The sequence below is a fragment of the Manis javanica genome, chromosome 3 (genome assembly GCF_040802235.1).
Source record: "Manis javanica isolate MJ-LG chromosome 3, MJ_LKY, whole genome shotgun sequence".
Classification (NCBI taxonomy): domain Eukaryota; kingdom Metazoa; phylum Chordata; class Mammalia; order Pholidota; family Manidae; genus Manis; species Manis javanica.
This window is the reverse complement of record NC_133158.1, coordinates 143,525,207-143,631,637: the sequence shown is the minus strand read 5'-3', so window position 1 is coordinate 143,631,637 and position 106,431 is coordinate 143,525,207. Positions and strand designations below refer to the sequence as shown.

Below are 106,431 nucleotides of genomic sequence, written 5' to 3'. Positions count from 1 at the left end.
ATCAGTGCCATGCCTCTAAATTGTAACACATTGTGAGACTCAAATGATTATGCAGCATGGCTCAAAGCTTCTTTGGGAACTGCCTGCAACTTTAGTCTATGAATTAAACCAAAAAACAAAAACAAATAAAATAAAAATAGTCATATTATTTCATTGGTATATCTTATATTTGTTTTCTTCTTTTTTTTATTAAGGTATGATTGATATACACTCTTATGAAGATTTCACATGAAAAAATAATGTGGTTACTACATTCACCCATATCATCAAGTCCCCCCCATACTCCAATGCAGTCACTGTCTATCAGTGCAACAAGTTGCCAGAGATCCACTATGTCCCTTCTCTGTGATACACTGTTCTCCCCATGATCTCCCACACCATATGTACTAAACATAATACCCCTTAATCCCCTTCTCCCTCCCTCCCCGCCTGCCCTCCCACACCCCTCCCCTTTGGTAACCACCAGTCCCTTCTTGGAGTCTGTGAGTCTGCTGCTGTTTTGTTCCTTCCGTTTTGCTTTGTTGTTTTATTCCACAAATCAGGGATATCATTTGGTACTTGTCTTTCTCCACCTGGCTTATTTGACTGAGCATAATATCCTCCAGCTCCATTCATGTTGTTGCAAATGGTAGGATTTGTTTCTTCCTTATGGCTGAATAGTGTTCCATTGTGTATATGTACCACTTCTTCTTTATCCATTCATCTACTGATGGACACTTAGGTTGCTTCCATATCTTGGCTATTGTAAAAAGTGCTGCAATAAACATAGGGGTGCATATGTCTTTTTGAATCTGAGAAGTTGTATTCTTTGAGTAAATCCCAAGGAGTGGGATTCCAGGGTCAAACTGTATTTCTATTTTAGTTTTTTGAGGAAACTCCATATTGCTTTCCACAATGGTTGAACTAGTTTACATTCCTACCAGCAGTATAGGAGGGTGCCCCTTTCTCTGCATCCTCACCAGCATTTGTTGTTCTTAGTCTTTTCAATGCTGGCCATCCTTACTGGTGTGAGGTGATATCTCATTGTGGTTTTAATTGCATTTCTCTGATGACTGGTGATGTGGAGCATCCTTTCATGTGTCTGTTGCCCATCTGAATTTCTTCTTTGGAGAACTGTCTCTTCATATCCTCTGCCCATTTGTTAACTGGGCTATTTGCTTTTTGGGTGTTGAGGCATGTAAATTCTTTATATATTTTAGATGTTAACCCTTTGTCAGATATGTCATTTACAAATATATTCTCCAATACTGTAGGATGCCTTTTTGTTCTGTTGATGGTGTCCTTTGCCATACAGAAACTTTTTAGTTTGATATAGTCCTATGAGTTCATTTTTGCTTTTGTTTCTCTTGCTCGAGGAGACGTGTTCAGGAAGAAGTTGCTCATGCTTATATTCAGGAGATGTTTGCCTATGTTGTCTTCTAAGGGTTTTATGGTTTCATGACTTACATTCAAATTTTTAATCCATTTCAAGTTTATTTTTGTGTATGGGGTTAAACAATAATCCAGTTCCATTCTCTTACACGTAGCTGTCCAGTTTTGCCAACACCAGCTATTGAAGAGGCTGTCATTTCCCCACTGTATATCCATGGCTCCTTTATCGTATATTAATTGACCATATATAGTTGGGTTTATATCAGAGCTCTCTAGTCTGTTCCATTGGTCTATGGGTCTGTTCTTGTGCCAATACCAAATTGTCTTGATTACTAGGGCTTTGTAGTAGAGCGTGAAGTTAGGGAGCATAATGCCCCCAGCTTTATTCTTCCTTCTTAGGATTGCTTTGGCTATTCGAGGTCTTTTGTGGTTCCATATGAATTTTAGAATGATTTCTCTAGTTCCTTGAATAATGCTATTGGTATTTTGATAGGAATTGCATTGAGTCTATAGATTGCTTTAGGCAGGATGGCCATTTTGACAATATTAATTCTTCCTATCCATGAATATGGGATGAGTTTCCATTTATTGGTATGTTCTTTAATTTCTCTTAAGAGTGTCTTGTAGTTTTCAGGGTATAGGTCTTTCACTTCCTTGCTTAGGTTTATTCCTAGGTATTTTATTCTTTTTGATGAAACTGTGAATGGAATTGTTTTCCTGATTTCTCTCTCTGCTAGCTCATTGTTAGTGTATAGGAATGCCTTAGATTTCTGTGTATTAATTTTGTATCCTACAACTTTGCTTCATTCAGATATTATATCTAGTAGTTTTGGAGTGGATTCTTTAGGGTTTTCCATGTACAATATCATGTCATCTGCAAAACAGGGACAGTTTAACTTCTTCCTTGCCAATATGGATGCCTTTTATTTCTTTGTGTTGTCTGATTGCCATGGCTAGGACCTCCAGTACTATGTTGAATAGAAATGGGAAAAGTGGGCATCTTTGTCTTGTTCCTGGTCTTAAAGGAAAAGCTTTCAGCTTCTTGCTGTTAAGTATGATGTTGGCTGTGGGTTTATCATATATGGTCTTTATTATGTTGAGGTACTTGCCCTCTATTCCCATTTTGTTGAGAGTTTTTATCATGAATGGATGTTGAATTTTGTCAAATGCTTTTCCAGCATCTATGGAGATGACCATGTGGTTTTTGTCCTTCTTTTTGTTGATGTGGTGGATGATGTTGATGGTTTTTCAAATGTTGTACCATCATTGCATCCCTGAGATGAATCCCGCTTGATCATGATGGATGATCTTTTCTATATATTTTTGAATTCAGTTTGCTAATATTTTGTTGAGTATTTTTCATCTATCTTCATCAGGGATATTGGTCTGTAATTTTCTTTTTTTATGGTGCCTTTGCCTGGTTTTGGTATTAGAGTGATGCTGGCCTCATAGAATGAGTTCGGAAGTATTCCTTCTTCTACTCTTTGGAAAGCTTTAAGGAGGATGAGTATTGGGTCTTCACTAAATGTTTGATAAAATTCTGCAGTGAAGCCATCTGGTTCAGGGGTTTTGTTCTTAGGTAGTTTTTTTTTTACCAGTACAATTTTGTTACTGGTAATTGTCCAGTTTAGGTTTTCTATTTCTTCCTTGGTCAACCTTAGAAGGTTGTATTTTTCTAGAAAGTTGTCCAGTTCTTCTAGGTTATCCAGTTTGTTAGCATATAATTTCTCATAGTATTCTCTAATAATTCTTTGTATTTCTGTGGTGTCCATAGTGAGTTTTCCTTTATCATTTCTGATTCTGTTTATGTGTGGAGACATTTTTCTTGATAAGTCTGGCTAGGGGTTTATCTATTTTGTTTATTTTCTTAGAGAACCAGCTCTTGCTTTCATTGATTCTATCTATTGTTTTATTGTTCTTGATTTTATTTATTTCTGCTCTAATCTTTATTATGTCCCTCTTTCTACTGACTTTGGGCCTCATTTGTTCTTTTTTTTCTAGTTTCATTAAATATGAGTTTAGACTGCTTACATGGGATTGTTTTCTGTCTGGAGGTAGGCCTGTACTGCAATGTACTTCCCTCTTAGCACAGCCTTGGCTGGGTCCCACAGACTTTGCGGTGTTGAATTATTGTTGTCATTTGTCTCCATAAATTGCTTGTTTTCTGTTTTTATTTGGTCATTGATCCATTGGTTATTTAGGAGCAAACTGTTAAGCCTCCATGCATTTGTGGGATTTTTCATTGTCTTTGCATAATTTATTTCTAGTTTCATACCTTTGTGGTCTGAGAAACTGGTTGGTACAATTTCAGTCTTTTTGAATTTACTGAGGCACATTTTGTAGCCTAGTATATGATCTATCCTTGAAAATGTCCCATGTGCACTTGAGAAGAATGTGTATTCTGCTGCTTTTGGGTGTAGAGTTCTGTAGATGTCTGTTAGGTCCATCTGTTCTAATGTGTTTTCAGTGCCTCTGTGTCCTTACTTATCTTCTGTCTGGTTGATCTGTCCTTCAGAGTGAGTAGTGTGTTGAAGTCTCCTAGAATGAATACATTGCACTCTATTCCCCCTTTTAATTCATGTATGTAGGTGCTCCTGATTTGGGAGCATAGATATTTATAATGGTTATATCTTCTTGTTGGATTGACCCCTTTATCATTATGTAATTCCTTCTTTGTCTCTTGTGACTTTCTTTGTTTTGAAGTCTATTTTGTCTGATATAAGTAGTGCAACCTCTGCTTTTTTCCCTCTATTAGTTACTTGAAATATCTTTTTCCATCCCTTCACTGTCTGTTTATGTCTTTGGGTTTAAAGTGAGTCTCTTGTAGGCAGCATATAGATGGGTCTTGTTTTTTTATCCATTCAGTGACTCTATGTGTTTTGATTGGTGTATTCAGTCCATTTACATTTAGGGTGATTATCGATGGGTATGTACTTATTGCCATTGCAGACTTTAGATTTGTGGTTACCAAAGGTTCAAGATTAATGTCCTTACTATCTAAGAGTCTAACTTAACTCACTTAATATGCTATTACAAACACAATCTAAGGGTTCTTTTCTTTTTCTCCTCCTTTTTCTTCCTCCACCATTCTTTATATATTAGGTTTCATATTCTGTACTCCTTGTCTGTCCCTTGATTGACTTTGGGGATAGTTAATTTAATTTTGCATTTGCTTAGTAATTAGCTGTTCTACTTTCTTTACTGTGGTTTTATTTACTCTGGTGATAGCTATTAAACCTTAGGAAAACTTCCATCTAGAGCAGTCCCTTCAAAATACACTGTAGAGATGGTTTGTGGGAGGTAAATTCTCTCAGTTTTTGCTTATCTGGAAATTGTTTAATCCCTCCTTCAAATTTAAATGATAATCTTGCACGATAAAGTAATCTTGGTTCCAGGCCCTTCTGCTTCATTGCATTAAATACATCATGCCATTCCCTTCTGGCCTGTAAAGTTTCTGCTGAGAAGTCTGATGTTAGCCTGATTTGCTTTCCTTTGTATGTGATCTTGTTTCTCTCTCTGGCTGCTTTTAACAGTCTGTCCTTATCCTTGATATTTTCCATTTTAATTACTATATGTCTTGGTGTTGTCTTCCTTGGGTCCCTTGTGTTGGGAGATCTGTGGATCTCCATGGCCTGAGAGACTATCTCCTTCTCCAGACTGGGGAAGTTTTCAGCAATTACCTCCTCAAAGACACTTTCTATCCTTTTCTCTCTCTTCTTCTTCTTCTGGTACCCCTATAATGCAAATATTGTTCCGTTTGGATTGGTCACACAGTTCTCTCAATATTCTTTCATTCTTAGAGATCCTTTTTTCTCTCTGTGCCTCAGCTTCTTTGTATTCCTCTTCTCTAGTTTCTATTTCATTTATTGTCTCCTCCACTGTATCCAATCTGCTTTTAATACCCTCCATTGTGCTCTTCAATGATTGGATCTCCAACTGGAATTCATTCCTGAGTTCTTGAATATCTTTCTGTACCTCCATTAGCATGTTAATGATTTTATTTTGAACTCCCTTTCAGGAAGAGTCATGAGGTCCATGTCATCTTTCTTAGGGGTTTTATTAATTTTACTGTGTACCAGGTTCCTTTGGTGTTTCATATTTGTGTATTGCATCCTCTGCTGTCCAGAAGCTCTATCTACTCTCTGGAGTTGCTCAGCCCCTGAAGCAATGTCAGGGGTCAAAGGGAAGTGGGATTGGTGCCTGGAGAGAGGAAAGAGCTGTTCCCCACTTCCTGGCTGCTGTGCCTGTCTCCACTGCCTTAACCAGTGGGCCGAGCACACAGGTATAAGCTTTTGTCCCAGAACAGCTGGCTATGGATCCCTGCTTTCCACAAGTGTCTAGAATCTCTGTCTCTCCAAGAATTCTGCCTCTTAGCTTTTCCAACCCTGTAATCATGCGAGTATAATGAAAGCACCATGAAATGTAAGTTTGTGCTCCCAGAACAGACCTCTGGAGTTAGGTGTTCATCAGTCCCAGGCCTCCACTCTGTCCCTGCTCAGTTTCTCTTCCTCCCACCTGTGAGCTGGGGTGGGGGAAGGGCTTGGGTCCCTCCGGGTCACAGCTTTGGTATGTTACCCTGTTCCGTGAGGTCTGCTCTTTTCTCCAGGCGTATGCAGTCTGGCGCAGTCCTCTTCCCTGTTGCTCTCTCAGGGTTAGTTGTATTAATTATATTTTCATATTATATGCGGTTTTAGGAGGAAGCCTCTGTCTTACCTCTCACGCCACCATCTTTTTCCATATTTGTTTTTAAAAAGAACTGAACAGGAGGGAAACTAGCCCTTCCAGACATTAAAACATATTAAGAAGTCTGTATAATTAAGACACTGGGTTACTCATGCAAAAATAGACAAATAGACCAGTGGGATAAACCAGAGAAGGGGTCTGCAAACTATGGCTGTTTTCACATAGGCAATGTTATGGCACTGTCTAGGCTATTTTTACCCTGGAACAGCAGAGATTTCATGGCCTACAAGCCATAGTAAATATTTACTATATGGTACTTCAGCAAAATGTTTGCCAACTCCTGGACTAAGTAGTCCTAAAATAGATGCAAGTGCATGAAAAATTTAGTATGTGATGAAACTGGCATCTCAAATTATTGAGGTAAAGATAGGTGTTTTTTGATGCTAAGAGATTAATTAGTCACTTGGAAAACTTAAAGTTAGGTCCATATTTCTCACCATACCTAAGAATAAATTCCAAAATGATTGAGATTCTAAAATATGGGAGAATATTTCTTAATAATCCAAGAATGGGGAAGGCTTTCTAGTTATGACTAAAAATCTGGAAGAAATGAAAAAAATACTGATAAATTTCACTCCAAAAACATTAAAATTTTGGCAAAAACTTCATAAATAAAGACAAAACACAGCTGAAAAACAAAAAACACCTGCAACATGTGTCACAAAGGGCTAATATTCCTAATACATAAAGCAATTTTAAGATTTCAGGGACAAAATGATCATAAATCTGATAGGAAAATGGGACAAAGTCATGAACAGATAATTCATAAAAAAGATACAAAAATGACACTAAACATGTAAAAAAGGCATTCAAAGGCAATCATACTGACAGAAATGCAAATTCAAACATCACCCTGTGTAACATTTCTCACCTACATATTGGTAAAATATAACTGAAAACTTAAAATTATGACAACACATTCTGTGGTAAAACTCTGGATAGTCTCCTACATTGCTGAAGGGAAATGCAAATCCTTTTGATGCAAAATATGGTAATATCTAACAAAACTACATATGCATTTATCTTTTGATCCAGTAATTCTAAGAATTTACCCCAAGAGACACCTCCAACAATATAAACACACACACCCACAGGTCATTTGCTGCAGCGGTGTTTGCATTTGCAAAACACTAGAAACAACCCAGATGCTTATTCATGGAAGAGTAGTTGCATAAATCATATAGCCACAGCTACATGATGGAGTACTATTCAGCTGTAAAGAAAAAAATGTGAGGAAGATCTTTATGCTGATATGGAGTTATTCCCAGGATATAATGCTAAGTGCAAAACACAAAGTGCGAAAGAGTATCTCTAGTACACTGCTTTTCACATAAAAGAGAAGAGGGTCTAAGAATATACATGTATCTTCTCATTTGTGCAAAATGAAATACAGGAAGTATAATTGAGAAACTAATTCACTGGCATCTACAGGGCATGGGTGAGAAAGGGGTAAAAAGAATGGGATGGGAAATATTGGTAGAGCAACATGTCTCAGAGCACATCTTCTGAGTAGTTTTGACTTTGGAAGCTATGTTAGTATTTCTCAGACACCAAAGACAAACAAATAAATAAAACTGAGATGTGGGTAAAATCCCATATGAAATATAAAAGTAACACAGGGAAGGCAGTACAACACAGAGAAGACAAGTAGTGATTCTACAGCATCTTACTACGCTGATGAACAGTGACTGTAATGGGGTATGTGGGGGGGACTTGATAATAAGGGGGAGTCTAGTAACCATAATGTTGCTCATGTAATTGTACATTAATGATACCAAAATAAAAATAAAAAAAATATATATATATATATATATAAAAGTAACAAACTTAACCATATTACAAATAAGTAACAACCACACTAACAAAAATAAATAGCAACCACACTGAAGGGGATGGGGAAGAGAAGAACTAGCCTAATGCACTTTGGAAAACAGTATTTTGACTATATAGTATTAAGTCTAAAGACAAAAAGAACTATAAACAAATAATGTACAATAGTTATTAATTTTTTTAATCACAGGGATTTGGTTTAACAATTTTGAAACCATGAGGCTAAATGCTAGGATTGTGCAAATAAGTAAATATATTGGTGATAATAAGAGCCATGCTTTGGGCTATGTGAGAAAAAGTTATAGATAAGGAGAGGGGAGGCCCCTTGAAGTTATGGATTGGAATCAGAGGAACCAGTGTGAACTCACTGTTTTTACAGATAGATGCAGATGAGATGAAGGTGTAAGTGTATGTATATATGTGCACAGATTTCCTAATTCTGCCTGCTGAGAGGGCCTGAGAGCAATGATACCTCAGTAGCAATGAGCACACCCAGTGACTAGATCTTTGTTTCTAAGTACTTTTCTCCAGTAAAAGGAATCAGACCTCCTTGGAAAAATGAAATAATTAACTCCAGGACTGAGGCAGGGAGGGTAGATTCTTCTAGAACATCTTATGGTGCCAGAAAGGAAGGAAGTGCTTTAAAAATAATGGGAACATTTCAAAACTCAATTTGAAGGAGCCAAATCTGGGACAATTTGAGCAACTAAGTAAATAATAATAATGGATTATGGCCCATAGGGTAAAACTTAATATTCATGAGTCCATACTGATACAAACAAGTAATTGAATCATTAATAATAGGAGATAAGCAATAGTTCTTCAGTACTGTAGAATTTCAACTAATAAATGGAGTAAGAGGGATGGAAGTAGAAACTCACCATTTGGCAAACACCACAGGAATAATTGTTGCAGGCAAAATTCCCCAATGTATGCTAAAATTCATGTGGAAGTTTGATGAGAAACAGGATTTTGCATGGTCTTAAAGTTTCTCCCCACAAGTAAATTTACAGTAGAGGAACCTAGCAGACAGCATTAACCAAGTGATCAACGCTAACATCACCTCAGACTGGAGAAGCATCGTTCTGATCACCGCCTGCATCTTCACATGGTGTTCTCTGTGTGTGCGTGTCTGTGTCCATATTTTCTCTTTTTATAAGCACACTGGTCATAGTGAACTAGGGCCTACACTAATGACCTCATTTTAATTTGATTACCCTTTAAAGATTTTCTCCAAATAAGGTCACATTTTGAGGTACTAAGGGTTAGGACTTCAGCATATGAATTTTAGGGGACACAATTCAACTCATAACAGAGCCCTTTATAGTTTCTTAAACTGGGTGTTCATATATTTTCTCCATTTTTCCATTGAATCTTTAAAAATTGATTTGTAGGACATTTTCGTACATTAGGTAAATTGGCCCATGGTCTAGGATGATTAGAAATATTTCACTATTGTTTTTCTTTTGAAATTTTCTTTCTTATGAATACTTTCCTATAAAAATTAATTGATATGTAAGAAAATGTATCAATTTCTTATTTGTGGTGCTTCTGAGTTTTAAAGTTATATCCAGAAAGATCTTCCCTCCCTTCACAATTATAAAATAATTATCCTATGGCTTTCCATTAATACTTTTATAATATTAGTGGTTTGGGGGACTTTATTCATTAGGATTTTTTCCTGTTATGTGAAGTATGAAGTTCAATTTTCTTTCTTGATGGCTACTCAGTCTTCCATTACTATTTATTGAATAATTCATCTATAATTCATCTTTTTCCAGTTCTTTGAGATGTTGCTCTTATAATATACTATGTTCCTATATGTGTTTGGGTCTATTTCTGCATTTTCAAAAAATTGGGCTGAACAACTACTATTGAGCCAGTGCTACCCTGTTTAAATTATTAGAGTTTAAAATGTCAGAGCTGATTCCTTTTCAGAATTTTCGTGACACTGGCTCTTGAACGAGATACTGACTAATGAATGGAAAAATCAACCCCTACATCCTTTCAATCACCTGGAGTTGAAGTCATATTACAATCCTTCTGCAGGTCCTGGAGGACTTAGGGACAACTAGAACTCGGCACCTCACCCCAGTGTCAGGCCCAGGTCTGCGCTCCTTTTCTTACCCTGAGGCCCTGCCTTGATAACACGTGGTGCTCTAGTTCGGCAGAAAAGCATGTGTGTCCAGCTCTCCTGAGCCTCATCCTGTGGCCAACACCCTGCTGCTGGACCTCCTGGTACCAGCTCCTTCCTGCCCGGATCTCTATTTCCTGCCCTTTTCTCAGCTCACTTTTTGCCTGTCTGCCCTGATACCCACATGTAACTCTACACAAATTAAGAGTTATTTTGGTTGCAAGTAAAAGGAAACCAGCTCCCAAGTAAGGACTGACAAGAATGAGGCAAATAAGGACATAGTTTCCTCACGCAACAAGAACTGTGAGGTGAGCGGCGCCCGTGTAGGTTCAGCAGCACAGTGACCTCAGTACTTCACGTTTGGGGGGCCCTCAGCTTCTTCCTCGTGGTGGCAGGAAGGACACCCAGCTCCAGGCACCATGTCTGCCTGTTTAGAAAAGGAAGAAGGGAGGAAGGGATGGTGCCAGCCATGGCTGTCCCTTTAATCCGGCAAGAAAAGCATTCCCAGAAACTCCCCAGCCCTCTTCTGTGCATGTCTTCTTAGCCAGGATTATGTCCAGGGGGCTTGGATGGGCCCTAGTAGCCCTGCCAAAGGTGATTTTTAAAAACACGTGTACATAAAATCCATCTTACAAATGCAACGGAAATAACAGCGATTCTTGAAGAAGGCTATTGACTCTATGAATGAGACATTACCTGGACTTCTGATAAAGAAACTAAATAATGAACTACTTATAAGACAACTTTGAAAACTTCAGTTTGAAGGAGCTGGAAATGCCAGGAGCACATGCTGCATCCACCCCCGCCTGAACTGGGTCTGTGCACACTGCATAACTGTCTGAGGTTAGGAGTCTGTTAACAGTTTTGAGCGTTGCTAACATTTCCTCACCGTCGGTAGCAGTCAGCCCTGCCCTGTGCTCCAACGAGCTGAAGTCCATGTATGGGCTGTGAAGTGAAACCGCCACCAAGCAGAGCAGGCTGCAGACCCACATGGCCGCATTCATCACACATTTCTGCCAGAAACTTGTGCAAATAAACTCATTACAAGACAGGTTAGTTCAGTTCAGTTTCAAAGACACACTTGCCAGGTGATCATCTATATGTGTTGAGTATCAACACAGTAAAGTTAAACTTTATTTCAATTTCAGCTTTACAATAAAACTGTTCTATCCTTATTCCCTTTCAAGTCAGAAAATAACCTCTAGGTTCATGAAACAGTTGAGGACTAAATTGGAAATAAAATCTGCTTCCTAGAAATATTTTCTGATTGTAAAAATAATGAAATTCCCTATTTAAAAAATATCATCAGTATAGAAATGAAGGAAGTGGAAGAGGCAATCATTTTGCCCTTTAGAGTCACCAGTTAACACCGTGGTATGCGTGGGATCGCCTCACTTGTGAACTTCCATAAATATGGGAAAAAGAGTCAAAGGCCTCATTGTCTCTCTTAGTCACCACAGGATGAAGTTAGTGGGCACTTGTATAGTAATGTCACCTCAGGCTTAATAAACACATGGCCTTAAAATTCTGTTGAATTCTTTCCTGCTGACGAATTGAGCAGCTCCTATATTCTCCAAGTGTTCTGTGTACTTGCTAGCATCTGATGAATTGTGAACATTAGATTTTATCACACCTTTTTCGGGAATGTGTAATACTTAATGTTCTCCTCTCCCAGAATCTTCCATTCTTTACAGCAAGTACTTCTTCCTAGAAGACATACAGTGTAGAGGGCAGCTGGGGTACAAAAACCCACCCTACCCTATCCCTTGATATTTATGTATCTATCTATTTATTTACTTGTCTGTCTCTTGAGTTTTAAAGTGCAATTTCTCTAAATCATTTTCAATCCTCAATTTCCAACACCTGGGAAAATTCTCAAGGATTCCCTTAAGAATTCTGAAAACACCCATGGATTTAGTTTTAAGTCCCCCCCACTATTTCACCCCCACTCCATCCCAGAATGCACAGCTCATTTCCAGTTTGTACAAGAAATCCCTTCCCCACAAGCATGTTCTGTCTGAAGTCTTCCCTGGAGTTTGGAGGTCTGCATCACATGGCACTCAGCAGTGGACCATCTCCTTTGCCCCCTCTTCTCTCCTTTCCTCCTGGATCCTCCAGCCCCAAAATTCTTCCCCATCAGTTATTCAGGCAATGTCCCTTTTCTTGTAAGCCAATTGTTCCCAAAATTTGGTCTCCAAACCAGCTGTTTCAGCAGCCCCCAGTACTATCCAGAAGCATGTTAGAAATGCAGGCTCTCAGGCCCTGCCCAGATCTACCCAGTCACAAAGTCTGGGGGCAGGGGGTTGGCAATCTGTCAAAAGCCCTCCAGGGCTTTTGATGGATGCTAAAGTTTAAGAACTCCTGCATTCACATCCAGAGCTTGAATTCAACCCCACAGCTGCCTCTTGAGTTATTCTGTGTGCAAAGTAGCACCCCCACTACCACCAGAAGAGGAATCCTCACACCAGCTACTGAGAAAATAAATATATTTCTATCTGACATATGCCATATCCATTAAAATACATTTGCTTCTTGCTCTTTGCCTCTGATCACACACCTTCCCTTCCTTATCATGGAACACAGAATTGGAGCCAGGCTCCTGGCCATTCCTTTTTATCTTTTTCTTCTTTCAGACCAAAAAAATTGAACACCATCCATGCATATTGCGAATACAACTGGATATCAAGTGTTGGGGTTATTTACAGCTCCACACAATAAGCTTTCATGGTATTTTATGTCCTTCATTATCTCTATCTTTGGTCACAGCCTGATTCGCTGAGTTGCTAAGCCACTCGAGTAACCTGGGTGAGTCCAGCGTGTGGGTGTCTGACAGGCAGGGATCCACCAGAGGACCCTGAGGTCCACATGCATCAGAGCATGTGAGGATAAGGTATGCATGGAACTAACTAGTCTACACCAAACTGATGATGAGAGGTTGAAAAGTTAATATAAATTAGGGGCACTCCTATTAAACCAGCAGGCAGTTAACTTAAAGGCTCCGAGTTACACCGGAGGAGCAAAAAAGCCGTGGGCAGGGAAGGGGCACGGCAGCAACCCCAGTCCCCACCGTGCCTGTCTCAGCAGTTTACAGACCAGGTCATAATAAGTTCTCCCAACAAATGTGGGATACCCTGTTCCCCAGAGGCCGATGCTCTTGCCAAACATGACAAGAGGCCTGGGACTCCTCTGGGCTGAGGCCCTGTCAGAAGCACAGCTGTCCTTTCTGACATCTGTACTGGCTTCCCCACCCCCACTGCCCACTCTGTCTCTTTCATCCCTCAAACCCTGATTATCTTAGGCCACTACCATCTCTCAGCATCTCTCTTCTTAGGTTTCTTTCTCTGGTCTCTCCTTTCCTGACCTAATTTCCTACCATTCCACTCCCTCCTGAACTTTCCTTTCAACTGCGACCTCTAGAACTTCTGTATCCAGGGAAACACTCCCCTGCCCCCATGTACTCTACCTTCCCATTCAAAGTTCCCTCCACTTGTGAAAGCTGGATTTTCCCTGAGAAGCTATGTCCCCTGCAGCTTCCTGCAGGAACGCCATGCTTTCTTCCACACATGGGCATCTGAACAAGTCAGTGTCATTGGTTGTAGACACAGATGAGAACCCATTTGTGCTTGCTCCTTAATTCCCCCCCACCAGCAACCCCTCAGTCCCCAAAGATTCCCCAGGGATGTGCCTCCTGTGCACACTTGCTCTTCCCCCAGGTTCTTAAAGAGAGCTCACTGCCACTTCAGGCCACTGGAGGCTGGCCCTGATGCTGCCTCCCGCTGTCTGGGGGCCCAGACAGTGGTCCTCAGCACTGCACAGGACTGAGGCCCCCGTCTCCACCCCGTGTCCCTTAGGCCCCAAGGTCCTCAGGCCCCCCTCACCCAGCCCCTACAACTTCTATCTGAACTTCCTGGGGTCTCCATTTCCTTCATCTCTCACCATCTTTTCCACACATCCAGACAAGAATGTCTTTTTCCTCTTTCTTTCTCTCTTTTTTTTTTTTTTTACCAGTTTTGTTACATATAATTGCTAAGTAACACTGTGTAAATTTAAAGTGTACAACATGATGATATGATACATGTATATATTGTGCAAGGATTACCCCAATAAGGCTAGGTGTTTAGGTGTTGGTTTTTTTTTTTTTATCTTTTTCTTCTTTCAGACCAAAAAAATTGAACACCATCCATGCATATTGCGAATACAACTGGATATCAAGTGTTGGGGTTATTTACAGCTCCACACAATAAGCTTTCATGGTATTTTATGTCCTTCATTATCTCTATCTTCTGAAAAGGCTCTCATGTGTAGCTTTTGGGATACCACATCCTTTGACCACCCTCCTTTTCTCTGGCCAGGTATTCTCTTCTGGAAGCCCTTTTCCAGGCCCATGCCTGCATGTTGATGTTCATTCCATAGGCCCCATTTCCCTTTCATTCCACACATTTCTCTCTGCCACCCCTATTCACTGTCACAGCTTTCACTTACCATAGACAGGCTGAGGATACCCAAATCTACAGCTTTAGCCTAGACTTCCTTCCCTGCTTACTGGACACTTCTCTGTAGATGTCTTCCAGGGACCAGGGACCTTATCATTAACTGGACCCTGTCTCAGTGCACAGCACCATCACCCTTCGACTTGCCCAAGGTCCTTTCGACACAGTAAGTTACAAAGTCTAGGGTCAGGTCCTGACCTCTTGGTTCAGGTCAGTACAATTCCCTCTTGGATTTCCTGTCTAATGTGACTCTCCAATCTGTTTCCCATCATAGGACACAGAAAGTGGTAGCTTTTGTACAGCACCCTGGTATAACCATTTGAGGCTGGAGGAAACTACCACGTTCTGCCTTATTACCCCAAGAGCTAAAGGGCTCAAAAGTCTGCTTCAAAGTCATTCATGCCACAGTGGGAAACTCTAGACTAATTTCTTCATCCTCTGCAGCCACAGTGGGCTTCCTAAAGCACAGACCTTACCAGGTCCCTGTCCTGTTCAGAATCCCTCTGCGGCTTCCCACCAGCTTGCTTAGTTCTTCACTATCTGACACTTCTTTGGTCTCCTTCTCGCCTCCTCACTCCTTCTTGTCTTCTCCTCACACTCCCTTCATGTGCCAATCACACCAAAATGACTTCCCATTAGCACCTAGAGTGGCCCATGAGCTCCTGCCTGTAGGCTTCCTTGGCCCTCGCACAGCACCCTGTCTGTCCCCTAAGACTGGTGCTCACTACCATCTGACATGTGAATTCACAGAGGGCAGGGACTGTGCCCCGGACTGCGCCTGGCACATAGAACCCCAGTGTTTTCTGAAGAAGGCATGAATGAATGAGTCAGCTTTGCAACAGAGCACTAAACTAAGTGGGAGAAACTTGGGACCCTGCTGTGCACTGGCCTGCTGACCCACTCTAGGTACCCAATCTGGGTTTCAGTCCTGTCACCCACCAAGGTGAAGCAAGCAGATGGGTCTCTGAATTCCCTTGCAGCCCTGAAGGCCTGTGCTCCCCAGGCTGTTTGGATCCCAGCAGCTCTGCAAAGCTGTGCAGTTCTTCACTGCTGCAAATAATGAAGTTTTAAACTTGCAATAATCGCTACAAACTTCGGCACTAGCACAGATAGGAAAGTAACTAACTGTAAATAGTATCTTATTAACAATGCTTTTTAAAAGTTCCAACCTGGATTCCCATGCCGCATAGGCCCCCTCCCAGTGCTGGCTGTTTGGCTGGAGGAGGTAAAGCACGTGACCCAGGAGGAGAGAGGAGTCCAGAGTCCCTGTACTCCTCCCTTCCTGCCTCCACCTCCCTCTCCTCCCTCCTCCAGGAATTCATGTGGTTTCAGGAGAGAACAGATAACAGTTTCAGGACCAGTAGTAGGGTCCAAGTGAAGGAGGTGGAAAGGTTGAGAACACAACATCTGTGGCAGGCTTTTCAGGAAGCCCTTTCAAGATCATACTGATCTTTCAGGACCGTAGTCACCAAACAAAAAGCTTGAGTCGCCATTAGGAAGAGAGGATACTGATGCTATACTTTATGCTGGACAGTGACTTGAGTGAAGTTGACGCTAGTAAATGACCCAATTCATGAAGAAAGGAACATCTTCCAGTGGAAAAGAAACTAAGAACCTCAGCCATGTTGAGGACATTTCATCCTGAAATTCTCTTGGTGTGTTTAAGCCTGAAACTAAGTCTCAGACCAAAGTGATTGATCCCATTAGGGTTTCTTCCAGGTAGAAATTTTACAGTTGAAAGGCCTTGCTAAAAAACTGCTGCTCAAAATAATACTGGCCATCAAATGCTAAACCAGTGAGCTGTTGCATCTGTTGTGAGCAAAGTAAAGCCTGTGTCATAGTTTTCTTGTTTATATATTTGCTCTTTAGTTTGACAGAAATTATCACATAACCATGTAACAATGTACACACACATACATACACCTAACCAGCCTCTCTGATACAGAATCTAAATCCACATACTAACTTTTGCCAGCATACATTTCTTATTTCACTCTTACTCACATTTGCTTCTTTAAAAAATTTATACAATCCAATAGAATAATAGATAGGCATTGAGATTGATGGGCTGAGAAACTTAGAAAAATGACAATTACTGGGTGTGGGGCATGAGAATGAGGAGTGGTAAGGGAGAAAAGTAGATGAGGGAGAGGAATGAAGTTAAAACAGAGTCCCTGCTTCAGCAGAGTATCGCTTTGTAGGATGGGCCCCTTCAGATAAAATGACTTCTTCCAGCTTTAGAATGAGATGCCAGGGCTGTTTCCATAAGTCTGCCTCCTGAGGGTGGCTGCCTGCAGGAGCATCGGCCCAGAACTCTATTTCATAAGACATGGGGTCATCAGTCCCTTTGAGTTTCAAGGTTTGGAAAGGAGAAACTGATCAATGCAAGAGGGTACAGGCACAGTGGTTTTGGCGCACTGGGTTGAATGCCGGAACCAGCCACGCCCCAAAGCTTCGACAGTGGGGACCGCCCTGCAGGGGCTCACAGAGATGAGTGACCTGGGCCGGGAGCTTACCCCAAGCGAGGGCCTTCCTTTGCTAAGCCTGGCGTGTCCTACTTGAGGGGATCCCTTCGGTCTCGTGCCCACCATGTGCCTGTGGGGGCACAATCAGTACACAGCAGACTGCCTGTGATAGTGGAGGGCCAGCCTCTGAAAACGACGCCGAATACCAGTGAGACACCACGGCAGACGGCGGGCAAGGGCATTCCAGGCTTGCTGGCTGACCTCATCCTTTCAATCAGCACAGGCCTGAGTTTTTGGCCAACTGGGAGGGGAAGACTTACAGCCTTTAAAAATCTTTCCGTTTGTGTGAAAGCCTTTTAAGGTCTCAGGGTGTCACAGTACAAAAACCTATTTGAACTGTAAAACTCCGACAAACCTGGGCGTAGGGCTGGAGGTGAAGGTGACATTGGAAAGGAGGCAGCCTGGAGGTACTTTTTGCAGGTTATAACAGGTAAATACCAGTCTGTGTCTAAAAGAACTCTGGAGGGCATCCTCTGGGCACCGGAGCCCTGCTTTGGCTAGTGGGGGGTCACTTAGGGCCTCTATCACTCTTTTACTTTCTTTCCCTCTAGTGAAACCTCCCCGTTCCAGTGATTAAGTCCCCGGGAAACCTCTGAAAGCAGTAAAGCATTTCCCTGAATGCTTCTTCTCTCTTCCTCTAGGCCTTTTTTTTTTTTGAATGGAGTAATGGATCAATTATAATTTTGTCTGAGAGTGATTGTAATAATCATTTAAGACAGAAATCTTTAAAAATCTCAAATGGGCACTTGATACTGTGACTCTGAGGAGATTGTCCTCACGGAACTTACATCCCTGTGGCAGAATAAGAATAATATGTGCATTTCTAGGAAATGGATTAATTTTATTTATTTGTTCGTGTCCTGAATACCCACCCAGTGCAGATGTAAAAAGATGACTAAAGGCATTTTAAGATAAATAAGAATAAAGGAGAACAGTCTCATCTTCCAAATTGGCATATTTCAGATGTTTTGCTTTTAAATTGCTTGAAAGTCAAAATCTGGTTTCCCACAGATGAGGCAAGAACTAGAGAAACGAGAAGAACATCATCAGGAAAAGGGGGCTCTTTAGGTATTCAAACTGTTGGGATTAACAACTTCCTACCGTGCAATTTGAGTAAAGGAAAGGGAACGATGGGAGGATGGGAGCAGTTCTCAGAGCAGGTCACTAAGCACGGAACAGCGTGAAGATTTACAGAGTAGTGGTCCTGCATGCGGCTGCGCAGCCTCCTCCTCCATGAGCCAGTGCGTAGCCATCTGCTCGCATACAAAGGTCTTTTATGACTCAGACATGGGTCCCCTGGCCTTCACTGTGTGGGCAGTCCCAAGTGACCGTTCTACTCTCCAATGTGGGTACACTTGCTGCAGAAATCTCTCCTCCAGTCCCAAACATTGCCCAGAGCGTCTTTATCTATGAACAGTCCCCCTGACTTATCTTCGGCACAATCCATCCTTTTCCTTTAGGGTACAACAGAAGTCTCCCTTTTGTAGAAAGAAGCTTTATGACACAGGCTAGAGGAATATCTCTACCGCCATACTCTGAGTCAGTCCAGCATGAGGTCCTCTTTACTTTACACCGAGTTCAGGCATCCCTCGTGCAGCTTCTAATCTACATGGCCTCAGAGTGACCTTGGGAAGCTTTGTGGTCTATGGACCCTTAAATTGGCCAAGCTTTCAATGAAAACAAGGTTTTTTAAAAATTGAACCGTCTTTATTTTACATTTTTTTACATTAAATTCTTTTTCAAAAATTAACTTCATTTCACAGGCAAGTATTAAAAGTTGTTTAGTGTCTTATAAACTATCATTCATTTTTTTATGATTAAAACCTAACCTTCTAGGCCAAATACACAGTGGAAGGAGTATATAGATCCATCTACTTTAAATGGCCCTTAATTCTCTCTCACCATTCCAGGTCTGCAAGGAATGGAAAACGATTTCTGAAAATTATAAGAAAAGCATTTAGAAAAACTAAACAAACATGCTTGTCATCACTCTAGTTATACAATGACCATACAGAGGCTCATAGTCCATCACACAAATACATGCAGTGACCAGATTCGTCATGAAATTGAATCTAAGGTTAACTAGGGAGTCACTATATGTAGTTTTATTTTCAGAAAAAAATGAAATGAGTAATTCTGTCACTCCTGTCTATACAATATTTGGGAGTATTGGAGAAGTTGTGAACTAGATAAATGTTTACAAATGGATTTTAATGAATAGCTGCTGATTCAACTTTGGATAAACAAATTTAATTTTGGATAACCAACAAATCTTAGCTGGTGCTAAAAGACAAAGGCCAGGGACTTGGTACCTACCTGATTATACAGAGACTTGTTTTTTTTTGCCATGGTGCCTTTGAATTGTGGCCCCAGAAATATGTGCCTGTGATTAAGGGAAGCGAGCAGTAAAAAACACGATGACTGAGAAATAACCCCACTACACCTCTTGAATGAATGGTCTTAGGTGTCTCAGTACATGAAGAGTGAGTTATTTTCTTTTATATATATATCAAACTCACTTCACAAAGGGTTTAAAGCAAACCACCATTCTTAATCCACAGTTTAAAAGCTGATTTTTGAGGAATCTATAAGCAATGAAGGAAATTATTTCTGGCAACAATTTTCAAAGCTGGACTACCTAATGACCCTTAGGATCCCCGCCATCTGGTGTTCACCCTGTGTGTGGTCCCCTCCCCTGAGTGTAGGTGAGACCTGTGATTTCCTTCTAACCAAAGGCTATGGCAAAGGTGACTGGTTGTCACTCCTGTGTTAAGACTCCAGCTTGCCTGCAGCCTGGTTCCCACTCTCCTGAACCTTTGAAGCAACAGCACCACGGTGTGAGCTGCGGGTGAAGGGGCCCACACGGCTGGATCTGCAGGCGGCTTGTAGGGGGGCCTACAGCCTTGAGGAGCTGTAGTCTGCCGACAGCAAGCCTGCAAGTGGACCCTTCCCCAGTCACACTTCAAGTGCCAATACAGCCGGATGAACACCTTGGTTATAGCCTGGTGAGATTCTGAAGCAGAGAACCCAGCTAAAGCATGCCTGGACTCGACACACAGAAACTGGGATAATAAATAAATGCTGTTTTAAGATGCAAAATAAAAAAAAGTTGAACTAGTATTTTATTTTTCAGCAACTTTAAATGCAGAAGGATTTTTAAGCCAAATAACTCTCCCCTGCCCAATTTCTTAAGAAACTCAAGGCCTATACCATCCAAAGGAAGGTAGAAGGCTTTACAAAGGGAAATCAAAATGGCAAATATATAGGATGAGTTTAGCAGTAATATTTGAGACATGAAGGAGACCGAATTTGCCAAGAGGGATTTTGTGAGACGACTAACCCTGGTCGTCCTTGGTAGCCACCTTCTGCTATGCTTTTTTCTTTTTCTCTTCTCTCTCTCCTCTCTCTTTCCCCCTCCTTCTTCCTCTATGTTCCACAAAGGTTGTGTGTCATATTGCATGTAATTTATTTTATTTTACTACCTCATTTAATCCCACCAGAAGACAGAACATGTGGATTTTTCTCAGATAACAAAATGAAGCTTAGATTGATTAAGTAGCTGTTCTCGTCTAGTGAACAGGCAGAGGTAGGATTCAGGCCCAGTCCTGCTGTGCACGAGCTGCCCATACCCCTCCCCCGCTCTGACTCCCTAGGATCCAGGGCCCCAGCGCCCTCAGGTACCCGGGGCTTGATGGACAATCTCTACTTCATGAGAGGCTAGTTTGTCCTTTTTTCTTCCCTTTCTGTCTTTTTCCCCACCCTTCCTTCCATCCTCTTTCTCTTTCTTGCTTTCTAACACTGTAATAATTTTGCCTTCAGTAAATTGCTTCAAAAGAACTTTGTTCAAGTAAAAATACATTCATCCTTGAAACAATATTTTGACAGTTGCTAAGATGTATTATACCCTGTGTTTATGAATACATGCCCATTATAGTTGGCCCTGGATATCCCATCTGCCTGGAAGATAAATTAGGATTATTAGTAGTAGTATTAGCTTCTGACATTCAAAAACAAAATTCTGAAACAAGATAATAGCCTCCTAAGACTTGCTACACTATTGTCTTGAGAAAGAAGTATCTAAAAATCTTTTATTTCCTCATTAGCTTATCAAGCATCAGCCTTGGGCAGCTTCATGATTGGGAAGTCCAGAGAAGAGGGAGGGCCACAGAGTGGATCCTTCCCCATTCACAGTTTAAAACAATGCATCTGTGATACGTTAATTTGTGTTTCAACTTGACCAGGCCATGGGATGACCAGATGTCTGGTTAAACTTTATTTCTGAGGGTGTTTCCAAGAGAGATTAGCATTTGAATCGGTAAACTAAGTAAACCAGAGGGCCCTCCCCAGCGTAGGTGGACTTCATCCAATATATTGGGGACCTGAATGAACAATAGGGGGAAGGAAGGCAGAATTCACTCTGCCTGATTACTTCAGCTTGAACATCAGTCTTCTGTGCCCAGACTTGGATTTCCGCCGTTGGCTTCTGTAGTTCTCAGGTTTCAGGCTTGGATGGGAACTAGTGTGGGCTTTCCAAGGTCTCGGACTTCTCAGCCTCCATCATCAACTGCACCAACTCTTCATAATCAATCAATGTCTTTCTCCATATATATAATTTCTGAGGAAGTTACTTGAGGATGAATGTTAATAAAAAAGAAATAAAAGAAAGAGGAAGACATGGGCTCCACAATGGCAGTGATTAATGCTTGTAATGAGTCTATATTGGAGCAGAAAGTGGAAGGTCTGGGAGGGATGTTTCAGGGGGCAAAAGGAGATTGTGATATTAGTTTTGTAGAGAAATAAACATAATCCTGTAGTGAGGAACATGTACATAATAACATTACTTACTACTTTTCAAGTTTTAGAATCAAACTATAGTCAAGACAGACAATTATGGTTACAGAATAAAATGGGAAATAGATCTAACAGTTTATAGCAACATCCACAATAGCAAAAAATGTGGAAACAACCCAAATGTCTACTAACTGAGATGGACAAAATGTGGTACATCCATACAATGGGATATTATTGAGCAATAAAAAGGAATAAAATACTGATACATGCTACAACATGGATGCACCTCAAAAACATTTTACTAAGTGAAAGAAGCTAGTCATAAAAGACCACATATTGTATCATTCCATTTATATGAAGTGTCCAGAACAGATAAATCTTAAAGACTGAAAGCAGGTTAATGGATGTATAAGGCTGGAGGAGTTGCAGGGAAACGGAGAGTGACCACTAATAGGTGTGGGATTTCTTTGTAGAGTAATGAAATTGTTCTGAAATCAGATGATGATGATGTTGCACAGCTCTGTAAATATACTAAAATCCATTGAATTTTGCACTTCAGATGTGTGAACTTCATGGTCTATAAGTTATATCTCAATCAAACTTTTTTTTTTTTTTAAAGTAAAGCTAACAAAAGTTGGGAGGTGGAAGAGGAACAGAGGGATGAAGAGTTGGAATGGTAATTCCTTTATCTTACATATGAGAGGGTTAAGTGATAATATTGGAAATGGATAGAATAACAAATGGAGGTTTAAATGAACAATTTCAATTATAAGGTGACCATTACAGAATAATTCAAAAATAATTGATCAAAAATTGGGAAGGTAACATAAGATTGTAAATCAATGATACTTCAATAAAAAAAGAAATTGGAACAAGAAGAAGAATGAAAACGAAAGGTGAGCTAAATGTTTCTCTTTCATATTACAGGTAACATACACTATTTAAAGTTGGTAAAATGAAAACTAGAGATATATGTGTATATATTATTTAAAATTTTGGTAACCCCAGTAACAATAAAAGATAGTTGCCTCTGGAAAATGAAAGGGGATAGAGTGGAAGACTTTGATGTTTCATTAAAAGTTTTTTTGCACTATCTTTTTTTAAAACCAGACTTGTATTGCTTTGATTAAAGCTTATGATTATAAAACCAGGGAAATGAAGGAGCATTTATGTAGCTCCCAAAATATGATCCCTTGTATGAAAATACACTTTGTATCTGTTCACTCCCTAATTGGATCCTTGAAAATTAATAGGCCAAATGAAAAAATTTCTATCATGAGACCGATTTCAAAATGAGTACTTCGTTCTTCTATAAAGCCTTCAACACTGCCACCTTCTGGCAGCAGAAAGTAAAACTACGAAAAATTGCATTTTATTTTCAGGTAGCTCAAATTCAAAAAATATTATTGAAAACATCATGTGATAAAAAGCGTTGTCTCCAGCCCTGTCCTTCAGAAACCCAGTTATTCTCCAAAGAGGATCAAATGTTAATTGTGTATATTCTTCCAGAGATATTTTAAGCATATTCAAGCAAATATTATATGTATATATGCATATACTAACACAAATAATAGAATACTATACACAGTTACATATTTTGCATTTTCAGTCTTTTGATATTTTGGGTATTTTTCTATATCAATAAAAAGAGTCTTCATTTTTTTAAGTAGGTGTAAAATATTCCATTATATGTATGTATTGATTTATTTAACCAGTATTTTTATAGTAAACCCAATCTTGATTTTTCAAATGACGCTGCAATGAGTAAATTTGTATGTATGCCATTTCCCATATTTTGGGAAGGGTGCCTGAATTTATAATTTTGATTTTGTCAAATTTCCCTCCACTAAGTTTGTACTCGTTTGTACTCCAGCCGGCCAAGAGTATAGTCTTCCCGTTAATTTGACAACACATTTTGGTAGCCATACTTTTCAACAAGCAGATAGACCATAAATGGTTTCTTGCAGTTTTAATTTAAATGTAACTTCACTTATTATAGGTGGGCTGGGAGGCTGAGTATGTTTTCATACGTGCTGGCCCTTAGTTTGCTAGGGCTGCTGTAACAAAGTCACGGGATGGGGTGGCTTACACACCAGAAATGCGTTGCCTCGCAGGTGTGGAGGCGGAAAGGACCCAGCCTGCCAAGGGCTGGGAGGAGGGACGCTCCCTGCCTCTTCTCCAGCTCCTGGTGGGTCGCGACGGTCCGTGGCGTTCCTCAGCCTGGAGAAGCGTCATTCTGATCGCTGCCTTCATTTTCGCAGGGTGTTCTCTGCGCGTTTGTGTCCGTATTTTCTCTTTTAACAAGCAAACTTGGTCATATTGGACTAGGGCCTATCCTAATGACCTCATTTTGATTACCCTTTTAAAGACCTTTCTCCAAATAAGGTCATATTTTGAGGCATAAGGGTTAGGACTTCAACATACGCATTTTAGGGGGACACAATTCAACCCATAACAGCTATTTTATGTTCTTAAAGCATCTGTATACTTTCTCCATTATTCCATTAAAAAAGTTGAATCTTAGATTTTAGCAACTTCTCATGTTATAAAAATTCACCCTTGGTCTAGGATGGTAAGAAATATTTTTTCTTTTGGTTTTATGAAGATTATCCCACACAAATTGTTACATAAGCAAGTGAATCAGTTTCTTATGGTGCTTCCGAATTTTAAAAATGATGTCCAGAAAGGTCTTTCCTTCCTTCACAATTATAAAATAATTCTACCATGGCCTTCCACTAGGTATGTTTATAGTATTAGTGGTTTTTGGACTTTCATTCATTAGGATTTTTTCCTGGTATGTGAAGTATGAAGCCAATTTTCTTTCTCGATGGCTACTCAGTTTTCCATTTTTATTTATTGAACAATTTCTCTCTCCCCAGTTCTTTTGAGATGCTTTTAATATATAGTTTATATATGTGTTTGGGTCTATTTCTGCATTTTCAAAAAGTTTGGCTTAATTATTGGGACAGTGGTACTGTTTTATTAGAATTTACATTTTAAATGTCAGCTAATACTCCTTTTCAGAATTTTCATGAATATTTGTTTATAGTCTCCTTTTAAAAGGTCAGCTTGGGAGAATGGACATATTTATGATGTCTTTTTGAAAAAATGTATGACAATTCAGATCATGTGTTGAACAGTAGCATTAAAAGCAGGTATAATTTATATACAGTACATTTCATCCTTTTTGAAGTGGACATTTTTGTGAATTTTGATAAATGAACACAGTTGTGTAACTACTGCTATAATCAAGGTACAGGATTTTCTCCAACACTCTTAAAATGTCCCTGTGCTCCTTTATGGTCAATCTCTCCCCTTCCTAGTTCTGGGCAACCACTGACCAGTGTTGTTTTTTTATACTTTTGCCTATTTCTGAAATGTCATGTAACTGGAATCCGACAGTATGGAGCTTTTGAATCTGGCTTCTCTCAGCATAGTGCATTTGGAATTTATTCATTTTTTTATTGATGTGTAATAACCCATTATATGAATATACCAGTTTATCCATTCACCAGTTGAAGGAACTTTGGGGTTTCCAGTTTATTGGGTTTTATTTTGGGGGGTTATTTCATGAATGCAGCTCTGGACATTAGACTTTTGTGTAAATAGTTTTACTTTACTTGAGTAATAATTGGAGCAGGCTTGCTGGCTGTAGGTGGCTGTATGTATGTTTAACCTTTTAAGAAACTGCCAAACCCTAAGAAACAAGAGAGGTATGGTAATATGGCAGGAGAGAATGAGCCTATGTTGACTTTTCCCAACTCCACAATTAGATCCAAAATATGGATTTTTTTTTCTTTAAAGAGAAATACTTTCATAAGCTGAGTCCAAGAGTTGAATGTTAGCATTGGCAGTATCCTAAAAAAGTAAAAAGCTAACTATGTACAAAGGACAGGAGAAACGTGGCTCACAAGGCTCAAAAATCAGAGGAATATAGAGGACTGGACACTGAATGAATCATTTGGAAGGCAGGTACTTGGAGATTGTGCCACAAAAAGGATATAAACAAATTATTAGACATTCTAAACAGCTGCTTGACCTAAGAGTAAAAACAGGTGAGGAAATCTTGGGTGAAGTTAGAAGAGTAAGAAGGAATCCATCAGCTTATACAATCAGAGGAAGGTATGGTCAGGGAGAGGATTCATGCTTGAAGACTAACAGAAAGAAAACTTAAGTGGAAAGTGCTTAAAAACTTTATTCATGAAAAATAAAACTGGAAGAATTGATAGCCTGGAAAAGCTAAGTAGCCTGGAGTAAGCAGCATATTTGGAGCTCCCAATTTTACAGTAAAGAGAAGGTAGAAATTGGGGCAAAAATACGAGCAATGATACGGGAGTAGTGCCATCAGTCCTCTGGTAAGGGGCAGATAAGAATTTGTAGGGCAGCTATTTTTCTTCACACTCAACTGCTCTTTTACACAAAGTAGAAGCTATCTAGTCATTTTTATACAATACAGCTTCACATGGACATCCTGAACCAAATTTTTACCTAAGGGTTACAATACTGAATTTCAAAGGGATATTCAAAATTAATAGAACTGCTAAGGTTATATCTTGGGGAAAAAATAAGTTTAGCTTCCCTGTACCTTAGTGATGCGCTAGTTAATATGCAATGTGACACTATAGTGTACAGCTGCTTCTGATCACACCAGAATGTGCTTTCAAAGCATTTTGTCTTCCTTTAATAATGTGGATTACAATGACTATCAATGTGCACCTTGATTTAAAGACATCTGTGCATAACATTTACTATTGTATTTTTTAAAAGCATAGTGTTTATTGAAATTATTTTCTCAAGTGTTCAAAATGTCATTTGTTAGGCATGCATTTGCTAGTTTTTGGGAATATTTGAACAAATGACTAGGCAAATTTTTCCCTCCTAGTCATATTAAATTACTGGCTGATATTTAATAGAATTGATATTTAATAGAATAAGATAACACAAATATTAGATATCTTGGTCTTCAAAAGTCAAGAATGGATTCTAACTGAACTTTCATACTTGAGGTAAATAATCCAAAACCTCAGTAATTGGTAACTGCTTGTTTCAAGCCAAACTGGCCTGTGTATAGTCTACCCTCTTGATACCTACAATGTTAAAATTCTATTTAAACTCAAAATCAAAAACTTTCAGGCGGGCTTCTCTAACAGTTAACGTGAGCCATTCCTCATAATTTAGAATGGAAAAGCTGTGTATTTTTTTGCCCCAATTCATAAATTCAGACGTAGTTCTTGAGAGTGACTGGACTACAACTTCCAATGGTATGCTGGTTGAGACCTGGGTTTTCTCTGGCCCTTCCTGTGTGACCTTGGGCAAGTCACCTCTTGGCAACTCTTATCTGAAGGGGTTAGGACAGATCATTCATTCATGCTCTTGAAATTCAGACTCCTACAGATCCCCTAAAACTGCACGTACACGCATTTTTGAGGGGGGAAGGTGGCTGTTTTCATTAGATTCTCACAGGTAATATCCCAAAAACAAACCTGCAGTGTATTAGGTGGTCACTTCTAAGTTGCTACAGGTCTAAATAATGATATTCCCTTGTAGGAGGAACTCTAAAATGGCCCCCAAGGTTCCCTAATGCATATACACTTTATAATCCCCTTCCCTGAAGTGTGGAGAGAATGTGAAGGATGGGTATCACCTTGTGCTCAGGCTATAGTATAGGGCAAAGGGGACAGGATTTTTGCAGCTGTTACTAAGGCATTAATCAGTTTGGCTTTCATTTAATCAAAAGGAGTATTATCTTGGGTGGGCCTGACTTACACAGGCGAGCCTTTTAAAACAGGGCTGATGACGGCCTCTAAAATTAGATATTCTCCTGCAGGCCTTGAAGCAAGGTGCAATAAATTCTACAGGTCAAAGGAAGTGGATTCTGCCATATGACCATGGAAGACCTGGAGCTCAAGTGCAGCTGTAGCTTTGGCTGCAACCTTGACTGCAATCTTGTGAGCTGCTGAGCATAGGAACTTGCAAAGCTGTGCCTGAATTCCTGACCCACAGAAACTGTGAAATAGTTATTTGTTGTTCTAAGCTGTTAAGTTTGTGGTATTTGTTACACAGCAAGAGAAAAGATATCACTTCTCTTTAAAGCCAAAGCTCAATTCTTTTTCTTGAGAACTGAGGCAGTGGAGAATCGAAATAGGGTGTGCCACAAATTACATTCATGCTACAATAACCCAGTCATTTTGCAATGCAATACCTTTAAAGAAAAAAAACCCCTATGAATTGTAGTCATGAGGTGAGCCTAATGCAAAAAATAAACAAAACCTTCCAGCTGTATTTTTAATGATTAGTCAATTGCTCCAATTATAGGAATGCTCTGGCTTTGGATCAGAGTAATATGGAAGGGACTAATTCCCACATGACACACAATACAAAGAGAAAAATACCTTTAAAGATATTTCAGAGTAGAGACACTCATAAAATTGTAATAGAAACATTATTTTTATAGCACTTAAGAGCTCAATGCTCCAAAAAGGCAGTTGAAAACATGGTTAAGTCAAGAATATTAAGCTTATTAAGGCTTATTATCCACTTTTTCCATCATCACAAATAATGCTGTTTTGTTAAAAATTAATTTCTTAGATCCTGGAGAATGAAATGGTTGTGTTTAAATAACTCTGGTGAACTGTTAACTGTGCTATAATATATTTCAGACACAGAAAAGTCCTTCCAAGAATTCTATTAGAAAATCAATATCCAGTATAATCCAGACAGAAGTGGAATATTTAGACTATTAGCTAGCCCTTGTACTCAGAGATGTTAATATCATCCTCAACTAGCACATACATAAAGATAGCTATTCTATAAAGTCATTTGGCCTACTATAATAATCTCACATTATTATGTCATTTTTGTTTACTAAGAAACATGAACTATACAAAGTATTGTTATGTTTACTTCTGTGAACTTAAGTCTTCTGTAAAAGCCAAGTTTTGTATGCAATCTATCACTTGAAGACAAATGATGAAATTAGAGGAATACTTAAAAGACAGCTCAAGCCATCCCTCCCAGTCCATTTTGCTGGAAGGATGAAGGAAGGTCATAACCTTGGTTGGACGGGGACAAAGAAGGGAGAAGCACAGATGGAATCACCTGAACAAATCCAGGGGTTAGAATAGGAATATGTCTATAATGAAATTATAGAACTTAATACATTTCTTCTGTTATCTCTTTCCTAGGTCAAAAGCTTAAGAAAGACAAGCTAATATAAGCCATCGAATTACACTGTAATTTTATAGTAAGTTTAAAAAAAAAAAATACCACACACACACACCCCATGTAAAACATTGCTTTAAGTTTTAATGTTTATTTCCCCAAGACAGCCTAGCCTGCATTCTACTTGGATAAATTTTACAAGCTAGTTTTCTGCTGCTTCTAGTTTTAAACTTTAACCATGTTTCTGATGACAAGGAATGCTGCAAAAATACTCTAGTTCAACAAAGAGTTATGATCACAAAATAATTTTTATCCATTCTACAGTGTTTCAGAATTACCTGTTGATTTTTAAACACAAAGTAGATATAGATGCTAATGGTGGCTAATCTGGTATGTTTCTTATAGCAAACTGTTGTTCATGCAACACTTGTGCTCAAAGGGGAAGGCACAGGATTTCCTACAATGAGCCACCTTATAAAGAGTTCTTTTTGTACAAATTAATTTATGTCACATTTAATTTAGTGTGCATAACCTCAAAACTGAGGTATTATTCCAATTTATAAAAACCACTTGCATAACTTTTATGCAAGTTTTAAAAATACAAAGTTTTCTCCCTAAAGTGGCTCAAAATAGATTGTTCATGGCTGCCTACATCTAAGATAAAAAGGTTCTAAAACAATTGAACAGATTAGGCATATTATTAAAGGTGTTCAAACCATTACTTGATTTGTACATCTACTCAAACCTCTTCATCGGTCTTTATTCAGCAGTACATATGCACCAAATTTCATTTTAGAAGTTTCCATATCATTTTCATAGAAAACAAAGTTTGAAAACAAGTTACATTTAAACACAGCACGGTATTCTACCACAAATGAAACTTTTTTCTTCTTATTCTTCTTTACAGGACTCAACAAAATCTAAAAATGAACTATGCTGTAGATTTACCTCATGCAAAGATCTTTATGTTATCTCTGAAAATGAAAAGGATGGCTTTTTAAAGCACATTTTACTGTTTTATACTATTATGGCAACTTGTGTACTGCAACAGTCTATTTTGAGGGAAATTCATGATTTTTTTCATGCAAAAATCTACACAAATTAGCTTTGATGATATGGAAAGCTTTTCATAGCATCAAACATTCATCTGGTGCAAATGCACAGGGAAACCTTCCTGAAAAGTTTTCTGACTTGAGAAGCAACTAAAAAGCCATACTAGGTAAAGTAAATGAAAACTTAAAAAAAAAAAAATACCCTAAAAAAAAAAAGAGGGAGGGGCATGGGAACAGGAAGAGGGGAAATAGAAAACACAGGCTGCAGAGTAAACCAATGTCTGCTGCTAAACCGGTCTTTGTTTTCATGTCCAGTGTACATTAACACTTATGATCTCACTTTCATGATTTACTAGGTTTGTTTTATCAGCCCCCTGAAGGCGAATCAAGCTTGCATGCGTTCACATACAGCACCACAACCACACTCTCGTACACAGTCACTCCAGGACTAGGAGTCTGCTTCACGAGTGAAGAGCCCTAGATTTGAAAGATGAACCTGGCTCTCTATTGCTGAGCCAGACATTCATTCAACATTGTCCACTCACACACTGCTTCATAGCAAGGCCTGGGCTCATTTTCCTGTGACTTACATGGGCACCCTATCTCTTTTATGCTTACAAGGCTTGAAGATGACAGTACTGCGCTTTCCCCTCAATTGACACAGAGTAAGTTAACGTTCCTTCTCAGGCACTGAAGATCTGTGACCTGTAGCCCTTTTTACTTTGAACAACCTAAATAAGCATTCAGGTAAAGTTTTCATTACATTCTGCCACTCATTCTCACTCGCACCCACTCGCCATCTTGACCTCATTTGGGCATTTTCTGTAATTCCAAATGAAATCTTCACATTTTCTCTCCCGATTTAATGCAGCAGCAGATCCCATGAGCCAAGCTTGATGGATCAAACCTTTTATATATATGTGTGTATATATATATCTCAGTGCTGCATTGTACCTAGCTTTCACGACATCTTTCTAAAACTGGAACCCTTCTGTTGGTACATTGGCAGATGAATTGAAACCAAATGTTCCACCTTGTATTGCTTCTGGAACAAGGCTAGGATCTTCATCAATCTAAGGGAAAAAAGAAAGCATTAGTTAGTTTTAAAGTATTCTTAAGTAGCATTAGAAAAATATTCTCATTTCCCATAAAAAAAAGTACAAGTGCAATCATGAATGCCGACAGTATCCTGCCATTCTGTTATAAAGATGAAAATCTTTGGAAAGGCTTTTCTTAAGGGACACCAAAATAAGAAGAAACTTAAGAGAATATGAAAGATGGGTATCATCCAGAAGAGTGAAACAAAAGAGTAATTTGGAGACGGCCCTATGTCTCAAACCAAGAGGACAGTCATTATAATTTCCCTTGTCCCTGGTGCATAGATAAAACTTATGACAATGAAAAATTAATGGCACCACTTTTGGTAAGTATAATCTTCAGTTATTTTTTAAAATAGCAATTGGAGACATATGACATTTGGGCTCAAAACAGTAAAATAATAGCTCTGTTAATAATGGATAAATAATGTTCTGTATGTTCTACCTAAATATTCTTTTTGAAAGAAGAAAATTAGGAACCGACAGTATAGTTTCTGTAAATATGCACATCATCTGAGTTATTTTTTTTACAATGTAAAAGTAATAAAAAACTGCATTTTGAGATACTAGAAATCAGAAGGCCTGATGTGTATCTAACTGAAAATTATGACTTCCAAAAATCCAACTTTAAGACATGATAAAAGCTACCCATAAAAGAGTATGCTTTTCTGGGTTTTATTTCTGATCTAATTGGCATTATAAATAGGACTTAGTTGGCTATCTATAAATAAATAGCCTATGATTTTCTTTTCTAGTACTGCTTTTGTCAGGTTAAAAAATGTCAGTTCTAACTATATATGCTTTAACAAAATGTTCAATAATATTCCTTTTTTTTTGATTATGTGGAAAAGTTTGTGGTTTAGTTTCCCCAAGAGACAATATTAAAAATAAGTTAGTATTTTAATTTCAACTACCATATATTGACAATCTGAAGATACTTTGTATACTATATCTTACATTATACAGTAACCTATCTTTCTTGATTATTTTTATCTATCTTCGTATTTGTTTTTTGGTCACCAACCAAATAACACTGACAATATATATTCAAACATGGGTTAAATAAGTATTGTCTTAAAGGACTTAATATAGGATATACTAGTAGCACTTCTTTTTTAATAAACATGTTATACTCCTACCATTATAAAACATGAGAACTATAAAGGCATTAGGTGAAAATATAGCCTGACTTTGTCCAGTCAAAAGTTTCTTATCACAACTCAATAGCAAAACACCCAATAACCCAATTAAAAAATGGGTAAGGACACCTGAACAGACATTTCTCCAAAGAATATATATGGAAGGCCAACAGGTACATGAAAAGATACTCAACATCACCAGTCATTAGGGAAATAAAAGTTAAAACCACAATGAGATGCCCCCTCACATTTGTTATGGCCATGATCAAAAGACAAGAGAGAGGAGAAAAGGGAACTCTTGTGCACTGTTGGTGGGAATGCAAACTGGCTAAGCTCCTATGGAAAACAGTATGGAGGATCCTCAGAAAGTAAAAACACTACCTCAAAAACATCTGCACCCCCTGTTCATAGCAGCATTATTTACAATAGCCAAGACATGGAAACAAACTAAATGTCCATCAATAGATGAATAAAGAAAATGTGGTATGTATACAAAATAGAATATTATTCAGCCTTAAAAAAGAAGGAAACCCTGCCATTTGCAACAACATAGATGGACACTGAGGGCATTACTGTAAGTGAAATAAGGCAAACAGAAAATGAGAAATATTGTATGATTGCACTTACATGTGGAACCTAAAACAAAGAAACAACCAAAACCAAAACCAAACCAAACAAAAGACAAGCTCATAGAAAAAGATTTGTGGTTACCAGGAGCAGGGGATGTCAGGAGGGGGAATTGGAGTAACATGGTCAAAAGGTACAAACTTTCAGTTACATGACATATAAGTACTAGGGATGTAATGTACAACATGATGACTACAGCTAACACTACTGTGATACATAGGAAAGTCGTTGAGACCAAATCCTAACAGTTCTCTCACAATGTAAAATGTTTTCCTTCTTTCTTTTCTTTTTATTGCTATTTATATAAGATGGATATTAGTAGAAACTATTGTGGTAATCATTTCATAATCTATGTAATTCAAACTATCATGCTGTATGTCTTAAAAAAAAAAGATGTTTCACACATAAACCTTTCAACATCCCTGCCCCTGATAAAAGCCTCATTCTGTATTAAACTTTTAATAGCAATAAATTTGTAAAAAAAAAATTAAAATCCTTATTTTTTTTTTAACAATTCGAGCGTACTAGCTTTTTAATGCCCTGACAAACTTTAAAACATTGAATTACATCTGTTTTTTTTTCACTGAAATATAGTTGACATACAATACTGTATTGGCTTCAGGTGTACAACATAGTGGTTTGACAATTACATTACTAAATGCTCACCATGAATGGAGTTATCATTTGTCACCATACAAATATATTACAATATTTTTGACTATACTCCTTAGGCTGCACTTTCAACCCCATGACTAATTCATCTTATGATTGGAAGTTTCCACCTCTTTATCCCCTTCACCTATTTCACTCATCCCTCAACCCTCTTCCACTATGAAGTATTTGTTTCTGAAATACATGACATTACTGTCTTATGCCTATTTTATAATTCCATTAAAAAATACATATACATGTCTTATCTTAATACATTATTTCATCCAAACTTGTTTATACATAAAACTAAGAAAATTGTAAATTTATTAATATTAAATACATCATCTGAAGAGAAGAACTGATCGATGATCTCATAAGCCAATTTGTAGATGTCTTCATTTTCATGATTTTGAAGTTGCTCAATTTTCTCCAGTCCTGCAAAAAATTTTGTGAAGTGAAATCAGGGTAATATTTAAAAAGTAGTGACAAAGAAGTTATAGTAATCTAGTTTTTGGATTGCAAATCTGTAATTCTGAGGAATCTATTTTAAAGGTGAATCTTAAAAATAAAAAGGTTTTATGCAGTAATATGCAGTGTATTTATCTTAAAAAATGAACCAGAGTGTTTAAATGCATATAAATGTTTAAGTTAAGCAATGGTGCATCCATCTAGTCAGCAGAATACTATATAACCAATGTTTATAGAAAGTATTAATTTATAAAATTGCATTTGTTAAAATTTAAAGGCAGATTCTAGTATCTAATATCTGTCCTTTTTCCACAAAAGCCTCATTCTGTATTAAACTATTAAGTTTAATTAAGCATGTATTAAAAAACTTTAATATACTGGTGATTTGTAAATATGAATGTTTAAGATCTGTTACGTATATGGATCTTAACTATCACTGTTATATGAATAAATGTGAAGATCTGTAAAAATGAATGTTAAGAATGTTAAGGTCTGCATAACCGAAAGTTTCTGTGATGACTGCCCGTGCACTGTTCACCATGTAAGAACTTATTCACTATGTAAGAATTTGTTCACCATGTAAGAACTTGTTCGTTATGCTTCAGAAGATTGGAGACTTGAGAACTAGGCTTGGGGTTGATTAATGATTGTACATTGAGTCCCCTATACAGAATTTTATTGTTGTTAACAACCATTTGATTAATAAATATGAGAGATACCCTCTCAAAAAAAAAAAAAAATGTTAAGATCTGTTAAGTATAATGGAAAATGACCAAGATCAACCATAGTATTTCAGGGGACAAAGGAATATTCCCTGTAAACATTAATTAGAGTTTATTAAATCACAGGCAGAAACACTAAGAAATATGTTAAAAACCGTAACTTGAAAAAAAAATTAAAACCTTAACTTGGTATGCAAATGAAATCGTTATGTTTTGTAAGAGTAATATTTTAAAGCCTCTGAAATAAAGTAAATTGTCCTTTTAAGAGTGCTCTTCCTCTATTCTTTAAATAGAGGAAGTTGGGCTCACTTCTCACTCTATACTCCTTATGGGGTTCTTCCATTAAAAAAATCAAGCTATTTATATAGGATGAGGACTTGCAATCTACAACTTTCTTTTCTGAGCTTCAGATGTATAAAATTTAAAGGTCTGTGTGATAATTCCACAGGTACCTAAAACCTCAAAATGCCAAAACACAATCTGTTATTTGACGTTCTTCATTTAAACTGTTTATGCTTCTGTGTCCTTACTTGTGATAATCAATAGCAGCTTGAAATTGAGAAAAAGATTTTCCCTCAATACTCTACAATCAAATCTCAAAAACTTCAATGTCTGTCCATTTCTTGCATCTTGCCATCTCCCCTTTGTTTCCTATGATCACTGCGTTCATTGACTGTGGCCCAACCACTAGTACTCTCCTTACTGGTTTTCTCCCTTCCTTCTTCACCATGCTCCATCATAAACATATCAGTACCCTACAGAAATTCTTCCAATAGCTTGTCATACGCTATGGAGGAATCCACTGGGGAGCTTATAAGGTACAGATCCTGGGCCTCACCTCAATGGAGGTAAGCAAAGCTTAAGATCTATATTTCAATTTTTAATATACACAAATATATTTTTAATAATTAAAATGTTTACATGGGAAAAAAAGTAGTAAGTTTAACTATGCTTATTTTTAATTTTTCTGTACTCACTTCCTATTACTTTCCAAACACTATTCCCCTCTCCTGTTCCTAATCGATAGTTATGTATTTTTTTGTTATTCTACTTGCCAGTTTAGTAATTTAAAAAATACTTCCCTATTAAATACATTTTCAAAGCTTCTGAGCTCCTCCAATAAGTTGAAGATACAATTCTCCTATTCTTACAGTTACCTCTCCTTTTATTTACTGCTATACTTGTCAGAAATACCTTTACTTTTATGCTCATCCAGGTTGATTAACATTTATATTTTGTTCCACAGCCCTACTTGACACTTCCACATTCTGTCTACATGGTAATCCTAAGAGTTGAAAGCTAAGACATGTTTTTTACAGATTTAGGAATCACTGCCCTACAGAATGAAGTATCTATTGTGCTACGAAGTTTGTAAGACTGTAGAGGCCTTGTTATTGGCTATGCCTCCGACTTCACCTTTTGACAATTTCTACCGCATACTTTGTGATTCAGCAACACTGAACTACTTATAATTTGCTGAATGCTATTTCTCATCTCAGTCTTTGCTCACAGTGTTATCTCTGTCTGGAACACCTTTCATCCCTTTTTACTTTATTAATCCTTATTCATCTCTCAAAATCCAGTTCAGGTGTCACTTCCTGCATCTTCCAGGATGGATTAGTAATCCATTTTGTTGTACATTTCTATTAGGGTAATTAGCACATTAAATCAGTTCGTATTTATCTTCATGACTAGACTACATCCCTTGAGGGCAAGGACTGTGTCTTATTTACGACTGTCTTCCCAGTACCTTAGCACAGTGTCTGTTCAATATGTGGCAGCATTTCAATTACATACGTATAAAGCTGAGCAGGACTGTACATACAGAATATAGTATTTACTTTATTCTGTTACTTGATTAAGACAGAAAAATACAGAAGTGCTATATTATCAGAAAATAAAAGTTACAAAGAGAATATTAACATGTGGAAAATAGCTTACAGTAAACTTACCTCCACATTCTTCTATAAGATTGGCTATGGTTTCTGCCTCATCTTCAGCCATTTTTAATATATTACTTAGGCCATCGAGTACTACCTGAACAACTTGTGCATCTTTTACAGTTAGCAAGTTGCAAAAAGGTGGAATAACATTTTGCTGGATTAGGTAGGCCACCTGAAGAATAAAAACACCATGATATAATAAACATAAGTGAACTTCATTTGCGTACCGTATTCTCTCACTGGATTAATTCTGACTTTACATTTCTGATTTGGGAACATGACCTCATATCTCACATGTTACATTGTTATTTCCATATATTATATTTATATTGTGCTTTGTATTCATATTTAAGTGGATTCATTGCTCATCATCAGTCTATACAGCATATTTGTGACAATTATCAGTTTACTGTTTATCAGTTTCAAATTCACCCTTTCTATCTATCTATGAAACACATCTGCGACATTTAAAACTCATTTTCTTTGGCCAGTTGGTACAATGTTAAGCTTTGTCACTCACCACTATGAGTGAGCATATCTTTAAATTTTATGAGCTAGGCACCATGTACTTCTCACCCTAGTTTCCAGTCTCAGCCTTTTCTACTGGGTCTAGTTTATTGTTTGGCTTGGTGCTGGTCAATTTTTATTGTTGCTTCTCTTTTTTTTTATTGTAGTTGTTCATTTGTTAGGAGAATTTGTGAGGCAGTTTCATTCTGCTCTATTAACCTAAAGGTCCTGTTTTTTATTAATACTGTTAGAAAACAAAAAAACCAACCCTGACTATTAAGTGCTTTGAACTTATTACCATGGATTAAAAAATTATTGTAGGCCAAGAAATTGGAAAGAGAACATTTCTCATCTATGAAATGTAAACTAAAGGAAAGTGACACTTTCATATAAAAAAAGGTAACAGAATAGAATGTTATCTTGCTATTATTTTAAATATGCTTAAATCTTACACTTCTCTGTATTGTTATTTTACCATTTTTGAGAACAGCTTAACTTACTTGATCTTTCCTTCCACTAATTGTTAAGTTACTTATAGCCCAAGCAGCTTCTTTCTGAGTGCCAAAATCCCCCTGTAAAAGCAAAAGCAAAGGATATAAATTTTAATATAGGGTAATTTAGAAAAAGTGTTTTTTGAAATGGTTTTCCACCTGGTCATTTCCCCAGGTTTTCTTCTAGCCTTTCTATATGCATAGATAGCTTTTACTTATTAAAATAAGCCTTTGAATCCAATTTACTCTAAACAAATGGAAACTCCTTTTTGTGAACTCCCCTTGCAAAAAACTGACTTGATGTTACAGTCTAGTAATATCAGATTAAGCATCTTCACTTTAATCAAAGAAATGTCAGGTTAAAAATAAATTATCCTCTTAAACATACAGTAAAGTCCTAAAAATGATAATGTCCATCATTAGTGAGACTATGATAAAGACACAGGAACCAATACACCCTGAAGAGACAGTTAATTCCAGGTCTAGGTCAAAAAATACGAGATAAAATCTGGGAATGTTATACCCCTAAAGGTAGGAAGTTCTAAAAAAGCAACTGCAGTGTAAAAAAGACACAGGCACCAAATTTAAGAAATTCCCAATGGTCACGGACAATTTGAGTGTCAGAAAGAGTAACTACAACGGAATAAAATTTACAACATAACATAAAGATCCACAATTTCTTAATGACACTAAAAATTCCTCCCTATTCTCCTTTTCAGGTTGTTAGGGAACCACATAATGCTAAAAACTGAGTGATAATGAAGAATCAAGAATTTACCTTGCCTTTCCTATATGAAATATATTTCAGAGTAAACCAATAGCTGATAAGGAAAGCTCTTTGAAGAATTATAGCTAAAAAAAAAATGACAGGAAGTGACTATTTTATAGTTCCTAGTAAAATAAGGGATACAGGTAATGAGCATCAATGACTGCCTAAAAACCATTAGGTAAAAACCGATGACTAACTTTATAATAATCAGCTGGAGTAGGATGCGAACACCTGAGCTCACTCATCAATCTTATTACCACTAGATATAGGACAAGCAGTATGTGTTGCCTGAGGTGAATCTTCAGAAATTATAGAGTGCTGCATTAAGTATTATTGCTAAAAAACTGAATCCAATTTATCAGTTATAGGAAACAAGCCTCTATTACCAGTTTGTAGGAAACAATGGATATAATAAAGATAAGAGGTATCTTCTTTTTAACTATAGATCAGTGTTAAGAAAAAAACCCTCATGCTGTGATTGTGATATTTTAAAATGTCTCTTGCCCAAACACTAATGTAAGCATGAGAGATGGTACAGCATACGGTTAGACAGCACACGTGACTTGCTCTTTTTTCGTGGGCAATTTGTCTACACAATAGTTTCTTCATCTGTCAAATGGGGATAATTTTTAACCCCCCAGAGTTACAGTATTAAATGAGGTAATATATGTAAGCATTTATGACCTGTAGTAATAATATGAATTTTTAACAAATCCCAGAATAATAATAGTAATTTTGATCAAAGAATGATACAAAAGTCCAGGAGTTCCTAAAAAGAAATATCTATTGTATATAAAAACTACTTTATGTATTTTAGATGTAAGTTCCTTTTCAGATATATGATTTACAAATATTCTCTTCCATTCTGTGGGTTTCACAAGTTTTAATATTAATACTATTATACTATAGTATTCACGCCACTGTATACATTCTAATTAAATAAACAGAAGTATATATATTCACATTTTGTTAAATTTAAATCCCTTTCGTCTTACACATAAGATGATTTTCTTACCTTATCCAAAAGGTGTATTATCATTGGTACAAGATTGGCATCAATTACTGCCTGAACCTGTTGCTGATTTCCTGCAGTGATATTAGAGAGGAACCACACCGCTTCCTGTAGAACAAGATCTCTTCAATATTTTTCAATAAAAAATAAAATATGTATCTGAACTAAGAAAAAACACACTACAATATCCAAATTATTTTGCTATGGAATGAGTTCCACGATAAAAATTTTAGGAAGCTCAACATCACTTTTCCCTTTCTATGTATTTTTTTTTGGGCAAATTGAGAATGGCCCTAATTGAAGTCATAACAAACTAAGCCTTCTAAAGAATTCTTGAAAGCATTGTTGCCAAACACTGAGACTCAAAAATAGAGTCACTAAACAAATACCAAGGAATGGATGAGCTGTAATACAAATTCTAAAATTCTTGTAAATGAGATTCAGCATCTGTCTCACATAATGTGCTTCATTCTTTATTCTATTCTGATCAACAGTCCTAGCCTAAATAGATAAATATTAATTACCCATGATAATGGAGACATGAAAAATGAAACAGTGGGTAGTTTTAGTAGACTTATTTGTAACCATCATTCATTGCACCATTTCTCTGAAGAGCTCAAGCAGAACCTGATGTTTTACTGCCTATTTAATTGCTCTGCTGGTCCACATAATGATCTTTCTATGCTACCCTTTACACCATAATGGTGCTACTTTTGCCATGGTGGTGGCAGTCCCACGTGTTTTACAAGTTTCACAGATAATAAATGCATAATAAAAGCACAAAGTTAGGATTAAACAGGAAAAATTATCTACATAATATCCTATGTAAGATATTACTATAATTTACCAAACTTACTAAATTTATTAAGTTAACTATTTACTAAAGGAAATATTTTATTTTTCAAAAAACTCACAAATTTTACTCCAAAAATGATTATTATTACCGAGTGTGTAATAGGCTCTTTTGGATCAGATCACAGGAACATTTTTAATGAACCTGTTAGAGATTTTAGGGTGTTAGGCTACTCAGGTGAGCTGTTCTTGGGTTATAATCATTGGCAATGTTGTAATCAACAACCCATGTATTTCTACAACAGCCTCAGATGCACTCCAGTATCAGCATCACCAGTCAGCGCCCCCTTTCCATAGCCTCCATGAGCACGCGCACACACACACACACACACACTTTATTAAGTTTCTATGAAATATTAAACTTACTTAACCTACATATTAAAATTCTCCAATCATACAACATTCAACACCCAATTATCTCTATTTCATCATTTCCAAGAGAGCCAAATTCAGTTTACAATTGGTTTTATATATGGAAAATCATATACTAATCCATGTCATAAAAAGTGCAATGTTTTATCTTTTCTTGATGTTGAGTTATTAGTAATCAATATTATAGAGACTTCTGAGTCCCTGGTTTTACAAATGAAAGCTGCTGATACTTTATATGCTATTTTTAAGCAGTATTTTAAAATACTTACTTTATTAATTTTCTCTTTGGGATGTGTCAGAAGTGCTGGGAAGTGGGAAAGAGCATCACAGTTCAGAACTACCTGTGTTTGCTCATCAGTTCCAGTAACAATGTTGCCCACAGCTCGAAGTGCAGCAGTCTGAAACAAAAAGATTCAATGAGATGTTGTTCTGTGTAAAATATTGGTATTACCACAAAGATATGTTAGGCAGGTTACCGATGGTACTTTAATTTGTTCAAGTCAACCTACCCTTTTTGAGCAAGTTGTGTCAGACACTGATTTAAGAACAGAGGAGTTAACAGGACAGACACAAACCCCAGCTCTTTTTACATTATTGTAGAAGATAGTCAATAACCAAACACAAAAGGACAGTTTTATATAGTACTTAGGACCATAAAGAAAATAAGAGTACTTTAGATTTTTGATTCAATGTTTCAATGGATTAAAAACACAGTGCCTTTCTGAAAAGCTGGAACCTGTTTAACATATGAGATTTAACCATCATGTGAATTTGAATTATTGATTATTTTCTATAGTTGTATTAGGTCATTTTCTGTCAAGCTGAATTTCTTCCTTTTCTGGCTAATTTTTCCTTCTACAAGACAAATGAACCTGTTTGTTTTGCTTTTTTTAAAATTGAGATATAATTCATGAAGCATAAAATTCACCCTTACAAAATGTACACTTCAGTGGTTCTTGTATATTCAAAGTTGCACAGCCATAACCGGTAACTCTAAAGCATCTTAAACCCCAAAACATAGTATCTGTACCCATTAACAATGACTCTCATTGCCCTTACCCCCCAAGTTCCTGGGGTTAACTTGGAAACTGTGCCTGTTTCCATGAATTTGCCTATTTCAGAATTTCATATAACTGGTATCAAACAGTAGGTGGTCTTATGGTCTGGCTTCTTTCACTTAGTGCTTTCAAGGTTAATCCATGTTGTGAAGTATGCACAGATATTTCAATATTCATATTAGTACTTCATTCCTCTTCACTGCCAAATAACATTCCACTTTATGTTTATACCAGATTTCATGTAACCATTCATTGGTTGATGGGCATTTAGATTGCTTCTACATTTTGGCTATTTTAAATAATAATGCCATAAACATTTGTGTACAGATTTTTGTGTGAACATGTGTTTTCAGTTCTCTTGGGTGTATACCTGGGGCTGGAACTGCTGGGTCATGAGGATTACACTTTCTCTAAATCCTTGTCAACACTTGTTAATGTCTTTTTGATTACAGTCATCCTGAAGGGTATGGAGTGGTATTTCACTGTGGCTCTGATGTGCATTTCCTTCATGACTAGCAATACTGACCATTTTCTCACGTGCTATTTGTATGTGTTTACTGGAGAACTGCATTTGAATCTTTTGTCCATTTTTCAATTGGGTTGTAAGGTTCTTTATGTATTTTGGATATAAGTCCCTTTTCAGATATGTCATTTACAAATACTCTCTTCCATTCTGTGGGTTGCTTTTTCACTTTCTTGATGATAACCTTGGAAACACAAGTTTTTACTTTTGGTGGAGTCCAATTTATCTTTTTCCCTTGGTTCTTGTGCTTGTGGTGTCTTACCTTAGAAAAACTAATGCCTATTCCAAGGTGATGAAGATTTCTGCCTGTTTTCTTCTAAGAGATTTATAACTTTGGGTTTTACATTTAGATGTTTAATCCACTTTGAGTTAACTTATTTATGGTGTGAAGTAGGGGTCCAGTTTCATGTGGCTGCCCAGTAGTCTCAGCACCACCATTTGTTGAAAAGACTGTTTTTTTGTTCACTGAATTTTCTTGGCACCCTTGTTGAAAAGCAGTTGATAATAAATTTATGGGTTTATTTCCAGACTCTTGATTCTATTTCATTCATCTATATGTCCATCCTTATGCCAGTAACACAATAGACTTGTTTACTCTTAGCTTTCTTTTTGTTAAGTTTTGAAAGTGAGAAGCCTCCCAAGTTTGTTCTTTTTCAAGATTGTTTTGGTTATTTCTGGGCCTTTTGTATTTTCATATGGGTTTTAAGATTAACCTGTTAGTTTCTACAAAAAAGGCATATAGGATTTTAAAAGAAATTGCATTTAATCTCTACATAAATTTGGGGATGACTGCCATCCTAAATCTTCCAACCCACAAACATGGGTATATTTCATTTATTTAGGACTTCTTTAATTTTTTTCAATGTTTTGTAGTGACCCAACTTCTTTAACAAATAAAAGGGGAAAGAAAAAAAAGCTGTAGAGTAACAGAAACATGAAGACACAGCTACCAAATGAAATGTTGTGACCTCATTTTAATATAGATTTAGTTGGTCAAACTGAAAAAAATATGATACAATCAGTAAAATTTGGATATTGACTGGATTAATGTTACAGTTAAACATGATTTAATGGTACTGTGGTTATGTTAAAAATAGTTTTACTTTTAAAGACATACAAGCTGAATGAAATTACATGGTATCTGGGATTTGTGCCAAAATAATTTGGCTAGGGGGGAGAGAAGTAGGGTTACAGAAGAAACCACATGGAGGTTCACTATGTCAGTCTATTTTCCTAAATTATGGCATGAAAGTTGAAATAGTTTTAAAAAACCTCTACTAGTTATCAAGCAGAATACAGAGAATCAATTTTCCTTGAAAGCTAGGTAAAGAAAAATTCCAAGCCCTATTTTCTCAATGAAGTTCAGTATTAAAACTGAAGATGCATTCTGAAAAAACAAAATAAAAAAAACCAAATCCCTATACCAAGACCTAAGTACCACACTTAATGCAAACTTAATGATAAATATCTAGTAAGAATATCTGAAAAAAGCCACAAATCCCCTAAGCAACAAACTATTCTATTCATTAATTCTTTCTGAATTTAGCTAAGTGTTCCCTCTTTCTTTAAAGAGCTTTAAATTTTAAGGTAATGGGTCTCCACTCTGACTTTACATGATTATCACCTGAAGAGTTTTTTTTTATAGCCCAGATTTTAGTATTAATATCCCAGATTACTGCATGACAATCTCCAAGGGTTGAGAAGGGAAATAAAAAAGTTTTTTCCCCTTTAAGCTTCTCAGTTGATTTTAACATTCAGCTAGGGTTGAGAAACAGTGAATTACGTTAATGGTTCTCCTCATGCTATAATTGTACTTTATAGACTTTAAGTTATTATAAGGTTAAAGAACACTATTTACCTCAGAAGGGTAGGGAGAGCTTGCTGTATCTCCCTTTACCACTGTAGTTTGACAGTTACAGCTTAAAATATTTGTATGAACTTGTTCTTTCTAGATGCAGGCTCTCTGATATAAATATTGCATGGAAGGATTTAAAAATAATAAAGGACTAAAAATTAGAGAAAAAGATTGTAGATAGCTGAAAGGAAGCCATTTAGGAAACCCCTAAGCAGCCTATTTTAATAAAGACAGTACAGTGCCTTTATTTCAGTACAATACAGTGCCAGTGGAACAAGCAGTAACTAATAAACTTGCCTGATGCAGTGGAGGAGAGTAAAAAATGATGGCTGTGGGGATGAAAAGAGTAGGAAGAAAAAAGACTATGAAGAGTTAAGAAATTTTATTGATAAAGAAGTTTCAATACTTACTTCAGATTCTACCCAAGTTGCTACATGAATTGCTCTGGTCTATTTTAGAAATCAGTAACTTAAAAATCTCATCAAAGATATGATGTTGGTAGGCTAAAAATATACTTTGAACTACTGAAATTACCTATTTTTGAACACATTGGGTAAGAATCTAATCTCGCCCACTGTATACATGCAATGAGGTAATACATAGCCTGCTGCACAGGTGCCTACTTGCATACCCATTGGCGGTAAGCAGTGTTATTTACAGCTGATAGTGCTTTAAGAAGAGTTCTGCTCAGGGCTAGGAGCAGAGCCAGAAGAGAAGCAGAGAGCCAAGAGAGAAGGGCAGAAGGAAGCCACAAAGGCCTTGCTAGGAAGAGAGAAGAGAGTCTGGAGAAGAGGGAAGTAGGAAGGAGCAGAGACGGAGCCACAAGCAGAGGCAGCGCTTGGGGAGCAGGGGCTGGAGCTGGGGCCAGAGTTGGAGACAGTCCTGCCCCTTGTAGACAGCCAGGTGTGAGAATGAAGCTTGATACGAGCCCCTTTTTACCCACAATGTTCTGTTGTTATTTGGTCTCACTAAATTCAGAGAATTTGCCTAGAGGAGGGAGCCCCTCCTTCCAGAGCCACAGCATGCTTAAAGCAATCAGTGGTTAAGAAAAACTTGTTCTTATCAATAACAAACTCACCTGAACTTTAACTTCCTGGTGGCTGAGGAGAGGAACCAAATGAGGGACTATCCCAGAGTCTATTACCATCTGTATCTGTTCATTGCCAGCATCCGTAAGGTAAGAGAGGGCCCAGACCGTATCTACCAGTATCTGACAAATAAAATGAAAATTCAAGTAGCCTTTTAATATTTTCTCATTTTAATAATTATTAACCATAATAAATATGATGGTCTTACTACCTTCTTTCTTCCTTTCTTCTCTCACCTCAATTCACTGAAATCTTAATCTATTTTATTATACTAAATATCATCATCTATAAGTGTCTGTATCAAGTATATGTATCTTTTAGCCATATTCAGGATGTTCAGCTTAATTGAGATCCCACTCATAGATTAGTATCCAATCTTAATTTTACTAAGATACAAACATACTATATAGCACATGAAATAGGGAAAACGCATTCTTTTCAAATGCTCAGACTGAGGGATAATAGGTCCAAGGACATTGTGGTAGATGTATATACAGTTGGAAATTCTACATTTATCCAACATATACAGTGGTTTAAAACATCTGGGGCAGATGGATATACTTAAGGGGTTCTCTAGTATCACCAATACATATAGGCATGTCTAAGGCCAATACTCCAGTACTAGGATTATAGTAGTTTCACCTTTTCCAACCAGTTTGCTTTTTGCCTTATGAAACTGGAGGCAATTTCCCAAATAGTAGAAGTCTTCCATAGCTGCAGATCAAGACATTAAAAGCAACCAAGGCCTACCTGTGAGATCTATAATAAAAAAAATTTCTAGTGAAAAAAGAATACAGTTTGCACTAGCTGCCAAAACTACTTTCAAAAAAAAAGCCCTGTAATTAAACTAAAAAATAACCTATAATTTTTAATGATTATATTTGAAGTATATTAGGCCACTATGTTTCATCTTTCTTTTTGTGTGTTAAATCTTAACTAGAAGTTATGTCTAAAACAAAGTATGACAAACTGTTAAACAGTTGCATAAATAATATAATTATTAACAAAGACAGGATTAATAACTGTGCCTGGAACTTTACTTCCAAAGTCTTTCTGGAATAAGGACCTGTTTCAAAGACAAGCCAGAAAAGTTTGAAACCTTGTAAATTCTAAACCAATGATATGTTTAAAACAACCAAGGAGCCCCTAAAAAAGGAACAAACAGAACTTTGTCATTATTCCTTTCAGAAATTCAAGAAAGCTCTATGGATATTTTTAGAGTAAAGAGAAAACACCAAATGAAAGAAGCAACACATAAACTGGTATCAATATATATCAAACAACTAAATTTCAATTTGCAATTGTAATAATTTTGTTTTACTCAAAATGTGCATTTTTGTTGATACAAAAATTTTAAGTTACTGTGCATGACTTTATATAAAATCCAGATACATTTTTTAAAAAAAAGGCCCAATACTAAACATGTCATTAATGTGCTCACACCGAATCACAATTTAAATTAGACTTGATCTCACATGTAAACTTCTTTGTATCAAAATTAGTATTTTCAATAATGCATTTACTAATGCAACTACAGTGTAATTTCAGTGTTTCACTTATGGTTTGTGGAAGCATTTTATTATTTTTTTATTTGTTTAATGGCCTGATTTATGAAATTGCTGCTAAGTGTTTATCTAAATCATTTTATTTTTAGTAAATGTTATTATTCAGTAAACATGCTACTAAAAAAAGACCAACGCAAACTGGCTTGAGAAATTCAAGATGTATCAAAAGATGTAAGAAAAATGGACTTACAATCCCAACTGCACTGGAGGGTAAACAGGTGTTAGGAACAATGTATCTCTGCATGTCAACCAAGATGTCTGGTTTTCTGGTACACATAAAGACTTTGAGATCAATCTTTCAAAAATAAAATACTAAAACTTGTAATTTAATTTAAGAACTTGGCTGTAAGGGCCTAAAACCAAAAACTGCTTACATGTTTTTTTTTTTAAAGATTGCAAAGGATCAGTACCTAAAAATATATTTTTAGAGTAAAGATCATGTTCATCTTATGAATTCTTTATATTGTGTCACTACTTATGCTAAATAATTCTAACTTTAACTTGTTTCATATTCTTTAGAGAGATCTGGCAAAGAAGTATTACCCTAGAAACTGCAAAGGAATGAAGCAGCTTATCAAACATTGGTCATCATACCAAACTGTGTTTATAAAGAGCCACAGAAGTTCCTAATTGTTGACACTCATGTAATTTTCTTTACCCACTATAGTCCTAGCTTTTCCAACACTCTGAAGGCTGGACTGGCTTTATAAGCAGTCAGGGCATTTCCACTTCATTCATACTTCCTGAGTTGCTTTTACCTTTCCATCTGTGTAAGAATGAATAAGATATGTTCATTGTGTTTAAGATCTAGTCTGCATTCTTTTCCTTGATGCTTGGATATTCAAAAGTTTTATCTACACCATGTAAAACCACTTCCAAAGTTCATTTTAAGTGGAGAAATAGAGTGAAAATGAAATTAAAGAGCAAATGATGTTCATGGTTTAGTGTATGTACTGAATAAAAACCCATGCAAAAAAGGCACAAATATTTGTCTTTATCTTTCAAAGAAACAAAAATACTACTGTGTAAGTGTTCTCTCACTCACTAGACAGGCTGTCAAAATGAGCTTTCATAAAAAGCTCATGAACCTTCAAAGAGAGAATCTTAGTTAAGAAAGATCACTAACTGGCAATTTTAAGAATTTTTAATTTCAGTTTTCCAACACTACTATATATATGCAAATTTATTATTGCCCAGACCAAAAAAATAGGCTTGATTTCTACACTTCAGTTTTATTTTGTGATATAGGTATAAATAAAGAGTAAATATAACTACTGAACTAAATTACTACAGGTCTTGAAACATTTGATAGAAAACACTGACATGATGTCCAGTATAAGTTCCTCCTCCGTCATGGGCAACCCTAGACATACATACATACATACATACATACATACATACACATACAGAAATATATGATGGGAAGCATTTACTCACATTAACGTCTGTGTGATGAATTAAAACACAAAGAGCTGGAAGAATCTGAAGAGAGAGAAATTATATATAGATTTTTACATACATATACATAGGTAAAAACATACACATAGTGGTATCTACTTCAGTTAAACAAACCAAATCGAACCAAACCAAACCAAACTGAACTAAACCGAACCAAACCAAACCAAACCAAACCAAACCAAACCAAACCAAACCACTTATTTACCTCCTGAATGGTTTCCATTGGGGGTGGTGGATCTTTGTGGCGACATAAGTTCACCATAACCCAAGTAACATTTCTTAAGAATGTTATAGGAATAGAAGGACTTATGAAGGAAAGTAAAGGTTTCACAACTCCAAGACTTATGACATAATCTCTACATTGTGGTCCATCACCTGCAGGTAGAAGGATTAAGTCAATAAAATACATTGACCATAAGCAACTCAGAAAACACAGAGCACCACTGGTTTCAATATGTTTTCTGTATTTTAACCATAAACACTATTCAGTTTTATGTTGAAGTTTTAGACAATAACCAAGTTCACAATATACGTTCTTGAGCCAGAAGAAGCAATATAAGGTACTAAGTTTTGTTTGTACGTTATTCATGCATTCAGGTTTATAAATTGCTCACCTATAAAATGTTTTCATACCACCTAAATGCTAGAAGCCTAAGGTTCTTTAAAATACTTTGGGGGCGCAGAACTGTTGCTTTCACCTTCTCTTGCAATGGCACTTACTCCCAGTTTAACAAATTTTCATGTTATTAAAAAAAGATGTATCGAAATACTATTAGAAAGAAAGTATTTGATGAATTTATACTGATGAACCAATATTGGAGCATCAGTAATATTAACTATAAATTACTCTAAATATTTAGAAAACTATGTCAAAAAAGGGGAGGGCAGTACCCCTAAAGCAGTGGTTCACACAGTGAACTTTGGGTCCTATCCCACATCTCCCGAACCAGAAACTCTCCAGGTTCAGCATTGTTTCAACAAGCCCTTCCTATGATTCTAAAAAGCCTCTAAAGTTTGAGAATCACTACCTAGCAAGCTGTCACATTTAACTGCTGTATCTTAAGTGTCACTGTAATTCCTAGTATGCAAAGCCATGCTGAAGTGTTATATTCCATTAAGTGAAAATACTTTTCCTTGCATTACAATATTTGGAGATAAAATGACTGTTCTTTAGCATCCATGTATTCTAATTAATTCTATAGTGCCACTGGAATTAAAAACCTAGGATCAAGATTCTGTCTTAGTAATTTCAAATCTAAAAGTAGATATAAAAGCAAAGGAGTGAGGGAACCTCGATACACAGAATGCAGCATTCCAAACAGCAATACACTATATGCAAACGTCAGTTTACAGAAAAAATTTCCCTTTTGAAAACTCGTAATTGTGGGATACTAACCATCCCTTCCCTTCCACCTTAACTGCCAAAAGGGCAATGAACAGGAGGTATATCAAAGCAATATCGATTACTTCCATGCAAGAACAACAAAGAATCTGTGGCAAAAGTAAAAATTAACATCAAGAGACAATATAGTTTAGACCCTGGATTTTTTCCATTCTCCACGGGAGGACAGCTCTTTTGAGTATTTTAGTTTGGGCAAAGTTAGGCCAGAGTTAAAAAAAAAAAATCCTTGAAATATTAGAATTGCTTTAAATTATTCTTCTTACAATTATGTATCAGACAAAACCCGACAGGTATGGTAATCATGGTGTTCAACATTTAAAGAGACTGTCTATAAGCCATAAAATACCTCCTAAATGATGATGACCTATTGATGACTGTGGTTAACATTACTATATTTTGCTGTCTTAAATTCCACAAGGTGTAAAAAAATTTCAGTGCACTCTTGTCAGAACTGCTATTATAGAGAAAAATGGTTTAAATTTTGCCTTTTTTCTTACTGACTTCTAAGTAGAGTTGAGGAATACGACAGACATGTCGAGATAAAATAGGAGGAACAGGAAGTTTCTATCATATACGTATTTCAAAATTATTCAAATAATTTAAGAGTAGGCTATATACAAAAAGATATAATTGTATCATAAGCAACAAAAATGTCCATTCTGTTTACTAAGGGTTTATACTTAAACAGCTATAATTTCTGTGAACTATATCACAAAAACTAATATTGAAAAAGGAAAATTGTTTTTCCTTTTCAACTACTAGTAGTCATTTTTGTTACACGGTATATAGTAATAATTGGTGAACTAATACTTTAAGTTTTGTACAAACCTATGATATTTCCCAATGCCCACACTGCTTGCTCACAGACATTTTGATGGGGTGAATGGAGAAGCCTCAGGAAAAGTGGCACAGCATCTGAAGGAGGAAAACAAGTTTTTAAATTTGAAAATATTGTTCTATGTCAATTATATCTCAGTAACATTGAAAAAAAGGTTGAAAATACTATATTCTAAAACCAAAAATTCATCTTGTTTTTGCTGAAACTTCCAAAGACAGAAACCTACCAAAAATACATTTAAAATATATCCTTATTAAATTACTTTCATTAATAGTGATAAAATTTGTCATAGAAAAATTCTGGCCAGCAGACTAGTTGGTCAGCATCATGAAAATTTTAATATACAGACAAATGTTAAATTAAGCTAGTGAAATTTCATTCACAATTAAACCTGGATTTAATTCTATTTTGAGATTTATCCCTTACAGATTGAACAATATCTTCAAATTTGAAAGAAGAGTCCAGTAGTTGAAGTAACTTTTGAATACAGAAATTTAAAAACCAGGATAGAGCAGTTCAAGACAGTGGCATAGGAAGACCATGAACTCTACTTTCACACACACCAAATGTGCAATCTATAGCTACTATATAGAGAAATTCTCTCTGAAATAGACTTGAAAACTAGCTGAATAGTTCCTCTATAACAAAGGATAAAAAGGGCACATTGAGACAGGTAGGAGAGGCAGAAATGTCATCTCTGCAATAACCCTACCCTTGGCACAGTGAACCAGAAGCAGAGGGATCTCACAAACATGTAGTGTATCACTGAGGAGTGAGGGGTTCAAGCCCTGTATTAGGTACCTCAACCTTAAGAATCTGAACTGAGAGATGAGCCCCCAAAATGCCTGGCTTTGAAAAGCAACAGGGCTTCCACCCAATAGAATCAAAGACTGTATGAAACTGAGACTAACTTTAAAGGACTCAAGCACAGACTCCCACACACTGAGACCCAGTGCAAAAGCAGCAGGTTGAAAAATGCTTAGACAACATGTAAGGGAGATTCACTGGCTATGCTTAAAATGTCTGTACAAACAACAAGGGTCTATTGGAACTTTGGGGACAGAGGTGCTGGCAGATGCCATTTTTACCCTCTCCCTCTACCTTTCTGGTGCTGCTTGCTTCACCCCTGCATCATCTGGTGGGCTGGTTCACTCAGCCAGGTGCTCCCCAATCATCCCACAAAGCTGCAGGTCTGTGCAGTCTACAGGGGACTGCCCTTCAACACCTGGCTCCAGTGGCCAGGGAGCCTTGTATTTCTGAGTTTCATGGGACTGCAATAGTTGGACAGAGTTCCTGGCAGGCTACCACCCTCAGGGTATTACAAAGACAGCAGAATGAAACACTCCTAGACTTCCTGTGACCATTCCTTTAAGACTGGGAGAGAGAGATGTTTTGCCTAATACACAGAAAGTTAACAAAATGAGGAAACACGAATATATTCCAAATGAAAGAACAGGATAAAACTCCAGAAAAAAACTTAATGCAACAAAGATAAGTAATTTACCTGATAAAGAGTTCAAAGCAATGGTCATAAAGATGCTCCCCAATCATGGGAGAAGAATGAACATAAGTTGAACATCTTCAACAAAAGGTTAGAAAATGTAAGAGAGAACCAAACAAAAGTCACAGAGCTGAATAATATACAGTAACTGAACTGAAAAAAATACCAGAGGGGTTTAACAGCAGACTAGATTAAGAGGAAAAAGGAATCAGTGACCTGGAAGACAGGGCAGTGGAACTCACCCAAACAGAGCAACAAAAAGAAAGAGGATTTTAAAAGTGAAGGTAGCCAGTGACTGTGAAGGGGTATGTGGGGGGGACTTGGTGAAGGGGGAAGCCTAGTAAACATAATGTTCTTTATGTAACTGTAGATTAATGATACCAACAAAAAAAAAAGTGAAGGTAGCTTAAGGGACCAGAACAACATTTGCATAATATGGGTCCCAGAAAGAGAACTGAGAAAGGAAAGAACAGAAAACTTATTTGAAGAAATAATGGCTGAAAACTTACTTAACCTGGGGAAGGAAACAGACATTTATATCCAAAATGTCCAAAGAATTCCAAGAAAGATGAACCCAAAGAGATCTAAAACAAGACACATTATAATTAAATGTCAAGAGTTAAAAACAGAGAATCTTATAAGAAGCAAGAGAAAACCAACTTGTCTCTCCACCCCAACCATAAGTCTACCAATAGATTTTCCAGCAGAAACTTTGCAGTCCAGAAGGGACTGCCATGATATACTCAAAATGCTGAAAGCAAAAAACTTCCAAAAAAGAATACTCTACCTGGCAGGGTTACCATTCAGAACTGAAGGAGAAACACAGAGTTTTCTGGACAAGCAAAGACTAAAGTTCACCACCACTACACTAGCCTTACAAGAAATGTTAATGGACTGTAGGCGAAAAGAAAGGGAGCTAATTAGCAATAAGAAAACATATGTAAGTAAAAATCTCACTGGTAATGGTAAATATGCAGAAAAAACAGTGGACTAATCACTTAAACCTAACCTAGCATGAAGGTTAAAAGACAATAGTAAAAATAACTTTACAACAATTAGTTAAGTAAAGGATTCACAAAATAAAAAGATGTAGAATGTGACATAAAAAAACAAAATATGCAAGGGAGAAGCAAAACTGTAGAGTTTTAGAATGCATTTAAACTTAGCTTGCTGTCAACTTAAAATAGACTGACACAAACACACACACAAACATATACATTCATATATTATGGTGGTATATGTAAGCCTGTGGTAACTACAAAGCAAAAACCTACAGTAGGTACACAAAAGATAATGAGAATGGAATACAAACATAACACTAAAGATAAGGCATCAAACCACAGAGAGCAACAGAAGGAAAAAGGAACTACAAAGAAAACAATTAACAAAATGGCAATAAGTACATACCTATCTAAAATTACTTTAAATGTAAAGAGACTAAATTCTCCAATCAAATGGCACAGAGTGGTTGAATGGATAAAAAATAAGAACCATTTATATGCTGCCAACAAGAGATGAACCTAGATATATGGATTCAGAGTGAAAGTAAAGGGATGGAAAAGATGTTTTATATGAATGGAAACCAAAAGAAAGCTGGGAACTGTATGTGTATCAGACAAAACAGACTTTAAAATGGACTGTAATAAAAGGTAGAGATGGGCATTACATAACGGTAAAATCTATAATGTGAATCCTTACACAAATGTAACATTTGTAAGTATCTATGCACTCAACACAGAACGCCTAAAATATAGACCTAAAGGAAGAAATTAACAGCTATGTGATAGTAGTAGAGGACTTTAATACCCCATTTACAATCAGTGGGATACCTCAGACAGTTGAGACATCAATATGGAAACACTGGTCTTAACATATTAGGCTGGATATATACAAAATATTTCACCCCAAAGCAGCAGAATACATATTCTTCTCAAGAGTACATGGAGCTTACTCCAGGACAAATCATATGTTAGGCCACAAAACAAGTCTCAATAAAAAAGATGACTGAAATTATGTCAGGCATCTTTTCAGACCACGATGGCATGAAACTGAAAATCAATTATAAAAGAAAACTGGGAAGTCATAAATATGTGGAGAATTAACAATGTGCTACAGAATAACCAATGAATGAGTAAATGAAGAAAAAAAAAAAGGAGAAATAAAAAGATACCCCAGACTAATGAAAAGTAGAACACAATATATCAAGATGTACAGAATACAGTAGAGGCAGTTTTAAGAGGGAAGTTTATAGCAATGCAGGCCTACATCTTGAGAAAATTTTCTAACAGTGTAAATCTAAACCCATAGGAACTAGAAAAAGAAGAGCAAATGAAGTCCCTAACAAGTTGAAGGAAGGAAATAATAAAGATCGGAGCAGAAATAAATGAAAGAGACTAAAAAGACAATAGAAAACATCAATGAAACTAAGAGTTGCTTCTTTGAAAAGACAAAATTGATAAACCTTTAGTTAGATGAAGAAAAAGAGGGCACAAATAAAATTAGAAATGAGAGGGGAACTTACAACTGATACCAAAGAAAAACAAAAGATCTAAAGAGACTATTGTTAGCAATTATGCCAACAAATTGTACAACCTAGAAGAAATGAATAAATTTTTAGAACATACAATCTTCCAAGACTGAACCATACGAAAACAGAAAATCTGAACAGACTACTAGCAAAGAGATTCAGCCAGTAATCAAAAACCCAAAAAACCCAGAAGTCCAGAACCAGACCACTTCGCTGATGAATTCTACCATTCAAAGAAGATTCAATACCTACACTTCTCCAACTGAAAACTGAAAAAGAGAGAAATCTCCTAAACTATTTTAAGAGGTCAGCATTACCATGATTCCAAATTATAGACCAACATTCTTGATGAACATAGATGCAAAATCCTCAACAAAATATTAGCAAACGAAATTCAACAGCACAAGGAAAAGATTATACATCATGATCTAGTGGGATTTATTCCAGGTATGCAAGGATGGCTCAACATCCATCTACAAATCAATGTGATACACCACATTAACAAAATGAAGGGCAAGAATCATATGATCATCTCAATAGATACAAAAAAGCATTTAACAAAACATGTATTTACGACAAAAAAATCTCAACAAAGTGGATATAGACAGAAAATAATATCTCAACATAAAAAAGGCAATATATGATAAGCCCACAGCTAACATCATACATAACAGTGAAAAACTGAAAGCCTTTCCTCTAAGATCAGAAATAAGACAAGGATGCCCACTCTCACCACTTTTATTCAACAGAGTTACTGAAATTCTAGTTGAAGCAATTAGGGAAGAAAAAGAAATAAAAGGCATCCACACTGAAAGGGAAGATGTAGAACTGTTACCTATTTGTGGACAACATGGTTTTATGTATAGAAAAAGTAAAGTTTCTATCAAAAAGCAGTTAAACTAATAAATGATTTCACTACTATTGCAGGACACAAAATCAATGTACAAAAAAATCTGTTGCATTTTTATACACTGACAAGCTATCAGAAAGAGAAACTAAGAAAGCAAGCTTCATTTACAATTGCACCAAAAAGAAAATACCTAGGAATCAATTTAACCAAGGAGACGGAAGACGTGTACGCTGCAATGACACTGATGAAAGAAAATGAAGACAACACAAATAAATAGAAAGATACTGTGTTCATGGCTTGGGAGATTTAATATTGTTAAAATGTCCATAATACTCAAAGCAATCTATAGATTCAATGCAATCCCTATCAACATACCAATAGCACCTTTTTTTCCTGCACAGAATTAGAACAAATAATTCTAAAATTTATATGGAACCACAAAAGACCCAAATAGCCAAAGCAATCTTAAGAAAGGAGAACAAAGCTGGAGACTATATTATAAAGCTATAGCCATCAAATATGGTATTGGCATAAAAACAGATACACAGATCAATGAAACACAATAGCCCAGAAATAAACCCAAGCATATATGGTCAATTAATTTATGACAAAGGATGAAATACACCATTGGGAAAAGAGTCTCTTCAATAAATGATTCAGGGGAAACTAGACAGCAACATGTTAAAAGAATGAAACTGCACCATTATCTTACACATACACAAAAATTAACTCAAAATAGATTTTAAGACTTTAGACGAGAAACCATAAAAATCTTTGAAGAAAATATTGTTAGTAAGCCCCCTGACTTTGCTCTTGCCAGTATTTTTTTGTACCCAGAGATAATGGCAACAAAAGCAAAATTAAACAAATAGGATCACATCAAACTTAGAAGCTTCTGCACAGCAAAGGAAACCATCAACAAAATAAAAAGGTAATCTGTTGAATCAGAAGATATTTGCAATTCATGTATCTGATAAGGGGTTAATATCCAAATATATGAAGAATTTATACAGATGGGATTAAAGATGGCGACATGAGAGGTGAGACAGAGATCTCCTCCTACCACATATAATACGAAAATATAATTAATACAACTAATCCTGAAAGAGCAACAGGAAATAAAGCTGCACCAGACTGCATATACCTGGAGAAAAGAGCAGACCCCATGGAACAGGGTAACATAACAAAGCTATGACCCAGCGGCACCAAAGCCCTTTCCCCACCCCAGCTCACTGGTGGGAGGAAGAGGAACAGAGCAGGGAGGGAGTGGAGGCCTGGGACTGCTGAACACCTACACCTAGCTATGGAGATCTGCTCTGGGAGCATGAACCTGCACTGCATGGTGCTCTGGTGAGTAGTGGCGATGGAAAGCTAAGACAGGCGGAACACCTCGAGAGACAGATTCCAGCTGCTTTTGGAAAATAAGAATTCATATCCAGCTGATCTGGGTGGGCAGTCTCTCTGAGAGACTTCCTAATAGCGAGAGGGCTGCTAAAGGGGCAAGGATTGCACAGAGCTTACTGCTCAGGAGAAAGGACAGGTAGACAAAATTGTCCACGTGCTCTTGGCCCAGCAGGTTGGGAGCTTAAACAATCTACAGGCGCTGCATCCCCCTGGCTGGCTACACAGCTCCAATGGCCCTCAAAGTGATATGCAGCCTGCTGTGTCTTCCTCCTGGCTAGCCTGCACCTGGCTCGCAAACTGGCAGCCCCTGCCCTGGCATCAGGCCAGCAAGAGGGAAGCCCCACCTACGGCAGCTACAAACACAAAGAATAGAGGCTTAAACCTGTGTGTTCAGCCCAGTGGTTCTGGCAGTGGAGACAGGCATAGCAGCCGGGAAGCAGAGAGCAGCTCTTTCCTCCCCCTAACACCAGCACCACACCCCTGCGACCCCCCACATTACTTCAGGGGATGAGCAGCTCCAGAGAGTAGAGCTTCTGGGCACAAGAGGGTGCCACATACAAATATGAAACGTCAAAGGAACCTGATTCAGAGCAAAATCACACCACCAGAGAAAGGACTGAGTGAGACTGAATTAATAAATCTTCCTGAAAGAGATTTCAAAATAAAAATCATAAACATGCTCATGGAATTACAGAAAAATATTCAAGAACTCAGGAACGAATTTAGGATGGAGATCCAATCGTTGAAGAGCACAATGGAGGGTATTAAAAGCAAATTAGATATGGTGAAAGAGACAATAAATGAAATAGAAACTAGAGAAGAGGCATATAAAGAGGCTGAGGCACAGAGAGAAAAAAAGATCTCTAGGAATGAAAGAATACTGAGAGAACTGAGTGACCAATCCAAACAGAACAATATTCGTATTATAGGGGTACCAGAAGAAGAAGAGCGAGAGAAAGGGATAGAAAGTGTCTGTGAGGAAGCAACTGCTAAAAACTTCACCAATTTGGGTAAGGAGATAGTCTCTCAGGTCATGGAGATCAACAGATCTCCCAACACAAGGGACCAAGGAGGACAACACAAAGACATATAATAATCAAAATGGCAAAGATCAAAGGACAGATTATTAAAAGCAGCCAGATAGAGAAATAACATCACAACCAAAGGAAAGCCCATCAGGCTACCATCAGACTTCGCAACAGAAACCTTATAGGCCAGAAGCATGATATATTTAATGCAATGAAGCAGAAGGGCCTCAAACCAAGAATACTTTATCTGGCAAGATTATCATTTAAATTTGAAGGAGGGATTAAACTATTTCCAGATAAGCAAAAGCTGAGAGAGTTTAGCTCCCACAAACCATCTCTACAGTGTATTTTGGAGGGACTGCTATAGATGGAAGTGTTCCTAAGGTTAAATAGTTGTCACCAGAGGTTATAAAAAGGGATAGGAAAAGAGTATAGAATATGATATGTAATATATAAACAATGGAGGAAGAAGGAGGGGGGGGCAAAATAAAAGAATCTTTAGACTGTGTTTGTAACAGCATACTAAGTGAGTTAAGTTAAACTCTTAGATAGTAAGGAAGTTAGCCTTGAACCCTTTGGTAACCATGAATCAAAAGCCTGCAATGGCAGTAAGTACATACCTATCGATAACCACCGTAAATGTAAATGGCCTGAATGCACCAATCAAAAGATACAGAATCACTGAATGGATAAAAAAAACAAGACCTAACTATATACTGCCTACAAGAGACTTGCTTCATACGCTAAGACATACACAGACTAAAAGTGAAGGGATGGAGAATATTTCATGCAACTAACAGGGATAAAAAAGTAGGAGTTGCAGTACTTGTATCAGACAAAATAGACTTTAAAACAAAGAAAGTCACAAAAGACAAAGGTGGACATTACATAATGATAAAGGGGTCAATCAATGATAAAGACGATATAACTATTGTAAATATCCATACACCCAACACAGGCACCTACACATGTGAAATAAACACTAACAGAATTAAAAGGGGAAATAGAATGCAATGCATTCATTCTAAGAGACTTCAACACTCCATTCACTCCAAAGGACAGATCAACCAGACAGGAAATAAGTAAGGAGGCAGGGGCATTGAACAACACATTCAAACAGATGAACCTAACAGACATCTACAGAACTCTACACCCAAAAGCAGCAGGATACACATTCTTCTCAAGTGCACATGGAACATTTACAAGAATAGATCATATACTAGGCCACAAAAAGAGCCTCAGTAAATTAAAAAACACTGAAATTGTACCAACCAGTCTCTCAGATCACAAGGGCATGAAACTAGAAATAAATTACACAAAGAAAATGAAAAAGCCTACAAACACATGGTGGCTTAACAATATGCTCCTAAATAACCAATGGATCAATGGCCAAATAAAAACAGAGATGAAGAAATGTATGGAGAAAAATGACAACAATAATTCAACTATGCAAAATTTGTGGGATGCAGTGAAGGTGGTGCTAAGAGGGAAGTATATTGCAATACAGACCTACCTCAGGAAAGAACAATACCATATGAACAGTCTAAAATCACAATTAACAAAACTAGAAAAAGAAGAACAAATGAGGCCCAAACTCAGTAGAAGGAGGGACATAATAAAGATTACAGCAGACATAAATAAAATTGAGAAGAAAAAAAAAATAGAAAAAAATCACTGAAAGCAAGAGCTGGTTCATTGAGAAAACAAACAAAATAGATAAACTCCTATATCAAGAAAAAAGGAGTCTACATACATAAACAGAATCAGAAATGAGAAAGGAAAAATCACTACAGACACCACAGAAATACAAAGAATATTAGAGAATACTGTGAAAAATTATATGCCAACAAACTGGATAACCTAAAAGAAATGAACAATTTTCTAGAAAAATACACCTTCCAAGGCTGACCAAGGAAGAAACAGAAAATCTGAACAGACCAATTACCAGCAACAAAATTGAATCGGTAATCAAAAAACTACCTAAGAACAAAACCCCTGGACCAGATGGCTTCACTGCTTAATTTTATCAAACATTTAGTGAAGGCCTTATATCATCCGGCTGAAAGTTTTCCAAAGAGTAGAAGAAACGGGAATACTTCCAAACTCATTCAATGAGGCCACCATCACTCTAATACCAAAATGAGGCAAAGACACCACAAAAAAAGAAAATTACAGACCAATATCCCTGATGAACATCGATGCAAAAATACTCAAACCGAATTCAAAAATACATAAAAAAGATCATCCATCATGATCAAGCAGGATTTATTCTAGGAATGCAAGGATTGTACAAGATTTGAAAATTAATCAACACCATCCACCACATCAACAAAAAGGACAAAAAAACACATGATCATCTCCATAGATGGTGAAAAATCATTGGACAAAATTCAACATCCATTCATGATAAAAACTCTCAACAAAATGGGTATAGAGGGCAAGTACCTCAACATAATAAAGGCCATATATGACAAACCCACAGTCAACACTATACTTAACAGCAAGAAGGTGAAAGCTTTTCCTTTAAGATCACAAACAAGACAAGGATGCCCACTCTCCCCACTTTTATTCAACATAGTACTGGAGGTCCTAGACACGACAATCAGACAACACAAAGAAACCATATTGGCAAGGAAGAAGTTAAACTGTCCCTGTTTTGCAGATGACATGATATTGTACACAATAAATCCTAAAGAATACACTCCAAAACTACTAGGTCTATTATCTGAATTCAGCAAAGTTGCAGGATACAAAATTAATACACAGAAATCTATGGCATTCCTATAGACTAACAATGAACTAGCAGAGAGAGAAATCAGGAAAACAATTCCATTCACAGTTGCATCAAAAAGAATAAAATACCTAGGAATAAACCTAACCAAGGAAGTGAAAGACCTATACTCTGAAAACTACAATACACTCATGAGAGAAATTAAAGATACCAATAAATGGAAACACATTCCATGCTTACGGATAGGAAGGATTAATACTGTCAAAATGGCCATCCTGCCTAAAGCAATCTACAGATTCAATGTAATTCCTATCAAAATACCAACAGCATTCTTCAATGAACTAGAGAAAATCATTCTAAAATTCAAGACGCTGAATAGCCAAAGCAATCTTGAGAAGGAAGAATAAAGCTGGGGGGATTATACTCCCCCACTTCAAGCTCTACTACGAAGCCACAGTAATCTAGACAATTTGGTACTGGCACAAGAACAGAACCATAGACCAATGGAACAGACTAGAAAGCCCTGATATAAATCCAAGTATATATGGTCAATTAATATATGATAAAGGAGAAAAGGATATACAATGGGGAAACGACAGCCTCTTCACCAGCTGGTGTTGGCAAAACTGGACAGCTACATGCAAGAGAATGAAATTGGATTATTGTTTAACCCCACACACAATAGTAAACTCAAAATGGAACAAAGACCTGAATGTTAAGTCATGCAACCATAAAACTCTCAGAAGATAACAAAGGCAAAAATCTCCTCAATATAAACATCAGCAACTTTTTTCTGAATGCATCTCCTCAGGCAAGGAAAGCAAGAGCAAAAATGAACACATGGGTCTACATCAAAGTTAAAAGCTTCTGTATAGCAAAGGACACCATCAACAGAACAAAAAGGCATCCTACAGTATGGGAGAATATACTTGTAAATGACAATATCTGACAAGGGGTTAACATCCAAAATATATAAAGAACACAAACACCTCAACACCCAAAAAGCAAATAACCCTGTGAAGAAATGAGTGGAGGATATGAACAGACAAGTCTCCAAAGAAGAAATTCAGATGGCCAACAGGCACATGAAAAGATGCTCCACATAGCTAATCATCACGGAAATACAAATCAAAACCACAATGATGTATCTATCACCTCACACCACTAAGGATGGCCAGTACTGAAAAGACTAATAACAACAAATGTTGGTGAGGATGTGGAGAAAGGGGAACCCTCCTACACTGCTGGTGGGAATGTAAATTAGTTCAACCATTGTGGAAAGCAGTATGCAGTACGGAGGTTCCTCAAAAACTCAAAATAGAAATACCATTTGACCCAGGAATTCCACTCCTAGGAATTTGCCCTAAGAATGCAGCAGCCCAGTTTCAAAAAGACACATACACCCCTATGTTTATCGCAGCACTATTTACAACAGCCAAGAAATGGAAGCAACCTAAGTGTTCATCAGTAGATGAATGGATCAAGAAGATGTGGTACATATACACAATGGAATATTATTCCTCCATAAGAAAAAAACAAATCCTACCATTTACAACAACATGGATGGAGTTAGAGGGTATTATACTCAGTGAGATAAGCCAGGTGGTAAAAGACAAGTATCAAATGATTTCACTCATATATGGAGTATAAGAACAAAGAAAAAAACTGAAGGAACAAAACAGCAGCAGACTCACAGAACCCAAGAATGGACTAACAGTTACCAAAGGGAAAGGGACTGGGGAGGATGGGTGGAAGGGAGGGGACAAGGGGGGAAAAGGACACTATGATTAGCAGACATAATGTAGGGGGTAGGGGGCACAGGGAGGGCTGTACAACACACAGAGAAGACAAGTAGTGATTCTGCAGCATCTTAGTACACTGATGGACAATGACTACAGAATGGGGTATGTGGTGGGGACTTGATGAGGGGAGACTGTAGTAACCATAGTGTCGCTCATGTAATTGTAGGTTAATGATATAAAAAAAAAACCAGAAAGAAAAAAGTGTGAGAGATTAAGACACTGTCTTCTGATGATAAAATTTACTGAACAGTCAACTGTATAAAACCAACCCCTAAAAAAACAAAAATCAAAACCTCCTGAACCCAAAATCAAACCAATTTTATTAAGACATTAGGTAATTACCTAAGCAATATCACAACAGATGTCTATACAACACAGTGCTTAATTGGGTAACAGTTTTGCTCCCCTTCAAAATTACACAGATGTGAGTGCTTAAGATTTTAATAAGCTTAGCCAAGTATATTGCTTACATATTGGAAGACAATTTTAAAAGTTCCTTCTTTAAAATTATTAATTTCTTTGGTAGAAGAATCAAATAGTGTTCATAATAGCAATATACTCAGGTTATTAGTTCCAACAATAATTTCCCACTTGTATCTCTTGGAACATAGAAGAAAATCAATCCTATTGTAACAATGAAAAAAATTTCACCCATTCTTTCAGTAAGACTATTTTATTTTATAAAAGAACATTTCCCTAAAACGTATGATGGGAATCTCAAGGAGAGAGGCCAAGAGGCAATATGGCTATAGGGAAAACACGTTTATTTCTAAGATGTCCTATATACAAGGTATAACTACAATAATATAATCTGGTACCATAATTAGGAATTGTTCTCAGATTTTGAATCAATGAAATTTTTAAAATAGAGTGTCAGTAACTGGAAAAAGATGATTAAAGTAACATGTAAAGTTGGCTTATTTCAACAACTCTATGTGCTATTCAGTAACTATTATTTTAAAATATAAATAGCTCTTTTTTTGTTTAGGAGAATCACTTTGTTTTTTTACTAACTTCTTTTTCAAAAATCACAATCTTTACTGTTAATAATCAACTTACTGGACTGAACTACTGCTTGTGTTTGCTCAGAGGTTCCAGATGCAATGTTTGTCAAAGCCCATGCAGCTTCAAACTGTAAAGAAGGACTACAAAAAAAAGTAATTTTAAACAGTAAAGAATTGGCTCAAATATCTACCAAACATTCCTCCCATCTAGGATTTTAAAATTATTAAATATTTTGTTTCAAAAGGTATCTATGCACCCAGCACTTTTTTAACTATCAGTATCTTTTTAGTATAAAAAACACAACTTACTCAGGTGTCCTTTTTACTTTTAGTAAGAACTCTGTATTTATATATCTGCATATTACTACCCAAATAGTTTTCTTAAGTACCTATCTCGCCTAACTAATTCTTGCCAATTTTCAAAGCTTAAAAGTTAAGGGTGTCATTCTCAAGGTCCTCTTTGGCCTTTACCTTCACCTCTTGGTGTAAACACACTGCTGTTTTTCACTTTGGCTTTTCAACTCTATCACAGCCCTTCATCTTTTCCTTTAAAGATCAGATTGAGTACTAGAAACCTTGTTTTCTGCAAAGGATACATTCTAAATTATTTCTTAAAATAATGTACTTACTTGTCATCTCTTTCAAGACAATGGACTAAAATAGGCAATATTCCAGATTTTATTAAGTCATCAATTGGTGGATTTCGATCACTGGACAAAAGCTTCCTATGAGAGAGAGAAATATTATACCCCTTGTAAAACTTGATGACATATTTCAATTCAAATTCATATTTGATAGAGCAATTATAATAAATCTGAATATCTGGCACAAACACCCTCTGAAAGTTACTTGAGAAATTTATATAATCAGAAATGGCAGATATGAACCAATTTGTCACCTTTTTTATTAGTATGATAATATTATTCCATCAAAGTTTATAAAAAGAGAACTGTTTTATATGTGTTACCTTTGGACTTGATTTTGAGGTCAAAGGAAAAAAGTGGGTAGATTCTCTTAACATGGTCTTAACCTTGCTAAGAAAGGAATTGAGAGGTCACTAAAATATCCCAAATTATTCATACTAGGTAGATCACAACAGAGCCAAAGGACAAAGGCAGCTAAACTAGTTTATAGCTGACACTAGTGTCTAATACTTCATCCTGCTGTACATACTGAATCAAATGTAAAGGCTCAACAACATTCTCAGCAAAGTGAAATAGGATTAGCACAGCAATACACAGGGAAGTATCTACAGAGATACTAGAGATATTAAAGTGAACAAGACAGACACATCCTTGCTCAATGGAGTTTATAGGGTAAAACAATACTCAATGCCCATTCAAGCATATGTGTGGTAGACTGTAGATTTAGCTGAGAAGTCTTCAATGTGGCCTAACACAAATCTTCACCCATTTGAATTCCCTGTACTACTATATAGAGGCAATGTTTAAGAAAGCTTAATCTGATAATTTCCCTATATAAATCAAGTGATGCCTGCTTATTTACTACCCTTTCAATGTAAACTCCTTAGCCTAGCTTTAAACCACTCCACAAACTGGTTCCATCTTAACCATAATTTTATTCTTTGTAATTCAACAATAGGTCTGCTCTCTGTCCACCATTTCAATCTCATTTCCAGGCCCTTCACATCCTATTCCCTACACTTGGACCACCCTCTTTTCTATCTGTTCAAACTCCAACTATTTAAGAGCATTTCAGGTTCTGTTTTCACAATACCCTTTTTGAATTTCAAGAATATTTACATAGCATATGCCTACATTTGTTGTTGAGTATCGCTATTTCTATACAGTTTTGCCTTCCCAATTAAGTTCTGAACTTTTCAAAGAGCATGAATTTTACCACATGCTTTATCATACACAGCGTTTCCTGTAACACATGGTGTTAACACAAAGTAGGAAATAACCTAGTCTTTCTTAATCAAGGTTCCAGATTTATTCATTTTTTTCACTAAGGGTATTTTTAAAAAGGAATGGCCTTTTTTCTTTGAGTGCTAATATAATAAAAAATCAGTTTGGTGCCACTCTCTTGATCTGTGCTGAGGTACCAGTATGTTTCTACCCACAGTTGTTTTTGGAACATTAATGTAAATGATAACATAATGAAAAAAAGGCAAATAGTCTTGGAATTACTGTGAAAATAGGTTTGATCTTGTATATCCCCTAAAGTTGTCTCAGGATCTTCTAGGGATCCACAGACCTTATTTTGAGAATCTATGCCTTAGTGGCTTTAGGGCTTTAATTATCTTGCAGAACTCATGTTACAGAAAGCTGCTCCAAAACTAGCAAAAAACTCTGGCCAGTGGTGAGCACAACATATCAATCTTAATCATTCTTCCTATAAACATTAGTTTGTCATTTTGGAATGTGAATACCTCTGTGATTGTCTTTCTACATAAAAAAGTCCTAAGTTCTTTTACCTATAGTGGACAAGAACTGTAATTCTGTAATTTCCTATCTATTCTACATTACTTAAAGTGAATACACAAAAGTAGGAAAAGTCTAATAAACACAAGAGATTCATACACTGCATAAGATATTGGATGGACCTGTGAAATCTCTTTCCATTTTGAAATTCTGTAATTAGGATCAAATTCTTGCTTAAGTGTCCCTTTCCTACTGATAACTATAACATAGTGTGTTATATTTAAAAATATGCAAAGCAACTACTATGATATAACCATGTCTTCCCCAATCAATTTATTAATATCTAAGGTCTCAGTAATAACTTTTTTGGTCCTTCTTTTAAATATGAGAGTGTAGGTTTCACAACAGAAATCTGCAAAACAACTTAGTATTTCTACCTGGAAAGAGACAGGGAGTCTTGGCATCTCTAAATCTTAACGTCTACTTGCCAGTACACTACTGAAGTAAACTCTAACTCAATTTACTGTTTGATCAATATGAAGACTGTGAGAATTAGCTACCTGGGTGGGACCTGAACAATCTGACTTTTTATAAAATTAAACCTATGAATCAGTAAAAAGTGAAGCTTTATAATTTTATAAATAATAAATTTTTTGTATTACTCTATGGCATTAACCTGTTAAATCAACTCTTCCCTAGCAACCATACATATTATCCAAACTAAATTAGCTTCAGTGTATTTGTGAATTTAGAAAATGGCTACCGATTTTAACTCTAAATCAGAGAATAATTTTAAAAATAAATTTCATTGGTTTATGACTTTTATTTATTGCTTATCATGAAGGTTAAATATGAATGAAAGGTCTGATATATATAGAAAACCCAAAACAGAACTGTGTAAGTTATAAAACTTAAATATGTCCTCAAAATTTAACTTACCTAGCAGCTTGAACTGCACTTAACTGAATTCCTTGGTTATCACTTGAAGCGTTCTATTAAAAAAGAAAAAAATTTTCTGATGTAGATACATAGTAATTAGTTTTTAAGTCTGAGAAATACAAATAAAGAGAGAAAATAAAACTCAACTTACTTGAACAATAGCTTCTAAAGAGGTATTTTGCTGGGAAAAAGTTAAAGAGAAAACTAAGTTAAAAAACCACCTTTAAAATTATATATTTATGTAAGATCTTTCACTGGTAGTTTTAATTACCAGAATAATAATAACTTACCACTCTATAATCACCATCTATATCAGAATCTTCACAGATATCTTCATGTGGCACATTCCTTCTCTTTAAGAGATGTTCATCTCTTTTATTCTTAAAATAAAGAAATCAATCATTAAAATTTCCCATTAAATAAGAAAAGCAATTGCGATTAGGTAATTCTGCACCTACAAAATGAAATAAGTGCTTTTTAAAAGTAAACTACAAATGCTAATTTGAGCTCCAAACCCCAAATATCACACTTTTAATGACCTGTGAACTATGTAAAAACAAACTAAAAAAACAACAAAAAACATTTAAAGGATAGTGTACAGTTTAAGCCAGAACCAAACTTATATATTTATTTAAAAGTCCTAAACCATTTTATATATCATCCGGGAGCTTCTTTAATCACCTAAAAACAAAGTCAAAGGAAAAGTGGGGCAGTTCAAAGTCAGGCAAAAATCAACAATGCCTTACAAAACTAAAGGGCCACTTGAATTTCACTTAAAATGTTAGGGACAAATATATATTCTCAACTGTATCCTATTTTATGCTTGAAAGGTTGATGAAATTTATAAATAAATTATTTTCAAGGCATAACTACTACTTATAAATAACATAACTATTTAGTATAACTGTATAGCTATGACTTATGCTTTATATAAATCATTAAAATTATAGCAGAAAAAGTGATAATTTATCTGTATTTTTGGATAGTGGACAAGTTATATCTTGCCAACTTCAATAACTTGTCAAATTCAGTGAAATCTTTCAGTTTTCAAAAGAGAAAGAAATGCTAAGCACTTGAGATTAATACACATTTGATATCTTCTGTTTATGCTGTAATGTTGTTAGAATTAAGATTGAAAATACCCATTAATCAGACTTACCTTTCTTAATTCAACTACAACTTCATTTCGTTGTCTTCTCATAGTCTACAGAAAATTTAAAAAACATATATATTTTAAAAATCACCTCAAATTCTATCACCCAAAAAAAACCATTTTGATATACATCCCTTAATCTTTTCTTCTAGCCATATATGTACATAGTCATATTTTATTCATAATAAAGATTTATTTATATAGATTTTCTATATTCATTTCATTTACATTCTCAAATGTTAAACATCTCTTTGATATCAATAGATCTATATCAGATATATCATAGAATTTTAAAACTGTAACATAAGAATTATAAAAATACAAAGATACAAATAATAAAAGAACCTAAGCTCACCACCTGTATGTACTATGACACTTACATAAGTAATATGTGGATAAGGTTATTAGATTCATTTTTAAAAAAAGCAGCAATCTTCCTGCCTATCCAGTCTCTTTCTCTGAAGGTAAATTTCACTGTGTTAGATTTACTGTGATTGTGACTCATCTATTTATTCTGTTCTTCACCTTATTTTTCTTTACTTACAGATTTTATAGTTCTTTTATGGCAGTATATGCAGATCTGTTTCATTCTTTCTAATAATGACCACATACTTTGTCACATGCTGTAACCATTCTCTAATCTGTTAACATGTGTTTTTCTCATTTTAAAGTTACCTAACTCATGGATACATGCTGACTGTAAAACATCTAAATGCTCAAAAACAATACAAATTCAAGTTCTTTTTCTTTGTATATGCTCTCTTCATTCTTTCTAATAATTGCATATAGCAAGACAAATTAAGTGTAAGTATCAAATCACAAAGTAATACTTTGATGCTGAAAGGAAAATGGAAATTTTATGGCCAAAATTCTCCTGATTCTAGTATTTCCCATTGTTGTATACATACTTAGCCTGCTTGCATGCCCATTGACAGTGAGCTGTTTAACCTGCTGACAGAGCTGCCTACCTAGAGCAAACTGTCAGTCACAGAAGGAAGGGGGTGGGGCAGGGAGAAGGGGAGAAGGTCAGAGGGGAGCAGGAGGCAGAAGTAGCAGAGACCTGTGCTGGGAAGCAGAAGAGAGGGGAGGCTGGCAGAGGGAAGCCGCTGAGCCCTGGTGTCAGGAAGGGAGAAAAGAGTCCTGTACTGGGGAGCAGGAGACTAAGCTACCAGCAAAGGCAGTGCCTGGGGAGCAGAGGCTGTAGCTGGGCCAGAGATGGAAAGGGGCTGGCCATTTGTACATAGCTGTATTACTGCCCTAAGAATAAAGCTTGGTATGAGTCCCTTTTTACCCACAACGTTCTGCTGTCATTATTTGGTTTCATCAAATTCGCAGTGAACCTGCCCAGTGTGGAAAACCCCTTTCGCCTGGAGCAACACATGCCTAATGAGTATTTCAAATTCATATCTGAAACTGAACGTTTGATCTTCAACAAACATATGTACTCTATTCCATCTCATGTAGTTCATTTGGGGGTGAGATTATGGGTTCTTTTACTCTTTGTACCTTTGTATTTTATAAGTCTTATGTTACTGTTTAAAAATTTATGCTATATCCCAAATTATAGATTAAAAATGTCATCAAGATGGAAGCAACCTAAGTGTCCATCAGTAGATGAATGGATAAAGAAGATGTGGAACATATACACAATGGAATATTATTCAGCCATAAGAAGAAAACAAATCCTACCATTTGCAACAACATGGATGGAGCTAGAGGGTATTATGCTCAGTGAAATAAGCCAGGCAGAGAAAGACAAGTACCAAATGATTTCACTCATATGTGGAGCATAAGAACAAAGAAAAACTGAAGGAACAAAGCAGCAGCAGAATCACAGAACCCAAGAATGGACTAACAGTTACCAAGGGAAAAGGGACTGGGAAGGATGGGTGGGAAGGGAGGGATAAGGGGGTTGGGGGGAAGAAAGGGGACATTATGATTAGCATGTATAATGGGGGGGAGGCACGGGGAGGGCTGTGCAACAAAGACAAGTAGTGAATCTACAGCACCTTACTATGCTGACAGACAGTAACTGTAATAGGTTATGTGGGGGGACTTGGTGAAGGCGGGAAGCTAGTAAACACAATGTTCCTCATTAACTGCAGATTAATGAAACAACAAAAAAAATTTCATCAAGAGATTTTCAGCAAATGACAACTCTATTCTTCCTGTTGCACAGACGAAAAACCTTGGCACCATCCTTGCTGCTTCTTTTTCTTGCACATTATACATTCAACCTATTAGCAAATCCTATTGGTTCAACTTTCAAAACTTATCAGAAATCCATATATATCACCACCAACTTCAACACTGCTCTAGTTCAACTCACCATTATCTCTCAACTAGATTATTGCAAAAGCCTCCTGACTCCCTCTACAGTTCTCCTCTTTATCTCCCCTGGCCAATATCACAGCAACCAAAGTAAATCAGACAATCTTCATGTCTGTGTGCCACAGACTCCTTTGGCAGCATGGTGAAATCAATGGATACCTTCTTAGTGTTTTTTAAATACAGAAAATACATAAGATTTTTAAAAAGAAAAACAATTATACTGATAGGCAGTTGTTAAAAATATATATAAAAAAACAAATTATAACCATGTGCTTTATTATATTAAATGCAATTTAGCAATGGGTCTAATAACTACTATAATTTTGAAGTAATGAAGACCACATATGGTATTTCAGTATATCTTGAAACAATATTGTTATTTTTATTGGTGGTGACAAAGTCACAGGTAACTTTAATAACTACTAAGGTTTATTGGCTACATTATTAAATGAAGGAAATACTGTTTCAGTTAGAAGTTAGTAAAAATAAAGATGTAATTTTTTCTAGGTTTGCAGGCCTTCCTATTTTCTACCCTTAGACTCTGCCTTTACTAATACACTATACACTAATACACTATACAGCCACTCTTAAGAAGACAGATTCCAAGCCAAACTGCTTGGGTTCAGTTTTCTGCCGTATTATTTATTACCTCTCCATGCCTTAGTTTCTCATCTATAAAATGAAGAATACCTATTTCATAGGATAGTAAAAAAGACCTACTGCATAGGATACTGTAAGCTTAAATAAATGTATGTGAAGTGCTTAAACAATTCCTGGCACATGCAACATATGTGTTAGCTATTATGATTACTAGTACTGCTATTTCCTAAGGCTACAGTGCTCTTCCCTTACTACCTGTGTTCACTCTCATCTTTTGAGTCTTTTAAATGTCACCTCCATGGTGAGGTCTTCCCTTTCCTAACCATCAGCAACTCTCCCTGTGTACTCTGTCTTCCTCTTCTCTGCCTTATTTTTCTCCACACCAATAACACATTCTAATACAGTAAAGTCCATGTAACTTTACTTGCCTATTGGGTCTTCACTCCCCCACTAGAATTTACATTCTACATATAAGAAATAACATAAAGAATAAGTTGTTATTCCTTTTCAAAATGCACTGGCAAATCTTGTATATGCAGAAATCTTAACCTCAATTTTTGGCAAAACCAATTTATTCTATCTTAAGTCAACCTTTGCTGATCATTTTTAACTTTCAAATAGGCAGGCATTTAAAAAATACCAATTAAAAAGAAAATAAGATAAGCTTAAAATGAGTAAAAATAATTAGCCAAGTATTACAATAGAGTTTCCACATTCACTATCATTTGATCATTGTGGACTTCAGTGGTAAGAAGAAAAAACATTTCTTCTTACAAGGAAACTTGGTTAAGTTAAAAGTACTTGGTCAAGGCCACATAGCTAGAAATGGGATACGAAGATTAGAATTCAGACAGTCTTAAAGCCTATTAACCACTAAGCCATATTGTTTTCCGTAAGTCTTAAAGTCAAACAGGGTTTAAGTCAATTTGAAAGCCTATGGTTCAGGCGGAGAAAGACAAATGCCAATGATTTCCCTCATTCCTGGAGTATAACAATGAAGCAAAAATGAAGGAACAAAATGGCAGCAGACGCAGAGACTCCAAGAATGATCTAGTGGTTAGCAAAAGGGAGGGGTGTGGGAGGGTGGGAGAAGGGGACTGAGGGGTATTATGTTTAGTACACATGGTGTGGGGGATCACGGGGAGAACAGTGTATCACAGAGAAGGGACATAGTAGATCTCTGGCAACTTGCTGCACTGATGGACAGTGACTGCATTGGGGTATGGGTGGGGGACTTGATAATGTGGGTGAATGTAGTAACCACATTATTTTTTCATGTGAAACCTTCATAGAGTGTATATTAATCATACCTTAATAGGAAAAAAAAAGTCTATGGTTCATACTAAATCAAAAGTACTATTATCAAGACAATAGGCTATGCACTGCATTGCAATACAAAAGCTATAAACAACTCTGGTAAACAACAAAAAACTGTGTCCTATGACTGACACAGAAAATAAAACCTGTAAAATGTACTACTTAAAAGATTGCTCAATAAAAGGTAGACTTCGGAGGGACAGAGGCAATTCTAATCTGAGAAAAGTCTTTATTTGCAACTATTCCATCTAAAGAAGAAAGATTACAGTATAATGTATTTTAACTTTTAAATAAAGCAAACTTAAATAAATCCAAAACAACTACTGTATATTTACATAGGCATTTTATTTACACCAAAAAGTATCTTCCCCATTACAGTATATAATATTAAACATGGGAGTCTCTGACAATTTGAAACTATTAATAATGGATTTAGCAAACCAATTTAATGCTGTAGTTGTTACACAGCCTCTCAACTATTACTATCCACAGAAACTTACTTGCAAAGCAAGAGCTTTGACAATCTCTTTAATATAGAATAAGAAAGAAGGAAGTTTTCTTCTCTTGAGAAAAAGCTATTATCTCCAAGGTATAGAGAAGACTGAATGAATTAGTAGAAAGACACCCTGTGCACCATCCTAGCAGCATTCACCCATGTTTTTTATTACAAAGACAAATACTTTAAACAGTGGCATTAGATATTTAGACATTTTAAAGTCACAATTCCATCTCCAATCAAGAACTTTTATTTCTCTGGGTCCCACAAAAGGTGTATATAAGGCTTCTTTTGCTAATTCTAAAGAGCAGAGTTTTTACATACTACATACAAGTATTGGTGCAACAATCACATAAATTACTCTGATGCAGTAAGCTGTCAATCTGAATTCCAAAAGGCTGCCAAATTGGCTAGAGGCTTATTTATAGGCCAAAGAGCTATCTAAAGGACAAAGGCTATAAACTGGGGGGGATTGAAGGGGGGGAGAAGGAGCGAGTAGAGTGCAGGCAGATCCCCAGAGGTTTTACTTTTCGTTGTTTGTAGTACAATGACAAAATTCTAGATTCAGGCAATAGAGGACAAGAAATTGTCAAAAAATTCAAACAAGTGACTCTTACAGAACACAGAATGGTATTTCTATCTTAAAAAAAAAATGCAGTTTTTAATTTAACAAATAATTACTATGTGCCTACCACTAGGGATTAAGCACTGTCTCTACTCTAACGAGGTATAAAGTCTAGCACTTTCTTTACAATTTATGGCTACTTAATTACTAAATTACCTTTCACCAATGTATTTCCCGAAAGCTTTTTTTTAGAACTCTAAGATACTGGTGTAATGATATACTGTATGAAATCTGAATGTCTAAATTTTCTTGAGTAAAAAGTTAGGCTTTAGATCAGTAAAGACTCAACCTCACTAGAAAAACATCTAAAGAAATTTCTTTCTAAAGTTAATCATACAAAAGATAAGGAATATAATGTTTTGATTTTATTTCATCCAGCCAATCATTCATGCCCAAGAAATGTTAATACTTAGGGAGTAGCACAAAAAACAAAACAAAAATTAATCAAGCACAAGATTTTTTGTCAGGCACTGGGATATATCCTAAAAACTGGATTATGGTAATGGTCGTACAACTCTGAAAATTAACCAAAAATCATTGAATTGTATACTTAAAATGGATCAATTTTATACATGGTAAATTATATCTTGATGAAGTGATTTTTAAAAAGTTGTCTAACTCCATACACAAAAGTAAACTTGAAATGGATCAAAAACCTGAATGTAAATCATGAAAACATAAAACTCTTAGAAGAAAACATAGGCAAAAATCTCTTGAACCTAAGTATGAGCAATCTTTTCCTGGACACCTCTCCTCAGGCAAGGGACACAAAACCAAAAGTGAACAAGTGGGACTACACCAAACTAAAAAGCTTCTATACAGTAAAGGACACCATCAGCAGAACAAAAAGGTATCCTACAGTATGGGAGAATATATTCGTGAACAACTTATGTGATACGGGGTTAACATCCAAAATATATAAAGAACTCGTATGTCTCAACACCCAAAAAAACAAACAACCCAATTAAAATATGGGTGGAGGACCTGAACGGACATTTCTCCAAAGAAGAAATACAAATGGCCCACAGGCACATGAAAAGATGCTCCACAACACTGATCATCAGGGAAATGCAAATCAAAACATCAATGAGATACCACCTCACACCACTTAGAGTAGCCACTATCTAAAAGATAAGAAATAAATGTTGGTGAGGATGTGGAGAATTGGGAACTCCCCTATGCTGTTGGCAGGAATGTAAACTGGTGTAACCGTTGTGGAAAGCACTATGGAGGCTCCTCAAAAATCTAAAAATGGAAATGCCATTAGATCAAGTAATTCCACTTCTAAGAATTTACCTGAAGAAAACAAGATCACTGACTCAAAAAGATATATGCACCCCTATGTTTATTGCCACACTACTTGAAATAGCCAAGATATGGAAGCAACTTAAGTGTCCATCAACAGGTGAATGGATAAAGAAGATGTGATATACATACACAATGGAATATTATTCAGCCATAAAAAGAAAAGAAATCCTATATTTGCAACAACGGGGATGGATCTAGAATGCATTACATTCAGTGATATAAGCTAGGTGGGAAAGACAAATACCATATGTTTTCACCTATTTGTGGAATACAAAAACAAAGCAAAGCAGAACAAAACAGCAGCAGACTCATAGACACTGAGAAGTGACCAGTGGTTACCAAGGGGGAAGGAGAGTCAGATAAAGGGGCACAATAATTCACAATCACAATATAAGTGGGTCATGGGGACGGTAGTACAGCATGAAGAATATAGTCAGTGATTCTGTAACATCTTTCTATGTTGACAGATAGTAACCACACTATAGGGGATGAGGATTTAATAATATGGGTAAAACTGTTGAACCACTGTGTTGTACATTTGAAGCCAATATAAGATTGTGTATCACAGGGCATAAATCTGCAAAGAAGTAAAAAGCTAACCTTTTCAAACAATATTGCCTCTCTCTCACTTACCAACTTTACATTTCCCTGTATGGCCCCGGAAGATGACTGGTTAGCCAGACGGGTAAGATTCCTCAAGGGAGGAACAACCTAAGACAGGCACAGTCGCAGGGGGGCCATCAGGTGAGAAATTGGGGATCAACAGAGGTGAGGCTCAGAACCTCACCCCCCCTGTTTTGAGAGAAATCTTCTGCATCCGTGGATGTTTTGCTGCCCTTGTCTAGCTTGGATTAATACTTAGTCCATAGGCACACACCTGATCATCTACATTTCCCCTCTTAAAGCACTAAACTATGTTTTCTACCTTTATCTTGCATCTACCTACCACTTAAGCATTTTATTAAAAATAAAAATAATAATAATAATAAAGGGAGAAATATGGGATCAACATATAAATCAAGTATAAAAATCAAATGAATATTCATATTTGACCTGATTGTTTATAGTTCATAATGTGTGATCAAAACTGAAAGTTTCTGTGATGACTGCTCTTGTACTGTTCACCATGTAAGAACTTATTCACTATGTAGGAACTTGTTCACCATGTAAGAACTTGTTCGTTATGCTTCAGAAGATTGGAGACTGATGAGAATTAGGCTTGGGGTGGATTAATGATTGTACATTGAGCACTGAGTCCCCTATACAGAATTTTATTGTTGTTAACAACCATTTGATTAATAAATATGAGAGATGCCCTCTTAAAAAAAAAAGATTGTGTATCAATATGTCAATCAAAACCTTAAAATTATCTGAAAAAAGGAAGTTATATGTACACAAACATACATATCCTCCCCCTGAACGTAGATTACTATTGTATCACTATTTAGACTTTTCCTGTTGGAAAACATTCACTCAATCGCTCAAATATTTATCACTTATTTGCCAATAATTACGGACCAGGCACATTATATCCATGGTCTTAAGGAGGTAGTACTTTTATGACAGAGAAATATAATTTAGTAAAATAGTAGTAAGGCCTAACATTTAGTAAAACTGAATGCTAAGTACCATTCTAAACATGTTACTTCATTTTACTCATCTAATAAATGTAGTGTGTTATAACATGCACACTGCTTTTGATAGTAGAGAGGCAAAATAATAAAGAAATACAAGCTGAATCTTTTAAGTGAATGGAAACTCACTGAGACAGTCATTCCAGGTAGAAAATGAAGCACATACAAAAGGAGTGGATTATAAAAGATGGCACATGCAGAATCTGTTGAAGAGTGTCAGAAGCCAGGAATGGAAAGGCAGGCAAGGAGTCAAATCAACCATCATAAAAAGCTAACCTACACATTTGAGAGAAAAGTGAGTTACTGGCATTTTCAATCCAAACAGTCACATCTTAAAGACACTTGGTAGGTACAACAGTTGTTTAACTCAGTAAATATGGTAAACCAAATGATAAATACATAATTTCAGAAGTCGGTCTTCCAATTCCTTTCCTATTTCTCCCTCCTTTCATCACCACTTACTGATGTCTCTAGCAGGAGCCATCAGGGTGCTTATTCATGCCTTTGCCAAATACTATGTATGTTGGCAAACTGAGTGTGATTAGCAAATAAATTCCAATTTTATTCTTATAACAATAGAAGAGAAATTTTAAGTGCTTTAATGTTAAATTGTCATTCAAACTGTGGATTTATTTCTCAGAAATAATATTTATTAACAGTGGTAATAGAGAAAAGCTCTAATTAGCACTACTAGTGATGGGCAACTGCCCTCATAAGCAGAATCAAGTTCTTATCTCTCACAAGTAAAAAGATTATTGGAGATTGAGTATAAGAGAAGTTTGAAAGTAAGTTCAGGGTAGGAGGCCAGATTTAACTTTGGCAAGCTATTGGATTAGTTTTAACAAGTTTTCTACTCTACAGATACCACAGTTTAAAATGATCCACATCTAAGTATTGAAACAATTTATTAGTAGAAGAATGTAATTGTTTCACTAAATAATATTCAAGCAATAGGGAAATGTACTAAATTCAAAAGTTATTGGAAAAGTTAGAAAATAAAGGCAAAAATGTATTTCCAGAGTTTTCTATATTCACCTAACTTGTATATATATGTCTTTACTGCCATATCCAAGAAATCACTGCCAAATCCAATTTACATGAAGTTTTTCCCTATGTTTTTTCTTCTAAGAGTTTTTATTGTTTTAGGTATTATATTTAGATCCTTGATCCATGTCGCTAATTTTTGTATATGGTGTTACATAAAGGTACAACTTGACCCTTTTGCTTGTGGATATCAAGTTTTCCTGGCACGATTTGTGAAAAGGCTGTCCTTTTCCCATTGAATGGTAAAATCAGGAAATGTGAGACCTCTAACTTTTCTTCAAGATTGGCTATTCAGGGTCCATTGAGTTTTTTATATGAATTTTAGGATGGATTTTTCTATTTTTGAAAATAATTTACATCTTGCAACTTTACTAAATCACTTATTACTTGTAACATTTTTTTTGGGGGGGTGTGGATCTTTAGGGTTTTCTATATATGTAGGATCATGCCATCTGCTAACAAATGGTAATTTCACTTTTTCCTCTCTAATTGGATGACTGTATTTCTTTATCTTGCCTAACTGCTCTGGCTAGGACTGTTAGTATTATGCTGCACAGACCTGGTGAAAGTGGTTAGGTATCACCTTGTTTCTGATTTTACAGGAAAACCTTTCAGTCTTTCACCATCGTGTATGATGTCTGCTGGGACTTTTCATATTTGGTCTTTATTATGTTGAGGTACCCTTCCAAGTTTGTTGAGTGTGTTTATCATGAAAGAATGTTGAATTTTGCCAAATGCTTTTTCTCGATTGACAGCATGTGGTTTTGTCCTTCATTCTGTTAATGTGTTAAATTACCCTGACTGATGTTCATATATTGAACCATCTTTGCATTCTAGGATAAGTCCTGGAATGGTCATGGTGTATAATGCTTTTAATATGTTGCTGAATTCAATTTGCTAGTATTTTGTTGAGGATTTTTACACTATTCAGCAGGGATATTGGTCTGCCGTTTTCTTGTAGTGTCTTGACTTTTAGTATGAGGGTAATTCTGGCCTCATAGAATGAGTTTGGAAGTGTTCCCTTCTCTTCAGTTTTTTTAAGTTTGAGGATTGGTGTTAATTCTTTAAATGTTTGGCAGAATTCACCAGTTAAGCGCCTGGACTTTCTTTTGGTTTGTTTTGAGATTTTTGATTATTACTGTTTTAATCTCATTCCTAGTTACGGGTCTGTTCAGATTTTATTTCTTCAGGTTTCAGTCTTGGTAGGTTGTGTGCTTCTAGGAATTTGTATGTTCCATGTAAGTTATCTGATTTGTTGATATGTAAGTCATAATATATTCTTTTACAATACTCTCTTCTCTACAAAACACATAACAAATAAAAACACTGTCTTACATGAGGAAACAGCAAATCATGGATATGTAAATAACTACTCTAAGAGTTTAGTGAATAATGACTGATATGAACTGGTGCAATGAGAAAAAACTGATGTCTGGAAGGTTAAGTTCAACCTGGAAATAAGAAATGGCAAGGTAAAGGGAAGACCAGAAGGTGCTTCCAGAAGGAACCCAATAAAAGCAAAAATAGAAAAGCAGAAATGAATGTTAAAGGTGAGGTAGATCACCCCCTGAAGTGGGAGCAGAGTCCAAGATGAAGGTTTATGAATGGGAAATTATAAACTAAAAAGGTAAGAATACACCTGGTCAGATACATTAGTGTTTGTCCCTTTACTAGAATTTATGCAGCAAACACTTAGATCTGCTAAGTGTTTTTTAACTGAAACAAGAGCCTGAAATACCTAGCTTATTAAGAAATTTTGATTTGATACTTACAGACAACAGGAATTCACTGAAGATGTAGGAGTTGAAAAATGAAAATAGCAGTGGTGTTTGGGGAGTTTACTAAAGGAAGTACATCCCAGGGCTTCTCATTTAGGGTGATTTCGCCACTTGGGACATTCGGCGATTTCTGTAGACAGTTTTGGTTGTTACAACTGGGGAGAAGTATGCTATGGCATCTGATGGGCAGAGTAAAGGGATGCTGGTAACCACTCTAGAGTGCACTGGACAGCTTCCCACAACAAAAATCATCTGGCCCAAAATAGCAACAATGGCAGGGCTGAGAAATTTTGCAGTTTTCTTTTATAAGTTATTCTCATGAGAACCCAGACAGGCTTCAAATATATTCGAAAAAATGTATAAAAGAAAAAGGAAACATTCTGAAAAGATTAACAGCAGTAAAATTATGAAGGATTATTTTTCTAAAAAATTTCTGTAATTACAATGCATTACCATTTCAAAAGGAAAAATTAACCTGAATTAAAATTTTGATTGTCACTAATTCTAATGCCTTTTTTAAAGTTTCATTTAATTTCCTTAAACATTTACTTAAGTATCACTTATATGCCAGGCTCTGCGATGAGAATTAAGAAGAGTGGTTTACAAAATAGACAAGGTTCATACTCTCAAGGAGCTTATAGTCTGAGAGCTTATAGATGGAATAAATTAACATTGAGTAAATACACTAAAAAATGATTAGTGTTCTTCAGGAAAGCAACCAGGTGATTTAATAAGTGGATGGGGAAGGCTTTCTGACAGTAACATGTGTGAGTGCCTGCACAAGAGAAGACTATTTATATGTTTGAGCTAGAGGAAATAAAAAATGAATGAGAGTATAACAACTGTGGGAAATAAAAAAGTGAAGGAGGCAGGAGAAATAGACAGGGACCAGATGTAGCAAGGCCCTGAGGATCTCAGTAATAAGTTTGGGATAATGTGGTAGGAAACTACTGAAGCAGGGGAGTATGTGATTTATTTTTTAAAAGTAGCACACTGGTTATTTTATGAATTGGAGAAAAGCAATAGTGAAATAAGGCAACCACTATGGAGATGAGATAATGAAGTAATAATGATTTGCCCCAGATTTTAACAGTGAGTAGAAAGATTACAGAAAAAGAAGAATGGAGTGACATTCAATGATGTCTTCTTACAGTCTTGTCTAGAGAACTTCTCTCTCCAGGGATAGTGCTGCAGAAGCAGGAAAAGTCTGTTTCTCATCCTGTGGCACGCCCTGTTCCCCACACCACAGCAGACGTGGTGGGGGTGAAGGGGAAAGCACCTGGCTCAGGAAAGCCAATACGCAGGCCAGCAGTAAAAATAACCTATTTCACCTTGGGCAGAACTTATTAGCTCAGATTCTCTCCTTAATGGAACACAAAATTACATGAAGACTTAAAGACAGTACCTAAGAAGAATAAAACTTAGTAACTGACTTAGTGGCTGGCAGAGCAGTACAGTGAAGACCCATGATTTCCTACCCCAAGATACTCCTACCTAGATAATGTGAGGATCGGTTCCCTAATTTTCCTAATATCCCACCCTTATTTGAGCTAGTTTGAATACAGTGTCCCCTGAAATCATAAAAGCTTTTCAAGTACCCACTAAGGTGGGATTTTAATTTTACAGAAATCGAGGCTACAAAAATTATTAAGTGTTCCTAACAGCATATAACCATGCTGATGCAGTCCTAGGTCTTCCCATTCTAAAAAAAAATCAAGCTTTTTCAAAAATCTTAAGGGAAGAGCTATTGGACATAAACATTTAGGATGTCCTTCCCTTCAAATCTGATTTATTATTTATCATAAATGTGAGTTTAGGAAAGAAAGAAATCTACAATAGTTCACAGTGGTTAAATATCACCATATGGTGAGTTTAGAGCAAGATCTTGACCTGCTAGAATGTAAACTCCATGAGAATAGGCATTTAGCCTATGCCATTCATTGCTCCTCACTGCATACAGAACCTTAGATACAGAGGCTTAATAAATATTTGCTGAACAAATGAATTCAATATAGACAGAAATCAGTGAAAAAGAGCTGCCAAGAGTTCACCTTTGATTTTTAGTTAGTGAAAAGCTGTCACAGTCCCTACTTCTCTTAATTAAATTTTGTGTATTTTTTTAAACAGGTTTATTCAGATATAATTCACCCACTTAAAGTGTACAATCCAGTGCTTTTTAGTATACTCACAATGTTGCACATCAATTACTACCATCTAATTCCAGTTCATTTTCTTCACCACAAAAAGCCCCATACCCATTAGCAGTCATTCCCCATTTCCCGCCGTCCCAGGTCCTGGCAACCACTAGTCTTATTTTCTGTCTCTCTGGACTTGCCTATTCTAGACATTTCATATAAATGGAACTACAGAATATGTGATCTTTTGTGCCTGGCTTCTTTCAGGTATCATAATGTTTTCAAGCTTCACTTATACTGTAGCATGAAGCAGTACTTCATTCCTCCTTATGCCATGTATGGACTACATTTTGTTTATCCATCCATCAGTTAATGGACACTGAGTTATTTCCATGTTTTGGTCATTATGGATAATGCTGCTATAAATATTCATGTACAAGTTCTTGTGAAGACATTTGTTTTCAATTCTCTTGGGTTTATACCTAGGAGTGGAATTGCTGGGTCACATGTTAACTGTTGAAAAACTGATAAACTCCCAAGCTCCATTCCAAAGTGGCTGCACCATTTACATTCCCATCAGCCATGTGTGAGGGTTCCAATTTCTTTACATCCTCATCAACACTTTTTATTCTTTTTGTTTACAGCCATCCCAGTAGGTTGCAGTGATATCTCATTATGGTTTTGATCTACATTTCCCTCAGAACTAATGATATTGGTATTTTTTGTTTATTAGTCCTAATTACGCTTTTTGATCATTTAAATGTAATACTGTTTTAAAGCTGAACAAAAGAGAATTAAGAAAAATTATTCAAGACATTAAAAGAAAAAATGTGAATACTCTGATATATTTGAGAAAACAGTTAATCAACAATGAACTCAATTCTACAGATATACTTGTAGTACAATGAGCATGTAACAGTCAAAGGCAAAATAAGGAAGGAAATATTCTACATCTGTATTGAGGTGTGCTTTATAATTTGGTCTTCAATAAGTTTTTTCTTCCTTTCTTCTGACTCTAATAGACTCCTCATTCCTGTGGCAGACCTGGGACTTAAATGGAGGTACCAAAACTCTTCACCACCTACAATATACACATACACATAGCTGAATACCTGGCACATGATGTCGTGCTGGCCAAGCACAGAACCATATTATTCTGCCCAGTGATTAATTCAGGTATAAGCAAGCAATTAAATATATCTTGATCAGAGTCCTCCCTAGACTTTGACTAGAATTCATATAATTAATGCTAGAGACTACTTGTAGGACTTTCAGGCTACAACTACTGTAACAATAAATTCATGTAGCCACCTACTTCAAGGAACCACAAAGACATGTTATAAAATTAAAACAAGTATTAACAATAGATACTGGGCAACTAAAGCTTTTATTCAAGAACAGGAAATTGAGACAGCACATGATTTGCTTCCTAATAATAAAAAATGTCTATCACCAAATTATTAAACGCCACATTATCTTAAGATTCGAACTTTTGTTGATAAAAATTTAATGAAATTCCAGGTTTGCCAAAATACATTACTGAAAATGCAATTTACCTCAAGTTTAATGTAAATTAAAGTTAGGGTAAAACTGACAGCTAGATGGGTGAATGTTGAAACCAAACTGTTGTTCATGTGAAACCTTCGTAAGATTGTTTATCAATGATACTTAAAAAAAAAAAAATCCCCCCCAAAAACCTGACAGCGAATCAAGTTTTATTCTAATAGTAAATATGTTGTGAGAGAAAAAGTTTAGCACTTTAAATGATCAAGCAAAATTTATATTACTGGCAAAGTCTATGACCTTAATTCATTTTTCATTATGGGTACTAAATAGTGTGAATTAGAGCTACTTTTTAGTTAAACGTACAATCTTGTGGGAGAACAGTTACAAACTACACAAACTATTTACTAACCTATTTACAACACAGGATTAGAGACATGAAATCAGAAACTAGCAATTTTGTGACAATTTGGTTTAAGGGCATAGGAGAAAAGCTTTCACTTGAGTGCTAATAAAGTGAAAAGGAAGCCTTCCCCAATTCATGTGACATGATCTGAATTATGGTGTACAGTGGTACAAAGGGAGTACAAACAAAACACTATTCTCACAGGAACATGGGATTATTTGGATATAATGTAAAGAGCTTCCATTCACTCTGTGTGTATCATATGCCAGGCACTGTTAAGTATATTTAAATGGCTTTTAGAGAGATTACATTAACTTTAATAACTATTTAAATAGAGAAACCGAGGTTCAAATCTAGGTATAAGCGACTCCATAGTCTGTCCTTTAACTGTGTGGTTATAAAGCCTTTTAAGAACCTTTACTAATTAAAAGTGACAGTCACTTGTACCAAAAGCAACAATAATAAAGACAGTGACTCCCAAAGTGTGGTTGATCGGCCCCTGTAGGGACAATGAGACATTTTCAGAGGGTGCACAAGGTCAAAATAATTTTCTTAATATTATTACTACTACTTTTTAATTGTGTTAACATTTGCACTGCAATGCAATGAAGTGGGTTAAAATGCAGTAGAGCTTTACCATGAATTAAAGACAATGTCACCAGGCTGTTATTAGTCATTGTATTTCAGTTAAAAAAAAAAAGTCAATTCACTTAAGAATGTCTTTGATGAAACAGTAAAAAAGTATTACTTTTATTAAAAACCATCCTTTTCTTTCTAAAATTGTGATAAAATGGGATTACACATAAACCACTTCTGCAGTATACCCATTTCATAGGATGGATGACCATCTCAAGGAAAAAGTATTTGTGTAATTGTTTGAGTTGTAAGTTGAACTAGCCACTTTTTTCATGGAACAACATTCTAACTCAAAAGACTGATAAATTATGGTTATTCAGACAATGCCTGGCAGATGTTTTCATAAATTGAGCAAAGTGAGCTTATGGCTTCAAGAAAAACAATTTATAGTATTTGTTGCTAATGATAAAATTTGAGCTTTCAAGTTAAACTAAGAATTTTGGAAAACTTGTGTTCACTACTGTGTGCTTGACACATCCCAATATTTAAAATTTTTCTGATAAACTATGTGGTGCCACTAATATATTGTGAATAATGGTGAATTTTCATTATATAATGAAATGTGTCAGCATTTGGAAGATCTGCATAACTCAGTGAACTAATATTTTCCAAATGACCAATACACACAATGTTGCAAAATCAGAGATGGGTAAGAGATACATTCCAAGTGCAAGACAGACCAATGGGTTTTAATGAAACAAGAGTAAGAAAAATTCACTGATGAGGCTTCAAAATCCCCATTGCAACTAACCTTTACGAAACTATTTGTGGAGTTTATGGTACAACTGAAATATGAAAATTCAATTTCCATAATTATCTGCAAAGGCTATTAAGACATTCCTCCTTTTTCAACTGCCTATCTATGTGAAGTTGGATGTTCTTTATATTTCAACCAAAACATCATTATCACAAGATTAAATCAGAAACAGATATAAGAATCTAGCTATCTTTTCTTGAGCCAAACAGTAAAGAGACCGAAAAAAAACATTAAACATGTTAATTCTTTTCAACACATTTTATGGGTTTTGAAAAATAAGTCATTAGAGAAGTTTATGTTTACATAAAATGATTATTTTTATGAATATTTTAAAAACATTGGTTTTAATTTCTAAATGGTAAACATTGATAGGAACCCACAAATAATGCTCTTTGAAGGACCTTAATATTTAATAGCATAAGCTGGTCTTGAGCCCCAAAGGTTTGAAAACTTTTGAACTAACAAGCATGTACATATTGTTCTTATTAAGTAGGTGCCAATGTAAAGACTGTTCTGACATTAAATGTAGAAAAAAGGAGTCTCCCTCAGCCCCTTCATTTACTAAACATAAATGGAAAAGCATAGTAAATGAATGGTGTCCCTAGGGTTTAAAGTTCACAAATGACACACAATTTCCCAAAACCTCTCTGGGAAAAAAGGAAACTTACTGAATACCTCCTCACAGACTATGCCAGATGCCTTTACATAGAACCTTTTAATCAACTTTAGTATCTGTATGAAGGCTGAGAGAAGTTAAAGGGATATGGTATAATGACAACAGTATAGCCTTTGACACACCTGAGTTAAAATCATTCCCTCCAATATTATGCTTTTAAGTCACTTAACTCCATAATTTTTCTCTATAAAATGAATAATTCATACTTACGAGAATGAGAGAAATGAGAATACAATCAAAAACATATACAGTAGGTGCTCAAAAAGTTAGTTCCCTTCAGTCATTCTTCCTTTCTGATCTGAAACTAAACCAGTAAGTACCAAAGTAATCATTCAAGCTTAGATTTCACAACAAGCTCTTATTTCATTATTACAGGCCTCAACTAGCTGTATGCTGCTCCAGAAAACATTAAAAAATATTTAAAGGACATACAGCCACTATTAGGGTTGGGATCAATATTTAAAAACTACCTATCCATTTTTCCCAAAGTAGTTTCACTCTTTTAAAGCTAAATCACTCATACAACTCTTCCCAATCTTGTATACTCATTTGATATACTAATGACTATGATAAACAGACATCTGGATATCTCTAAGAAAATTATCAATGAGGCAATTCTGAAATTGGTTGCCTCATAAGCCAGAAAGCTGGCAGGAAGCACAAATTATTCAATTCCCAATTATATTTCTATCAAATATCTCATATTGTCACATGCTTGGACTATTATATGAAAAATTAGACTGTAGTTATTTTAAGTATAGTAAATATGTTCCAAGATTTGTGATGAGAGAGGTCAGTGTCTAAAAGTTAACAAGACTTAATAGCCTAACAATGCTTTTCACTCTGTACAGTTTAAAAAAGTCACCAAGGCCATTTCTGAACAACAAAACAGCTGATCAATTTATTAAACTCTACCAACTTTGAACTTTAAACTTTTTTAAGATACAAGCTGACTTCATATTTTATGCTCTTTGGACAATCACAAGTTTTCAATTATGTAGTATTATGATATGCTTTTATTTTTAGGGTAAGTTTTTTTCCTAAAGTTATCATTTTATGAGGTCTGATTATTTTTCTAACATATGCTCCAGTCAAACCTGGATACTCTCAGAACTTCTATAAAAATTATGCAGATTTATCAGAAAGTCTGTAAGAGAATCCTCCTCCTCCCTGTATTTTTTAAATATAAAGTAGATTAGTTTAATTTGCTTTATTCTGACAAACTCTTCATTTGAAGTTTAGCCACCACCCATTTCCTGTGTTGCACTGTGCGTACCTTCTCTATACTCTTCTCAAACTAATAGTAACGATCCTTTACCACACTGCATGAAAGCACCCAATCTTTGAATAAACAGTTCCTGCAAATTATTTTAAATGGATACTGACATATGCTTTCACTGATGCTTTTGTCTTTCAAGAAGTTAGCATGACCACATTTTGTAGGAGCCATAAGTAGTAGAATGAAAGGTACAAATCAGTATCAGACTGAAAGCTGTGGATCAGTTTCAACAGTAACACTTAGAAATTATGACTTTAGAAAGGTCACCAATTCCCTCCCAAACTGCCCTTCAATGAGCAATGACATATTTCTACATTAAAAAATTTCTGCAGTAATTTTAAGTTCAAAGCAATTCAAATTACATATGCATACAGAGAAAAAACAAAGAGACAATTGCAAATAAGGGAGTAAAAGAATCAATCACACTGAATCCTATTAAATCCCCTTCCTCCCGCCAAACAAAAATACTGAAGGTGATAAAATGATCAGATAATTGCCAGGCATCTTCCTAACATTAACCTATTAATCTTCACAACACTCATGAAGCAGATGTCAAGTACCTCTAATTTTACAGATGAAAGAACAAAAAGACTGATTTTCCCAAGGCCACAAACTTAGAGATCAGATTAAACTGAACTCTAGGACTTCGTACTCTTCATAATTTCGAATCAATGTTTAGATCCAACCAAAAATTCCTACAATTACCTCACTCTACATGCTATCCTCAAAATCTGTGCTGTCCAATAAGGGAGCCACTAGCCATATACAGCTATTAAGCACCGGAAAGATAATCACTTCAAATTGACAGACGCTGTTAAGTGCAAAATACAAACTAGATTTCGAAGACTTAGTATGAAAATAATATAAAATATCTCATTTTTTTTTACATTTGATTACATGTTGCATTAGTATTTTGATACACTGGATTAAATAAAATTCACTGAACAGCATCATTCCATACTTCTTTCCAAAGATCTTCCAATGAAAAAAGTGTCATAAGACCCAAACCAAAAAGCAGTATTTTCTTAGAATCTTTTGTAGCACAACATAGTAACCATACTGGGACGGTGGGGAGGAGGGGGGAAACGGGGGCGGCAGAATGGGTCTGTTTTGAGGGACATCAGCATATAAATAATTAATAAATTCATGAAATAGGTCATTCCAGGATCCTCTAGGAATAATAAAAATTGTTTCTATCTCATCACAGGCATATGTGACTAAGTCGCAAGTGAGGAGAAAGTATGACTTTCCATTAGAGTCATAAATCACTTATTTTCTTAAGGTGGAAAAGTGAAATTATTCCTATTGCTAATGTACACACAGGGTTATCAATTTCACCAGAGGATGCCCATAAAGCACTATGAGCTTATCAAAAAAATCTGATTAAGTTTATTTTTATAAATCACATATCATAATATTGTTCTAATATAGTCAGCAGTCTTATTTCGACTAAAGTAATAAGAGACACATATATATAACCAATGAGAAATGAAACCCAGTCCACCCAAAAATGTGTACTTGAATATTCATAGCAGCATTGTACATAACAGCTAAAAAGTAGAAATAGGCAAATGTCCATCAAATGATAAATGGATAAACAAAATGTGGTATATCCATACACTAGAATATTATTCAGCTATAGGAAGGAATGAAGCACCAATATATTATTATTACAACATCTGTGTACCTTGAAAACATTATGCTACATGAAAGAAACCAGCCACAAAATATCACATATTGTATAACTCCATTTACAGGATATTTCCAGAATAGGCAAATTTAAGGAGACAGAGAGTAACTGGGAAATGGGGGAGTGATACTAATGAGTTTGGGTGATGAAAATTTCCTAAAACTGGTTGTGCTGACTGTTGCACAGCTATGTGAAAACACCAGAAACCACTTTAAATCAGTGAATTGTATGGTATGTGAATTACATCTCATGAAACTGTTAAAAAAAATGTAGCCAGAAATGGGGGGCAGGGAGGCAGAATTAGAAGATTTTGTCAAGCACCTAATTACTATTTTTGTGCATTCTGTAACTCTGTGGTATTTATGTTTTTAAGTTTTACAATTTTTTTCATTCTAAATATTCATATTAGTCAAAAAAATTTTACATCACATTGCTACATAATTAAGTATAACTGAAAAGCCATAAATTGAATATTTAAGTGATAATTTCTATGGCATGTGAATTACCTCAAAAAAGATGTCAAAATTTTTTCATTAAAAAAAGGGATTACAAGGGATGTCTTATGTTAACCTTTAAACAATCACAGAATTAACCACCACAGTCCCAGACGCTTAACAGTCCCTCAAAATATAAAACCCACTAAAACGGCACAAACTTCCTTAGAGATTTAATGGTTGTGTGGAAAGCCCAAAAAACAGTTACCACCTCAGTCAAGCAAATGCTCAAAGTTCAGAAACAGGTGACAGAACTTTGGAGATCTCAATATAAAAACGTACAGAGAGGCAACATAAATACCACCTGACATCTTTTTCCTAAAAGCTAAATATTCTTGATTCAGATGTAGAATGGAAGTATTAAAACAACAACAAAAAAAACCTCACTACCCTATTCACCTGGACTCTTAAAACTGAAGTCTTCCAACAAAAATCTGTAATATGTGTTTAATGCACACATTTTATGTAGCCAACCTAGGGAGAAGCTGGATTTATGATAATTAAGGTGTTTTCCACCTTCTAAAAATAATAAAACGTGATGGTGCATTCCATAGCCCACCCCATCCCCCACTACCACCACCAGCAGGTGGAGGGAAAGGATACTGTAGACTAGAGGATGACAGCTTTGTGTAACCCTTTGGACTTTTAAGTGTAAGAATGCAGCTGGTGGTCTCTCAGGAGGGGGTAAATAGATCTGTGAACAAGCTGAAAAGGGGGGTATTCTTTGCCTGGAAGAGGGCACACCGTGAGCCACATCTTGAATCAGCTATATCCAGAGTAAAACACAGGCCGCTGCAAGGCACTGTTAGCATCACCAGGATGGCCTCTCACGCCGGGGGTGTTTTTTTCAACGGAGAAGTTGACTCCTGTAGTTCGGATACTGAGGAGAGGCAGGGGTAAAGCGGGAGTCGGGAAGACCAGAAAAAATGCCTTTAAGTGGAGACGCCTCCGGCCCCGCTGAGGAAGTTCCGAGCCCCACTCGGTCGCCACACGCTCGACCCTCCCACCACTGCCTTCCTCCCCGCAGTGCTAGACTTCGGTGCCAGAGCGAGAGCCGGAATCGCCGCCGCTGCCGGGGCCGGGCCGTGGCCCGCCGGGCAGCGCCGCACTCGCACGCCTCCTCCGCACTCGCCGCGCCCGCCTCCCCGCCGCGCGGCCCAGCCCCTCGCACCCGCGCCGGCCGGCTCCACGGGGCGGGCCTAGGCCGCGCCGGCCGAACCCCAGCACCTTGCTCCTTAGCGAAGGCGAACCAGGCCCGACACAAACTTCCCCGCGCGTTAGCAGAGGCGTCACGGGCCGGCCGGTCTCCAGCGCCATTGCCCCCTGCCCGGCGGCGGCTCCAGCCCCTACTCCCCACACTCGGAGTCCCGGCGGAGATCGGCCCTAGGCCCAGAGCCCCCACCGCTGCAGCGCCCCCGAGTTTACCTCCAAGTCGCGGCCTTTGTTCTTGAAATTCTTGAGCCGCTGGTTGTCCAGTTTCTCGTTGTCCGCCATGGCCGGGCCGGTAACTCCTTCCCCCGCCCGGGCCCCGCGGGATCCGCCCCAACCACCACGCCGCACCGACACTCCCAGGAACCCGGCCGCCTGAGCTGCTCTGCGCGCCGCACGGCCGCTTCCTTCCTCCTCTCCCCTGCCTCCGCCGCGGCCTTCTCCTCTCCCCGCCCGTCCCCCCCGCCCTAATCCCAGCGCGACAGCAGCGCCGGCAAAGACAACTGCGGGGCCGGGCGGCAGCAAAGGCGGCGGAATGTGCTGCCGGCTGCGAGGGGGAGGCAGCCTCGATCTGAGGGCCCCGGAGCCGCGGCCACGCCCATCACCGCCAGCCCTGCTCTCCGATTGGCCAACCAGGCTCCGGTGCGCTCGACCAATCAAAAAGGATGAAGGGGAGTGGGGACGAAGAGAGCGAACGAAAAGGGGAAACGAGCGGCGCTGGGAGGAAGGGGCCGGAGACTGGGAAGGCTGCGAGGGGTGGGAAGGGGCGCGGCGGGGGCAGGGCAGGGCGGGACGACGACTCTCCGGATCAACGGGGAGGAAGTGAAAGGGAATTGGAAGACTTGAGAGGAGGCGGGGAAGGGGAAGGAGGGGCCTGAGGATCAGTAGGCTTGCTCCGGCTATCCGGGCCACTCCAGAGGTCTGGGGTCGAAGATCGGAGCGGAGTTGAAGTATGTTCTTTCCTTCTTGGGTGCGCCCTCTCTTCCAAGGCGTTCTTTGCGCGCTCCGCTGGCTTTAAAGAAGTGGGAGCTTCGCTTCGTCTCCATACCGGGGCCGGACACGCCCTCCCCGCCCTCCCTTCCCTCCCCATAAAGCTCCTTTCGCCGGCTTGAGGTTCCTGCCAGCTGAGGGCTGGGCCGCAGAGCCCTGACCGGCTTCGGTGACGTGCGTTCGGGAGCCGCAGCGGAAAGAGGGGGGTGGAGGGGGCGGACGATGGGTGGAAAAGGAAAAGGATGCTTTAGGCGAATCTGATTCATACCCTCAGACCAAGTCCCCGCAACAGGTAGGAAGTAGGGAAGCGCTAACGATCCTGTAATGGTAACACTTTGTCTTAGAAACTTAACGGCTACCCATTGGACACAATGTACTAACTTGTGTAAGGCGGGGACCGTGGCGCCTTAGTGGTGATGTATATTGTAACTGTTGAGAGAGAAAATGAATTCCAAGGATACACATTTCTACCAAGAATATAATTACCAGAGGCAGAAATAACAGAAGGTACAAAAGAACGTAATCAAATACTTGAGAAAAGGGGAGAGTGAAATGGTTTAAAAGTATATTTACCAACTAATAGCACCTCAGGGAAACGTGAAGTACGCAACAGCAACTCAGATCGGAAGGAATGGTGAGGGGGGAGTGCTGGTTGTGCCTAAATTGGTAAGGTAGGGAGAGTTCTTTCGCGAACTTCTACTCCTCGTCCCTTTCCCTCCCACTTGGCTTACAGGTATATATATTTTTTTTAGTAGAAGAACGTGCAGAGATAAAACGTTTAAAATTAGAATAATACTTCACTAAAGTCCTCAATACTGTGTACACTTACAGCTGCCTACGCAAGCAGAAGCTGTACCTGGAAATAATTCACACTGAATGTAAATTCAGTGCGATCCTTAAGTGATGTTCATTTTAACTCCTTATTCCCCAAAGAATCTAAGTGTAGTAACATTGCACACTGGAGCACTGATGTTTTCAAAGTGTGTTTAGGATAAGAAAATTCACTTGAAAAGCTGAAATGTGTGTTTTCCACAATCACGGATTTTTGTCACGAGCAGGATTCAAGAAAACAGATTACTGGTGAGTTCCCACCCATGATTAGAAGTTATCTTGTCAACATGCATATATTGATGAATATTTTGTACTTCTTGGAATAAATTCCATGATAGCTTTCATGATGAAGTTTATAAAATTGTCTGCCACTGTATGTCTTCATGTCTCCTAGCTACAAGTGGTTCTCTCTGATGATTAAACAGCTCAAGGTTCTCCACAGAATACTCTTAAAAGAAGGGTGTGATCAGTTACCAATGAAAGATGCAATACAACCAGGAAATAACAGCAGAGTGATTTTTGAAATCTTTTTTTTTTAAATTAAGGTATCACTGATATTCAATCTTGCGAAGTTTTCACATGAGCAACATTGTGGTTTCAACATTCACCATATTATCAAGTCCCCCCACCCACCTCATTATAGTCATTACCCCATTGATGCCGGGGTTCTTGTTTCCGGAGCCGAAGAATGAGCTTCACAAACAGTCAAGGTAGGAGAGCAAGGTACAGGCTTTTATTTAGAGATACAGTGAAGGGACAGAGCTCCCGACTTATGCCAGGAGGGGACAAGAGAGTCCGTAGTGGTGCGTTGTCTAGGGGGTTTTATAGGCAGCTGAGGATTTTTCGAGAACATGAAAAAAACTTAGGGCTGTGGACTTGTTAAGTGGTCTCTGAATATTAAGACTTGACTTAACACAAGCAACTTCCTCTGATTTCTCCCTGGGATACCAGCATCTTGGTCTGGGGGCATATGAAGCAAGGCCACTTGCTCAGCCCCCAAGGTGGGCTGAGGTATTGTTTGCTGAAGAGTAAGTTAAGAATTTCTAACTTCTTAAGTTCTTGGGTATTAAAATGCAATCTTATCTTTAAGGTGGAATCTTTCCTGCCTTTTACTGTGTTGTTTATGCCTGGGCTTACTTGCTAAATTAGTTGCCCAGTTTGCAAAAGTACTTCATCAGATCTGAAGGAGAAAGACACCACATAGGCCTGGGCCTTTTAGTATGCTAAAGAGAACTTTACACATGATTATAAATGTTTAGCATAATAAAACATGTGCTACTCTTCTTTATCTGGGGAACATTAACTGATTTCCCTGAAGAATGATTCTAGAGACCAATGTTTAACATAGAGTTTTAGCAGGGGCATTTCCTTGCATGTAGTTACATCGCTCTGACTGCAAATATCCCGCCCTGCCCCCTCCAGGGGCCCTCACCCTACTCTGACTATATCTATGTTCCCTGTCTCACAATCAGCATAGTAAGATGCTATAGAGTTGGCAAAGTGATTTTTTTTATAATTCTGCTTAATGTCTGTCTAAGGTGGTCTCCCTTTCTAGATGATAAGCTCTCTAGGGACATATTTGTTTTGTATATATATCTCGATTATATATGACTGGCACATAGTGAAGGGCCCCCACCAGTAAGATGGCAAACTTCCGGCTTCTCTTTGGGGGGGAGGTCCTCGGTTCCTGCCGGCGCCACCTGAAGCCCAATCACCTCTCGCTCCCCTCCCAATCCCAGCACCTAGCCAACAGCCAACAACCCCGTAGAAGTGACACCTCAATCAATTCATGCCCCTTCCTATATAACCCAGCACCTATCCCTAATAAAGCGGAATTCTCCGGTGAATTGCTGCTGTGTGTCGCTCCTTTCCTTTCATTGGTGCTGAAACCCGGGAGACGGGACACCCCAACTGGGCCCCGTCTTCCCCCCCACCCCGACACCAGAAGCAGCTTGCCCTCGTCCTCTTTTTCCGGCGCTGGCTCATCACGCTCACCACTCCTCTTTGACCTTTGGGTAAGTTTTCCTCCTGGAGTGGGCCACTCTTCCCCGAGCTATCGCAGTGCCATTGACCGTGATCGTCCGGCAAGGCCCTGACACTCAGGGATGAGGAGGGAACTCTCCCCGCCTCAGGCCTTCACGGCTGCAGCGGACCCTCAGGCCCCTCCTCCAACAGCCATAAATCCCCGCCTCAAGCCTTTACGGCTGCGGTGGACCCTCAGGCCCCTCCTCCGACAGTCATAAACGCATTCACCGTCCCTTCCATCAGTGCTGAAACTTTTTAAGCAAAATTTCCCCGGGGTGGGCCACTCTTCTCCAAGCTATCGCAGTGCCATTGACTGTGATCGTCCGGCAAGGCCCTGACGCTCAGGGATGAGGAGGGAACTCTCCCCGCCTCAGGCCTTCATGGGCTGTGGCGGACCCTCAGGCCCCTCCTCCGACAGCCATAAATCCCCGCCTCAGGCCTTCACGGCTGCAGCGGACCCTCAGGCCCCTCCTCTGACAGCCATAAATCCCCGCCTCAGGCCTTCACGGCTGCAGCGGACCCTCAGGCCCCTCCTCTGACAGCCATAAATCCCCACCTCAGGCCTTCACGGCTGGGGCAGACTCTCAGGCCCCCCTCTCCAACAGCCATAAACGAGGTGACTCCTTTGCGGATGAGAACGCTCCCGTTTCCCCCGCTCCTCCTTCTGCTCTGTCCGCCGAAATCTGTTCTGTCTGCCGAAAACTCCTAGCGCTAGGTACCTCGTGACTCTGGCAAACTGCCTTCTTAGGGAAGTCTGGGTGACCACCCACACTTCCCAAGAAATTCTGACTCGTATACGAGTTTCCGCAGACCACCAAGTATCATCGGGGACGCCCTTTGTCTCCTTGCGGTCTGCTTCCAGTCCGAGGATCTCCATTCATCTTCCCCTGTCTGTCTCCTTCTCTGTCCTTTAGCCATGGGAGCCTCCTCATCCCTCCCTGAAAGTTCACCTCTTGAATGCCTGCTTAAGCATCTGGCTACCCTCTCCCTGACGCCTGATATAAAACCAAAACTTCTCCATAAATATTGCTCCCAAGATTGGCTGACATACCCCCTAGACAATAACAACCAATGGCCCGCAGGGGGAACTCTTGATCCTAACATCACTCACCATCTTTTTAACTACTGCCACCGCCTGAAAAAATGGAAGGAGATTCCCTATATCGAAGCTTTCCGCCTCCTCCTCCCCCCGCCCCCTCCCAAGTTCTCCTAGCCTGCAAGCCGCTGCCCCCGCAGAGGCCTCCCATTCACTCCTTTCCCCTTCTTCTCCTACAACAGCCCTTCTCCCTTCCTCCCCCACCATCTCCTCGACCCCATCTCACCTCCTCCGCCTTCGTCCCCCGCAGATTAAGCCTCAGCCTTTCAGCCCCCCCTTTAACTAGGTCCCAAGGGCCTCCTCCGTCTTTGCCCTCATCACCTGTTTCTCCCCTGTTAGGGACTGCCTTTGTCTTCTCACATGTTTGTAGGGAGAATGGGAAAGCACCTTCCCCCATGTCTGAACGCAGCATGGGAAAGCACAAGCTAGAGAACAACCGGTGCAGTCCTTAGAAGTTATCTGTCCACCAAAACATATCTTGCCAAGACTCCTCACTCTGAAAATAGGGAGACCTTGAAGATGTGTAGAAACACCGCCCCTGCTTCTAAATATGCCCTTCCCCCACTTCCCAATGTGGCAGGAATGGAGAACAAAGAACATTCTGTTTACGCATTCCATAAACAATTAATGAGCCCTGCTGTAGCTCAGTTAGTAGAGCATGGGACTCTTAACCTCAGAGTCATGAGTTCAAGCCCAACTAGAGCAGCAGAGACAAGCAGCTGGGCTGCTAGCTGGCGACAAGTGGGTCCAATTCTATCTTTCTTTATTTTCTTTCCCCCCTTCTGCACTTCAGGACCTGCTCGACTAAGCACGGCTAGACCACGTCACTCCCCCAAAGACTGAGCCAGAACCCTTCAGTCCCCCTCAGACTCGGTCCCGAGGGCCTTCCAAAATTATCACCCCCTCCGGGAGGTAGCAAAATCCAAAGGCATCGTGCGCGTTCACGTCCCTTTCTCCTTAGGAGATTTAGCCCAACTAGAGAAATGCCTAGGTTCCTTTTCCACTGATCCCATGACATACATCAGGGAGTTTCAATGGACCCTCCAGTCTTACAGCCTCACACATCATGACATTTTCATGCTCCTGGCCAATACTCTCCTCCCTGAAGAGCGTAAACGAGTTTCGGACTTTGCCCAAACGCACGCTACCGAAACCCACAGGACTGACCTCACCTATCCCCCTGGCCCCACTGCTGTCCTAGAACAAGACCCACACTGAGATTATAACACCGCCATGGGGCTCTGCTCTCGAGATATTTTTGCCTCCTACTTAATAGCAGGTCTGAAAAAGGCAGCTCGTAAAGTAGTCAATTTTCAAAAACTCCAAGACATAATTCAAAAGAGAGACAAAACCCCCTCCGAGTTCTTAGACAGACTCACTCAAGTCCTATTACAGTATACCAGCCTGGACCCAGAAACAACTGAAGGAAGACATGTCCTTATGACATACTTCCTAGCTCAAAGCTACCCCGACATTAAAGCTAAACTCAAAAAGTTAGAACAGGGCTTCGCTACCCCACAGACTGAGATCCTAACAGTGGCCTTTAAAGTCTTCCATAACCGGGAGGAGGAGAAAGAACACGGTAAACAAAAGGCTGATCAGGCCAATTTCCAGATGTTGGCCCAGCTGATAAAGCCACAACCTGGGCGCCCCTCTACAAACAAGCCCCCCCCCGCCCGGAGCTTGTTTCAAGTGCGGAAAAGAGGGACATTGGTCAAGGGCGTGCCCCTCCCCCAGATCTCCTACCACCCCATGCCCCAGATGCCGCAAAAAGGGCCACTGGGGGTCTGATTGCCCAACCACCCGAAGGGGAGGCTGGACGAACAACCCCCATCCTAAGCCCGCCGTAGTGGGGCTGGCAGAAGAAGATTGACGGGGCCCGGGGGCTTCTCGCCCAACCATTTCCATCACCAAACATGACCGTCTACTTTAACATTAGACGGTCACCCCATCTCCTTCCTCCTAGATACAGGAACCACCTTCTCAGTCTTGCGAGAATACCGGGGCCCTACCATGCCAGCCATTACTCCTATAGTTGGGGTAGGAGGTAAACAGATTTTCCCATTAAAACCCCCCCTTTTATGCACAATCCTAGACAATCCCATACCTTTCTCCCACTCCTTCCTGGTTATGCCCCAGTGTCCCATCCCTTTACTAGGACGGGACATCCTTTCTCTCCTCCACATTTCCATAACTATATCCACTCCCACAGCCCCCAGTACTCCCTTTCTGATGGCCCTCATAGCCGATGACCCCCCTCTACCCAATGAAAGCTCCAGTTCCGCCCTCATACACCCTGTAAATCCCAAAGTTTGGGACATTACAAGCCCCTCCGTGGCCCTCTGTCCCCATGCTTCTATCAAATTACGTGACCCCTCTCAGTATATCTGTCAGGCCCAATACCCCCTAACCACTTCAGCCCTCATAGGCCTCCAACCCATCATTCAAGATCTCCTAAACAAAAATTACCTCAGACCCACTCACTCCCTGTTTAATACCCCCATATTAGCTGTTTAAAAAAACCAACAGATCTTTCCGCCTTGTCCAAGATCTTCGCCTCATCAACATAGCCGTTGTCCCTATCCATTCCTTAGTTCCAAATCCATACAGCCTTTTATCACAGATCCCTGCCTCGGCATCCCACTTCTCAGTCCCAGATCTCAAGGACCCATTTTTCTCATTTTTCTATCCCTCTAGACCGCTGCTCCCAAGATTTTTTCATCTTCACCTGGACGCACCCATACACAAGACATTCTGAACAACTCACTTGGACAGTTTTGCCACAAAGCTTCCGAGATAGTCCCCATATTTTTAGACAGGTGCTAGCTCAGGACCTCAAACAGTTTCATCATGATCACCCCGAGTCCACTTTATTACAATATGTAGATAATCTTCTACTCTGCAGTCCCTCATGGGAACAGTCTCGACTTGACACTGCCTCCCTACTTAACCTTCTAGCTTCCAGAGGTTACCGAGTATCCCCCATCAAAGCTCAAATCTCTTCCCCTCCTGTCACTTACCTCAGATTTCTTCTATCTCAACAAAGAAAGTCCATAACCTTAGACAGAAAATGGCTCCTCTCTGACCTGGCCTTCCCAAAACCAAGACAGAAATCCTTTCCTTTCTAGGCCTGGCTAGATATTTTAGAGCGTAGATCCCTAACTTCTCCCTGTTGGCAAGACCCGTATATGACCTCAGCAAGAGCCCCCCTAAAAAACCATTATCCTCACCCCGACACTCCTTCATTAAGCCCCGTCAAGCCCTTGTAGAAGCCCCAGCTCTCCATCTTCCTGATTTGTCGAAGCTCTTCTCATTATACATTCATGAGAGGTCCAGTCAAGCTCTAGGAGTCCTAAGCCAATATTATGGCCCATCCTTTGCCCCAGTAGCTTATCTCTCCAAGCAATTAGACCCCACAGTTCGGAGATGGGCCCCCTGCCTACGAGCATTAGCCGCTAGACAGCTCTTACAGAAGGCAGCTCATACATAGACTGACATTCAGGGCGCCCCTTACCATTCTGTCCCCACATCACCTAAAAGATCTCTTAACCTACAAAAGTTTACAGACTCTCCCTCCCTCCAGACTCCTGACCTTACTGTCCTCTTTCCTCCAAAATCCCATTCACCCCTTTGCCATCCATACCCAAATCATGACTTTTTCCTCCTTTACTGCTCTCTCGCTTTTTTTCCCCTCATTCTTATTGTCTTCCCACCACCCTAGCCTCCTTTGTATGGTGATTCAAAGTCAGACAGACTTACACACAGCATCAAACAAAAGTTACTGCCCTCATTGCCACACCAGACTTCCCTCTGAAAAGCTGCTCTGAGCCTTTATACCTCCACTTTCCTCCCTCCACTGAAGTGTTCACTAGCAGCTACCCTTATTCTCCCTACCTCTGCTTCCTCTATGACCAAAAACAAGCCTATTGCAGGTGATGGCCAGACACCTACAGGAGATGTCCCTACTAGTCTTGTGCCATTCACTACATAGGTAACTTCCAGTACCCACAGTATTACTCCTCCAACCGTTTCATGAAATATCCCAATGGCTCATTCTCCTTATCAATCCCAGATCCCTGGGACTCTCGATGGGCTGCTGGAGTCACAGCCTCAGTTTACTACGGGGGGTCCTTGACCCCCCACGGTACCCTTCATATCTCTTGAAAGTATGTTCCCTCTCATTCCCAGATCTCTCAAGTTGCATCAGATATCAGACATTCCGAAAAAGTCATTATCCAAACTCTTGACGGCGCCTCTTCATCTTCTTATCCCCGCCCCTCTTCTCATTTCTCCTACTCTTCATTACAGCTCATTCAGGACACCACCATCTTTCTCAACCACACCCTTAACACCGCCAATTGTTTCTTGTGTGTATCACTATAGCACCTACTGCTGGCCGCCGTGCCCCTTAATATTTCCAACTACTCCTTCCATGCAGAAAGACAACCCCTCTGCCCCCTGGCAGGCATACCCCTATGGGAACCAGAATACGCAGATAATCTCACCATCCACCACTGTGTAGGCCCAACTCCACCCACCTCCAGCACACTTCACTGCCTCTCTATCTACACCCCTACCTCCGGCTCTAAGACTTTTACGCAACCGGGACCCTTCTTTTGGTGTAATGGCAGTCTTTTCAACTCACTGCCTCTCAGCTCTGATACACCCTGCATTCTCATCACCCTAATCCCACAGCTTACACTTTACAGCATGGTAGAATTTCTTGAACTCCAACCTCCCTTGCCCTCGCGCACAAAAAGAGCTGCTTTCCTTCCCATCATGGTCAGTATCCCTTGATCACCTCAGCCATTGAGGCACGGTTTTCGGGAGAAGCCTTGGGTCACTCTCTATGGGCAGTTAGAGATCTCAATGCCAAACTTGAGGGAGCCCTGACATCCACTGCCAATTCCCTAGCCTCTCTCCAAAGACAGGTCACTTCGCTAGCTAAAGTCACCCTTCAAAACCAGCGGGCCCTAGATCTGCTTACAGCCGAGAAGGGCAGCACCTGCGTCTTCCTCCGGGAAGAGTGCTGCTATTACATCAACGAATCCGGCATTGTAGAAACTGACATTACCAAACTCACCGACCTTGCCTCCAGCCTCCACTCTGCTTCCAATTCCAACCCATTCTCTTCAATACTAACAAACCCCCTCCTTACCTGGGTCTGGCCCATTGCAGGCCCCATAATAGTCATTCTTCTCATCTGTCTCTTCTTACCCTGTATAATAAAGTTCATCAAATGCCAAGTCGGAAAAATCTCTAATCAAGCTTTCAACCAGCTTTTACTCAGGAACTACCAGCTTCTGGCCACAGAAGATCCCTCACCCTCACGTGACCTCCTCACCACACGCTGAGATGGACCCCTCTCTCCACTGGAAACTGTTCCTGGAAACAATGGCTGCAGACGCCTGGCTCCTGACACCCATATCCTCTTGGCACCATTGGAATCAACAGGTCCTCAACCTATGGTTACAGGGAACCTCTATTGATTTCCAAACCTGAAGAAGTCCACATCTACTCATCCTTACTGTGGGGAGTCCTATCAACCCTTTCCTCCGAATCCTCAAGCCCTCACTCCCTTCTCCGCCCCTGTTCAGCAGGAAGCAGCCAGAGAGAAAGCAACGTCCACAACCCCATAGAGGAGAAAGGGGGGAATGAAGGGCCCCCACCAGTAAGATGGCAAACTTCCGGCTTCTCTTTGGGAGCTCCTCGGTTCCCGCCGGCGCCACCTGAAGCCCAATCACCTCTCGCTCCCCTCCCAATCCCAGTACCTAGCCAACAGCCAACAGCCCCGTAGAAGTGACACCACAATCAATTCATGCCCCTTCTTACATAACCCAGCACCTTTCTCTAATAAAGCGGAATTCTCCGGTGAATTGCTGCTGTGTCGCTCCTTTCCTTTCACATAGTATGCATGCAGTGCTTGTGCTTGTTTGTCACATGCAAAACCTGAATCTGTGTTTCTTTAAGTGTGTTGTGGATAAAATTGCAGTATTTCCAGAATCTCTTGCCTGACTTTAGTGCATCTCCATATTAATGGGAGTTTCCAAGGAGTGGAGAGAAGTAGTTCATCCCCATGTCAGTAGGTAATTACAAAGGCAAGCAGGGCATATCTGGACTGGAGAGATCAGTTGGGATCTCTTATTCTGCTGCTGGGTTGCCAGACACATGGGAGAGCAGAAGTGGGCAACCGCTTGTAAGAAATAAACGGGTTTCTCCCACTTTATTTCTCCCTTTGACTGATTTTGGTTTCAAAGGTATTCTACCCCAGGATTTTCCCCCCAGAGTTGTATCTGGAAGTAATCGGCAGGACCTCTGAAGCCAAAATCTGTCTACATGTGTGTGACCCTTGGGCAAGCTGTGCCTAGAGATGGTGGGGAGATGCCCGGAACCCCCCCTGTGGATGGCAGGGAGGCCCCAGTGGCTGCAGGGGTAGAGGGTTCAACTTACCCAGGAGTCCCCCGACTGTGGGGCTTCCAGTTGGGGAGACCCTCATGGGGAACTGGTCTAGGGTAAAGCACCTCCTAGAGGGGTGGGGCCTTCCCCAGAATTGGGGAAGGGTGGAGAACTGGAAGCTGTGGAATTAGGCATCCGTGAGATAGAAGACTGCTTAGAGGTCCTGAGTGGCCGTGCAGCAGCTGGGATTGTGGGATGACTTTTCCTCGAGATAGTGAAGTGTTATCACAGAGAGAGAGAGACTTTGGCAGGAGAGAGACACATTTCAGCATTACTTGGAGGAGCTGGGTGCTGACCTATTGCCCTTAAGAAAGAGAAACAGTTACTGAGAAGATGGGTTGCCCTCCTGAAAGATGTTAGCAGCAGTGAGGGAGGAGACATCAGGAAAATCCGTGTTGCAGGAGGCCATGGGCTGGCGGGGAGAAAGTGGAGCCTGCAGCCCTGGAGATGGTAGAGGAGAAGTCAAGAGAGGATTAGGGGGTGGGGCGCAGGGATGATCGTTTGTCAAGGCCACTGCCTGAGGCACTTGCCTCTCTGTATTAAAGGCCTGCCCAGTTGTAATTAAGAAAATAAAAATCCAACAACTGTGGGCTCCTCAGAGGGAGGAGCGGCCCCCTCTCCAGGTTGTGGAGCGCTCCATGCTCCGCCCCTATACCCAGAATGAGGGGGTGGACATGAACATCAGGTATTGGAAGAAGCCACTGGAACCTCTGCCTATGTTGCTCATGTGAAAACTTCACAAGATTGTATATCAATGATACCTTAATTTTAAAGGTACATCAATCCAACCTCCACATGGCTTTTGTGTTTCTGGGATATGGGGTGGAAAACATTGTTATGTTGGGTTCTGAAAAGGGTAGACTGGCTTCCCTGATGACTCACCCTTCCTTCTGACAGTGGTTGCAAAGTGCCTGTCACATCTCAGGGAATCAGGCACTTCTGGATTGGCTGAGAGCAGCCATCGGGGCAGTTTGACCTAATCAGGCTGATTTACTATACTTTCCCACTAGCTGGAAAATGTATGCAGAGCTCCAGCAGGTGTTACAGGAGCTGGGCATGAAAAGTACCATCTATAATATGGACCCCCAGGGCTCCAATGAGAAGTTGTTCACTGTAGAAATGAGAAATCTGGTGCTCCATACAGCTCTCCCATCTCGCTTTGGGTCCCTAGTGACTATTCTTGCCCCCTACCTAGGGCAACCCGTAAGTGAGGCTACTCATACTTTAGCAGATCTGGGGAAGGTTGAAACAACAAGAACACGAAAAAAAGTACAGGCTACGACGTAAAGGAGAGGTACAAAGGGCCCTGTGAAGGTCTCAAGGACCCAGATGTGGGTTGATTTGATAAAGGCAAGGGAAGTGAGAGAAAAACGTGATGGGCAGCCCAAAAGGATCTTGTTAGAACTGTGGCACCAGTTAAATCCAAAGCAGCAGTTCCAGCTGCTGAGGTCCAGGATACGGAAGCAGAAGGCAAAGCCCCATGTCTGGCCTGTGTCCCTGCAAGACTTCTGGGGGACAGTACTCAGGCTCTGCCTGGGCCCTCACCCCCACAGGAGTGAGGCATTGTGGGCATTGTGGTTCAACTGAGGGGTTGGTCAATGTCCCCACCCTGGGGGACATGGTGGGGACCAGAGGCCACATGTAGAATTAGCAATTCATTGGTTCCATGTGAATGTACAAAATATCCTGGTGCTGGTGGACACAGGAACTGAATGTTCTCTGATTCATGGCAACCCTGAGCATTTTCCCAGGACCCCTGCTGTGATAGATGACTATGGGAATAAGGCAATTAGAGTGAAGAAAGCCCAAATCCTATTGAGGATAGGGTGTTTACCCACAGAGGAGGATATTGTGTACATTTCTCCTATCCCTGAATATATTTTGGGGGTAGATATCCTGCAGGGCATGTGGTTACAGACCACTGCATGTGAGTTCAGACTGAGGGTATGTGTGGTCAAGGCAGTACTGAGGGGACATGCAAAGCACCCACCTGTAGCTCTGCCTGTACCTAGGCAAGTGACAAATACTAAGCAGTATAAATTGCCTGGGGGGCACAAGGAAATTGGAGAAACTCTACAGGAGTTGGAGAGGGTGGGCATCATAAGGCCTACTCAGTCCTTTTAATTCCCCGGTGTGGCCATTGAAAAAGCCAGATGGCTCCTGGCATATGACAGTGGACTACAGGGAATCAAATACAGTCACACCCCCTTTGCATGCTACTGTCCCCCCTATAGCAGCCATTATGGACACACTCAGTCATGAACTAGGAACGTATCATTATGTTGTGGACCTTGCTAATGCTTTCTTCTCTATTGACATAGCACAGGAAAGTCAGGAACAGTTTGCGTTCATGTGAGAAGGCCAGCAGTGGACAATCACTGTCCTTCCATAGAGATACCTCCACAGTCTCACCATTTGTTACAGACTTATAGCCCAGGACTTGGCCACATGAAAGAAACCACAAATGGTGCGGCTGTATTACTACACTGATGATATTATGCTCATGTCTGATTCTCTTGCAGATTTAGAAGAGGCAGTTCCTAGACTGCTGCAACATGTACCGGAGAAAGGATGGGCTGTGAACAGCACCAAGGTTCAGGGACCGTCTGTAAAATTTTTGGGGGTTGTCTGGTCAGGTGAAACTAAAGTTATTCCTGAAGCAGTCATAGACTAGGTCAAGGCTTTCCCTACCCCTACCACTGTGGCAGTATTACAAGAGTTTTTGGGTCTTTGGGGCTGCTGGAGAGTGTTTATCCCACACTTGACACAAATTCTGAAGCCCTTATGCCAGTTGGTACAAAAGGGCATCAGGTGGGACTGGGATGAAACATGTGCAGCTGCTTTTACTGCTGCTAAGTGAGCAGTCAAGGCCGTACAGTCCTTGAGTGTAATGGACTCATCAGGGCCCTGTGAGCCAGATGTTCATGTAACTGAAGATGGTTATGGGTGGGGCCCTTGGCAGCAGCTTGAATGGACATGCCAACCTATTGGATTCTGGTCACAAGTATGGAAAGGAGCAGAGGTCCAGTACACCTTGATAGAGAGGCAACTGGCTGCTATGTACCACACCTTGCTGACTATGGAGCGCCTTACCAGAACAGCTCCGACCAAGGTAATAACCACCTCTTTCATCGTGGGGTGGGTGTGAGACTGGACCCAAATGCCATGAAGTGGTGTGGTGCAAATGCCTACACTGGCCAAATGGGGTGCATATTTACAGCAGCATAGCACCTTCTCTACTAGTCCCTTAAGTGGAGAACTCCAACACTTATTGGGGCCAGTGATGTATACTAGTTGAAAGCAGGACAACTTTGCTTTTGAGCCATTGGTAGCTGAGAGTCCTTATCAGGAGGGAAAAGCCCCTATACCTGAAGATGCTTGGTATACAGACAGCTCCAGTTGTGGGCAGCCCCCAAAGTGGAGGGCTTTCCATCCTAAGACAGACAATATGGATGGAGGGTGGAGAGGGAAAGGGCAGCCAATGGGCTGAGTCACGGGCAGTATGGCTCATGATCACCCAGGAGCCCTCCCCTATAGTTGTCTGCACTGACAGCTGGGTTGTCTATCGGGGCTTGACCTTGTGGCTACAGACATGGTACCATGCCAACTGGATGGTTGATCACTGACCCCTTTGGGGCAAGAGTTGTGGCAAGATCTATGGGCCTTTGGTCAGACTAAGACAGTTACCATATATCATGTGATTGGCCATTTGCATTTGGCATTCCCAGGGAATGATGAAGCAGACACATTGGCCCGGGTACGTTGGCTAGAAGGAAAGCCTGCCTCTGATGTTGCCCAATGGTTATATCAGCGTTTGTTTTACATGGGGCAAAAGACAATGTGGGCTGTATCCCGTTGGTGGGGCTTCTAAGCCTGGAAGGAGTGCCTTGTGTGCTCTAAGAGGGACTTAAGACCCAGTCCTGCAGCAATATGGGACAATAGTAAAGGGACCAATACCCCTTGTCAGGTGGCAGATAGACTATATTGGGCCTCTGCCCATATCAGAAAGATATTGGTATGCCATGACTTGTGTGGACACAGCTACTGTCCTGTTGGTTGCTTTTCCTGCACATCACGCAGATCAGCAAACCACCAAAAGGGGCCTAGAGCGTCTCTTTGTAGCCTATGGCCAGCCGTAGGTGATTGAGAGCAATCAAGGCACCCAGTTTACTGGACATGTGTTAAAGGATGGGTGCAGCAATTAGGAATAAAGTGGAAGTTTCATGTACCATATAACCATACTGGGGCAGGCATGATAGAAAGGTACAATGGTTTGTTGAAATCTGGCCTGAAGTTGGACAGTATACAGGGCTGGTCAGTTCATTTATGGACAGTGCTATGGTGTGTGAATGAGAAGTCCCAAAAAGGAGCCTTCAGCCATTTTGATATGCTAACACACATTGCTGCCTCTCCTATACAACTGTATGTGCAAACCAGAGAGGAGTTACTGAAGCCAGGATATGGCCAGCAGAGCAACATCCTGCTGCCAGCCATAACTGTGTTAAAACCTGGAGATTCTGTTGAGTGGATGTGGCCCTGGACATTTTGACACATGAACCAGTGATGGCTGGCCCTTCTGGCACCTTGGGAAAAAGGCCTGGAAGCTGGCCTCATGTGTATTCCTGGAGTAACAGCAGAGTGGCCCCCAAAGATCACAGTAGTGTGCCCAAAATGTCAGAGAGGTAAGAGCCTCTTACAGGGAAGTTCTGTTTTATCTTTATGGCCAGTGCATGTACCTCCCATAGCCCTATATATTGACCCATCTGTAACCCCCACAGGGAGGAAGGTGGAAGTCTGATATGCTAGACCAGCACAAGATCCCATTTGTGCCCCTGTCCTATCACAGGACCACTCTCTTGCATATATCCTACTTGATGGACAAGATTTGCCTATGCTGGTGTCACTAAAACATGTATTTATCACTCTAAGGTTATTTTCTTCCACAGTCCCTGTGGCCTGGACCCACCCCCTGGCTGCAGCTGCCACATGATGATTTCTCTGAACTCCCTACCCATTCAGCTACTGACCACCTGTGGAATGGGCAAGCTATGGACTTAATCTGCATAGGACTTTGAACATAGCTGAATCCTCCAGCTTGAGGATTATCATGATTTTATTGCTGTTGCTATTGTATGTCATTAGTCTGGTTACAATGCTCCAGCTTTCATGCACAGGGGCCATTGAGGAAGATGGGGAACGAGTAGAGTGTGAGGCGTGATTTCTGGAGGGGTGGGCTGTGGGCAAAATTGCAATATTTC

General features: G+C 38.5%; 1 protein-coding gene and 1 non-coding gene across 2 annotated transcripts; both read right to left on the bottom strand.

Moving 5' to 3' along the window:
* Positions 1–29,169: 29,169 nt before the first annotated feature.
* On the bottom strand, positions 29,170–90,356 carry KPNA4 (karyopherin subunit alpha 4). Its single transcript, XM_036997906.2, has 17 exons — positions 89,992–90,356; positions 67,864–67,908; positions 66,995–67,084; positions 66,856–66,885; positions 66,705–66,757; positions 64,011–64,106; positions 63,437–63,522; positions 50,525–50,611; positions 48,500–48,669; positions 48,274–48,318; positions 45,262–45,393; positions 41,017–41,145; positions 39,527–39,631; positions 37,752–37,823; positions 36,754–36,916; positions 33,952–34,046; positions 29,170–31,170 (listed from the first exon to the last, which is right to left on the bottom strand). The coding sequence occupies exons 1-17, from the start codon at positions 90,058–90,060 to the stop codon at positions 31,072–31,074; spliced, it is 1,566 nt and encodes a 521-aa protein (XP_036853801.1). The 5' UTR covers positions 90,061–90,356; the 3' UTR covers positions 29,170–31,071.
* On the bottom strand, positions 40,488–40,812 carry LOC118968274 (small Cajal body-specific RNA 7). Its single transcript, XR_005055847.1, has one exon.
* Positions 90,357–106,431: the final 16,075 nt, after the last annotated feature.

Excerpts from the sequence above, each read along its gene's own strand:
- KPNA4 (XM_036997906.2), bottom strand. The coding sequence starts at position 90,060 with ATGGCGGACAACGAGAAACTGGACAACCAGCGGCTCAAGAATTTCAAG. Across the intron at positions 50,612-63,436 it reads ACAAGCAGTAGTTCAGTCCA|ATGCTGTGCCACTTTTCCTG; the intron begins GTAAGTTGATTA and ends TTCCTCCTTCAG. Across the intron at positions 48,319-48,499 it reads CAATGGAAACCATTCAGGAG|ATTCTTCCAGCTCTTTGTGT; the intron begins GTAAATAAGTGG and ends CTCTCTCTTCAG.